This window comes from Peromyscus californicus, unplaced genomic scaffold (genome assembly GCF_007827085.1).
Source record: "Peromyscus californicus insignis strain IS unplaced genomic scaffold, ASM782708v3 Scaffold_20__1_contigs__length_68692818, whole genome shotgun sequence".
Classification (NCBI taxonomy): domain Eukaryota; kingdom Metazoa; phylum Chordata; class Mammalia; order Rodentia; family Cricetidae; genus Peromyscus; species Peromyscus californicus.
The window spans coordinates 21,108,071-21,252,249 of NW_026294503.1; the positions used below are offsets into that span (position 1 = coordinate 21,108,071).

At 41.4% G+C, this 144,179-nt stretch overlaps 3 protein-coding genes across 6 annotated transcripts in view; 1 reads left to right on the plus strand and 2 right to left on the minus strand.

The window, feature by feature from the left end:
- Nucleotides 1–8,822: 8,822 nt before the first annotated feature.
- Taf2 (TATA-box binding protein associated factor 2) lies at nucleotides 8,823–74,680 on the minus strand. Of its 4 annotated transcripts, XM_052747820.1 has the most exons (26): nucleotides 74,375–74,679; nucleotides 73,859–73,912; nucleotides 71,563–71,723; nucleotides 68,629–68,747; nucleotides 66,936–67,077; nucleotides 65,946–66,177; nucleotides 63,715–63,899; nucleotides 62,547–62,660; nucleotides 59,935–60,034; nucleotides 57,811–57,896; nucleotides 55,177–55,312; nucleotides 52,716–52,870; nucleotides 51,973–52,087; nucleotides 51,571–51,680; nucleotides 50,579–50,644; nucleotides 48,776–49,028; nucleotides 46,385–46,525; nucleotides 42,548–42,658; nucleotides 41,468–41,661; nucleotides 39,488–39,627; nucleotides 36,517–36,586; nucleotides 29,034–29,143; nucleotides 24,784–25,013; nucleotides 22,479–22,584; nucleotides 16,972–17,094; nucleotides 8,823–10,339 (listed from the first exon to the last, which is right to left on the minus strand). In XM_052747820.1, exons 1-26 carry the CDS (start codon nucleotides 74,456–74,458, stop codon nucleotides 10,080–10,082), a joined length of 3,597 nt encoding a protein of 1,198 aa, XP_052603780.1. In that variant the 5' UTR covers nucleotides 74,459–74,679; the 3' UTR covers nucleotides 8,823–10,079. The 4 variants fall into 4 exon arrangements, with proteins under 4 accessions (XP_052603780.1, XP_052603781.1, XP_052603783.1 ...); XM_052747821.1 differs by lacking the exon at nucleotides 16,972–17,094 and having other exon boundaries at nucleotides 74,375–74,680; XM_052747822.1 differs by lacking the exons at nucleotides 8,823–10,339; nucleotides 16,972–17,094; nucleotides 22,479–22,584; nucleotides 24,784–25,013 and adding an exon at nucleotides 25,997–26,164 and having other exon boundaries at nucleotides 74,375–74,680.
- Nucleotides 74,681–77,867: 3,187 nt separating this feature from the next.
- On the minus strand, nucleotides 77,868–98,434 carry Dscc1 (DNA replication and sister chromatid cohesion 1). The gene is made up of 9 exons (XM_052747824.1): nucleotides 97,254–98,434; nucleotides 94,031–94,199; nucleotides 91,717–91,851; nucleotides 88,512–88,602; nucleotides 84,640–84,778; nucleotides 83,870–83,922; nucleotides 83,177–83,331; nucleotides 81,650–81,798; nucleotides 77,868–78,751 (listed from the first exon to the last, which is right to left on the minus strand). The coding sequence occupies exons 1-9, from the start codon at nucleotides 97,451–97,453 to the stop codon at nucleotides 78,643–78,645; spliced, it is 1,200 nt and encodes a 399-aa protein (XP_052603784.1). The 5' UTR covers nucleotides 97,454–98,434; the 3' UTR covers nucleotides 77,868–78,642.
- A 29,702-nt stretch (nucleotides 98,435–128,136) lies between these two features.
- Deptor (DEP domain containing MTOR interacting protein) overlaps nucleotides 128,137–144,179 on the plus strand; it is a 152,237-nt gene continuing 136,194 nt past the window's right edge. The window contains exon 1 of the mRNA XM_052749203.1: nucleotides 128,137–129,356. Within this exon, the coding sequence (XP_052605163.1) occupies nucleotides 129,229–129,356 (128 nt within the window). The 5' untranslated portion in view covers nucleotides 128,137–129,228. The remainder of the gene's footprint in view (nucleotides 129,357–144,179) is intronic.

A 144,179-nucleotide genomic window follows, 5' to 3' on the forward strand; every position in this document is an offset into this window, starting at 1 on the left:
TGTTGTTTTAAGCTTTCTCAGGCACTATGGAAATTTGAGCCCCACATTAGATGCCAAAATGTTGTTATGTTTTTGCTCTTTTGGGGGCGCCCACCAACTAGCTCCCAAATTAATCACACATGGAGGCTTATTCTTAATTATAAATGCCCAGCCTTAGCTTGGCTTGTTTCTTGCCAGCTTTTCGTAACTTTAAATGAACCCATCTGTCATTTGCCTCTGGGATTTTACCTTTCTCTATTTTTGTATACCTTTCTTTCTTACTCCATTGCTGGTTGTGTAGTTGGGTGGCTGGCCCCTGGTGTCATCCCTCTTCTCTCTCTCCTTGTTCTCTCCTCCCAGATTCTCCTTCTATATATTCTCTCTGCCTGCCAGCTCCACCTTTTTCTCTCTCCTGCCTTGCTATTGGCCATTCAGTTCTTTATTAGACCATCAGGTGCTTTACACAGGCAAAGTATCACAGCTTTACAGAGTTAAACAAATGCAACATAAACAAAAGTAACACACCCTAAAATAATATTCTACAACATTCTGTGGTGGTTTGAATAGGTATGGCCCCCATAGACTCATGTGTTTGAATGCTTGGCTCATAGGGAGTGGCACAATTAGGAGGTGTGACCTTGTTGAAGTAGGTGTGGCCTTCTTGGAGGAAGTGTATCACTATGGAGGTGGGCTTTGAGATCTCATATAGGCTCAAGCCACGCCCAGTGTGACAGTTCACTTCCTGTTGCCTGCAGATCAAGATGTAGAACTCTCAGCGACCTCTCCAGCGCCATGTCTGCCTACACAACTCCATATCCCACCATGATGATAATGGACTAAACCTCTGAGTCGTAAGCCAGTCTCAATTAAATGTTTTCCTTTATAAGAGTTGTCATAGTCATGGTGTCTCTTCACAGCAATAGAAACCCTAACTAAGACAGGTACCTTATTCTTTAAGTAAGGTTTAAGATACTGTACCCACAACAGCAAAGCTATTTGAAAATCATTGCAAATGAAATTTCATTTACTTCCACTTTTTTTTTTGGTCACAAGTACATGGAAAAATAAATACCAGGTTCCACCACATTACAAAATGGTCAATTAAAATACCAAAACAGGGCCTGGAGGGGACAGCTCAGTGAGTATTTGTGATGCACCACATTGACAGAATGAAAGATAAAAATCATCAATCATCTCAACAGACAGAAAACAAATTTCACAAAACTGCCATCTTTTCAAGATTTAAAAACAAACAACAAAAACCCCTCTAGGGGCTGGAGAGCTGGATCAGTGGTTAAGAGCATTTCCTGCTCTTCCAGAGGATCCAAATTCAGTTCCCAGAACCCATGTTGGGTAGCTGAAAAAAGACTGTTAACTCCAGCTCAAGGGAATCTTTTGCCATCTTTTGGCCTCCACAGTGCACATGCATGGCATAGACACACACACACACACACACACACACACACACACACACACACACACACTATCTTCTGGCCTCTACAGTGCACATACATGGCATAGACATACACAATAAAAACACAAAACTCTAAGCAAGAACATTACATATACAAAGACTATACTCTACTCTAAAGGCTATGGAACAGAAAGAAGAAGCCCATAGCTAATGGTGAAATTCTAAAAAACGTTCTTCTAAGGACTAGAACAGGATAAGAATTCACAGTCCATGCTGGAGAAACTGAGAAAGGGAAAAAGGGCACCAAGTAGGAAAGACAGAAGTGAAATGTCACTGTTACTCACTAAAGCCTAGGTAGCTTTAAATACACATTTATGTGCGCATGCATGCGTGGACACATGCCTGCACACACACACATATGTATACATACATGCATAATTAGAACTAATAAATGAACATAGTAAAAGTGGAGGTTACACATCAACTATTAGCATTGTTTCTATACACTAGCCATAAATTATCTAAAAATGAAAATAAAAGAAATTTGATTTATGAGAAATTTATCATGTATAATTATTACAAAAATAAAATGCTCAGCAATAAATTTACCCAAGGAGATAAATGACCTACACATAGCAAACTATAAACCACTGATGAAAGAAACCAAAGACACAAAAAAATGGTGATATTTCATGTTCACAGATAAGAAGAATTAATAGTTCAAATGTCCATGCTACTAAAATTGATCTACAAATTTAGTACAATGCCCATCAAAATTCTAATATCACTTTTCAAAAAATACTCCCCAGTCCTTAAAAATTCATATGGAACCAACTACAAAAGGAACCCACCAGTCAAGGCAATCATAAGGAGAAAAAAACAACAACACAATATTGGGGCATCACATTACCCTTTAAACTATACTGCAAAGCTATGCATAGTTAGCACACAAATTTGACACACCATACAATGGAAGAGGACAGAGAGCCTGGAAATAAACACACGCATATGTGGTCAATAGATTTCCAACAAAGATGCCAAGAACATATAATGACGGGCTCTTCAATACATGGTAGTGAAAACTGGGTATCTACATGTAGAAGAATTAAAAAAAGACCGATATCTCATATCATACATAAAATTCAACTCAAGTCAAAATGAATTAAAGACTTAGATCAGAAACCATAAACTATCAGGAAGCAGAGTAGGAAAACTCACATGATGCTGGTGTGGGCAATAATCTGTTTTTTAACCAATAGAGTACAAGAAACAAAAGAAGAGAAAAGAACAAAAACAAAACAAACTCAAATCCAAATAGACAAGCAGTATTATATAAAACTTAAAAGTTTCTTCACAGAAAAGAAAGTTCAAAGAAAGAGCCTATGGACTGGCAGGAAATATTTTTAAGCCAGACATCCAGTTCAGAGGAAATATACAAAATATATGAAGAACTCAAACAATAATAGCAAGGAAACAAACGAACACAAAAACCCCACAATTTCAGAGTAGGTGAAGGACCTAAATAGACATTTGTCAATGTAAGAAATACAAATGGTCAAAAGATATAGGGGAAAAAATTAGTGTCATTAAGCATTAAGGAAATGCCAATCAAAATCACAGTAAGACATCATCTCATACCCGTTAGGATGTCTTGTTATCGAAAGGACAAAGACAGTGCTGGCAAGAACATGGAGTAGAGAGCGGCCAGGGGAATGACCTAGTGGGTAAAGTGCTCCCTGTGCATACATGAGGAACAGAGCCCAGATCCCCAGGACTCACATAAAAGGACCAGCATGGCTGCGGGCACCTGCAACACCAGTGTGGATGGGTGGAGACCGGCAGGCAGGTCTTGGTTCTCACTGCTCAGCCAGTGTAACTAGAACAGTGAGCACCATGTTCAGTAAGAGATCCCGTTTTAAAAAGGTAAGGCGGAGAGCAATAGAGGCTCAGTTTCGACCTTTGACCTCCACATATGACTGCATTGGCCAAAGTGCCCAAACACACAAGCACACACATACACTGCCCCCTATGATCAGCCATCTCACTGGTCCACAATCAAGTTTTAAGGATCACTTACTCTTGCTCTATTTAGGTTTCTGTTGCTATGGTAAATGTTCTTACCAGCAGTAAGTTGGGGAGAAAAGATTTATTTCAGCTTACAGTTTACAGTCCGCCTTTGAGAGAAGTCAGGACAGGAACCTGGAGGCAGGAACGGAAGTAGAGACTATGAAGGAGCACTGCATACTGCCTTGCCTTCCACAGCTTGTTCAGCCTGCTCTTTTATATAACCCAGGACCACCTGCCCAGGGGTAGCACTGCCTACAATGAGCTGGGCCCTCCCACATGAATCATTAACCAGGACAATGCCCCACAGGCTTGCTTACAGGACAATCTGATGAAGGAATTTTCTCAATGTTCCCTTTTCCCAGAGGGCTCAAGTTTGTGTCAGGTTGACAAAATCTAACTACAAACTCTTCAACTACTATATTTCTTCTTTAAAAGTTCTTTTGATTTTTCTCCTCACAGTTTCTAAGATTTAGATCAGGAGCACTGCTATCTCTGATTTCTCTCCAAATATTCTTCTGCTAAGTAAGTGTAAATATTTTCCACAAAGTCCTGATGTGAGGAATATAAATTGCTATTACTTGAAGTAGTAAATAATTGGACTGGCATGGTGGCTCTGTTGCAGGATATTTGATCACACTGTGTGAAGATGTGTCTCTGTCCTTTCTCACCTGCCTAAGGCACCTTCTGATTGGTTTAATAAAGAGCTGGATGGTCAATAGCTAGGCAGGAGAGGATAGGTGGGACTTCTGGGCAGAGATAGGAACTCCGGGAAGAATCTGAGATGGGGAATTTTGCTGGTGAGATGTGGAGGAAGTTGGACGTAGGGTACTGAGGAGAGGTAGCAAGCCATGTGGCAGAACGTAGATTAATATAAATGGGTTAGATTAAGAGATAGTTGGGAACAAGCCCAAGTGAGGACAAGCTTTCATAATTAATAATAAGTCTCTGTGTCATTATTTGGGAGCTGGCAGTCCAAAGTTGCATTACGTTACATGGCTCCATGGCTAAAGATCCATGCCACTAAGTCTTTGATCCCTAGGGAGAAGCTGAGTCATTCTCTAACTTCCACAGGGCATCTACACATCACACACACACACACACACACACACACACACACACACACACACATACACACACATTTTTTTTTCTGAGACAAGGTTTCTCTGTGTAGCCCCCCCGGCTGTCCTAGAACTCTCTGTAGACCAGACTGGCCTTGAACTCAGAGATCCACGTGCTTCTGTCTCCAGAGTGCTGGGATTAAAGGCGTGAGCCACCACACAAGAATTTCTATATAACCTTTATCTGTTTTCCCCATTGTTAGCATCTTATAACAGTACATTTATCAAATCTAAAGAAAAAAAATGACTTAGTCCACACAGGTAGCTACAGCTAATACAACAAGCTGGGTAACTTATAAACAACAACTAAACTAAACTATTTCCCATTGTGGAGACTGAGAGATTCAAGTTCAAGATGCCAGGCAGGTTCTGCATCCAAAAAGGACTAATTCCTGGCTAATGAGTGGGCCTTCTTCCTGTGCCTCCATAGTCGAAGAAGCAAGCTGGCTTTCTGGGTTCTCTTAGAAAGGGCTAGTCCCACCTTGCCCAGCCTAAATATAAGGGGAGGTGTTTAGTCCTACCGCAACTTTATATGCCATGCTTTATTGATATGCACAGGAGGCCTGTACCTTTTTGAACAGAAACGGAGGAGTGGATGGGGGTGGTGGTAGAAGAAGGTGGGAGGGTGAAGATGGGAGGGGAGGAAGGGATACTGCAGAATGTAAAATAAGGGATACTGCAAAATTAAATAAATAAAAAATTTTAAAAACTGGAGAAAAAAAAGGGCCAATCCCATGGGGACTCGATTCTCATGGCCTAATCACATCTCAAAGTTCCTACTTTTAAAAAAATCATCATCTGGGAGGGGGAAGAGTTCAACATACAGATTTTTAGGGGACTCTAACACTGGAACCATAGCAACCACACTGGTACATCAAAGAAATTCCCGAACATACTTGAATTTCAACTGTTTCCCCACCAAAGTCTTTTTTCCTATTGCGGGACCCACACCAGAAACACAGTGCATTGTTCTTACTCGCCTGTGACCTGAATTTCCTTTTTCCCCTTGTTCCCTACAACCGTAACAGCTTTGAGGATTAACTGTCATCTACTTAGGTTTCTGTTTTCCTCATGATTATAGACTCCAGACACTGAGAACATGAGTTCTCATCCCAGACACGGTGCCTTTCTCCAACATCACATTATGGAAGACACAAACTTTTTTTTCCTAAAGATTTATATATTTTTATGTGTCTGGATATTTTGCCTGTATGTATGTGCTCCACATGTGTGCAGTGCCTGAGGAGGCTAGAACTGGAGTTACAGATAGGTGTGACTTCCCGTAGGCAGACTTCCCTTGGCTGCACCAAGGTCCTCTGAGCCATTTCTCTGGCCCCATGAAAGGCACATCAGCACAGCTTATCACTGCTGGTTACCATGGACAGGTGAGGCAGTATCTGTCAGCATTCTGTATGAATATATATATATTATTCTCTGGAAGCAACTCACTAAGGCTAGGCTACACTAAAAGCCAATGGTGCCAGCAGTTGAGAATGCTGAAAAATCAGGTCCATGCTAGTGTACACTTGATCTCAAGAAATTTCACTGACAATAAAAACTGAAGAGAGAAGAGACGAGCCACAGGCAGTGGGAAACAAATAGCTGTCTACTTTTCCCCAGCAAGGATTTCACTGCATTTGGATTAGAATCACCCTTTTAAGTAGACTGGGAGGCTTTGATGGCAACAACCAGCCTTTCTGCTCTTTTTAAGAATCATCTGCATAAGAACAAGAAACAAAGCTGCAAATGTCCATTTCCCAGAAACAAAAACGTAAAACTCTAACCCACAACACACAAGACAGGACTGCCAAGGACAGAGAAGGTAAATGGCAGCACAAAGCTGAGTGGACGGCCAGCCCGGCTGCTCTCATTCAGCAAGCGAAAGACATCGCATAAGAGGAGAAAATAGAAAATTCAATGTATAAAAAGCCATAAAACTACCATTATTTATAGGATAATGCCTCTAAATGTTGCAAATGAGTACTCAGTACAGTAGCCAAGCACAAAACCAGTATAGAGGAAAGAATAGTCATACAATGAAAAATATGATTTATACAATATAAATGAGTTCCATTAGAATCTCTTCGGCTTTGTGGTCTAAAATATCCTCAAACTTGGTCAACAGCCAAGATTATCCTTGAGCTCTGACCTTCCTGCCCAACTTCGTAAGTGCTAGGTTAAAGACATGTACAACCACAGCAGGACTGTAAATGATAAATTACCCTATCATGAATCTTAAAAGAAATAACTGTATTAATAGTAATAACAACATCCCTAATAAGAAAAAACACATTAAGGTATTATAATTAGTTGAACATCAGCTACAAAAAACAATTTTGAGCAAAGGCTACATGTAGAAGCCACAGGCAGGTAGAGCTATGTGACTACCAGGCCAGTCAAGGTTGTAGTACAATGGTTCTCAACCTGTGGGTCACAATCCCTTTGAGGGTCTTTCACAGAGGTCGCCTAAGACCATCACAGATATTTACATTATGATTCATAACAGCAGCAAAATTACAGTTATGAAGTAGCAATGAAAATAATGTTATGGCTGGGGGTCACCACAACATGAGGAACTATATTAGGAAGATTGAGAATCACATGCACCACCACACCTGGCAGGGTGAAGGGTATTCTGAGGGTGGTGGGGCTGTGAGGGTGGAATGTCATCTAAGTATCTGTTAAAGCTAAGGAGTACATGCCAGATAGTGGTGGTGCACGCCTTTAATCCCAACACTCGGGAGGCAGAGACAGGCGGGTCTCTGTGAGTTCAAGGCCAGCCCGGTCTACAGAGCGAGTTCCAGGACAGCCAGGGCTAGCTACACAGAGAAACCCTGTCTTGAAAAACCAAAACCAAAACCAAACCAAACAAAAAAAAGCTAAGGAGTACAAACTACAACAAATTTACTTGACATACGTTAATTATAAGCTAAAAAGAAAAAGAAATAACCTATGAGACAATTCTGAAAAGTAATAAAGATCAGCTCTAGCATATCAAAACCTATCACAGTAGACAGATCCATAAAGTAGACCAGAATTTATAAAGAAATTCAGTATGCAATATTTGAAATCCAGAGAAATTTAGTGTTGAATACACTGTGTTGAGTATCATTTGGGAAGCAAAGAGAAACTGGATCGCTATGTATCTTTCATTAGTAAGTTCAAGGTAAATTCTCTCTGGATGAAAGAAGTCAAAAACATTTAAAAAATATTCTAAACAACAACAAAAGGAGAATTCTTCTAGAATCAGAATTATAAACCTTTTTACTATGACATCATTTTGAAACCAGAAAATATAAAAATAACCAACTTCTGCAAGTGTGTATCATCTGCTGTCGTGAGTTTGAAGAGCTACTATGTGTATATATGTAGGTAAATGTATATGATGAGTCCCAAATAACAAAATACTGTTAAAAACTGCCTCTGGGGAAGGAGACTGAGACACACTCACGTTTATGTTGACCATGTATGATCAGCAATTCTCAAATCCAGAGACAATTTTTTTATTGTCTGCTATGAACCAGCAGCATAAGTATTTGGAGTCACCATAAAATGTTCTTTCGGAGAAGTATCTGTTCTGAGTATCTGGCTTATAATTACACAGATGAATCCAAGTCTCAATACTGTGCCTTATGTATACAGCAGCTGGCTTATATTACTTTCTTCAGCCCAGGACACAAAAAATTCTTTTGAAATGTCAAAGTTCCAAGTTCTGTATGCCATGTTATTGCACACCATAATATAAAAATTTCTATTTTTCAAACTAATTGGAATTGGACAAAATGTAATTAATTTGAATCAGTAAGGGTCATTTAGGCCCTTCAACACCTGATCACAGGCCTAACTGTGATGGCACATGACTTTCTTTAATCCCAGCTGTTGGAAGGCACAGATGGATCTCTATGAGTTCAAGCCTAGTCTGCTCTCCAGTGAGTTCCAAGGAGCCAGAAGTGCAGAGTGAGATCTCAACTCACGCAAACACACACCACTTGATCACACTTCCTGTGTGCTCGCAGTCCAGGTCAAGTTCACTGCTTTCTAGTTCCTGCATACATCCTTGCAGTACCTTAAATACTGTTTCTTCTGCTGAGACCTTACCCTCATCTCAGTCCACAGAAATTACCCTGCTACTGTGGACAGTTCAAATTCCACTCAGTTCAGAGCTCTTCGCAAATATGCACTGGCACATCATTCACATACACTCAGGAAGGTCACAAAAATGATAGTGATACAAAAGCAGAATATTGACCTTAAAAAGTTATTTATTATTTAAAAGTCCAGCATTATTGGATCCCTTTTGAAGTATTTATTCTGAGAATAAGAATTTAGTCCAACGTTTTAATAACAAGGGAAACGACAAAAACTGGATATGAAAAAAAAAATTAACAGAGAACCTGGTAAATTCCAAAAAACAAAATAACCAAGACAAAACATACAACCATACAAACTGTTAAAATATAAAACCCAAACACTGCACACATATTTTTAAACTGTTGTTGGTATACTACAATGTGGGCCAAATTATTATGTCCAAGCCGATAAATAACAAATAAACACACCTTTTTAAATTATCCTATTTTGTTATAGACAGTAACTTTTGTTACTTTGCTTTCTTGATACAGATTCTCATGTATCTCAGGCTGGTCTTGAGCGATCCTCCTACCTCGACCTCTCAAATACTGAGATTACAGGCATGCAGCACCATGCCTGCCTTATATACACAGTAATTTTAGAAAGAATACGAATCATGTGTGTAAACTGTCCACATTCAGCAACACATATTTTACATATAAACACATTCACTTGTACTTAATGGAAGACAAAACAAAATGTAATTTAAACATCTTGATTTGAGAAGAAGAGTGGATCTGACTGTTTTGCTAAATTGCAACCTCAAAATCACCAAATGTACTATCAAAAGATAGTTACTTCAAATGTTTTTAAAAATAATTTCTTTCCAAACTTTTTGTACTTTAGGGTAAAAGGAAATACAAGATTCTTTGCTCATAAATGATGGTACTTATTTTCTATGGCTAACCCAGAAAGCAGCCAAGAAGGATGAGTCTTACAGAAAGGTCCATCTTTCCAGCAATTCCAAGTGGTGTTATTCAGCACTTCCTGAAAACACTGGGTATCCCAGATCTGGCAGTTACTTCTGCTGAAATGTCCTTCTGCCCATGACACCCATCAAAGGCTTTCAAGCACACCTGACCTTGGCAGTCCACAGGAGACCAGTATGTGAATGGATCTGCAGTGGATATGAAGGCTCTTATAAAAAGAAGTCACTCTGTGTTTCCAGGAAGAAACAAGGGACGGGACAGTTCATCCAGAACCAAAAAACCAGTTCCTACTTAGATCCCAGTTATACAGAGAACAGAAACTGAATGCCAGACCTCAAGCGCACTCTCAGTTTCTCTATATCCCCCTTGCATCCTCCTGCACAGAGGACCAGGCATTAGAACCGCCTTCTGGGCAGGACTCTGGAAGGGCTCCGCACAGCTTCAGTCCGAGAGGGACGGGGAGCGCACAGACCGGCCGCTGGCGGGGCTGGAGAAGGCAAAGGGCTCCTTGTCCTTGTCCTTGCTGTCGTGCTTGTGCTTATGCTTGTGCTTGTGCTTGTGCTTCTTCTTCTTCTTCTTGTGCTCATGGTGATGGTGGTGATGGTGCTCGCTGTGCCGAGAGGACGTCGACTCCTTAGCAAACACTGAGAGTGGAGCCGCTACCATGGAGTGCACACTCATCTCCAACGGCTGCTCTTTACCTTCAAGATGAAAACACCAATGAATGTCTGTTGATAGTAAGAAGGACAGCTATCCTAGGAGGAAGCTGACGACAGTCTCCTGAAGTACTGAAATACAACAGTTAACTAGTTCAACAGAACTGCCAGCATCTTGGCCAGAAGTCAACTAACTTAGGTCCATCTAGCCTATAAAAAATATTACATATGCTAGTGTATGAGCAAATCATCCTTTGGAGGTTAGTATTTTCTAAGTACCATGATTAAACAGTAATGACTACCTGAGTGCTATATACTAAAATCTATACTGGCCAATGAAAATATAACTCCTTCAAATATTGCTCTGCCCTAAACTATTATGGGGGAGGGTAGTGCTTTATTGAGTCACTTAGACTTAGAAAATTATTAATACACAAATACACTATCTTAGTTACTGATAACGGTATCTTGGTGAAAATGAAATACTCCTTTAGTTGCTTAGATGATTTCTGGGAACATATAGATAAAGGGAAACTCTTCTGAAGGTCCAGTACACATGGTAAAGACCCAGGAGAGTAGAGGCTGTGAAGGGAAATGTTCCTAAAGACAAGACTCATGTCAGTAAAAAAGACAGGAACTGAAAACCAGAAGACCGTGTTCTAGATGAGTCTGTCCGCTTAGCCTTAGGATGTACTGAATCTCATCGAAAAAGCAACTCAATGTCCTCAAACACCCCCTTCAGTTCTAATAATCTGCTGACTGAGCAAACTCGAACAGTCATGAAACTGTGCTATCATATGATCTTCATTTCAATCTTAAATGAATTAAGTATGCTCCTCAGGCTACACGTACAGGAAACCAGACTCCTCTCTCACAAAGCAGAGCCAGGCAGCAGGGAAAGGAGCAGTGTTCGAGGCACACATACAGCTGAGCTCCCTGCTCACTGTTTGTCTTTTCATCAACCATGTGCGCTGACTGCCTAAGCTGACTGTCTGCGCTTCTCTGAGCCTCAGGGCCTGTGCTGCACAGGGTTCATCATCACTCCTACACACTGGCCAACCTGCTGGGAATTCAGAGAAGCCAGCGGTTATCCTCCAAGTTGTGCTGCCCAGCAGAGGCAAAGGCCACATGGATGTCTGTGGTTTACTCTGTTCTAGGGAATACCTACAACCACTTCAAAGGTGACTTCATCTTTACCTGCAGGCCTCAGAGCTCACATTAAGCTATCTGGACTACAAAGCTTGAATTGTGCTTGACTTTTATGAGAACACAAGAAGTTAACTAGCTTCAAGAATCTGGGTGAAGGATCAATGGCTCCTGTGACAAAGCACCAGTTCCAGTCTGAATCAGAATATTTATAAGATGAACTTGAGGCACCAGATATAACAGCAAGAAACTTAAAGTTCTGCCCAACTGACTCAGAGTCAACCTCAAAAGCTGTCTAAAGATACAGCAAGTTCAATACTAATCCTGGATAATAAGTATTATGAACTGAAACACATCAACATTAAAGGATGCTGGTCAATGCACTCATTGTTTTAAAAATTATTGAATGTACAGAGAGAATTAGACGTTTATCTAGACTTTCCTATATGGCTCCTACCACTGAGTAATAATGATGAGGAATTTAGCTTTATAGAAATAAGTCATCCTATAAATAAAAATGGAAAGATTAATTAGAAAAACATTACTTTGTAATCCTTAATGAGTTAATACATTTAGATCCTGAACATCCACAATAGTTAACCTCATAAAAGAGTCAACCAGATATTGGGTATTTCCAAATGGAAATACACAACACTGGCAAACCTGAATCCAATTACATGTCTAGATAGGACTGTAATTACAGAAATTACAAAGAACTCCATTGTGCTAACTTTACCACAAGTAAACAGAAAAATTATACACCTGAAAACTATAGACAAAAATATGATTTCTTTAACAAATACATTGCAGGGTGGAGAGAGAAAAAGATATGGACTAGAATATAAATTTAAAAAGATAAATGATAAAAGGATTGCAGTGTGGACTTTCTGTGGGCACTGATTTAAACAAATACACTCTAAAAATAAAAAAGAGCCATGGAGATGGTTCAGCATGGCTCAGTAGGATTCACTTTTAAGCTGGCAAAGCCCCCCTCAGTGATGTGAAATGCCTTTTCTATTTTAGATAGTGGATATAGCAGTGGAAGAAATAACTATAATTCAAAATACTGTAATTTGTCCATTTTGTTATACAAAAGATATCTGTTGAATGTAAAAGCTTCCCTGAGACCAAATTTGAACAAACAAACAAACAAGCTGTAGGCAACTTAACATATGTAAAACAAACAAAAGTACTTAATAAAAGCCCAACTTGCAAGCTTTGCAGTCCATCTGATAAGAATGCTTAAGAAACAGTGAACAATCTACTACTTTGATTGACTTCGTTTACATTGGGGAGGTATATGTTCATATTTAAGACAAAGCCTGTAGCAGTTTCTATTAGGGAAGACAAGAAGTCTATTCGTTGATTCTTTAGATCAAATTAAAAAAAAAAAAAGATGTTGAAACACATCATTGTAATTTAAAGTTTGAAAAAAAAAAAAAAAAAACAGTCTGTTTTTCATGTTGAGTTCCAAAAGAAAGATCTCTAGGGAAAGCGTCCAAGCCTTTTAAAACAAATTGTTTTAATTTCAAAGTAAGATTTCAAGTACTAGAATTGTGCTTTCTGAATTATGCAAGAAGGCGTTACATAATGCAGCAGTCTGAGCGAGACAGCTGCAGGACTCTGCTCTTCACACAGAAAGCACTAGGGAGCTCCTGCTGCTCCACTTTCCCTCCCTTCCCCTCTGCTCTCCATGCCTGCCATCACTAAATGAACCTGGGAGACAGTCCTGTCGGCCCCAACCTTGCAGTGAACACAGAGAGCTCAGTGTTGGGAGGGAGAGGCTCCACGGTGACCAATCTGTCACTCAGAGAACCATACAGCTTTTCCTGCCTGTTCTCCTTCCCTCTGGAAAAAGGGGACGGGGGTCAGTTCATGAAGGGAAAGACTCTTACACCTCTCCTCTGTTATCCCACGGTTTGACCCATTGCCTCCACAAAATCATACTCTGAAACATCTTCTTTACCCTCGTACACAGGAGGGGAGAGGGAGAAAGAGAGAGAGAGTAGGAGGTGGTGGTAAAAGCATATCATCATTGTCCTCTACCAACAAACTATGCATGTCTTCTCCATCTTACTTAAAGCATCGTGTTTTCTTTTGTTTCTACCCTCCTAGATGAGGTCTGTAACATACTTCCATTGGTGAATATCATCCTGCTCCTTGGCTCTACGTCCTTGAGACATATGACAAGTCACCTCACCTTATGCATAAAGGAAGCAAGGGACCCCCACTCTACAGCTCTGAACCTGAGGAGACAACATAAACGAGGAAAGGCACACTGCTCAAAGGACTTTTCCTTAAATAGTTCATGAAAAGCTGTAACTCTGCCAGATTTTTATATGCTGTCTCTCCACGTTTAGGCAACCAGGGCAAAACTTTTTGTAAGTTTTAGCTACCACGAATAAAAGAGACCTCAGCTAGATTTGGCCCCACAAAGCCCACATGTGCTCTTTAATCTAGTCTGGAGACTGAAGGGAGGCTAGACCTTCTCTTACCACTGTGCTCTTTCAGGAACCTAACTCAGCCACAGACTAATCTTGCTCCCACATATTCCCAGCTCCAAAAGGAGGCGGGAAGAGAGGAATTGCCCTTCAGGACCAACTTACTTGATATTTCTTGGTTTAGACTAACACTGAATCTCTGACATTCCAAAAGACAGATCTGTAAATAATGATCCCACAGAAAGATTGTTACACCAGCCAGGCTGGCCCTTTCTAGTCTTCCAGGAGAGCGGAATGGCTCAGCAGCTAAAGATGTTTACCACCAAGCCTGACAACCTGAGCTTGAACCCGGACCCCAAGTGGTAGAAGGAGAGAACTGACTCCTGCAAACTCCTCTACATGTGCACTGTAACAAAAGTGCATACACACTCACACAAATAAATGTACAAATGAGAAAGGAAGTAGGTTAATACTTCTATTGCTTATTTGTTGTGTTTAGAAAAGTTACTTTATCCAGTGTAATGATGTGTTAGCAAAAAGCTGTATTTGAATTTCAAAATACACACACATGCATGTACACACACACACACACACACACACACCCCTTTAGAATACTACCCTTTGTAAAACAAAATCTTCTAAGTAATATTGCCGGTGAATTTTCACCATGTGCTGTCAATAGCCTTCAGAAGCTAGCAGCACCAACATACTGAAGGAACACTAAGAACATTGTAAATTAAAGCTTAAGAGCCAGAAAGACGGCTCAGTGGGTCAGGTGCCTCATGCCTAACAACCAGAGTGCTCGGTGATGGAAGGAGAAAACCAACACCTCCATGATGTCCCCAAGCTTCCACACAGGAGCTGTAGCACATGGGTGCACACACACATACACGCATATGCAACACAATGTTTTCAAAATATATTAAAGCTTAATATAGACGTCTATTTAACCGTACTCTTGCTTCCTAACGTGGTCAACAGCTAAATCTCAATTTCAGGCTTCCCTATTTCCCACCTCGAGTCCTACATTTAGCTTTCTCTGATCTTCCAAAATGATGAGACTGGACAATGCCACAAAGAAACTAGAAAATAAAACTGAAAATGTATTTTTCAAAGTAGTACTAGAACAATGATACAAACCATACACGTTAAGTGTTAAAGATCTGCTTTTTACATAGCTCATGTGCCACATCACTAAAAGTCAAACAAATGCAGTCAAACTGTTTTTGGAACAGAAATTGACTTGACTCTAGGAAATGCAGAGTTGACTTTTACACGGCTGAGGAGAAGGTCAAAGAATCATTTCCAAACTAATGTTAATAAGTCTGAAACTCCATAAGCTATAACTTTAGATGAGTAGAAAACTCCCCATGTGTAGTAAACATGTAATAGGTATAATGAATTAGCGAAATTGTACCAAACAAACATGTAGAAGGTCCTGTGTTCAATCTCCACACACACACACACACACACACACACACACACACAAAAAAAAAAAAAAAAAAAAAAAAAAAAAAAAACAAAAAAACCACATAACACACCCAAGAAGAAAGAGAAGGAAAAGAACAAGAAAAGAGGCAAGAGGAGTGAGGAAGGAGGAAGTGAGGGGAGGAGCCAAGGGAAGAATCTTCCAATCCCTTCATTCCTGGAAACACAAGCCAAAGTCCCAGCTAGATTTCTTCTGAAACATAGTGTGTGACTGACTCGCTTAGATAAACGTACACACCTCACAAAGGCTCTAGGTCTATGTATGGTCTTAACACTAAAGCATTTTGAGCTGTTGCTTTTGGCTGAAGTCTACTATTAATCACAGATGGCCCCCAAGTTCTTTTCTCAAATCAATAAACATTACTCTTCTGTTTATATCATACAAAAACATATATAAAACAAGCAAAATCCACCCACTGAAACATAAGCAGAAATCCATAGATGTTTAAGGTTTACTAATGACTTTTGGAGAACCACTCATCAAAAGTAACTTTGCTTCTGGGGCTTTTTTTCCTATTCCTTTTCCTTCAACACTCGAAAATTAATCTTTGTGTCCTGGTAGGTGATAGCATCCAACAGTTGCTATTCATTTGGATTATACTCTTCGCTTAAGAAGCAACAAAGAACACAGTTAGCAGAAGACCATGTAAATGAGTGAATACATAGTAAGTATGACTGAGCTGACCAACCTTTCTTAGGAAAGCCTAATTACTGTGGAATAATTTAAGTGTGTGTGTGTGTGTGTGTGTGTGTGTGTGTGTGTGTGGGTGTGTGTGTGTGTGTAGCTCAGAGAACAACTTCAATTCTCTCCTTCCATCATGTGGGTCCTGGGGATCAAACTCAGGTCGTCAGGCTTGGCAGAACCCACATTCACCATGGAGCCATCTTGCCAGCCCTGAATGGAATACTTTAAATAAAAGTTGTATATGTCTAGCACTAAGTTTTCATGACTGAAACAGCAATCCTGAGCAATGGGTGAGAAGTAAGTGGTTAATTCGTGGATTATATAAAGGTACAGTGATACCGATTCTAAGGTTTGTATAGAAGTTAACATCTAACTATAAGGCAAAAGCAAATAGTTATAGGTATTACAATGGGTATGCAACAGCATAATGAGAGGTGATTTTTTTTCTCATCTATTTTTCTTCTTATTTACAAATTTTCTATGACAGAAACACAAATTTTTGAAACAGATAAATACTAACCTGAAACAGTCTTTAGACTTACAAAATATAAAACCAATATATTACAAGAAAACTAAGTTCTCTATCTCTACAATATTTTTTAATTGATAAATTAACTCTGAAAAGAAAAAGAAAAAAAAATTTAAAAAAAAAGAAAAAGAGAAAGAAAAACAAAGCCGGGCAGTGGTGGCACATGGTTTTAATCCCAGCACTAGGGAGGCAGAGGCAGGCAGATCTCTGTGAGTTCGAGGCCAGACTGGTCTACAGAGTGAGTTCTGTAGGACAGACTCCAAAGCTACACAGAGAAATCCTGTCTCAAGAAACAAAAACAAAAACAAAAAAACAACAAAAAAATTAACTCTGAATTTAGATTTGCTTGAGATAAAACAACACAAAACAAAAAATCAGGTAACTGCACCTGTTCCCTTTCGGGACAGTTCCATACTCCACTGGGGTTTTGTGGTTGGTATGATGTCACAGCCTAATGAATGCTGGGGCATCAAGGAAGATCTGGAGCTTGATGGCCGGTATTTAGAAAGCCCTAAAAGATCAAACGAAAGGGAAAATAGGATATATTTAGCAGAACAAAAGCTTGACGGGTTTCACATGTAAGCTTTAAAGCCAGAAACAGTTTAATCCTAGTAAAACTCTAATCATCAATGAATACGGGAAATGTTAAGGCTACTACTAAAGATCACAAGTAATTGAATCCTTTGTTAAATTGCCTCAATCTGAGGAAATTCATATTGGAGTAGCAATAAACTTGAAAGACTTGCTAAACACATAAATTAGACCTTATATTATGCTGCAGAAGCCATTTCACATATTTTATTATTTATTTGGCATTTGCACATAGTTTTTAAAAATTTCTAAAAACATTTCAACTATCAAACTTACTGAACACATCAAAATAATGTAGGGATTACAAATGCATTTAAAGTAAGAATTAGTTTAGTGGTATAACATGAAACAGGATTATAACAGAATCCAGAGGTCAAATTCTGGTCCCAAACTTATTTAAAAAAACAGAATGTGTTCTACAAGGGACCCTGGGACTCTTACATAAGATGAAGACTAAAAACTGCCTAGGTATGACCTGAGAAAAGGAAAGTTATAATAATAAAAAATGGGTTCTAAGACAGGTGTGGTGACACATGCCTTTAATCCCAGCACTTGGGAGGCAGAGACAGGCAGATCTCTGTGAGTTCAAAGCCAGCCTGGTCTACAAAGTGAGTTCCAGGACAGTCAGGGAACACAGAGAAACTGTGTGTTTTTTAATTGATAAATTAACTCTGGGGAAAAGATAAATTAAGTACAAACTACACCGAAGCCACTAAGAATAGACTCAACTAAGCAGAAGACTGAGCATGAGGATGAAGACTAGGTTGATGGAGGAAAAGGTCCTACTGCAGAGCCTACAAACCTGACTATAGTTCTGGAGTCCCATATGATAGAAAGGAGAGAACTGACTTCTGCACGTTTTTCTATAACTTCCACATGTGTACTGTGGCATGTACACACGTACACACACACACACACACACACACACACACACACACACACACACACACCAAAAGAAAAGAAATACTGAATTCAAATACCAATAAATAAGGAGGGGAAAAAACCCTAAACAACATAACCACAATGTCTAAGTACTCTGCATATGATTAAGAGATGAAACCTAAGAAGAACATCTATCCACAGGCTAAGAGGAAGAACTGAGATTAAACACTAAAGACAGAAACAATTGAATGAAATTACAACAGAAAATACCTCAAATCTAGAGAAATAGACATCCAAACACAAGAGGTATTTAGAACCCCAACTAGACATGAGCAGAGAAGAATCTCTCCATGGTATGTAACAGTGAGAATTTGAAAGAACATTGAAAGCTGCAAAAGGACTGGAGATGTAGGTCAGTTGGCATCATGCTTGCTTAATATGTATAGAGACCTCGATTCAGTCCCCACCTAGTATAAAACCAGATGTGAAAGCGGGGCATGGTGGCAGTGCGTGGCGGCGGTGCACGCCTTTAATCCCAGCACTCAGGAGGCAGAGGCAGGTGGATCTCTGTGAATTTGAGGCCAGCCTGGTCTACAGAGCGAATTTCAAAACAGGCAGGGCTGTTACACAGAGAAACCCTGTCTTGAAAAACAACAAAAAAACCAGACATGGATACTCAACATCTACAATCCCAGTGCTTAGGAGGTAGATATTGTTGGTTGTTTTTGCTCTTTTGGGGAACCCACCACCCAGCTCCGAAATAAATCACACAAACAGAAGCTTACTCTTAATTGTAAATGTCTGGCATTAGCTTGGCTCGTTTCTTGCCAGCTTTCCTTAACTTAAATTATCCCATCTACCTGGGATAGACTCTGGCTTTTCTTTTTCTTACTTCTGTAATCTTACTTTCACTCTTACTCCATGGCTGGCTAGGTGGCTGGCCCCTAGCATCCTCCTCTCCTTGTTCTCTTGCTCTTTCTTCTTCTTCCTCCCAGATTTCTCCTTCTATTTATTCTCTCTGCCTGCCAGCCCCACCTATCCTTTCTCCTGCCTTGTTATTGGCCTTTCAGCTCTTTATTAGACCATCTGGTGTTTCAGACAGGCAAAGTAACACAGCTTCATAGACTGAAACAAATACAACACATTTTTGCATTATTAAACAAATATTCCAGAGCATAAACAAATGTAACACACCTTAAAACAATATTCTACAACAGGTAAAGGCAGAAGGATAAGAAGTTCATCACTGGCTACACAGCAAGTTCAAGGCTAGCCTGTGATATGTAAGATGTAGCATTAAAAAATTAGTATTTATATATCTTAATATATAATATTATATATTAAATTACATAATTTAATGTATATATTAAAAGCTACAAGGGAAATATAGCAACACATTTACAAAGACAAACACATCAGAATAACAACTGACTTCTCATCAGCCACCCTAAGAGCCAGAAAAACATGGAAAGATACACTAAAGCCCTGAAAGTAAACAGCTGCTAACCACAACTGCTAAAGTCAACACAGATATTTTTTAATTGGTAAGAGAAATGGACATTTCACAACATGGCAAACTAAGACAACTCATGATGACCAAACAATCACTGCAAAAGATACTTAGAGGACTACCACATACAGACGAGTTCCATGGATAGGTAATGCTCTCCTACAAGTCATGGGCTTAAACAAGAACCCCAATGCCAGGTGCAGTATACCTCCCCAGTTGTTTGCCAAGAGGTTGTAGACAACCCAAAAAAGTAAAGGCTATGGGAATGTAGGATGGCCCAGCAGTTAAAAGCATTTGCTGTGCTTCTGAGGGACATGAGTTCAGGTCCAAGCACCCGTGTCAAGAGGCTGACAACTTCTGTAACTCCAACTCAAGGGAATCTGACATGCTCTTCTGGCTTCAGAGGGCACTTGTAAACACACACACACACACACACACACACACACACACACACACACACACACACACACACGTGCGCGCGTGCACACACAAACTATACAGGCTATTGTCATTGTTCTAGGTTGCCTACCAGAATCAGATGTTAAAAGCCTTTTTACTGAAGATATCATATACTTTGGTTTCAGGAGACAAAGAAATGAGGAAAGGACTGAATAGGAAACTCCCTCTCTGCTTACTAATGTTTATAGTGTAGGAAGGCACAATGTAGGCTGCTGGGAGGGAAACTCATCCCTAGTCTCACCCAGCTGTAGACCATGTGTGCTACAAAACTGACCTGCCAGGGAATTATGTCTACTGGGGCAACAGTGGCATGGCTATCTGTGGGATACCCAACTGTTCTGTGGGAATAGACACCTGATACTATACACCTGGTCATGACTAGGAGGACATGGGCCCAAGTGAGGAACACAGCACCACTGCTGAACATGTCAAACTGTCTTCAAAACATTTATGTTTAGTCTAAGACTACTGTGGCCCTCAGCCAGGGCAAAGAAACTCTTTTTGGAGACGATGACGGTAAATGTAGATTCATAACTGGCCAAAGTGCTAAGAATAAATGTTCAGCTTAAAATAGAGTATCTATATCCCTTCATTCCCGAGACCCAGGGAACGTCATAGAAAAGAGGGCAGAAAGGACTTAAGATCAAGAGTGTTATGAATCACAGCAGTTACACACATCTGCACATTTCCCATCATGGACAGAGGTATCTGCAAGGACCCATCTCTTCCTGTGTTAATTACTGCTAATGACTGCTCTAGGAGTCATTAGCATTAGCCAGCGGTACAGCCATGGAAAACTAGGTAGGAAAATACAAGATTCAGAGGGAAAGGAAAGGGGATGCCAAACGGCAACGGGGGTGAACACAATCACAACACATTGTAAATACAGGAGAAAATGTCAAATCATTTAAAAGAAGAGAAGACTAGATGACCAGACTAGGAAAGTCACAGCCAACAACTGTCTCCAGGAAACACAGCTCACTGCCGGACACTCACAGACCAGTAGTCACAGTGTGGACGTCAACCTATCAAGCCAACAGGCTGCGAACAAGCTGCTATAGCTCTGGGACATCTGATGATGCAGGCTTCCACCAAGATGCATTAAGAGACACAAGGGGCCAGGTTCACATACTAATAAAGGGAACATAAAGACCATTTAAAAAGTACAGACCAGGATTAAGACTTTTTTTGTTGTTGTGTGTTTGTTTTTCTCAAGACAGGGTTTCTCTGTGCAGCCTTGGAATTCACTCTGTAGACCAGGCTGATGTCGAACTCATGCATACATCTGTCTCCTGAGTGCTGGGATTAAAGGCTTGTACCACTACCAACTGGCATAGGATTTTCAAATAATCAGAAAAAAAAAGAGCAAAAGTATTCAAAGGGGTGGGGTGGGAAGAAAAATCACTCATAATAAGAAAAAAATGTTAAAAAATAAATCTAAGCTGAGGAGATGACTCAATCAGTAAGACAGTAGCTTCAGAGGCACGAGGACCTGAGTTTGGATCACCAAAACCCACGTTTAAAAAGAAAAAGTGGGCCCGCTGGCACATTCTTTTATTCCAGCAATGGCTAGATGGGAGGTGAAGACAGGCAGATCCCTGGAAGCTCACTGCATCAACGAAAGGCAGACGGTTGGTGACTGCAGAATGCCACCCAGAGTTGTGATCTCATACATGTGTGTACCCACACGTGAACACACACACAGGATGAAACAGACCTAAATCTATCATTCTGTAGCTATTACAAAGACAGCACAGCCAACCAAAATATGGTATTCGAAAAATACACCCAAGTCTATGGTGTCAAATTACATGGAATGGGCAGACAAAAAAAAGAACATTATGGAACACACTGTCTGCCTTTAATAAAAATAATAAATGAAAATATTGTAAATGTAACTATAGTCGTATTATAACAAGATACTTCGTTATGATGACTACTACACAAATCCGGAAGTATACCAAATCTTCTGGGGTGGGGGAGACAAAGCCTCACCATGTAGCTCTGGCTGGTCTGGAGCTCATGAGGAAGAGAACTGATAAAATACAACAAACTAAAAGAAGCAGCACTTGTTAATCGTATTATTGTGTGTGCATATGTGTGCACATGCATTCACACATGTAAGCACAAATGCATGCCAAAATACACAGATGGAAGTCAGAGAACTTTATGAGGTCAGTTCTCTCCTTCCACCTTCACAGGGTCCCAGGGATTGAACTCAGGGCACCAGGCTTCCAAGCAAGTGCCTTTACCCACTGTGCCCCTTGGCCAGACCTCCAAAACGTGCTTTCTACAATTTACTATTTGTCAGTGTAAATTACACTGATACAGCCCAAGAATTTTGTATTGTCTTCTCAATTTTACACTTACTCATTTAATAAAGCAACAGACCTTAGAACGGATCTATGTCAACAGTCTCCACCTCTCCTGAGACCATGGTACGTTGTCCTTACCTGGAGTAGACGGCCTTTCAAGCATGTTCAGATGATGGGAAATGAAGGCCTGACTATCATGAACAGTGTCCATATCCACCTCCTCCTCATCTTGAGAACTTGAAAACTAGAGCACACACAACAAAAGAAGAAAGAGCCATGGTATCACTTCATGTTCCGATATTATCTTCCAGCACAATCGGAGGAAAAAGGCCAAAGAATAGAGCCATTGTAATTTTAAAAAGAAAAACAAGTCTCTTTTCTTCAAAAAAGGCACTAAAACAAAAACTGGGTGAATCAGCCCCCAAAGCAGCTGATAGGAAATTACTGTGAATAGCAATTAAAGCCCATGCCTGTAATATGGGAAGAACTAGTGAGCTATGGTGGAATGCACTTTCCCAAATGTGAAGAAATATGCAGTTAGTTAAATAACTGGATGGAGTGTTTTAGGAGACTTGGATTCTTTTATGATTCGCTATTTCCGACGTGTCCCTGCTCAGGAAAACCTACGCACAGTCCTACACAGCTAACACAGTAACCTCCATCTCTTACTTGGATGATGAGTTTGAGCTCACTGCTAGTCTCCCTCTTCTTCTCCAGTATCTGACCAGCTCTAGTGGGGCCCCCAGGGGCCCAGCCTTCTCTTCACTCCTGCTCACAATCTTGAACACTTATCACACTGTGATCCTATGGCAATACTTAAGACCAAAATTAGATTTCTGGATACAAGCAGCTGGTAGTACAGCCCAAAAGTAAACAGCTGTAACAACCACACAGGTTAGAGCATGCCCAGTGACCAAAGTTAACAGGAATCAATGTAAAATGTGCAGCCCTTTCCTGTCTTTTATGGGGGCAGAAGTGTTTGTCAACTTTTGGCGATTTCTCTCACCCATAAGGACCTTATGGGTTTTTAAAAATAATTTATTTATTTTTATTTCATGTGCATTCGTGTTTTGCCTGCATGTATGTCTACGAAAGTGTCGGATCCCCTGAAACTGGAGTTACAAACAATTATGAGTTGCCATGTGCGTGCTGGGAATTGAACATGGGTCCTCTGGAAGAGCAGCCAGCCAGTGCTCCCAACCACTGAGCCATCTCTCCAGCCCCTTTATGTGTTTTTGTTTTTGTTTTTTTAAGATTTATTTTTATCATTTTAAATTACAATTATGTGTATGTGTCTGTGTGTTTAGGGGAAATAGTCACAAGTGTGCAGTAACAGGAGGCCAGAAGAGGGTACCGGATCCTGGGGGCTGGAGTTAGAGGCAGTTGTGAGCAACTAGGAAGTGAACTCAGGACATTTGGAAGAGCAGTAAACAAATGAATGCTCTTAATGGCTTAACCATGGGTCCAGCCCTAAAGGGCTGCATCTCCTGATGTCACTTTCTCTGTTATCTGAAATGTGCATGTGGATACATCAGTGTGTGTGTGTGGGGGGGGGGGGGGGGGGGGGGGGGGGGGGGGGAGACAAGCACACTGATTCCCACTGAAGAGACCTCTTTACAAGGGACCGCCTTCTTCCATGTACACATTTGTCTGAGTTTTCCCTAACCCAAACCTTAGGACACACTTCACATTTACAAGAAACGTGATTATATTCCAGATAACTTAGTCAAGTGTCAAGACACCAGCAGGGAATGGCCATGAGAACAGTCTGGTCTGAGTCCTGCTGAAAACGGAAGGCTGGAGTATGGCAGACACTGTGTCATCAGTATGAAAATCATTTCTGGAAAAAGTCTTTTATGGTGAAATGATTCACACACACTCTTTTTACACAGCCTGACAATTTACAGTGCAGAGTTGGGTTTTCTAAAGGCAAAAACACAAATTTTAAAAATTATCAAATGTAATGTACCCTCTCCTCCCAAGTCATCATATTATCCGTCCATTCATTATTTTCTTTTCAAAACCATTTGCCAGGTGCTCACTCTGTTTAGAACTGCCCAACCATTCTAACTGTGCAGCAAGCAACAACTTACAGGCAGGTCTCTAGTTCAACAGTCTGGTACACAGACAAGACAGGCTGTGTGGAACAGGCTCTCGGAACTGAGTCTATCTGCAGTTCTATTCTGCACTATGCAGAGAAGAAATCCTAGGGTCCCAAAGAATCTTACATCATCACACAGGCAGACTGGAGCACATTTGTTCAGTTTAGTCATGTGATGACTGTGATATTTTATGAATTGTAAAATGCTAAGCAAACACAAGCTGGGGGGTTAAAAAGGCAGTGACCAGAGGCTAGAGAGCTGACTGGTTCAAAGAAGACATTGTCCTCTCCAGGTGGTGCTACATAGTGAGGCTCTGTCTTCTGTACTAACGAGACACTCACAGGGTTCTGAAATCCAGCTAGCTGTGCATGACAGCCTGGGTTACTCAGAGATTCCTGGTTGCTTGCTCCAGCTTCTGGAATTATGGTAGGATTCAAGACAGCTTTTTTCTCCTTTAGATTAAGAACAAGCCCGAGCTCTGGCAAGGGTAAACAGGAAGGTCTACTGAGGCCAAACAGGGTGAAGTACAGGTCCACAGCACCACACCGTAACCTCCAGTCATGTGCAGTCCCTAAGAGGCAGACACAGAAAACTTTATTACCACATCATCAATCTTACAAAATCAATTTCAGAAATCAAATAAAAATCAACTGATTAACTGAGTGAGTGCGTGTGTTGAGCATGTGCGGAGGTGCTGTGGTGAAGTGTGGAAGTCAGTACAATTTGCAGGAGTCAGTTCTTTCTTCCCACCACACAGATTCCAGAGGCCAGACTCAAACCATCAGGCTTGGTGGCAAGTGCCCTCACCTGCCATGCCATCTCGCCAGCACAAGTGAAAACTTGCCATGTAAACAACAAATTGTTCCGGCTTTAAACATTTCTTTCCATCCTTCCGCTTCAGTAATCACTCCGCATGCATTCATTCTCTGCCCACTTGTTAGGACAACAGGATTCAATTACTAAAACAGATACTACTGGAAATTTCCTAATTTGAGGTTTTAAATTTGATAAGAAAATGAGCCGGGAAGGTAGTTAAGCAGGTAAAGGCACTAGCCACCAAGGCTGACCACTGGAGGTTGATCTGTGGGAGCCACAGGGTGGAAGAGCAGCAACCGACTCCCACAAGTAGTCCTCTGACTTCCATACATGCACACATGTGCACACCACACACACATACAAAATCATAAATTAAATCTAGTACAAAAAAATTAAGCACAATATAAAAATGTACAACTTCTTGATATAATTCTAAATGCAGTTTATTATAGAGGAAGAGAATACTTTGCTAAACATCTTCACATTGTTAATTAAAGTTTCTGAAATCATTTAAGCAAATCTTCCTATACTTATGTATTTTCTAATTATTTATTTTCTAATACTTAAAATTTTTTTCCTCAATGGCTATAACGTTCTCTTCTATATACTTTAAATGAAACCAGTTTTTAAAGTCTCCACTTTCAAACCATTGCCAGCTGGTTTTTTGTTTGTTTTTGGGTTTTCAAGACAAGGTTTCTCTGTGTAACAGCCCTAGATGACCTGGAACTCACTTTGTAGACCAGACTGGCCTTGAACTCAGAGATCCCGAGTACTGGAATTAAAGGCATGTGTCACCACGCCTGGCTGCCAACTGGTATGTTTTTGACAGAGTCTCATGCTGCCCAGGCTGGTCTGAGCTCACTAAGCAGTGAGGGATTATCTTGATTTTGATACAGCTCCTGAGTCCTAGGATTAGAAAGGTACCAAGTTTATATGGTGTCAGGGATTAAAAACTAGGGCTGTGTGCATGCTAGGCAAGCACTCTATTAACTGAGTCATATTTCCAATCCAGTGTCTTTGCTCTTGATACAAATTTATACATTGCTCACCAGATAACCCAAGAGACTCAACAAGGCACACAGGATTCAGCAAGACTTAGTGACTTAAATAATGATTTAACTTCTTTGCTTATAATATACCCCCATTCTTAAACGAACGACTATTAAGATGATGGTACATACAGTAGGAAAACCCCTGATGTTGCTTTAAAATGTTTGAGCCTGGGATTTAGCTATTATACAGTTTTATATATCACCGGCAAGGTCCTAGGTTTGATCCCCAACACATCACACAGACACAGACACACACACACACACAGACACACATTTTTTTCTCCAACGGCCAAATACACTCAAATCTATATTGATATAATACAATTATGTATTACTTTTCCTAACATGATTATATAATCATGATCATGAAAAATCTTTGAAAATTAAACATGAAAGCGACTTCTTATAAAAGATTCATTCTATCCGGAAGTTTAAATCCTCTTCAATCCAGCTTCGCAATCAGATGTTCGGTGTTTCCCAAAGTCACTTTGTAAATACTAGCTTCTCCTGTCACTTCCCTTGTTCACACTGCTTCCGTCACTTGCAAATTTTAAAGCTGACCAGGAACTCATTAAGGACCACAGACTCACTGATCTCCCTGTTCAGTGTAAATTTGTGGCGACAGAGAATTTCTAATTAAAGCAGCAACTATACTTTACATTAGATATTATCACAAACATAAGATAACAGCTGGACACTGAATTTGTCTAACTGTAACTTTCTGATGGGATCAAATGTTCAGAAACTGTCCCATTAATCTTAAATACCATTCCTCTTGTCCAAAAACTCTTCTCAAGAGGTAAGAAAAGAATTCTTTATAATTGATTATGCCTTCCTCAATATTTTGAGCTAGTAGGTCAGTCATATATTAATATCTGACGTGGCACATTTTGTACCAAAGATTTACTGCTAAATAATTTGTTAAAAGCTTCTGAGGTTCGTGCTCATCCCCTGGATCTAAATAAGAGACAATGATGTCTTCAAAGTAACAAGTAAAATATTAAACTCTGTGCACACCTAATAATCTTCCGTGAGGAGGGAAAGTTAACGAAAACCAACTAACAGCATCTTAGTTCAGCCTAGTTTACACGCTATTTTCTAGTATTTGTTTTCTTTTTTAAAAACAAAGTCCATCCACTTTCATTTTATCAAATTTCTTCAAACTAGCTATACTGGTATACTTCCCATGGCTACTGCACTATACGAGGGGATAAAAGTTATACAGTCCTTAGTATTTCAGTACTAGTAAACTAAATTAAAAAACTGAAATATTAAAATTTAGTATTTGATTCAGCAAGTTACCAATGGGCTAGCATGGTAAGCAATTTTACATATTCTAGAGAGGAGAAAAAGTATCATACTCAAAAATTTTAAGTATTAGAAAATAAATAATTAAGTATTAGAATAAATACCCACAGGTATCTTTCTACTTGCAAAAACCATTTAAGCAAAATAATTTCAGCCTAGTTTTTGACTAAACCTTTCAATCAAAAGCAGTATTACAATTTCAATCTATTAAGAGATATAACAAAAACTGTCGTTAAATATATGACATTTATAAAGTCAAAGATTTAATAACCTAATTAAATAAAAGTGACTTACAAATATTCTTGACTACCCAGGCTACTGAAAGTATAGCCAACTAATCAAGATCCTGAATTTGATTCCCCAACAGAGAAGGAAAGAAACTAACTACACACACAGCTCAAATACATGAGAAGCATAACACTGAGTGTTTAATGTGAGGTAGACACCGTGCTTTACAAACATCACGTTGTTCATGTCTCAGTTTGCAGAAACAGGTTTTACTACCTGCATTTTTAAACTAGTTATATGAAGAGTAACAACTGAGCTGAGGTTTAACCTCAGCAAATCCATCCCAGAGCTAGTGCTCCTATGTACTACGTCCTTCCACTCCCTGATCTCACTCAAAAGGATGGAAACTCACACTACAGTAAGATGGCATGCTCTCTGAGATGTAGAACAGTAGCATGCAGTCTTTAAAACTACAGGTTGTCTCTTATTCTACATTCACTCACTGTCCTGGAAAAATAAGAACGAAATTAATTATCTCTGAATGAGGCCACTGGGAAGCCACAGAAAAGAGGTGGAGCTGGGCAGTGGTGGCGCACTCCTTTAATCCCAGCACTCTGGAGGCAGAGGCAGGTGGATCTCAGTGAGTTTGAGGTCAGCCTGGTCTACAAAGTAAATTGCAGGACAGTCAGGACTGTTACATAAAGAAATCCTGTCTCAAAAAACCAAAAGAGGTGGAAAGGCTAAGGTTTACAGCCCTTTAACTACTTAAAAAACTCGTAAAATTCAAATTTTTTCATTTCTGCAACCACAGTATGAAACAAAGTGAACATTTCCTAACACACGTTATAACTTAATGTAAAAATGTGGTATCCTATTTGTAATGGGTGACGAAAGGAGGAGCTGGAGAGTGGGTCACACAGCAAAGTGCACGCAACTTAAGCACGAGGGCCTGGGTTTGATCCTCAGCACCCATGTAAGTCAGGCATGATGACATGCCCCTGGAAGTCTTGCGCTAGGGAGTTGGAAACAAAAGCCTGGCCCATCAGCTAGAGGTCACACACACACACACACACACACACACACACACACACACACACACACACACGCACTCTCTCTCTCTCTCTCTCATTCTTGAAAATCTGATGTAAAATGAAAACAAGGGACTTTCAAAGTCACTGCTCTCTTACCAGAATTCATCAGTTTCCAGAGCTGATCTACTAGGGCTTCATTGCATAAGGGAGACTCCATGTTCTTTGTAAATGGTGGATTCTTTGTCAACATGTTTAGAATCTTATGCCTGCAAGAATGAAAAATAAATAGATGAATTTTTAAATGACCATTTGCGGACTGGTGCTACCAATAAGAAACACTATAGAAGATAGGAAAACTATTTTTCTCCTTTCCCATTAGGTTTAACTTTGTATTTAGTTCCATTTCTATATGCTTTATGTCAAATCCTACATATTTATCACGTGTTTTCTCACTAAACTATCTTGTGGGTTTGCTTTCCAAGATTATCTGAATTGTGTAAACAACATCTTCTACAATCCGACCTATATAATCTTAACAATCTCATTCTTTTTAGGAGTATTGAAAACAAAAGCAAGCAAACCAACCAACAACCTGGTGGTTAAGTATGAAAATCCTTAAAATAGGACAACAGGAGAAAATATTTCCAAGATGGGCCAAAAGTTCAAATTAATAGGAACATAAACTTCCTATCTTAGCCCCTTTGGAAAGCATGGAAATGTGTAGATCAATTTTAAAGATGGAACACAGAAAAAAAGGGGAAAGTGTCTTCAAAATAAGCTGCAATTGAGTAAACTGTGGTGGCACATATAGTCCTACCAGGCTGGAGGCTGAGGCAGAAGAACAGTGGCAAGTTCAAGGCCAGGCTATGTTATATAGCAAGACACTACCATGAACAAGCAACACAAAACCTGTATGGAAAGAGGCAAGTAAGAAAAGTGTTTTCAGGAGTAACTGTAAACTCCATGGCTGAAGTTTTTAATCCACTTTTTACTGGAGATAAGGCACAACAAAGAAAACAAAGTCTTAACTGGACTCTTGGATATAAACGAGGAAGAAAAGAAATGGGATGGAACTCAAGGAAGACAGCAAAACTTTTGTTTGTTGGTTGGTTTGTTTTTTGTTTTGTTTTGTTTTGTTTTTGAGACAGGGTTTCTCTGTGTAGTTTTGGTGCCTGTCCTGGATCTTGCTCTGTAGCCCAGGCTGGCCTTGAACTCACAGAAATCCGCTGGCTCTGACTCCCAAGTGCAGGGAATAAAGGTGTGCGGCGGCACCACCGCCCGGCTCCAAACTTTGTTTTTACACTTCACTACTAGAGGTAAGAAATCCAGCTGGACTTTCAACTGGGGAGGAAGTGAAAGGAAAGATGATGGGCTGGGTGTAGGTTAAGATACTAAACTCTCAGTCCTGCCATTCCATGTATGTGAAAGTGGAAGATGTGAACTTTATTGGCACCCTTTTGGGATGTGAAATTAAAGACCACACAAAGGCTATTATAAAACAAAGGGGGCAATATGTAGCTTTAGATACAACTGAAAATAGATATACAAAAAGTGATAAAAATCTTACAAATCATTCATATACCCATTTTCATATTTATGAATAAATACAATCCTTGTCCTTCAAAATCTTCCTCTATGAGTAGATCAGGATTATGGGTAAATGGCATCTTTAAAAATATGGATGAGTTTCTTTAAGTTTTGAGGAGTTCTCACTGTGTTGCCCAGGCAAGTCTTAAACTCCTAAACTTAAGTGATCCTCCAGCCTCAGCCTCCTGAATGTTAGGAATTTTGTTCTTTAGAGCATATTAATGTTGTCAAGCTTTTAATTTGCAGTAAGTTGAAAAGTAAGGTTTCTGTCCAGCTACTTCTACATATCCAAAATAAAACATAGAGACCAACCATTAAGGCTTTCGGTATTACTCAGAACACTACAAACACATTCTAACATGTCCATGATCTGTAAAGGACACTCTGAGGACATCTTTGAAATTACCACTAAAATAGCAGTGATGATTAATGAATACATATATAACTTGTAGCAAACTTTAAATGTTTCTTTAACATTTTTTTTTTTTTTTTTTTTGGCGTTTAAAATTCACATGTTAGGGACTGGAGACCATGGTCCGATGAATAAGAGGGCCTGTTCTTACAGAAGATGGGAGTCAGGCTCCCGGAACCCGTCAGTCAGCTGGCTCACAACTGCCTGTGACTCCAGTTCCAGAGGATCTGTTGCCCTCTTCTGTCTAACCTCCTCAGGTGCCTCAATGCTCATGGTGCACACAACAGATAACATGCACACCAATATACACTTAAGAAACAAAAAAACGCAACTCCAAGGATAAAAACACCCAAACACACATGCACATACCCATACCCAAGCACACACCTAATTAAAATAATAATAATAATAATAATAATAATAATAATAATAATAAAGTTTACTTGCTATAAATGTTTTTTTAAACAGGAAAATATAAGTGACTAAATATACAAAACGTTCAAAGGAAATAAGAGAAGACAAGTACTTCACACTTAATTTATCAAAGATTAAATATCAAAGTGTTACAAGTGTATACTTCAGACATCTGAAACAGACTTAAAGCCAATCTTAAAGTCACAGGTTCATGGAACCACAACAGCAAAACCATCACTCCATTTGCCTGAAAATTTGATAATTTTCTTCATGAGGCAGTCTAATTCTAAAACCCTATCACTATTTAAAAAAAAAAAAAAAGCAATAAACCAAAACCACCACAAACCAAACCAAAAAACAGCAAACCAACCAACCAGTAAAACAAATAAAAGCTGAAAATCTGTCAAGACAAAAAGCAGTGACCATAAATGCATCACCTCAAAGAACTGGTACAGCTGGATCATGATCATTTTACTTCCAAAACAGGAGCGCTTTCTGCTGTCTTTATATTAACCTTATATAATCTAAACCAAACATAATGATACACATACATAAAACAACTATGAATCAACAAATCAAAATGGCAAGGACTATCATTTCTGGTTACACTAACTATACGTACAGTGCATATTTTTCTCTTGGTGGGGTTTTGTTATTTTCCAAAATTTGTATGACTATTTTATTTTATTGCAACAAGGTTGCTTTATGTAGCCCATGCTGGCCTTGAACCTGCAATTCTCCTATTTCAGCTTTCTAACATTGGGATTATAAGCATGTACCAGCCTGCAATTTTTTTTTTTTTTTTTTTTTTTTTTTTTTTTTTTTTTGGTTTTTCGAGACAGGGTTTCTCTGTGTAGCTTTGCGCCTCTCCTGGAACTCACTTGGTAGCCCAGGCTGGCCTCGAACTCACAGAGATCCGCCTGGCTCTGCCTCCCGAGTGCTGGGATTAAAGGCGTGCGCCACCACCGCCCGGCTTCAGCCTGCAATTTTATGAGTAGTTTAGCCACCCACACCCTTTTTTTTGAAACTGAATTTTACTATGCCGCCTTGGCCAGACTGAGACTTACTCTATGTAGACCAGACTATCCTTGAACTCACATAGCTCCACTAGCCTCTGTCTCCTGAGTTAGAGGATTAAAGGCATGTGTGAATACTCCTGGCAAAGGTCATTTTTACTGAAAGGAAACTTCAATTTTGAAAATTTAATTTTAGTATTAAAACAACACATATAAATTAAAATATTGGCTGGGCGGTGGTGGCACACGCCTTTAATCCCAGCACTCAGGAGGCAGAGGCAGGCGAATCTCTGTGAGTTCGAGGCCAGCCTGGTCTACAAAGCAAGTTCCAGGAAAGGCGAAAAGCTACACAGAGAAACCCTGTCTCAAAAAACCAAATTAAAATATTTATTTTGGCCTATGCATCTAATTTTTTTTTTTGTTCTAACAGACACATAAAATTGACAGCAAACTTTAGAGCAAAAAAGATATCGGTATGTCAAGAGATACATAAGTTACTCAAAATGAATTTGCTTAGTTTTAGTACATAAACTATCTTAATGAAGAACAGACTTCGGCCTGAAAATGCTCTACCGAGAGAAGACAATATAAGAAAAAGGGAGTCTCTGATCAAGACACAAGACATTGAGCTCGGAAGACTCAAAGCTTCCCAAACATTTCAATTACATCTTGGAAGACTTTCTCTACCTACAGTTGTTAGAGGAGAAATAAAATCTCTTTAATCCACGAATTACATTAAATATCTACATATACATATGACTGGAGGAAAAGGGAAACATACACTCAGCCATTTGTCTTGTCTGCATTTAGCTAACTTTATCTTATGTGCCAAGGATTAGTCCATGGCAAAAGATAGGATCCTGGACTATCCAGGACTATTCAGCAGGAGAGGGGACAAAAATGACCATGTCATCAAACTAGGACATTGAAGTTTACGTATGTAACTATTTATGTACTTAAGCACAATAGGACTGCGGGATTTTATGGGAGAATATGACTTGAGGGAACTGCACCAGTCCAGGGAATCACGGAGTATCTCTGTAGACACCACATTTAATTCTAAAGCGGAAAAGGAACTGCAAGTCATGGGAGTTTTCCCTGCTTCTGACTTCTGGGCAACCTCACACCTTTACATAAGCGAATTCTGAAGTATCCTGTGACGAAAACAGGAATGGAAAATCTATATACTTCAAAAGTTGTCATTCTCATCGAGGGCCATTTTACCACGAGTTTTAAAACCCACAAAGCCCGTAAGAACAGAATGCTTCTGTTTGGAACAGGACAGGAAAATGCCAATGACGTAAACAGAGTTACACACCTGAGTATCTAGGTCTTACCACTAGTTCTACAGAACAAGCAGTCACGTGATGTTTACTCAAGTAAGTTTTTACAAGTGTGACAGCAATGAGAATGGAAAAGAAGACATACTATAAAAACAAACAAACAAAAACAAAAACAAAACCCCAAGAAACACAAAACTAAGAAACGAAAAACAATACTTGCAGGGCATCATGGTACACACCTGCAGTCCCAGCACTCATGAGGCAGAGGCCGAGGCCAGCCTGGACTACACAGTAAGACTGCCTCAAGCGAAGTAAAGCAAAATAAAAATAAATGAATGAAGTTCATTAAAAACACAAAGCATGGTAGTGTATTCAAAAGGCAGAGCCAGGTAGATCTGTGAGTTCAAGGCCAGTCTGGTCTACATGATAAAATCTGGGACAGCCAAGGCTATATATATCAAGACCCTATCTAAAACAAAATAGAAAACACCAAAATAGAAAAACAATCACTGTGTGGAAACACTTTTATCCTGTGACCATTCATTGCCATAATGACTTTCTAAAAATGAGACTTGAAAAATAAAAACCTTTGCTATTCTGTTGTGTGGTAGTGAGGGTGTGTGTGCGCGCCATGGCATGTGTGCAGACATCAGAAGACAACTTGCAGGAGTCAGCTCTCATCTCTAGCACAGCATACCTGCTGAGTTATTTCGCCAGCCCTTAACTGCAAACTTGTGCAACTGTGTGTGATTTAATGTAATCTATATGTAGGGTGATGTTAAAGGAGAAGTTTCTCTAATGGGGACATAAGTATGTAAATTAAGAAGAAAACATGCTAAACATAACTATGAAGCATACCTCTAAATGGATTTTCAGTCCAGACTGCAAATAGTGCTCTTGACATTTGAATGAACCAAAGCAACTCAAAATGACAGTTCAAAAGCACTCAGTGCAGACACCATGTGTGATACAGTAACTTCAAATATCACAAACTCACGACAATCTGCCCCAAGTGCTCTCTGAAACAGTTCTTAAATATTCAGTCTTTAAAACAAGTTCTCAGAAACACAGATGTAAATTTTTTAATTATGCAAATTGAAAACAAATGGATACATGGTAAGCTTTGTCTATATTGCATTTATAGCATCTGTTCCCAGTTGCTACCAATGACTTAAGTGCATGCACCATTTTAGATAAAGGAATGAGGCTGTATTCTATGCTCTATACTTCAAAATGGGAAGCTAATAGATTTTTTTCTCTGCATTTCAACTTTGTATCACTCACAAGAACAGATTATTCAAAATATAGATCACAAATCAAGAACATTAAAATCTTAACAAAATTTCATATGAAAATTTGTGTAAAAAGCATTACTTAAAACATTGAAATATACAATTACTAACTAAGAAGTCACTGCTATAAAATGCCCAGGCTCTTGAACAGACTACTCACACCCAGAGGCATTTCAGATATGAAAAAGCAGAGTTTATGTCATTCTAAAAGAACACTGTGTGCCAAGTGATGCAGAAAGTTGAACAAACCATTTAAGGTCTCCAGGTCAAAGTCTTTTGTCTCTAGCTCAAATAGCTGTGAGTTGTTCTTCAGCTCTAAAATTCTGTTCTATGAAGTCATAACATGAAATCAAATAAAACCCGTGTCTACTATGTGCAAAAAAAGGAAGACAGAAATAGTTAAATTGAATTCTTAAATAAAAACCCCACTGTGTAAAAGAAAACAGCAGGAATAAACGCAGCGACTAGAGGTAAGCATAAATACAAAGGCAGAAGCCACATCAAGCCTGCAGTTCTTTTAGCTTCTTAAGATTTTAAAAAATGTCAACTGTAATAAAAATGAAGGCTTTGAATGAAATGAAACAAAGACATGGGAGGCAGTGACATGGCTCCAGGAGTAAAGACTTGTCCTCTGACCTCCACATGCTGCTGTGATACACATGCATGCACATGGACAAAATAAATAAATGTAAAAAAAAATGTTAAATGAGCAAAAATCAGGATGCCCTGAAATAAGCTCCCAAAATGACATAAATAGTGAAATCAATTATAAGTTGGGACACACAAGGCATCATCCCTATGCATTACACACTATTAACAATGTATTTTGAAAATGTTTTTCTAAAATCAAATAAGAAAAAGGCTTTAAACTTGATATCCACGCTTTGTTGATAGGTTTGGGAGGCCTGCCCCTTTCTGAACAGAAACAGAGGAAGAGTGGATTGGGGGGAGGGGAGGTAGGCAGAGGGAATGGAAGAAGAGGAGGGAGGGAAAACTGTGGAAGAGATGTAAAATAAATAAATAAATTTAATTAAAAAAAAAAAAAAAGGGCTGGAGAGATGGCTCAGAGGTTAAGAGCACTGCTTGCTCTTCCAAAGGTCCTGAGTTCAACTCTCAGCAACCACATGGAGGTTCACAACCATCTGTAATGAGATCTGGCACCTTCTTCTGACCTGCAGGGATACATGCAGGCACAACACTGTGTACATAATAAATAAATAAATCTTTAAAAAAAAAAAAAAAAGGGCCAGGCGGTGGTGGCGCTCGCCTTTAATCCCAGCACTTGGGAGGCAGAGGCAGTCGGATTTCTGAGTCTACAGCCTGGTCTACAGAGAAACCCTCTCTTTAAAAAGAAAAAAGGCGGATCTCTGTGAGTTCAAGGCCAGCCTGGGCTACCAAGTGAGTTCCAGGAGAGCTACACAGAGAAACCCTGTCTCGAAAAACCAAAAAAAAAAAAAAGAAAAGAAAAAAGAAAAAGGCTTTAAAAATACAGAACTCTGCTGTGGATATCGCTACAGAACCCATTTCCATATTTTTAAAAATCATAAACATAAATATCTTTCCAGGTACAATCTTTAGAAATGAATCAACCCACTTCAGGACTCATAACCAAGATATTACAATACATAAACTAACCTTACATAAGGTACAGGATCAGTCTGAATCATATTAAGTAGCCACTGAAGTTCTTCATAACTCCGGTCCACTGAAAGTAAAAATGAGTAAATATACGTAGGGTTAATTATAACAAATCAAAGAGCAAGTGCTAGTAAGCAGGGACATTATATAAGGAGGCTTCTTAGCTGGACTGTCATGTAGCTGAAGGGTCCAAGTAAGCCATTAGCACTCCTTTCTTATTTTCTAACTGTATGCACTAGGCCAGTAACTTTCATGAGCACCATGCCATGTGTAACCAAGAACAAAAATAGTACCTAGTACGTATTCAGCCAAAGACCAATACAAAATAGTACCAAAAAATAGTGCCCCATATGTAGCTCAAACTAAAATTCAACCAAACACCAATACAAGTTTTAACTCACTAAAAGCCATCAACTAGACACAATTAGTTGGACAAAATATGCCTAACTTTTTAGATGCTTAAATCCCTGAGAGGCTTGACATACAATAGCATCATAAATATAAACGTTTCTGATCACATGGTTCCTTCCACTAAGATCCAAGCCAGTCAGAAAGGCAATTACAATTACGTGTTATTGTGGTGATATTGTGTTCCCCAAAATATTGTGTGCCCTAATAAACTTATCTGGGGTCAGAGAACAGAACAGCCACTAGATATAGAGGCCAGAAAATGGTGGCGCACACGTCTTTAATCCTATCACTTGGGAGGCAGAGATCCATCTGGATCTCTGTGAGTTTAAAGTCACACTGGAAACAGCCAAGCATGGAGACTCATGCCTTTAATCCCAAGAAGTGAGCCTTTAATCCCAGGAAGTGAGGGCAGAAAGCAGAAAGGTATATAAGGCGTGAAAACCAGGAACTAGGCTGGTTAAGCTTTTAGGCTTTTGAGCAGCACAGTTCAGCTAAGAGGCATCCAGTCTGAGAAAACAGGATCAGCTGAGGAATCGGCAAGTGAGGAAGCTGTGGCTTGTTCTGCTTCTCTGATCTTCCAGCATTCACCCCAATACCTGGCTCCGAGTTTGATTTTATTAATAAGACTCTTTAAGATTCATGCTACATGTTATGACTATAACTGACATAAAATGACATACTACTATTGCCAATCACCTTTTCAACAAATTTTTAAGAATTGAAAAGCTTTATTTACAAATTTTTAGGCATGATAGTTTTCCTTCTTTCATCTTCTAATATGAGCACCAATATTTTAAGCTACAGAATTCATGGTTCATACCTAAGCACCATTCAAATTTTTAAATTATACTTATTAGTTTTGTACTCTTTTGGAGACATTAGTATTCTATTTCATTTTTGGTAGTATTAACTCATGAATTCTTCATATTTCTGAGACATATCCTTCATCTACCTTAAGAAAGAAGGTTAGGCTAACAAATACATGATTTCAACAAGTCTAGATTTTAAGCTGGCAAAATATCAAAAAATATATAGAGACACAGAATTATATATGTTTATTGCTTGTCAAATAACTCACTTAACAACAACAAATCATATTTATATCATCTCTTAAATGAAAGGATACTAAATGATAGCTCTTTCTGAATCAAGGCAAACATACAATATAAACACAATATGGTTGCTACTCTCTCTGCTTCCTGTCTCTAGGCATTTCTGTTGAAATTTATAAAATGTAAAAAGACTTAATCATACATGTTTCTAGTTCACAAACTCCCTATGGAACTTCCTGTTTCCTTTTATTCTAAACAGAGCTCAGTATACTTCAGCTTCTTTATTCTCCCAATATTTCCGTTACAAGCTTGACTTTTAGATTGAGATCATATATACATCTGAATACGTCTTCTGGCCCTAGTGCCACCACACACACACACACACACACACACACACACACACACACACACACACACACACACACACACAAACCAAAAACCAAACACCAAAACCAAAAGAATGAAACTTCTTTTTTTTTTGAGATAGGACCTCACTATATAACCCTAGTTGGCCTGGAACTTGCTATGCAGACCAGGCTGGTCTCTAACTCCCAGAGATCCTCCAACCTCTACCTCCCAAGCATGTACAACTTATTCCTGGCCCAAAATAAAATCTTGGGGAAAAAAAAGTTACACATGAACTGTATGTATGTTTAATTCCCCAATGTAAATGACAAATTGGCAACATATAGTAGAGAATCTAAAACTCACACAGCTGTGTGGTTTACTGTCTTCTGACTCCCTAATCTGAAGCTGACTAGACTATGTTTTTGCAGACTGAATCATGAAGAAAGCAGAATTAGGAAGAGATTTCAGCATAGGAGAAAATCAGAAACAGGTGTAGGCTTCAATAGAGTCCCATATGCGACCTCTAGACTCTGTACACCACCTTGCTTCTGATTATGTCCAGGAACTCACAATTAAAACTGCAGTAGAGGCTAGCTTATGTCACTTTAATTTTCACTTCTCAGAGAATTCCATTGTTTCCTGAATTATTTTTTCCAGCCTCCATTTTTGTGAAATATTTCTATTATTTATCTTAATCATCCCATTTTCTGAAAATGTTTTAAATATGTACTGTTCCTTTGACTGTCACACTCTTTATTTCTCTCAACTTGAGGCCTAACCTAATTTTCCTGCAGAAGTTACTCTCTTGCTTTGTTTGCATAGTTACAAATTTTTACACACTTGTACACTATTTCATTGAATCCTTAGATATTTTCCCCAAATCTCTTATTTTTAAAAATAATGTAAAATTGAATTTATATAATATGCTGGCTTCTCCCATTAGTTAAAGATATCTGTATTTTATTTTTTCCTATCATCACCAAACTAAGTCAGTGAGCCAAGAATTTAACAATAATGGATAAGTGTGAAAATGTCACAGTGCAATCCACTATGTACGCTGTAAAAAGTCACAACAATGAAAATCTGTGCACTGCATGTGCTATGAAGACGTATTTCTCTCTAAGCTGGAACAAGCACCACCAGGACGGTATTATTACCTTTTGTGTAATCAACAACAGCTTCTAGAGCGGCGATCCTGATGTCCACAAAATGGCCGTACTCCGCATAGGATTTGAAAAGAGATGAATCACTTGGCACATGTCCATTCTTCTGAAGCACTCTTATGGCTCTCAAGCAACTAGTGAGAAAAAAGTAAATTACTTCCTGTGAAGTATCATGAACTAAATTTATTGCTTCAGTATTAGAGATTCATTTGTCAGTCAATTAAAATCCTTATTTATGGGGGGCTGGACACATGGCTCAGCAGTTAGGAGCACTGGCTGCTTTTCCAGAGGACTCAGATTGGATTCCCAGCTAGCACCCACATGGCAGTTCACACCTGTCTCTAGGAGATCTGATGCCCACAGATGTTCGTGCAGGCAAAACACACACATAAAATCAAACAGGAACAATTTTTTAAAAGACTCATGAGCCAGGCGTCAGTGGTGCACGCCTTTAATCCCAGCACTTGGGAGGTAGAGCCAGGCGGATCTCTGTGAGTTCGAGGCCAGCCTGGGCTACCAAGTGAGTTCTAGGAAAGGTGAAAAGCTACAGAGAAACCCTGTCTCAAAAAAACCAAAAAAAAAAAAAAAAAGACTCATGATTTGCTGGGCAGTGGTTGTTGTAAATATGTAAATATACTGAGTTGGGCAGTGGTGGTGCACACCTTTAATCCTGGCACTCAGAAGGCAAAGGCAGGCAGATATCTGAGTTTGAGTGTAGCCTCATCTACAGAGTTCCAGTACAGCCAGGGTTATAAAGAAAAACTCTGTCTCAAAAACAAAACAAAATGAAACAAACAAACAAACAAAAAAATTCTTTTGAATGCACATTAAATTCTGTAATGTTCAATTTGTATGATAAAATTTCAATAATATCTAAATAGCATAAAAACAAATTTCAATATGTTTAGAATCTTAGAGCCATATACATGTCAATAAAACCACACTCCAGAATAAAGTACTTAGCAATAAAAATATAATTTAGATAATTTCTCCAGAAATCTTATTCATTCACCATAAAAATGGAAGGTTAGCTGGGTGTGGTGACACACACTTTAATCCCAGCACTTGTACAAGTGGGGGCTAGGGGTGGAATCAGTTGGAGGGCAGAGACAGGCAGATCTCTGAGTTCGAGACCAGCCTGGTATACAGGACAGCAAGAAAGGCATAGTGAGATCCTGTCTCAAAAAAAAGAAAAAAAAATAATAATAATAAATAGAATAAGGGAGCTGATTTTTTTTTTATAATTAGTAATCAACTTTTAGCAAACTCAGAAAAAAGCTGACAGAGAACTGCAGTTCTGAAAAGAAGGATAACAAGCTAGGTCTGATGCATGTCAGCACTTTGAAGGGAAGGCAGGAGGATCAGGAGTTACCAAGGTTATCGTGGCTACATCGGCTGGGCTACATGAGACCAGTTTCAAAGACAAATGGGGTTCTTCACACACTAGTGATGGTATAAAAAATAATCCTGACAAAATATTTTCTTATGAAGAATGTCTAGGCTGGTGAGACAGCCCAGCAGGTAAAGGCACTTGACAGGTGTAAGCCTGGGAACCTGAGTTCCATCCTGAGTCCACACAAAGGTGGAAAGAGAGAATCAAATCCACAAAGTTGTTCTCTGACCAGGACACATGCAACACAGCACAGGTGCCCCACAAACCATGTGCTTGTATGTGTGTATGTGCACATGCATGAAAGGACAAAACAATATATATTTTTAGAAAATTAGAGGATACATACAATGGAAACTGTTTATAAAACTATACATATAGTATTATAAATTTAGAATTCCATTACAAAGAAAAAAACTTTAAAGACTATTTTCCAAATATTATCTATTTATCTGGAGATGATAGTATCAGAAAGTTAAATTTCTCATTTTTACTTTAATTTTCCCCAAGTTAATCTAATGGAATAAGGGTACAGTTGTGGAAATAAAATCCATCTAAAGGAGCAGCAAAGGGCTGAGCAACACCTGACAGTGATAGTGTGTCTGTAACTTGGGAGAAGTTTCTCCATATTCAAAAACCGGGTTATTTCTTCAAGAATTAGTCGAACATCAGGATTCAAGTTATCCAAAGTTCTAACTTCATTATTCACACTGACAGCAGGTGTAACAGAATTAGCCAGGGCATCAATCATTTCTGCACGATAATAGTTATCTGAAAACTAAGCCAAAGAACAATTAAGAACAGATACAATTAAGCCTTTCCATGAGACATTAATACAACACATACAACTTTAAATCATTTCAATTTAGAAGTAGAGCACATCTCTAGTATGCACAAAGCCCTGAGTTCATCACTAGCAACATACACACACACACACACACACACACACAGTGAAATCATGTATTTACCAGCAAGTTTTCTAGTAAATATCAACCTATCCTTTGTACAGACTTATGATTTGGAAAAATGTGAAAATGCTGCAATCGTCAGTGATCTATTAGTATATTAAGCACTCACTATGTGTAAGATCACCCTGCAGTCTCCTAACCAGATCATCTACAAGATTACAGTCCAAAAAAAGAAAAGATAAAGAAAGAATGAAAGAAAGAAACTAACTCAGCTTAAAGAAAAGCAACTTGGAAGAACCATGTATTTCAAAACACAAAAAATCCCAGAAGAGAATCAAAAAAAAAAAAAAAAAAAATCAAAACTATCAGTAACACCATATTCCTTAAAACAACACTATTTTAAAAAGAAACATTACAGTCTACATGCACAGAATAATGACAGTTACTGTTTGATTTACTATACATTCTTCCTCTTCTGTTCTTCAAACTGTAGCTGCCTCAATATTCTAACCTCCTTCAGAAGCTTTTTGAAACACACACACACACACACACACACACACACACACACACACACACAGGCACTCACTGGTTATTCCATTAAATCATGTCCTGTGCCTCTAACTCTAGAAAGGTATCGGGCGTTCACAAATGACTTCCTTTCTTTTACTGCAGTCCTGGAGACTGAGGCCCCCATACATTATCCTAAAACAAGTATCACTGGGTACTTTGTAATATTCATTGAGAAAAACACTGTACCTTATTTTTCCTGTTGTCATTATACTTGATTAAATCTAAAATAAATGTTAAAACTTCTTTGGGACAAAGATTATGTACATCTCTTAACAAAGCCATGGCAACCGGCATAGTCTACAAAAAAAAAAAAAAAAAAGTTTTAAGCATACATCCCAACTTAATCATTATTATACCAATTTGGGCTATAAAGAGAATTACACTGGGATTAACACAGACAACCAGATGGAGCCTAATATCCCATCTCCCAACACTACAGACACATCTAAAAGCATCACTGCTGAAATGGGTAAGAAATCCAGGGACTATTTTCATGACTGGACATATTCTACAGGCTATGTGCCTTACCCTTCCCTTGCTAGAAGGAAGTATATATAATGTAAATTGTATCAATCCATTTTTAAGTGATATAGTGGAACCAGTATAAAATTTCAGCACTGGTTCATATATAATATAAATTGTATCAACCCACTCCTAAGTGATACAGTGGAGCCAGCACACAATTTCAGCATTGGTTCACATTAACATAAATTGTATCAACCCACTCCTAAGTGATCCAGTGGAGCCAGCACACAATTTCAGCATTGGTTCACATTAACATAAATTGTATCAACCCACTCCTAAGTGATCCAGTGGAGCCAGCACACAATTTCAGCATTGGTTCACATTAACATAAATTGTATCAACCCACTCCTAAGTGATCCAGTGGAACCAGCACACAATTTCAGCATTGGTTCACATTAACATAAATTGTATCAACCCACTCCTAAGTGATCCAGTGGAACCAGCACACAATTTCAGCATTGGTTCACATTAACATAAATTGTATCAACCCACTCCTAAGTGATCCAGTGGAGCCAGCACACAATTTCAGCATTGGTTCACATTAACATAAATTGTATCAACCCACTCCTAAGTGATCCAGTGGAGCCAGCACACAATTTCAGCACTCGTTCATTCTGACTCCCACCCTCACTATCCACTACTCTGCATATCTCTGGCTAGTTGCTGCCCCACAGTCATTTTTAGGGCTTAATGATATAGGGGCGAGAGGCATTAAACAAACTACAGCTAACCAGCCCGTGGACCAAGGACAGATAATAATAAGAAATTCAGGGTACCTTTCTTCTTTCTTACATTTCATAAGCAACTTTCTGTTAGTGGAAACCTGACAGACACACAACAGTAAATTCTGGTAGTGAAATAAAGCTAATTAAGCCCTAGACAGAAGAGCAGCTGCACAGAAACCTGGTCCTACTTAGAAGATGGAAGAGATCAAGATTTTCCCTTGTAAACTGGACAATAAAGAAAAGGCTCATTTTCTTGCTTAAAAGAGCAGAAGCAGCGAGAATGGTGGTACATTCTTGCTAATTCCAGCACCCTGGAGGTAGAGGAAGGAAGATGAGGAATTCCAGGTCAGCCTGAGCTACAGAGCAAGAAAACCTGTCTCAAGTAAAAAGGGGCACTATACAGAGGCAATAAATAAAATCAACAGTAGTGTGACAGTGAATCAGTGAAGGTGACTAGATCTGGAGTCACCTAGGAGACAGACTTCTGGGCATGACTCTGAGGGCATTTCCAGAGCTTTAGCTGGAGGGTGGCTATGGGTGGCACTATTCCACAGACTGGGGAACAAGTGAGCTGAGAGCCAGCATTCACATTTCAATGCTTCCTGACTGTAGATGCAATGTGACCAAGCACGTCATGCGCTGCCCCATGCTTCTCTCCCGATGGACTACGTCCTCTCCAGCTGTGAGCCGAACCAAAGCCTGCCTTCCTTTCGCTGCCTCGGTCACAGCAACGAGAGCAGGGACTGATGCAGTCAGTGCTGGTTCTGAAGGAGGAACTCAGGGGAAGCTCCTTTCCCCACAGAAATATCTGTTCTCTGCCCATTCTGCACCTTAGCGTGGGAAGTTGAAGTGTTTGATTTAGGCATTAACTCTTCTCTTCTGCCAACTTCAAGTGTTATGTAAAAGTCAACTGGACTAAAAGCATTCTCTCTCCAAGTTTTTCACTTCAACCCACAGTAAGAAATAAACTTTACACAACAACCTAACATGCACACAAACACATTTTGGAAGAAATACATACAAACAACAACAAAATAAAACAAAACAAAACAAAAAGCCTTACAACTATCTTTATGACACACATATGTTCTCATCCTGTCCAGTCTATTTCCTTTTACTAGAAAAGAAGCCCCGTCAGTGGTGCTCGCGCTCGTCTTTGATCCCAGCACTTGAGAGGCAGAGGCAGGCAGATCTCTGTGAGTTTAAGGCCAGCCTGGGCTACAGTGCTAGCTCCAGGACACCTGCGGTTACAGAGAGAAACCCTGTCTCCCAAAAACCAAAAAAAAAAAAAAAAAAAAGAGCAAGCAAAATCTCTAACCTCCATTTTACCTTCCTTTTTGCCATATATACAGAGCTCCACTACCAACTCCTGCTAATCCTATTCCTCTCTCCAATCAGGACCCCTTCACTGTCATGTCTTTTTTCTTTCTTTACTATTTCATTTTTGGGTAACCCATTGAGTTGCATTAGGGTCGCTTATGAGAACAAGGGCCTCTTACCAGTTGCTAGACCACTGAAGAAAGCAACTCTCCCCTCTCATAGTCATTAACTGCCTTTATACCCGAAGGGAGGGTGGGGCCCAGGGAGTGCCACTCCTCCCGACAGAACACTGAAGGTGCTATCTTGAGTAGGTCTTTCGCTGATAATCACTCTGCTAAGGGGTCCAAAGTGTAACTAACAGCCATGCCCTGCCCTAAAGAAGGTGTCCCACAACATTCTCTGGGCTCTGTTATTGCTTTGGGCCCCTCTTCCACAATCTTCGGAGCTACAGAAGGAGTTTCACTTAAAAGAAAATTTCCTTTCTACATGCTTGAGAAAAACAGTGTTCATACCTTTCCTTCCACTTGCCTCTCACGTCTTTCTTTCTGCTCAAAGCCTGACCTGTTTTATATTAACTTTCTCCTCTGGCTTCCCTTTCTATCAAACAAGCCTGGAGGTGCCTAATCTTAGACATAGAAGAAAACAAATCGCAGTGATTCTTCTCTCTACTGTGCCTTGTCCGAAGCAGCTGCCCTCTTCTTCAACTAAGATCAAGGCAACCCTCTCATCTCTTTTCTCTTCTTTTAACTCCACACTTAGTACTAGTTCATCCAGTTCATCTAATCTTAGCCTTCATTCTTTTGACTGACAAAGTCTGTAAATGATTTCCAAACCACTCAACAATTAGTCACCTTCCCATACTTCAATGTAGCCACACTTCTAGTCTCCCTCTAACTTATTAATAGAAAGCTTCCTGTAAATTTAACATTAAACACACTCTACAGATTTCATCTAATTTCTTCTTTCTGAAAATGTAAATGTGGCATCTAGCAGAACAGTGACTGGCACTGCCCTCCCAGTGCAGGATCTTGCAGGCAGCCAAAGCTACATGACGTCTGTCTCCAAACAAGCAAGCAAAGCCTTGGCACTCTGAGCTGGGCTGCTTCTGAGTCAGAATGTACTGTCCCCACTCTAAGAGGCCTGCTATCAGAAAGGTGTGCACAGACTCCAGACCTCGGTTCCTTGTTACCAATCAAAGGCCACTCATTTTTTTCCACGTTACAAGCAATGTAGATATGATTTGTATAAAATGATAAACATGAGTAACCACTTAAAACTTTAGAAAAACTTCAGAGCAGAGTAGATTTGTAAGAAATACACACCTATCAGATGGACAGTTTCCAAGTTAAACGGATACACAAGAGTTTGTGGATAAAAAATCCTACTAGGTGAGCATCAATAAAATTTGGTTAGTATAAAGACATCATTAAGAACAAAGAGAAGTAAGGAGTACCTTCTGTAGAAAATAGCTCTGAAAGCTCATGAAGTTGTTTGTTTTCACGATGTTTGGACATGTTTTACAACAAAACATTCTAGTGAAGAGAGACTTCATGGCTGGTGGTCCTGTCCATGTGCTCACCATTGAGTTTGCAATCTGTAAACAATCAGAAGATGAAGTACTGTGCATCACCATTATAAATACACTTTGAAGACAAAATTCTAAAAGCCAACACTACGGTTCTTGGAAATTAATGCAACTTGGTCATTTATTACCCATTTCCAAGAAAATATACAAATTCACTCACCAAAAAACCCAACCAACCAACCAAACAAACAAAAAAACCCAAGATAAACCAAAAGCCCACTCCTATGTGATTTACAGTCATTCTGCACAAGTTAACTTCTAATGCCAGCATCCTCTTGTGTTTAAGGAAAATGTGCTTGCAAAGACCTCTGACTGGGTTTGTCCCTATCCCCTCAGTAGATGCAATTCTGATATTTTAAGCTTTTAAGACTAAAAACATTACTGTGAGTTTTAAATATTTTTCAGTCTACTCAAGTGAAAATGAAGCCAAATACGATATATTATTTATTTGAAGAAGAATAGTGAGAGGCAAGGTTAAGACATGATGAAGATAAGTTCCAGGCCAGCCTAGGGTACACAACAGACTCTATTCCTTTGCCCCTAGCCCAGGTCATGTACAAGGCCTTTAAGTGCTTCCATGCTGGTATCTGTCCCCTACTCAAGAGCAGAAGCCAATGCTGAGTGAATGGTTGTTTTCTCTTATGCAAGCCATGTGCCCTACTCTTGCTGGTAAAAAAAAAAAAAAAAAAACCACTGACACTCGGCTGGCGACTGCTAACTCCGAACAAGCGCAGAGGCTTGAGTCTCCCGGGTCTCTCACTCCGGGGCTGACGAGGCTGCAGGTGTACTGCAAGCCCAGCATGCTGAAGCGGCTGTCCGAAAGCAGTGCCCCTGGGGTTCCAGCCACTTAAAATTGATCTGGCACATGAAAAGAAACTCATGCTTCACAGATAAGGAATATCTAAATACCTCAAATTTAAGCACAATAAAAAACTACAAAAGATAAAAATAAAGGAAAAGAGACACTGAACTTTATGTACCAAGCAAATGCTATGTTTAAGTAAGCAAGGCTAGTCCTAGATTACTTGACGCAAAACAACAACAAATTCATAAATTAATAAGCTATAAAAACAAATTAATGTGTAAGAGACCCCAGGAAAAGGACTTTCAGCAAAGCTCAAAGTTCAAAGTTCAAAACTTTAAAGCATTTCCTTTCCTTAACTATTTAATTCATTCCAGGCAGTGGTAGCTAACACTTTTAATCCCAGCACTCAGGAGGCAGAGGCAGGCGGATCTCAGTGAGTTCAAGGAAAAAAAAACTCTTAGTATTGAAATTTTTAGGGCCTATAAAAAGTATCTGAAATAAAGGAAATTATGATTAAATATTTTATCTTGTAGTTTTATGGCTCTGCTACGATTTTAACAAAAATCACAAGACTTTTCAAAGTGCCAATGAAATGCATCCCTAGCAAGTAATACCATTTTCTCTCTACTATCTGAGCGCACAAAGCCAGACAAAACAACTAGAGAGCATCAGCACCCACTGAAATGGGAGCAAGCCTGTCATGCAGATGCTTTAAGTGCTCGGTACACAGCACGTTTGCTCAACTTTCTGTCTGCATCCTTCTGTTCAGACTTTTCTTTAATCTAAAGACTGTTTATTGATAAAGTAACTTTTGTTAGAATGTTAAATCATAGAGATAATTATTGTAGATTATTTACCACTAATTTCAATTCCTAAACCAAAATAAAATAACTACCACAATGGAACAATCAAAATGTGTTAATTTTATGTATTCTCACATAAAAACATAAATTACTACAATCATAGAATTTCTTTTCTATTTTTCAGATTGATTTATTTATGATCATGAGTGTTCTGTCTGCATGCACACCTGCACGCTGGAAGAGGGCACCAGATCCCATTACCGACGGTTGTGAGACACCATGTGGGTGCTGGGAGACACCATGTGGGTGCTGGAAACTGAACTAAGGTCCTCTGGAAGAGCAGCCAGTTCTCTTAACTGCTGAGCCATATCTCCAGTCCCCAGTCACAGAACTTCTAACCAAAATTATTCTTACCCTTAAAAATATGGTTGGTAGCTGGGTAGTGGTGGTGCCTGTCTTTAATCCCAGCACTTGGGAGGCAGAGGCAGGAGGATCTCTGTGGGTTCAAGGCCAGCCTGGTCTACAGAGTGAGTCCCAGGAAAGGCGCAAAGCTACACAGAGAAACCCTGTCTCGAAAAACCAAAAAAAAAAAAGAAAAAAAAAAGTGCACAGCAGTCATAGGGCAGTCTCCTTCCTCCTGTGTAACCTCACCTTTGCAAGACAGAAGCACGCTGACATTCTAACTCGGTAGAAACACTGCTCCTGCTCTAGAATATCAGTGAGTGCAAGACGAGATGCCGGGGTGGGGAATTTTTCCAAGGCCAGGATGGATTCCTGCTGAGCAACAACATCTCTCTCGTAGCGGAGTTCATACTGCCACATGAAATCAGCCTGCTCAAATTCCACCTTCCTCAGGACTGACATGTCTGGGTCTATCCTTATCCACAGCAAAGGGGAATCAGCGCTAAGAGAGAATAAAGTTTTAGAACTTTAAAACTTACCTATGGAAAACAAAAACAAAGCAGTCACTACTCAGTCTCCCCTCTAGACACAGGCTTTGCATGCTGTTGAGAGTTTTATCATAGTGATACTTTAAAACTTCAACCAACTTTTCAATGTGTTAAGATAACTTTCTCACAATCTTACTAAAGATCTTTAAAGGTATGAAGAGTTGCTACATAATGAAGAGTTACCACATAGAATACCAAATCCCAGATTTTCCACTGAAAATATTACTCTGGGAAGTTTTACTGCAATTATGAGATATCAAAATGTAAATGATAAAACTTTAACTTCCTATAACTGACTATAGCTATAAACATTACTCCTTATTAGAAATTTTAAAAAAAAGGAAAGCATTTGTTTTACTGAATTAATTTTAGTTAACATAGAGTATCTTTTAAAATGCTAGACTCACTGAGTGGTAGTGGCACATGCCTTTGATCCTAGCACTCAGGAGGCAGAGGCAAGTGGATCTCTGAGTTTGAAGCCAGCCTGGTTTACAAAATGAGTTCCAGGACAGCCAGAGCTGTTACAAAGAGAAACCTTGCTTCAAATCAAAAAAACAAACTCATGACTACCTCTCTCAAGAAAGATCAAATCATAATTTGAAGGCCCATCAATTTATTCTCATGTATTTCTCAAGTAACACGCAAAGTAAAAATCAAGGCTATGTCAATATTTTGATCAGAAGAATACCACTTTGTAATACCAATTCAGTTCAATACTGGGTGCTCTTGACATACTCATTATAAAAATATACTTAAGAAATATCAATCAGTATCACAATCAGCTATAGAAGCAGGAGCATCAAGAATTCAAGTCCAGGGGCTGGAGAGATGGCTCAGCGGTTAAGAGGACCCAGGTTCAATTAATTCTCAGCATGCAAATGGTAGCTCACAACTGTCTGCAACTCCAGTTCCAGCGGATCTGGTGCGTTCTCTTTTGACCTCCACAGGCACCAGGAATGCATGTCAAACACAGACAAACATGCAAGCACAATACACTCATGCATGTAAAATAAAGTGAAAACAAAAACAAAAGGCCAGGCTCAGCAAAAACCACCTGGGCTACAAGAGACCTTGTCTCAAGAAACCAAAACTAAATAGGAAAACTTAGAAGTGTGGTATTCAAACAGTGCGACCACAGAGGTTGTCTCACCGTGCTCCGGAGCACTGTCCCAAACACAATGAATGCCACCTTGGATTCATTTGAAATCGAAACTTCAGGCCCACAAGTAACACAATGAATCAGAAATGGCATTTTAAGGTTTCTCAAGGGAGTCCCATGAATATCAGTTTGAGAACTACTACTCAAGGAACCACCGAGAGAGCAAGAAGGCTGTGTAGCTGAGGCTTGGCCTGTGCCTACACTACTGCATTTCTTCTTTTCAGCCAGTCTGAACATAATATCTTATCCTCAATGAGTTAATTGTTTCCTAACAGTTTTGCTTGACTTTAAGGGGTTTTAAAAACATGCATTTCAAAGATAATTACATACTTTTAAGTAACTTACTCCATTGCAGAAAGATCCATGTCAACTTCCTCCCCATTCATCAGTGGGATTTTTTTCTTCTTATTCCTATATTTAAAGAAAAGTAAAATTGAAAACTGTGGGATTTCCAAATCAGAATGGAGCTACTAAGCAGTCAAAGTTCAAATACAGGGTTTCATGAAACATTAAAAGATATGCCAAAGAAGAGTGAATATACAATGAAATGGAATTTTTTTTTTTTTTTTTTGGTTTTTCGAGACAGGGTTTCTCTGTGTAGCTTTGCGCCTTTCCTGGATCTCACATCTCACTCTGTAGACCAGGCTGGCCTCGACCTCACAAAGATCTGCCTGGCTCTGCCTCCCAAGTGCTGGGATTAAAGGCGTGTGCCACCACCGCCCAGCAAAATGGAATTTAAGAACAACAAAATCTACCTTGAAGCTAGAGAAAGTGGGTGTTGAAAGCAAATCAGCCTGGAATACATGAGACCTGCCCCCCCTCAAAAAAAAAAAAAAAGCAAATGAAAATTTTATTTAAAGCCAGACATGATAGCAGAAGCCTATAATCCCTATAATCCCAGCACTTGGGCAGCAGAGGCACACAGATTGCGTTTAGTATAGTGACTTCTAAGCCAGCCTGGATTATAGAGTGATACTATGTCCTAAAATTAATTTAAATAAATATAAAAAAATAATTCCAAAGACAGAGGTGTTTCAACAACAGAAAGCAAGAGCTGGGTGTGTAGGGATGCACGCCTGTGATTCTAATATTCGGGAGGTGGAAATAAGATCAAGGCTAGTAGGGCTACATGAGCTCCTGTCTCAAAAACGTTAACAACGACATCAGATGCAAAGTATGTGTGGTAATGCTAACACGATGGACAACAGGAGAAAAAGCTAGCAGGTAAGATGCTCTTCCTGCAAACATTGGGTGTACAACTGGAGTTTAAGTTAGTCCTTTTTCCGGGTGGGATTTGTAGTTTCAGCTCCGGTTTAGAGTTAGCACTCACTGCCTACCTTCTGCTTTTAGAGTGGCAGGGTATATCATGTTTAAGGCTGTTTTCTTCAATTTGCAAGGTATGGTTGAAGGATCCGTCTAACTCTTGCACTGTCACTTTAAGTGGTCCCTTAAAAGAAACAACAGCAACATACCATTCAGACTGCTAGAAAACGGCCAATGCATATCCTTACATTGAAAGGCAGGTAAGTCACAATATCAAAGTATACACAGTGACAGAGTGAGACTTCAGCTGGTGCCAAGCACAGGGAAGCGAGAGGATGCATGCTCTGAAATCTCTCTCTGTAGCCTCCTCCCTTCAAGTACTCGCTGCAAAGTCATCAGTCACCCCAGCTCGAAAACCCTTCCTCTACTGGAACCGTGCTTGACAGAGCAACACACTCTTCTAGAAAAACACGTACCACATACTTCTGAGTTCCCGGAGATGTGTAATCTTGTTTTATTTCTAGTTCTAAAACGTTTCGTTTTCTATTAAACGCAAAACTTCCGTAAAATTTTACTACTCCACTCTGATCTCTGAAGAATTGTAAAGGAAATTTTACATACTAAAATGAAAATGTGCTTTTTAAAAAAGCTTATTATATTAACAATTTTCAAATGTATTCCCACTAGATCAAAGTACACTTCATTATATCCCAGGTGGCAAAATAGTCAAAATTCTTGTGAAAAATGTTTCCCAGATTAAACAAAATTCCTGAAACATTGAGAAGCTCATGTTTTTAAAGTAACACCACTCCACTGGATTATTAATAGTACTTTCAAATGAAAAATGTAAAAATTGCCAAGTTCCAAGATACCATTCAAGTCATGCCAAGCTCCAAACACATTTAAAAGTCACCAGACCATTTCATCTTACAAGTAATACTATAAGCCTGTCTGCTAGAGTACTTACCTTATCTCCATGGAACCTACCTTTCTGTTCATATGAAATAACACAAACTACGTCAAATTTTATAAATATAAACATCCATGTTTACATATGATTCCAACTCAGTTTTTGGAAGGAGCTTCAGAAGACACAAGTCACCGGTCAGTTATTTCTAATTTTAGAGAAATATCAATGGATTGCCTCCCTCTTTCCCATCTTTCCCATCGCTTATTCTCTTCCCCACTTTGCTGAGCTGCTACTTTTTGAAAAGGATACACCCACTGCTTTATTAAGGGCTGGATGTCTTTGCCAGAGACGTTGGAAATGGATTTCAAAAACCCATAGGTGGAAACCAGCATCTGGCTCCACATGTGTGACTGGAACTTCTGAGATGAGGCGGTGCTAGCCAGACTTAGGAGTTTATTGAAGACCTGCAAGGACAGATGCCCACATAACACCCTTTCCAATGGGACCCTGCACCTAGGTTGCACTGGATCCTTTGTGATCATTTACAGAAGACAGCAATTATGTAACATATAGATTTTTTGAGTTAACTGCTAAAAGCAAGAGAAACATACAAATATTTAAACAGGATATAAGAACATTGTTCATAGAAATATTACTGAATGTTAACAATGTGCACATAAAATATCATTTATTAAGGATTAGAAGCACAATATATAATACCTACCAAATTTTATACAGGAATTCAAAACTAGGAATATTCATTAGGAGCCTAGTACTCTCATGTTAAACATGTCATAAATTTTATGTGTCTTTTACTTTTAAAAAAAGGAAATATGAAAGAGGAATGGAGCTGTGTTTCAGTGGGGTGGTATTTACCTAGCACATGTGACCTAGCATTACAAAAGAAAATTCGTAAATGAGAATACTAATTAAAATCTATTCCATTCTGAAAAGTATAAATGCCCTTTTTATGGCACACTTTTCTTATTTAATATTTCTGTTCTTCAATCTTTAGAAAAAATTGTATGTTTTCATTTTTATAATATCAGGAATTAAACCCAGGGCCCCAGTCACATTAAGCAAGCATTCCACTGTACTACATCCTCAGCAAAAATGATTTTTTAAAAGTTTTTCTTTTAAAATGCCTTTAAGAATGTTATCAATGGGGAAAATTTAGCTGTTATTTTTTAATGCATCTATCCATTTGAGAACAATATTTGCCTAGTATGTATAAGACCAGATATTTGATCCTCAGCATTTCAAGGAGAAAATGAGAAATAAAGAAAAAGAAAAAAGAAGAACAGAATGGAATGGGGAAGGAGAGAGAGTGGGTCAAAAAAAAAGCATATATACCATATATATTTATACAAGTAATCCATCTACCTTGTTTCTACTATTTCATCTCCTATATTGTAACTACTTGTACTAAAACTGTAAAATATGGCAAAATTTAATGATAGCAACAAAGTAACTAGCTGTGGAATCTTCCTCTGGTGTTAAGGAGAGCAGCTGAGGCCAGATGTGTGGCAGCTAAGTCCCTATATGGAGGCCTTCAGAGGCCACTTGGTGAAACTTTAGCGATGTTGGAGATCCCAAGAGGTTGGAGGTGCTAGAGCCATGGACATCTGTCAAGGAGAGCTACACAGAGAGGGGAATGAGCTCGGGAGACAGAAGTGTGCTGCAGGCAGAAAAGCAGGAAGGGCAGAGCCATCTAAACCCTTTAACACTGGATACAGAGCTAAGGAATTCAGAGTTTGTCCCGCTGTGTTTCATTCTTGCTTTGGTCCAGTTTTTCCTCACTATGCCTCAATTCCTCCCTTTTGGAATGGTAATGTATATTATATGCCATTATCTGTTAGAATTATGCATTTTTTTTCTTTTTTGTTCTAGATAGTGTTTCTCTATGTAGCTGTGGCTATCCTGGAATTTGCTCTGTAGACCAGGTTGGCCTCAAACTCAGAAATCCCCCTGCCTCTGCCTCCCGAATGCTGGGATCAAAGGTATGTGCCACCACTGCCCGATATAATCTGTTTTTCCTGTTACAGAGGATTATAATTAAGAGATTGCCTGAAGTCTCAGAAGAAATTTTGGACTTTGAAACAGTGTTTTGACTGTAAAGACTGTGGGGACTTTTGAAGCTGGACTAGATGTATTTTGCATGATGATAAGGCCACAAGACTATGAGAGACAGGGAGGCGAATGTGGTGACTTAAATGAACTGTGCTCCATGAGTCTCGGGCATTTGAATACTTGGTCAGGAGTTGGCAGCTGTTTGAGAACTAGGAAGCGTGGCCTTTCGGGAGGAGGTGTGTCACGGGAGCAGGCTTTAGGGTTTCAAAGTCTCCATTCTCAGTGTGTTCTGCCTCCTGTTTGTGGACCAAAATATGCGTCTTCCCTGCTGTCTCAGCTGCCCGTCACCCTGCCTTTGCTCCACACCACAGACTCGAGCCCCTGGGACTTTAAGCCCAAATAAACACTTTAATAAGCTGCCTTAGTCGCCAGGTGGTGGTGACACACACCTTTAATTCCAGTACTTGGAAGGCAAAGGCAGGTGGAGTTCTGAGTTCAAGGCCAGCCTGGTCTACAGAGTTGAGTTCCAGGACAGTCAAGGCTACAAAGAGAAACTCTATCTCAAAAAATAAATAACGAATAAATAAATAAGTTGCTTTAGTCATGGTGTTTTATCTCAGCAATAGAAAAGTAACTAACACATACAGACAGACATACAGTTATTTCTTTAATGTTGCTAAGTCTTAACCCTAGTACTTACCTGTAGCATAAACTCCATGCTGATTCTGTTCTCAATCAGTCTCATCACAAGGTGAGCCTTACACTGAAACATAGTGTAGTACTCCCAGGACAGTGTATGTGGATGCTTTATTGAAAAGTGAAGATGAGATGCGGGGCTGGAAAAAAACATAAATTCACTCAATAAAACAAATATGACTATTAAAGAAAAAAATAAGTAGAAGATGGACTTTACATTTAATGTAAACAATTTAAGCTGTTCATAATCTTCCACTCTTCCAAAATGCTACAGTAAATTTTACACAAATACTTTTGCACAGCAAATACCTAAAAGCACAATTTTTTATGATACTATACATACAGCAGAAATGCTGTTACAAGCCATTCTAAAACTGATTGGCTCTAACTAATTACCTTTCAAAAGTGTATCAAATTATACTCTCACAATCAATGTCTGTGTGGTGTTGCCTCCAAATTCAGCTTTACCCATATACATAAAATAGAAACAATATAACTGTAAAAACAAGAAAAATCCAAGGACAAGGCTGCAGTGCAGCTCCGCTGCTAATGCATTTGAGAATCCCTGGGTCTGACACTGAGTACCAACAATGTATTTGAAAAGTATGCTGATTTGTGACTTTGTTCTGTTAACATAAAATTGCTGCCACACATTAATATGGGGTTTGGGGAAACCTGCATCTACCTGTGTCCATGGGCCAGGATCACCCTTACCTGGCTCTAGAATAAACTCTCTTATACTCCCCTTTGAGGTCAGCATTATGTTTTTGTGCCAACACTCTCAGGATACAATGGCTGAGTAAACATTCTTATTCCTAAGCAGAGGAGAACAGAAGGATAGGTCCAATGCAAACCAAAGCATGGCAGAGTAAAACTTAAGACACCATAGTTCCATGTCCAGCATCCAGGACTTATTGTAGGAGCCAGGTATGGGTCCCAAGTTCTTCTGCAGCCTGGGACTTGCTGCTTCACTTTGATGGCACACATGGCCTCTGTCTCGGGCTGTTTTGGCTGCTTGAAGCTTTTCCTTGCAGATTTCTCACCACTAACTTCCTGGGGTCTGACTCCATCTCTGGCTTCATTCTCATACCCTTATACACTCAGAGGCTACCCAAGGCGTCCTGACCTTGCCACACACTGCTTAGCCTCCCAGGTCTTCCACTGAAATCAGGCCTCTATGACCTCATAACTTGCACACCACACACCTGCAAAGCCATCACACATCTGATATCAAGGTCTGCTACCTGCTCAACCAGTAGCCAGACCTTCTCGGATTTCAGCTGCATGACCTGTAAGTATCCATATGGCTGAACTCAGGAAAACCTCTCCCTGGAGATCCAGGCACAATCAGGGAGCTCTAGAGCTTTCTTCTCATCTTTTCCCTTATACCCATGACAGGTGAGGTTCAGGCAGCTCCTCAGATGGCCTCAAGGAGCCCTTCCTATTGTCCCAGTGCAAATTCCTTTGCTTCTTTTAATGGTCTTAATCTCTTCGGCTGTCAGCTCCCATGGCCCTGACTTTGTTTCTTTTCTGGGCAAACTTAAAAGTTTTCTGCTCACAATTTTCACTGTAAACCTGTCTCAAAACAGCCAACAAAATTCAAACAAAAGCTACCTTGAAATCTCAGGGTAGAAAAGTGGAGACTTGTTCTTTGCTATAATTTGACATGCATGGCCTCTACTAGCCCAACTCCTGGTAGAGTTCTTAGTTGTATCATAAACTTCCTGAGTCAGTCTTTACTGTCCATATTTCTCTTGGCATTTGGTCTTCTGAGCTCTAAACAGAATTGTCCACTAAACATACTGCTGTACATACTCTTAGAGATACAAAAGCCTACATCTCCAAACTGTTCCAAATTTCTTTCAAAACTCAGCTCCAAAGGCTTAAGAACCATAGTTAAGTTTAGAAACAGTGCACATTTTCTGTGCTAAACTTTTTGTCTGTAACAAAAACCTGATCAAAGTGACTGAAAAGTGGAAGGATGTACTACAGCTCAGTTTTAATCTACTTGGTGGGAAGGACATGGCAGAGCACAGATACTGTCTCCGGGAAGCCAGGAAGCATGGAGAAAATGCTTGTGGGGTTCTTCCTTGACCTCTTTCATTTCAACCAGCCTCATGCCTCCTAAGGCTAGTGCACAGGGTAGAGCACCCCCATTAAAGTAGCCCTGTGCCTCCTAAGGCTAGTGCACAGGGTAGAGCACCCCCATGAAAGTAGCCCTGTGCCTCCTAAGGCTAGTGCACAGGGTAGAGCACCCCCATTAAAGTAGCTTCTTGTCTGCTCAATCCTCCCTGGAAACATCTTCACACAGACTTAGAAGTGTGCTTTACTAATCTTCTGGGCATTTCTCAATTGAATCAGGTTGACAATTAAGATTAACCATCACAATAAGCAAAATACTACTTCCAAAGATTTTAAGTTTTAACAACAGTATGACGAAGTTGCGTTAGAAAACTTAGCACAAAGTTTCATTCACTGTCAGTCACCAAATGACCCAACAGCAGTGAGGGGCACTGGCATACTATCAGTCTGGGGCGTCACACTACCGTTATGGTTCGCCAGAAACACACAAGCGCGATCCTCTAAGAGGTAGTCTATAAAACGAGGTTTATAACATCATCTCAGAACAATAACATACTTATCCTTTTCTTTTCCACCACCAAATATGGGATGTAATAAAACTCCCCCGGTTTTCAGTTCATACGCCACTATTTTATCTAGCTCCTAAAAAAGATACAAAAGTAAGAGTCAGTGAAAACTTCTTCATACAACCATCTTTAGTACTAGAGCACAAATTTTCTTTTGTGGAATCAGATGTAAATATAAGGTAACAAACTATATCTGGAGAATAGCTCTTGTTTTTATAAAGAGAGCAAGCTACACAAGCTGACTCAAGGGTAAAATCCAAAAATTTCTCTGTATTTTGTGACTGCAGGGCTCGATAACAGGTCAGCAACTTTTTGTTATGGCTCTTCTCTGCCTCTCAGAATTGTCTTCTAAATTGACTTAGTCCTCAGTACTTTGCACCTAAGGACTAAGCCAGTTAAGAAGAAGGGAGATTAAATTATGCTAATAATCTATCAATTTAAAACTCCTCTGTTCTTCTCTAACATATAATAGCAGTTTTTAAAAAAGAAAAGAAAGAAAAGTTTAAAAAAGACAACATCAGGGCTTGAGAGATGGCTCAGCGATTAAGAACACTGGCTGCTCTTCCAGACGTCCTGAGTTCAAATCCCAGCAACTACATGGTGGCTCACAACCATCTATGAGATCTGGTGCCCTCTCCTGGCATGCAGGTGTATGTGCATAACTAATAAATGAATAAATCTTAAAAAAAAAAAAGAGGAAAAGAAATACAGTCAAGTAATAAATGTTTTTTAAAAAAGACAGCATCATAACTATGCTGGAATTCATGAACGGGTTAAATAATATAGACAGCAGAGAAAAGAGGTAAACAGCATCGTAAGATGATTAAAAGCCAACTGGATCCTGGCAATACAGTTGATTAGCCATATACTTTACTAAATAATTTAAATTCTATGTATAACACAAAATCTAAATGATCTTATAATAAAAACCTGGAGCCAGATACTGGGGTAAATGCTGAAAGATGAGAGACAAAGGAACAAGCCACAGCTACTTCTCACTTCACCAACTCCACGAATCCTCTGACTGAATGTCTCTGAGTCCTCAGCCGAAAGGGATCCAGCCAAAAAAGGGCCTAGGTTCCTGTCTCCTCATGCCTTATGTATCTTTCTCTGCCCTGACATGTCACTTCCTTCCTAGTCCTGGAATTAAAGGTGTGTGCCACCACTGCCTGGCATCTATGTTTACTCTAGTAGCTTATTCTGTTCTCTGATCTTCAGGCAAATTTTATTAGGGTACACAATACATCACCACATCTATGTGCCTTAGTTTCTTCATATGTAAAGTGGGGAGAGTAAAAGAATTATGATAGTATTCTTTTTATTACAATACTATTTCATTACACACTGTTAAACGGTCAGTTATTTCCTTCTTCTAAAAGGAAGAATGGGCTCTACCAGTGCTAAGCGTGTGATCCCTCTAACAATTCTTTGGATAGAATGTTAATTTAATAATGATATTAAGGTGGGGATTTTTCTACTTGAAAACAATGAATTTAAGGATCTAATCAAATCTAAAGAAATCAATAAAGTATCTATGTGCATAAGAAATAGATATCCAAAATACTCTTTTCATTTTTTGCCTTCATCTTTAAGTAACCGAGAAAGATGCGGCAGTGACAGGGAACAGGTAGGTACTGAAGGCTCGCTGACACACGGGGGCGGCTGTGTGCAAAGCACCCTTCCCACTGCGTGAGTAAGGTACCCCTCTCCCTACGAGTGGAGTGGACGCTGCCACTCTACCATCCTTACCCAGCAAAGACGGGGAAACAAACGTAGGAAGCAGAGTTAAATCTTTTCTTGGGATGTATTTTCATTGTATTTGAAAAGAGCTGTTGTACACTCATTAGAGGACAAGAGGGCTAGCAAGATGGCTCAGTGGGTAAAGACTTGGCCAAAAAGCCTGAGAACCTGAGCCTGACTCCAGGACTCACAGGCAGTGCAAGAGAAACAGTTGCAGTAAACTGTCTTCTGTCCACATCCGCACCCTAGCTGTGCACTGCCCCCACACACAAAACAAACAAACAGAAAGTGAAGGCCAGGGAACCTGGAAATCAGGAAAACACTAGCACACATTACTGACTTACAAGTGGAAGACAAAGCTAGCTCTTGTTTACCTCTTTAATCCAGTGGCGGTACTCATTAACACCAAAAGTTTTTTTCATCCAGAGTCCATAAATATAGCCGGAAATTCCCTTCAGCACCCATTCATCAGACCTAAGGAAAAGTCAATAAAGCTTTTAATCATTAAAACCTGTCCAAGCAGGGTCAAACAGTGTAACAGAGTAAGTGTCCACCCACCCTTCTCCACATCTGACTGGATCTTTAATCTTAAGACTGCTTAAAATCAATGCTTACTACAAGGCCTGACACACTGCAAGTGGACAGTTGTCCTCTTCGGAAATCAGGAACGGGCTCCACTAGTGCTAAGTGTATGAATCCTACAACAGGATTTTTTTGTACAGACTTTGTGTCTGCCTGTATAGGCTGGAATAGCGTAGCTCAGTAGCAGTGATTTCCCAGTATTCCTGCAGTTCTGGGTTTGATCTGTAGTACAGAAAAAGTCAGAAGTCCACAATGCTTTACTGTCTCCTCTGAAGTTGAATTTAGCAATGTATTCACTCTGATAGTGCTACTTTCTCTCAACGCCACTGTTCAGACTGTCTGCCACGAAAGAAGTACTTGTCCATAATCAGGACTGCTTAATTCAAAAGTTCACATTTGCAAGGTGTGTTGGCATTCTCCACACTTGGAGGCTGAGGCAGAATGGTCAAGAGTTCAAGGTTACCCTCAGCTATATAGTTGAGTTCAAGGACATCTTAAGCTAGGTAAGATGCTATCTCAAAAGATCAAAACAAAATCCACATTCTTGGACTGAGAATATATCTCAGTGACAGAATGCTTGCCTAGCATGTACAACACCCTGAGTTCAAATCCTCATACAGGAAACTCCAATCCCACATTCTTTACTGTAACACATAGACATCACTTTCACAACCTAGGTTTTACAATATACTTAGGCAAAACTGTTTAATATTTGTACTTTCTCTAGAGAAAAGGCAACTGGCACCAACCACTTATCTACTCACATATATCCACCATACACACACAACAATAACATTAAATCTGTAAAAAGTAAGATAAAAGTGAGTCCCACATTATTAAATCTACTCACATATATCCATCATACACACAAAAACAATAACATTAAATCTGTAAAAAGTAAGATAAAAGTGAGTCCCACATTATTAAAATATAAAAGAAATTATAATCTCAAGGAATTTTTGTACTGTGCTTTATTAACTATAAGTAGCCAAGTGGTGACTTCCATCTGTAATCCTAGCACTCAGTAGACAGAGTTTGAGGCCAACCTGGTCTATACTGTAAGCCAGCCAAAGTCACAGTGTTAAGACCCCTTCTCCAAAAACAGACTAAAATCAATAAAAAATTCATCTCAAGTTAAAGAAAATAAAGATTATCTCTGTTTTCAGTGTTGGGGCTCAAACCAAGGGGCTAGCACCTACAAGAAAGCACTGTACCTGAGCCGCATTCCAGCCCCAAATACACTTCTCCTTCCCTTCTCTCAAGAAAACTAGCAAAAATCTAAAAACTAAAAGGCAAATTCTCTACACCACTATCAGTACTGTTGAAGATAATTACTTTGCTTTAAGAATCATCTCAGCCGGGCGGTGGTGGCGCACACCTGCAATCCCAGCACTTGGGAGGCAGAGGCAGGCGGATCTCTGTGAGTTCGAGGCCAGCCTGGTCTACAGAGCTAGTCCAGGACAGGCTCCAAAGCTACAGAGAAACCTTGTCTCGAAACCCCCCCCCCCAAAAAAAAGAACCATCTCAAACATTTTTCCACCTAATTTGAACACTGACATTTGAATTCTAATTAGTTTTCTATATATTAAAATCTCCATTCTATACAGCTAAGATATTATTTTTCAGAGTTCTTATTTTATGGTAAATTATATGAGTAACTCTGCTGTTTTTTTGAAACAGGGTCTTACCACATAGTGGGTGCTTCTCTGAACTTGCTACGTAGATCACACTGGCCTCAAACACAAAGACCCACCTGCCTCTCTGCCTGTAGAGTGCTGAAGTTAGAGGCATGTGCCACCATGCCCCACTAATTATAAAGAGGAGAAAGAGCCAGAGAAGGAGGAGGACTCGGGGGGGCCGGCCACCCAGCTACACAGCAAGCCACGGAGTAAGAGTTACAGAAGTCAGAGAACGGGAAAAGCCCAGAGGCAAAAGGTAGATGGGATAAGTTAAGGAAAGCGGGCAAGAAAGAAGCCAGGCTAAGGCCAGGCATTCATAAGTACAAATAAGCCTCCACGTGTGATTTATTAGGGAGTTGGGGGGTGGGCCCCCCAAAAAGAGTAAAATACCACCACCAACAATAAACTGATTTATAAAGCTGATACAAAAATAATTCAGATAAAATTTTACTAATTGACTAACTTACTAATTATCTTTTTTGAGGCAATCTCTCAAAATAACTCAACATTTATGAATTATGGGCAATAGTCAGTGTATAACACAGGAAGAGACAAGAAACTAAAGAGGGAAGCGCAGCAGCACAGACCAGTTACCCCCTGGAGGGAGAGGCAGGAGCGTCAAGTGTCATAGTAAGTTTGCGGACAAAATGGACCACAAGAGACTTTCAGAGAACAAGAGAAGAGGGGAGGGGTGAGGCTCAGTCTGCAGCTCTGACATCACTCACCAAGACATTCTGGATATGAAGCATCCGAAGAACTGCTGTGCTAAGGCCTGCGCTAAGCACCGTCTGGTCAGCGGCGTCTCATCTATAATCATGGCACTGTGCAGGAGGTTTGTGCTGAAAGCCAAAGACACGGTAGCCACTTAGGACCAAGGGATGAGCAGTTGGTCAGTCAAAGTAGAGTAACTGCACTCCTCAAGCAATTCAGTGTTAGGTTCAAGTTCAATGCAGAAGGAAAAAGTCAAGAATATTCTACCTCAGAGTTTCCAATCTTTCCAAAATTTATCTGAAATTCACAATCTGTCTAAAGCAAGGAACACAATGAAAATGTTTTCTATTGATTTTACAAAAAATATAAATCACTATTTTGGGGAGTGAGGAAGAAACTAGTGTGTTAATCAGAAATGAATCCCAATACAATGGAGTTACTTAATTTCACAAATCTTCACCAAGGCTGGATGTAGAGGCACGTTCCAGTAAACCAGTGTTCAGTCTGGTGCATAGACACCCTGAAACACATAGCATGGAAACACTTCTCCCCAAATCAGAAACCCAATTACAAAATTAGAACCCTTTTTCGAGTGTCTGGTACATTTTGGCACTCTGTTATTTACTTCCAAATACACTGCTCCATTCAGTTTTTCTAACCATGTTCTGGAGAATGCACAGTATTAGAATCTCACGTGACACGTGAGTCAGGGAAGTCAAGTAAAACAGCTGCCCTGACACCTAAAACTTAGAAATTTGGAATACCCACACACAAACCACAACGACATAAAAAAAAAGTGCAGAAAAGGAGGGTTAAAACAAAGAAAAAGAATCTGTTTTGTTTTGTTTTTTAACAACAAATGGAGGATACCAGTACATTTTTATAGTGCTACAAAAGACATACTAATGACCCATAAATGTGGAAATTAAACATTTACAAACATTAAACATTAAGAATGAAACCAGAAATGGAAATGTGAAGGATAATTCTGGAAAAAGGCACTAGGATGTGTTACTTCCTTATGCAGGAAGCTACATTCTAACATTCTTAAACACACCAGGTTAACTATAAACTCAATCACACCGGAAGTTCAAAACCAATCTTAAAACTGATCATACAGTCAGTAGCTTTTCCTTTTATCATTACCCTAATTAGGCATTCTCCATTTGAAGAGACACTAACCTAAAAATACTCATAGAAGCGTAAGCAGCCACTTCAACGTAAGCCTCATCAATGAAGACGGTCTTAAAACAGGAGTAAGGATATCGACAAGTCAAAATTTCTTCATAAAATTCAAAAACTTCGTGAAGGTATGACGTGGTATGTTTAAGTAATGGAAGAAGTTGGGGTAAACAAAAATGTGTAACCTGCAAAGTAAAAGGACAATCATCTCAAAGAAAGGACATATTTAGCTTCTAATACATTTCATAATGTTGAAAATAGCTGTTGTAAAATTAGTGGGCTTTTCAGATTAGTTTTACAAAAGTTCATTGTACTAAAAATTAAATTTTAAATGGATTATATAAGTTTATTAAAAGCTTACACACAATGAAAATAAAACTGGTTCCAAATTAAATTTTTTCTCTTCTCCATAAACAAGAAAGAATTAAAATTTAAGGCTTAGCATAATCTCTTATTTATGTGTCTAAACCTAGCAAATATTGCATATTTTATAGTAATATTTTAGTAATTTTTGCGTGTGTACAATGTTGAAGATTGAACCTAATGCTTTTCACATGCCAGGCAAGTCTCACTAAATCTCAGTCCCTGAATCTAGGAATGAATAGTTTCTGTTGCCTGGGGTGGTGGCTCAGAAGAGTAAATCTAACTTGGGAGGCTGAAGCCAGCCTGGGCTACATAGTGAGACCTCAGCACAAAAGAGTTAATGCTGACCAGAACTAGCTGCGTCCCTAGAACAATCACTCTCGTCATCCTCTACTGTTTCAGCTACGTACAGAACACTGGGGAGACACACTGGTAGCGAGGAGGTTAAGGAGACCCACAGGAGAAATAGTAGTCATGGTTTTCATATTAAGCTAGATTCAGAACAAGCGTCATAGACTGTCTCCTGAAACAACTCTAGGCCAAATGAATGGAGAGGCCAGGGACGGTGGCACAGATCTGTGATCTCAGCCGACACTGTCCGTCCACATGCCAAGGACGGAGTTGTGTGAGGAGAATTCTGAGTGCTTGTGAGAAAACCTCCAGAAGCCAGCACGAGTCATGGGATCTCGGTTTCCTCAAACACTTGAAACTGTTCTTGGAATGTGCTTTCATGGCCCTCCCAGGTACAATGGACAGGAGTGGGTTTACTTCAGATTATTCATTACAACTGGCTATTGTTTATATGCCTCCACGGAAAAACATGTTTTTGCCATGTGTGGCCACAAATGGCTTGCCAGCCACACACAACTTGTCCTTGTGAATGTCCCCGTTACACCTGTGACTCTACTTAACCATTGGAGTACAGACTGTCTAATGCTCTGAATCAAGTTGGCTACTGCATGAGAGAGGCTTTAATCAGCCTCATTTATTAGCTCGATTCTCCCAGGTCCCATCATCTCCAGCGCAGTAAACAGAGTGTCACAAGTTTAAAGCCAGCCAGAGCTACAGAGTGAGACTGTCTCAAAACAAACAGAAACCTACGAAGGTTTCATCTAGAAGACGGTGTCGTCGACAATCATTTCATGGGAGGCAAAAGTTTGACAGATAGAAGCCAGATGCAGTGGTGCATGCCTCAGTACTCAGGAAGTTGAAGCAGGGAGACTGTCATGAGTTTGAGGAAAGACTTGACTATGTAGGAACACTGTCTCAGAAAAAAAAAAAAAAAAAAACAAAATCAAAACAAAACAAAATAAACCTACAAGTCTGAAAGGTCAAGATTAAAAAAGTAGATACCCCAAACGGAGTCAAGGCTAACAGGAAATATGCTATGACTAGAGAAATGTAAGTAAATATAAGTAAACTATTTTAAATACATGACAAGTTTGATCTGTTTTCTAACCCAGTGCTACCATTATAAAAAAAAAAAATCAAGTATACCCTGGCTAACATTTTAAGTTGGTTTCTAAAATTAACTGTCATTATTAATATCCTTTTATTCACAGCCCCATGAAGCTGAAAAACTGCAATTTAGAAACTGAAGTACAGAGTATGACTTCCAGGTCAGTCTATGCTGCAGAAAGAGACCTTTCAAAAAAAAAAGTAGTAAGATTTATCTCACGTCAGCATACTGAGGAAGGGTTAGAATCCTGGTCAACAAACTCACCAAAATGGTTTTCCAAATAACGTGACGTGAAACCTTTTCTTTTCAGCGCTAATCCTGACAGTTAAAAGTAACACTATTTTATTAGTGCCCCCTTTTCCTAAGGAGAAAAAGTGCAGAGAAGAACAAGACGGGTGGAATGACTTACCTCATGCATATATGGATCTACAAGTATTTCAAAAGGCCCGATGGCCAAGGAGATATTGGACGCTGCTGTAGGAATAGTGAGCATATAATGGAAGGTCTTCTTCCTCATATCATGGGTATACACTGTCTCCACCAAATCTCCATTGGACACGGCCACCATTGCAGCATCTACTGTAAATTCTAACTTCCATGTACACAACTCAGAGTATGAATCAACACACGGGAACCAAAATCTACAAACAGATTAACAGTACAAAAAATGCTTTACACTTAAAATCTCGGGTCAGGTCTTACTATATGACAGAATCAGTACAAGGCACCAAAATTTAAATAAGTCTAAAACATAATCTTTGGCTTAAAAGAATTAATAATCTGAGGAAAGTACTCACATTATAAAATATTTCAAAAACATGCACTCAACTACAGAACACGAGAATGAATGGATTACAATTTCACACAAAGATGTAGGTAAACCTATCAACATTAAACAATAAAAAGCTAGCTACAAAGAGCACAACGCATGAATGAGTCCATTTACTTAAAGTTCAAAACCAAGCACAATCAATGGTATTTCAGAAACAGAGTAACTAGACAGAATGCCAGGTGGGAATGCTGAATGGAGGCAGAGAGACTCTGCCAAATGGTGATGCTACTTGTGCTGATCTCTGTGTGAGCTCAATCGGTTTGGTCATGTGTGCAAAGTTACTATGTTTTTGCATTTCAATGTGGAAAGTTTTCTGTATGCATGCTGAACTTCACCATCAAGTTACAGAACCAAGCTGATGGATTATTTCTGGATTGGTCCGTAAAGGGAAAGATGAAGAAAGAAATGATGAGACTGAAAAGGAATAAGCAGTACAGCATGATTCAGAAGCAACTTGGGGAAAAATTAAAAAAAAAAATCAAGCTTACACTTGTCATTCTAAATAAATAAATACACTGCATATTCAATACATAAAAATGCAATCACAAAAATGAAGTTATAATCTACCTTGTAGAATTCTGATACCCACAAGAGAAGACATGAGCACCTCTCTCTGCCATACTCCCCTCTACACTGGGTACCACAAAATGAAGACCTCCTTTCGGCTGATCCAAAGAAAAATTAATATGTATCTTCAGAACCTTCAACTCTGCAACAAATAAATACATCCATTCACTGACACACAAATAAGCAACAGTAATCTATATACTGAAGATACACCAATGAGAACCATAGCCTGAGCATTAGATTAAGAAACCACAGAGCTGCTTGGGCTGTGGCTCCAGGGATAGGGCACTTGCCTAGATGCTAGAGGCCTGGGATCAAATCCCACTACATAAAAACAAAGACACCGCTGGGCAGTGGTGGCGCACGCCGTTAATCCCAGCACTCGGGAGGCAGAGCCAGGCGAATCTCTGTGAGTTCGAGGCCAGCCTGGGCTACCAAGTGAGTTCCAGGAAAGGCACAAAGCTACACAGAGAAACCCTGTCTCGAAAAACAAAACAAAAAACAAAACAAAACAAAAACAAAAAACAAAACAAAACAAAAACAAAAAACAAAACAAAGACGCCATACACTTGTCACAATATAGGCTTTTAGTGTTTCCACTTATACTAGCTGATGACGGGCCTCCAATCAATCTAAGTGCTGCTTCCGGTTTCTCACAAGCACAGCACCAGGAGCATCACATTCTCTTCTCAATGTTTCTGACATGTAATGTTTTCAGAAAAAAATTCCACAACCCCTAATGTGGATGCTTTAAGGCCTTTCAAAGTCAATTGCAATTTTACTTTTCAAGTTTTTTCTCCTTTTGTGTTTTCTCCCAAACTGTTAACTCTATTTGACTTTGGAGGGTAAATGACAGAGGTAGGCTGGGGAGGATTACTCATGAAATTGCATCATCTATTATGTTTCTAAATTACATTTTATTTCTGTACAGGAAAAGCCTTGTTAAATGTAGTTATTTTAATTCCCCCCTATGAATATGCAATAAGCGTCTACAGGAGCCTAAACTGAATAATCCCACTAATTTCTCACCTGCTCCCAAACACAATGAAAACAAAGTGCTTTCTCTCTTCTTTCCTTGACTTTTGTGAGACTAAATAAAGGTAGAAAGAAGTTTTCCAACAATAATTGTAATGGTTACATTTTTAAAGAAAGGGAAATAAGGCTTTAGAGAGGACGAACTCCAAGTGTACAGGACACGTGGCAGGAGCCCAAGTTCTAGCTTCTGCTCTACCACAGGTGAGCTCAGCGGACTTAGGTTGTGGGACGTGAGGATGCTCTTCTGTAGCAAGGAGGAATTGAACCAGAGGGTTTTTAGGACTATTAGTGCTGCAAAAATGATACAATTCCAAAGGGCTCGACACTACCTGACACAGGCTCTATCCCTATGACTTTTAAAGTCGGTTTCATTAAAAAACAAAACAAGAAACAATTGAAAGGAGCTGGCGGCACAGCCTTGTAAACAGAGAAGCCCAGCATCTACAAAGTCCTGGTTTCCTAGCATCGCATAAAACAGAGAAACCAGTTACATTGTAACAGCCTGTAACAGCTAATGTATTCCTATCAATCCTGACCCTAAAGAAGGAAATCATTTTCCAACCGTGGTTAGTGTACAGTCCAGGCATCACTAACTTTCTGGCCTCTACATCTAATAGGATTTATTTCATTGTGTAGTAATACATTCCTGGTGCTTTACCATCAACATGCTTCCAGAGCTCTGATGGGACCTTAATGCAGAGTTCTCCATTCCCCGCATCAGGATCCACAGCACTAACGGCAGCTGCATATGCATTGGAAAAATAATTGAGATTTCTCCTGGGGAGATAAAAAGCCAACTTGTAACAACAATAAGCCACACATTTCACCAAGATCTTTCTAATATCAATGGACATCAACTACTTCTAAGTATTATGTCTTCTTACACAATTTGTTAAGAATTCTTTTTAGCCAGTTATCTACTCCTTATGCTGTTCCCCATGATAAGAACTAATAACGTGACGGACATGGTGGAGCACGCCTTTGATCTCAGCATTCTGGAGGCAGAGGCAGGAGGATCTCTGTGAGTTCAAGGACAGCCTGTGCCCAAAACAAAAAGAAAGTGACGGAGGGAGGGACAGAGGGAAAGAAATGAAAAGAAAAGGAAGGAAAAAAAACAAAAACCCAACAGCTAAAAAGAACTATTAAAATGAACATTGTGTTCACATCCTTCATTAACTCTGGAATGCCAAAATCACTACTTTCTTAATATCAGTTTTCTAAAATAAATGTAAAGAATGCACAGGGTATGCACCTGCATACATGTGTATACATACATTTGCAAACATCAAAGACCAATTTTTAAAAATACTGATGTATTTCAAGTATATTTATACTTTATTAAAGTATTTTATAAACTAAAGAAGTATGTTTCATACAAATCAAATAGTTTCTTTGTAATAACTGAGGTTTCCATGTGTGTTCTGCGTCTACAAACTACAGTGTTGCCAGGCACACAGGAGTATGAACTAGGGCACAGCTGTAACTTCAGTACTAGATAGGTAAGAGGGTCAGAAGTTCAAAGTCACCCTCGGCTACAAAGTGAGTCTGAAGTCATCCTGGGCTACATAAGATCCTTCTCAACATCAAAATACATAAATAAACACTTCCCTCTTTGTTATGACAACCAGAAACATCAGAAGCAAGTCCTCTTGAGAACTGGGTAGTAATTAAGTAACAATGTATAAACTGCATTTCTTTACCCTTTTCACTAACTAATCAGTTACTTTTTAGAGCCTTTGTTCTCTAAAGCCCATTGCAGTCCCATTTTGAACAAGTCAGAGGAAAAAGACAAGGAAAAGCAACAACAAATACTGGCCAGCTGTGGTGGCTCAGGGCTATTCTAGTACTTGAGAGGTTGAGATAGGGGAATTACCTCAAGTTCAAGGCCAGCCTGGTCAACACAGTGAGTTCCAGAACAGCCTGGGGTACACAACAAGACCATGATTCAAGACAAACAAATATGCAAACAGATACCCCTTCTCTTAAAGTGCAACTAAGTTTCTACAGCCAGCAAGAAAACTAGATAAACGCTTACTGAATGACCTATCTACAAAGATCGGTTACTAACTGGAAGGAAATTATAAAGTATATTCTGGATCCACAAAGGGCCTAACCTTTGAAAAGATTTTCCTTTATAACTTCTTGCCTCACATAATGAAAGTGATGATTCATCATCGACTTCACTGGAAAAAACATTTAGGAGGTTATCTTATCTTAGTGCTGGCTTAGCCTGCGCATACACTAAAAGATGAAGTTTCTCTTCAAATACAGAGCGAAGCGAAGCTAACTTCCTCAACAGACCAGGATGCCTGCTGTTCCTTAGGTACACTATCCCGGATCCCAGGCCATTCTCTTTGAGTACTGGGCACTCCCAACTAATTACTGGTGAGAACAGATGCACACTGTATTTTGTGATTAGCCTCTTACTCTATCATGAATGCAGAGCTCAAGGCCGAACACGCTAGGTATTCTATCCTCTGGCACAACAATGGGTTTTTATAGGCTGTTGTCCACTCGTTGGCGGTAATACCGTTTACTACTCTGTAGTAGATTTTATTCTCTTCAGCAGAACAGGATATGCACATAGTTTCGGGACAAGTTTTTTATGTCAGTTCTACTAGCGTAGTAAGAACACTGGGGTTTTAGCAACTCACCTTCATGAAAAGGGAGCTTTCAGGAGAGGATCCCTGGACTTTTCCAACACCATTTTCCTATCTCCTTCCTGAGCTTGAAAGATTCTAAACCAATGATTATTAGCATCATCAGGCTAAGACCTGGGTCCCCAAGTCTTCTAATCCCTGGCTGCAGTGTTCTCAAGCTTCAGACTCTTCAGAATCATCTAGAAGGCTTGCAAAGCACAACTTGAGGGACTCCATGCTGTCTGATTCAGTAGGTTTGGGCTAATACTTGAGATCTGACAGATCTAAAAAGTTCCTAGATGACGGCGATATTGCTTGTCTGGGAACACACTTTGAGAACTCTGCTTTAAGGCAATATGACACACTATCCTAGGCCAGTTAAAATACCATCTTGACTGAAAAGAGTTTAAAGCTGAGTTTGGCATCCCACTACAACATACCGAGAAGCACAGAAATAGTAAGATCCAGTGCTATGAAGACTTTTTAAGAATGCCCACAAATACAGCTGACAGTAGATGCAGCACTTCCTAAGATACTCAACATAGTGCAAACATTTAAAAGACTATTTTAAACTGTCTCTGGTCTGAAGATGATGGCGACCATCCAATTCATTCAAACTAGTTTCTGGTATTTATGAAGTAAACTCTTACATAACATTAAAGCAGAAAACTGGGTAAGACAATTTACTAAAAATATCTACTGAAACTTCCCAGATAATACTTCTTTAAAGCTGTAGTATGAGGAAGGGAAATTTAATAACTTACTACGTTGGACAAAAGTAGAAAAATGCTTGAGCCAAATTTTCAATGCAGTAAAAGTAACAGAAATTATACAACATATAGATCTGCTATAATAATAGTAGAAAACTTGTTGAAAAACATTAACATGACAATCATTAAAAATAACAGACAGAATGACACATAAACATATGCTTCTTAAGGTGTATAACTTACTGTTTTGATTCACTGTGACAAACTTCTAAGGTTGGATCATTATAAATAAAAGCGGCCTCCAGGTCATTGATCCTAACTCGGTATATCCTACACTGCTTACTGTTTAATTTGATTCTATTCAAGTTTGCAACTGTAGGAAATATAGTCAGCTCCACAAATCCCTGTAAAAATAAAGAACAGCTATTAAAAACACTGGAATGAAGCTGGGCGGTGGTAACTCACGCCTTTAATCCCAGCACTCAGGAGGCAGAGGCAGGCGGATCTCTGTGAGTTCGAGGCCAGCCTGGTCTATAGAGTGAGTTCCAGGACAGGCTCCAAAGCTACAGAGAAACCCTGTCTTGAAAAACCAAAAGAAAAAAAATGCTGGAATGTTTTAGAGCATATTTCTGTAACTGCTACTTATATATGCTACCTCCAAAGATAAAATTCCAAATACCTACACAAATGTGAGTGCTCTCCAAGAATCTTAATTTCAATCATTAATTATACCAGTGGCTGGATGAGTATAATTTATCTAGATTTTACCAGCCTGGTGCTTCATTCATCTGTGCAATTTGTGATAAGTCATTGACTGGAAAAGTGAAACACAAACTAGTCTCAAATACAAGTATTTCTAGGCAGACTGCAACCACAACAGGCTGGAGGAACAGAAAGTGGTATGGGAAAAAGTCACACCCAGGAGGTTGATATAAAAGAATCTGATAGCACAAAGACCATCTGCTTAAAAAAACTACACTACTGAAACTAACAAGTGTGAGTCTCCTTATGGGAGTTAAATGAGGAAATATGGATCAGCAAGTACTGCCAGAGAAAACAAAAGCAAGCAGGAGTAGCAGTACTTCCAAATGCTGACCAATTTCCTGCCAAGCAGGCCTACATGATACACACCTCTGCCATGTTACCTGAGGGGTGTGCAGTCCATCTAAAGAAACTCTCTATGATACGACTGACTGTTGAATACTCTTACCAACATCCTGCACTGACTCAATGGGAAAGATGGGTGAAATATGGAATGCATGTGCAGTGATTTTCATGTTCCTGATTGGCATCAAATGTTTCAGATGTAGTGAGTACAAAGATGTTAGAGGTTCCAACAGAAGTTATCTAGGAGCAATCAAACCATCGGCACAGAAGACTGGACATAATGGCTACTTCTACACATCAGTGCCACATTACCTTCTGAGGTCCTCTCTAATCCTGATACCAACTCTGAGGACAAGAATGCTACTGGAAACATTTACACAGACGCCCTAAGAGATATGTACTATTGGAAAGTATTTTAACTTGTTAACTTTTATATATAAATCAAAAAAGCTAAGAAAATGCTAGCTAGATCTAAACCTATCTGTTCCTACTATTCTATAATCTTCTGGGCACAAGGTATTTAAATAAAGTTTGTGAATATTTTCTGTATAACTTTTAGACCAACTCCTCAAAAACATGCAACTGTACAGTCACTATGCTCCCAATTCCCAAGTAAGAGTCACAAACTCTTAAATCAGACCATCAGCATGGATCCACAGTTGACATCGGAACAAGCAAGGGCAAAAATATTGTGAAGAAAAGCAGTGTATTTAAAAGTACACACTGAGCTGGTGGTAACACATGCTTGTAACATTTGGACTCGAGAAGTGGAGACAGGAGGATGGCCACAAGTTTGAAGCTAGGCTGGCCTACATAGCAAGATGCTGTGCTGGAAAAAGAAAAGGTGTAAACCGTGAGCCAGTGTAGCAGAAATCCCAAAATACATAGACTCCCTTCCCTCCATGTAGTCTTAGCTGGACTGGAACTCTCCATGAAGATTCAGTTGACCTCAAACTCAGAGATCTGTCTGCCTCTGCCTCTAGTGTTAGGACTTAAGTTGTATGACACCATGCCTAGCCCAAAAATTGTCTTAAATCACCCTGTCAATCACTCAATGACTACTCTAAATAAATGAGCTTAGATTAAGTGAAAACCAGCAAGCAGAACCAAATGAATCAATGTGTGTACGTTTTAATTTATTCACGGGATAAATCTCACTACAGGCTTATTCTTGTCTTATGCATGTGAAAGTGCTTGATTATAAAGACTGTCTATTCCACAACATATTTAATGTATTAAACATTTTAATCAGGAAAAGATAGAGGTGGGGAGAACAGAAGCAACATATATAGCAAAAGTATACGACAATCAAACAGACTCGAATTCTAATTTCTTATTCTTGAGGCACCATCCATCATCTGGAAGATTACAGAATCTCTAAGAACTGTGAAAGGCGACTTATATGCTTTATGGTGACTGGGAATGATCTTACCACAACAGATTTTCTCTGGAAGTTTATGTTGTTGATACAGACGACCTGATGGGTTGTATATTAAAAAAAAAAAAAGAAAAGAAAAAGAAAGAAAGAAAACAACTATTATTAAATAAAAGCATAGCTGTATCCAAGTACAAATAAGAACTATGTTCTAAGCGGCTCAAAAACCGCACCAGCAAACTTGCTAAGTTTATATCTTCAAAGTCTACTAAATGAGTAATCTGCTTATTTTAAATCTAGCGAGAGCCCATGCAAAGGTTTACCTTGACAAAACTATAGCAGTACTTTTAAAAAGGTTTATGAGCCTGCGAGAGGCGGGAGGAGGCGGGAGCCGAAATCTGCTGAACAATGCTGTCATTCAAAACGTTTCCACTCTGCAAACGTCAGGTCCACTGGCGTGGACTCTTAATTCCCCATTCGTTTCCCAGCCCCATCAAGTCATTCACGCAAACAGTGAAAACAAAATCAAAGAAGGGTGAAAACCAGGGAGATGGGGGGCAGGCGGGGTACTTATAATTTGTACGGCCGTGGGCTTTCGAAGCCCTTGTCTCCTTTCTTCCTGTTCATCCTGGAGGGCTCTATGCCGGTGGGCGGCATGAAGAGCTCCGGCGGGGCTCGCCTTGCCGGCTGCTCGGGGGGCTGTGGCGCATTCCCGGCGGCGGCCCGTGCACCCTGAGCGCCCGGCCACCCGGCCTCGCCTCCCCTCCTCGGCCACTCTCAGCCGCCTCCGCCCGGCCCCTGTCACACAGATGAGCCGCGCTACCGCCGCTCAATGCCGCTGACGGCCGACATCTTGCCGGTCACCTCTGACCCGCTGCGTCAGAGGAAGTGGGACCCGGCGGAGGCAGAACCCGGAAGTCTGGTCCGGGCGTCAGTGGGCGGGGCTTGAGGGCTGACGCTAGGTCTTTAGGTTTGGCTCCTGTTTTCCCGTTTGTCTCTAAAAACTTAAGAACAGAGGAACGATTTACTGGGTGAGACGAGAAGAGCGGGAAGGAAGGGAGGGGGCGTTAAGTGTGAAGGACGAGGCGCCAGGTATAACCGAGGTGAGGGGCTAGGAGCTGGAAATGGTCCCCAAACCGAGACGTTGCGCTGTGTCCATAGCAAACGCGACCCATTTGCACCCTGTGGTTTAAACTGCAAATGTGTAACTAGACCGCAGGGCACTCTCAAGCCCCGATGTCCCAAGGCCTCGGCATCTCTTATGAATCTGCAGCTATAAATCGAATCACGTCCATAAATACAGAAATTTTTATTTAAAGATATTTTGGCGCCAATGTATTATGCATTTCCTGTTCCTGAGGGTCAAAGTGGCAAACCGGTATCTGTTAACTCCCTGTTAATTGTGGATTGTCCACTAACATTTTTGCCACCTTCGTAGATTTAACTTACCGTTTCTAAGGGTCCTGTTGACAAGTTCATTAGCTGATTTTAAATTATTTGAACGTTGGTCTAAACCAAAACCAATTAGGAAAATAAAGTCATAACTTTATCAAACGTTCCAGAACTAGGAATTATTTGTTCCCAATGAACATTTATTTATTAAACCCATACAGTGTAAAGGTAGAGCTCATAAATGCTTGACAACTGCCCTCATGCAGGACCACTTCCTTACTCTTTGTTTGCTGGGAGCATCCTCAGACTTCCATCATTTTCTACAGTTATATAAGTATAAGCCCCAGAAGGGCAGTGGTAGGCTTGTTCCAAGTTAGTCTCCTCAGAAAGTGAAGGGGAGTGCAGTGATAATGGAAACTTTTACTGTGTTTTATAAAGATACACTGAGGTGAACGCACTTCTTTCCATACCTCTGCTGAAAATCTTAACTCAGAAAGCTGTCTGGAAAGTCTTATAACCATCTGTGGGCTCACTGGCTTCTTGTGGAAAGCTGGAGGCGACGTCTCAACATTAGTACAGGAAACAAAAGTCTGTGTGTTTCCATGATACATATACATGTAGTTAACCTAAGGTCTGTGGTCTGGTCAAGGTCAGTGGCTGAATCAATGTTGGTGTCAACCTCTAGACCTTCCTAATGCTGTGACCCTTTAATACAGCTCCTCATGTTGTGGTGACCCCAACCATAAAATTATTTTTGTTGCTACTTCATAACTGTAATTTTTCTATTGTTATGAATCATAATATAAATACTTGATATACAACCTCCAAAGGGGTCATGACCCACGGGTCAGGAGCCACTGCTCTAGACCAACAGGTAACACTACCTCAATTGCTTCTGATTGGTCACTGGTTGAGTTTAGTAGGTCAATAGTTGAATCTAGTAGGCCTTCACTTACTGGATATAGTAGGTGTATTAGGGCTCTCTAGAGTCACAGAACTTACAGAATGACTCTTTCTCTCCATATATATATGGGAATTTATTAGAATGACTTACAGGCTGCAGTCCAACAATGGCTGGCTGTGAATAGAAAGTCCAAGAATCTAGTAGCTGCTCAGTCCCGCAAGACTGGGTGTCTTAGCTGGTCTTTTGCACATGTTGGAATCCCGAAGAAGTAGGCTCCATTGCCAGTAAAGGAATGGATGTCTGACAAGGTGAGGGCAAGCAGGTGAAGAACGAACCAACCCTTCCTTCTTCCATTGTCCTTATATTGGCTTCCAGCAGAAGGTGTGGCCCATATTAAAAGTGTGCCTTCCAGCCTCAAAGTCTGGATTAAAGGCAGGTTTGTTCCAGCCTCAAGATCCGGGTCACAAGTGTGCCCTCCATTTCTGGATTATACTTCATTCCAGATATAGTCAAGTTGACAACAAAGAATAGCAATCACAGTAGCTCATAGTTGAATCTGGTAGGTCTTTACGGGTTGGGTCCAGTGGGTCATCATTGATTGCTTCTATGTACAGACTGGGGAAAACCAGAGCCAGAGCACACAGAGAGTGCCAGGACTTTGCAGAGCATGGTGCCTCAATGAGAGTGGGGCAACCAGTGAACAAAAGGAAGGGATTACCAAAACTAGAAGTGATTTATAATTCTCTAGTGAGTTTACCTGTGTGGGGGATTGTACTGCTCCCTAGTGTTCTTCATAGAGGATGCAGGGTTATGCACACTTTACCCACAGTACATAGTTAAATAACCCAAGGCCAGTGTTAAGCCAACTTCAGCAATGTAATAAATAACTAATATAAAGGCTCCTACTGGTGATGGCTATTCTTGGTTGTCAACTTGACTACATCTGGAATTAACTAAAATCCAAGCAGCTTGCTACACCCATGAAAAACTTTTCTTAATTAAATATCTAAAGTCAGAAGATCCAACTTTAATCTGGATCTTTTGAGGTAGGAAGATCCACCTTTAGTCTGGGCCACAACTGGTAGCAGCCATTATAAAGGGCATCGAAGAAAGAAGCTTTTGTTCTTTGCCTGCTTGCTCTCACTCTCACTGGCAAGTTCATTCCTTCATTGGCATTAGAGCCTACTTCTTCCAGATTCTGGAGGATAAAGAGCAGCTGTAACATCTACCCTCATGGACTGAATAACTACTGGAATCTTAAACTTTTCATTGGTAGACAGCCATTGTTGGACTAACTGGACCACAACCTGTGAGTCAGTCTAATATATATATTATATATTATAATTATATAGCTATGTATTATAAATATCATATAGCATGTGTTATATGAATATTATATAAACATTGCATATTACATTATATATTATATGATGTTACATGTATATAATACATAATACAAAATATGACATAATATATCATAAATATTATATATAAATACATATATAGTATATATTTATATGCATATGTATATGATGTGTGCATATGTGATATATAACTATATATTTATGATATATAAATACATATATAATTATAGATTAACACATATAATTATAATATACATATACATTTTATATATTATGTATAATTATATATGATATAAAATTAGTATATGCTTATGTATTTTATAAAACATATATAAGATTATATTATAATATAATATACATATTCTAGAGCATCCTGACTAATGTATAATATACCCCTTAATTTAGAAACACCTTTTAACAGAATAAATTTTTGTATGAGATTAATAGTTATTTAGAAAACTTTCTAAGTATATTAATAACTAGGACACCAAATCTTAAGATACAGAGTTTATATGTGAAAATCAGAACTTTCTGCACATAGAATCTTACAGACTTCAAGATATATAAGTACAGTTTGTTTGTTTTTTTTTTTTCTGAGACAGAGTTTCTCTGTGTAGCCCTGTCCTGGACTTCCTCTGTAGACCAGGCTAGCCTTGAACTCAGATTCACCTGCCTCTGCCTCCCGAGTGTTGGGATTAAAGGTGTGTGCCATCACCATCCAGCTTTTATTTTTTGTCCTTGTATTTAGTGAGCATTGTGCAAGTGTAACCTGAAGGATATGGAAATATCTTACTGCACTGGAGAAATAAGAAATGGTAACAATTACAAAATGCGGAAGAGGAGAAAAAGTATTCAAAGAGTTGGTTTTAAAAACCAAGAATAGGGCCAGCAAGCTGGCTCAGCAGGTAAAGGTGCTTGCTGAGCGAACCTGGCAATCTGAGTTTGATCCCTGAAATTGAAAAGTGGGAGGAGAAAAAAAGACTACAGGGAAGTCCTCTGATCTATACACGCATGTCGCAGCATATGTACCCATGCACGCACATCATGTACATATACAATAGTCATTAGTAAAATTTAATCTTTAAAAAAGTCAGGGATAAAAATATGCAAGAGAATCTTCTTTTATTACATCCAGGAACTTTATAAAGCTATTTAGTCTCCCCAAAAAGTCTGCCATTCTTTTAAGAGATGAGTCTTCTTGAATTATAAACTTTCACGCCATTTTGCATTGAAGAACGAGAATATTTAGTAAGTAACGCACCTATAGTTTGCTTCTCTCCGCACAGATCTCTGTGGGAATAAAAATAAACAAATACCATGAATATTTTAGGGCACATAACGTGATACAGTACTGCTTACTTATCTCTACCTCCTAAAGCCATTTTTCTGTTTGTTTATTTCTCTGTGTAGCCCTGACTGTCCTGGAACTCCCTCTGTAGACCAGGCTGGCCTTGAACTCAGAGATTCACCTGTCTCTGCCTCCGGAGTGCCAGGACTAAAGGTGTGTGCTATAACATCTGACTTAAAGCCATGTTTCTAATAGCCATGTGAAAAGAACAGTGAAAACTCTGTTGTGGGATATTTGTTCACTGTGTGAAGATGTATTTGCTGTGACTGGTGTACTAAAAGACTGAACAGCCAATAGCTTGGCAGGAGGGATAGGTGGGACTTCTGGGCAGACAGAGAGGAAGGAGGAGATGAATCTAGGCACAGTATCAGATGGCAGTGAGACATGGGAAGGAATCAGACATAGAGTGAAAGAAAGGTGAAAAGCCACGATGCAAAACATAGATTAATATAAATGTGTTAAGGTATAAGAGCTAGCAGGACAAGCCTAAGCAAAGGCCGAGCTTTCATAATTAATAAGAAGTCTCCATGTTATTATCTGTGAGCTGGCGGCTGACAACACAACTGCTTCTAAGTCTTCATTGAACTAGGTAGATTAGATGTATCATTTCACTTAACCCTCACAAGAATAGGAGTAAGGAGTTCTTCAACCCTGTATTAGATATGAGGAAACAAACTGGGATATTAAAAAGGGTCAAATTTTGCCATCGTGTGTGTATGCCTTCAAAGTCCTATGTTATCTCCATTATATCATGTAATCTTTAAATTAGAAATAGAGGGGGCTGGAGAGATGGTTCAGCGGTTAAGAGCACTGGCTGTGCTTTCAGAGGTCCTGAGTTCGATTCCCAGCAACCACATGGTGGCTCACAACCATCTGTAATGAGATCTGGCGCCCTCCTCTGGCCACAGTATACATGCAGGCAAAACACCATATACATAATAAGTAAAATAAACCTTAAAAAAAATTAATTAGAAATAGAAGCAATGTGATATGGAAGCGTCTAAAGTCAAAGAACCTGTATCCTAGGCTTGTCAAGTATGGGCTCGTCTAGATTGCCTGCACTTCTGGGACTTTAGTTTACCTCAAAAAGAAGACTGCCTGAAGCATAATTTGAGGAGAGAGGAGATGACATGAGGAAAGAGAGCTAGAACACAGAGGGCCAGAAAGTTCACAGAAAGGGCCTGCTAAATATATTGTAAATGATTGTAAATATAATGCAGAGGCCACTAGTAGTATGTTAAACAATAGAAAAAGCATACTATGATCTGAGGTTTAAAGGATGGAGGAAATGAGTTAATTATGGAATTTTGGCAGTGAGAACATGGAAGACTCACTATATTGGTACTTTTCAATGTTTGCCAATTGGTAGGTCATGGTAAACATCAACTTTGAAAACAGAATATGAAAGTCACTACATTTATTCAGGCCTGGATGAGGGTACCCAGGGAACCATGAGCAAAAGAGGGAATGTAGCTGGGCCTAGTGGTACAGGTTTGTAACCCTGTAATCTTAGGCTCTTGGGAGTAGAACAATCACAGACTGAGGGCCTACCTGAAATAGGAGTGAGTTCCAGGCCTACTCAAACAACCTAGTAAGAACCTATCTCAAAAAAAGAAAAAGGAAGAAAACTTATCTCTGTGAGTTCGAGGCCAGCCTGGTCTCCAAAGTGAGTTCCAGGAAAGGCGCAAAACTACACAGAGAAACCCTGTCTCCAAAAACAAAAACAAAAGAAAAGGAAGAAAGAAAGAAAGAAAGGAAGGAAGGAAGGAAGGAAGGAAGGAAGGAAGGAAGGAAGGAAGGAAGCAGCAAGCAAGCAAGCAAGCAAGCAAGAAAGCAAACTTAAGAAGGACGAGGGCCAATGAGATGGTTCAGCACATAAAGGCATTTGCTTCCTGATGGCCTGAGTTCAATCTCTGGGACTGAACATCACAGAAAGAAGGAACCCACTCTTAAAAGCTGTCATCTGATTTCCACATATGAGCCATGACACACACTCCCCCGCTCTCCCTCAAACAAATAAACAGGGCTGGAGATAAAGCTCAGTGGTAGAGCACTTGGCTAGTTCAATCAGGCATTTTCCTATGAAGGAGAGAAAAGGACATGGGGTCAGCAGGTTGCTTGGCAGTCTGGGTGACACTATAGACCATGTGTGATGAGGATGACCCAGTATGGGAGAAAAGAGAGAACTCAAGAAGCCAGGTCTCAAAGAGGGCCAGAGGAGATGGCTGTAGAGCAGAGGGAGGACTGGCCTCAATAGGAGGAAGAGTGGGAGTGGAGAGATGGCTCAGTGGTTAGGAGCACTTGCTCCACAATCATGAGGACTGGGATTTAGATCCCAGCACTCATGGTACCACACTGGTTGTTACGTGTGGGGGTGGGGCACCAGCATTTACCACCCCCACCCATACACACACACACACACACATGCGCACACTCCCACATACACAAAGATTAAATAGATGAATAAATATAACTAAAAAGAAGAAAAGAACACCACAAGCAATGCCTCAGGCAGCAGGAAAGCTAGGAGGTGGCAATCAATGAGAGGTATCTACCTTTGGGACATGGGTATACTTACTCTCCTCGGAAGAACTGTGACTTTTGTAGGAAGGACAGCAGAGAAATGATTATAGAAGGAATGTTAAGGGGAAAAGATAACACACACTCTACCTTGAGGATGAATAACCAGACAATGATAGGGCAGGCCATCTGAGAAAGTTTCAAGGGACACAGTATCCTCAGGGACTACACAGCACTGTCGTGTTCAGGTCATAAATCTGAACCCCTACACCACATCTTACAGAACAACCTTCATAACCCATTCTGACTGAATTACTTACTGGATATATGGAGCGATGTCTTCTTCCGTCCACTTTTCTCTTAGAGAGAAGAGACTATTAAAACGCTCCTGTGTTCCCTCAGGCAAATCATCGACTTTGAGCAAAAAGATGATTTCTGGTCTTGAATTCCTATCCACCAGTGCTAAACCCTGCAACAGACAAGAAGGGAAAAGGGCAGCTGAAGTAATGATCTCATATTTAAACATGACTCGTTTCTTTGGCCATTAGGTTTAGCCCAAGGAATTTAAAACACCAGAGACATGAAACTTTACAGAAAGTCTAGCCAAAGACTTACAGGGCGCCATTTTCATAAAACAGTTCCTGCAAGCTGTGATGTCTTTGCCCTCTACAGTCTGGCTGCCACTGCCATCATTTTACCAAGATAGCTTTTGTCACCAGTGGCCAGTCACTGCCAAGTACAGAAAGCCCTTCCTTGGCTTGTTGGCTCATCTTACCAGTCCCATTTTCTTATTAATGTCCACTCCCCTTTCCTTTTCATTTCTTTCCACCTTGGACGCCACTGCCTTCTCCTCTGTCTTAATGTGTCGTTTCCCAGACCTCCACCCCAGCCCATTACCTACTTCTCCACCCGTCCCAGGTAACCTCACCCTACCCCACAGGCTCCAGAGCCCCGGCTCATGACTGGAACATTTGCATCTTCTCCTCAGATACATCTGCTGAGCCCCAGAGCCACATGTCCAGATTACAGAGGACACCTACTCCATTCCCACTGCTTGGAGAAACAGGAAATCTAGATAACCTAAATTCTGGTATTCAAATCCCATACCTGAGTTGCCATAAGATTTCTCTATCCATCACTCCATCACCCAGATTCTGTTTGTTTTTTTACATTGTGTGTGTGTGTGTGTGTGTGTGTGTGTGTGTGTGTGTGTGTGTGTGTGTGTTATAGTGTAGGGCAGAGGGAATATGTGCACTTGACAGCACACGTGTAGAAATCAGAAGACAAATTAAGAGTCATTTCTCTCTGTCCATCACGTGGGTCCTAAAGATTAAACCCAGGGTGTGAGGTTTGGTGGCAAGCACTTTTACCTACTGAGTGCCATTTCTTGCCTTGCAGTGTTATCTAATTCTCTGGCCAGTATTCTTTGAGCACGGGGTCGGGGGAGAGGAGGGGGGTTGTTTGTTTGCTTGTTTGTCCCCTCCCCCCTTTTTTGAAGCAAGGTCTTCTCTAGACCAGACTGACATAACCTCATTGTGTAGCCGAGGATGATCTTGAACTCCTGATCCTCTGGCCTCTACCCTAAATGCTGGGGATTGAACTAAGGGCTTTGTGGGTACTAGGCAAGTGTTCCACCAACTATGACACATCTGTGGCCCCAACAACTGTGCATAAGTACCGGAGGAAGTTAAAGGACTCTGTGATAGGGCAAATGAAGGCTGTACCCTGTACCCCTAACAGGTGTCTAGGAAAATAAAATAGCTCCCAGTTGAGCTCCAGGACAAGAATCACCTCATCCAGTCAGATATCACCTGGAGAGCCCCAGGCACAGCCCCCATCAGCCTTACCTTCAGCTGATCAAGCTGAGTGGTCATTCCCTCGGGGACACTCTGCTGCCACACCTCCTGGAACTCGGCGAGGTTAAATTTCACAGCGTTCTGCAGCAGCATCTCTGCGGTCACTCGGCATATTTTGTCCTCATTCAGTTCAAAATAAACTTCATCTAAGGAAACGGCGTCAGATAGGTTCATGCGTATCTTTTTAAAAATGGCATTGGTCTATTTATTATTTGTGTGTACGTGCATGGACACATAGGGCTCTCAGATGACCACTTTGAAGAGTCTGTTCTCACCTTGTACTAGGGATAAAGCTCAGGTCACCAGACTTGGCTCAGCCATCTCACTGATACTGTATTATCTAATTATTCAGTACAATATTAGCACTTCCTTTACCTCAACAGAATGTCTTGAAAGGAATCCTGTATCTCTGTCCATCTCCCACAGTCCCATGGTTCTTATTAACACCAATAGACTTCTTTATCACACAATTTAAAATCCCTATTAGAATACTTTCCAATCTAGCCGGGCGGTGGTGGTGCACGCCTTTAATCCCAGCACTCGGGAGGCAGAGGCAGGCGAATCTCTGTGAGTTCGAGGCCAGCCTGGACTACAGAGTGAGTTCCAGGAAAGGCGCAAAGCTACACAGAGAAACCCTGTCTCGAAAAACTAAAAAAAAAAAAAAGAATACTTTCCAATCTTTACCTTCATCCACGTATTTCTTTCCATAGCATTTAAGACAGTGTTCAATCATTTCTCTGAAAATTTAAAACATACAAGAAAACTGATCAGCATCTTATAAACATTTTAAACCCAGTTGCCAACTATAAACTCATATAAATTAAGGATTTGAAATATTAAATTACTTGGATGATAAATAATACTTAAAAGAACTAATTTAAATATTCTAGGAAATGTCACATACGAGGTCTGTGCTACACATTTTGCATGAATTATATAGTCATACATTCATTGTTATACAGTAGCTCAAACACAACCAGTAATTTTTTTGTGTGTGTGACCAAAAAAAAAAAAAAAAAAAAAAAAAAAAAGCAGAAAAGATGATGCAGAATTATTCACCCCAGTGACCAAAAGTCTCAAATCCTTTCTGGTTGTATATTTTTAATTTTCTCCCCACCCCTGGGCTACAGAGCAGCTCAGAAGTTAAGAGCACTTGCTGTTCTTACAGAGGACCCAGGTTCAGTTCCAAGCACCCACCTGGTGGCTCAGAACCACCAGTTAACTCCAGTTCCAGGGATCTGAGGCCCTCATCTGCCCTCTACAAGCAGCAGGCATGTACATGATGCACATACATACATGCAGGCAAAAACTCATACACATAAAATAAAAATAAATATTTAAAAAATTTTTTCTATATAAGAATATAAATTCTATGCCCCCAGTTTACTTCTTGTCTGAAAAAGAATTTCATTGTCTTAAAGAAATCTGCAGGGACAAATAATGGAAACACTCACTCTGGCTCCAGAGGTCCAAGTTCCTGCAGGCATACATTCAAGGGAACTCTACTAAAAGACCAAGATTCGGAGTCCACAAGCTGAGTTACGTGATTCAGAAGTTTGATCTCATAATCAAATTCAAGAATCCTCCAATAACCTACAAATGCCAAATGTCAAACTTACCAAAGAACATTGTAGGTGAAGAGATTAGATAATCAATAAATAAAGTAGTAACACCCCCTTCCCCATAAGTCATTGTGGTGGCTACTGTTAACTGTCAACGAGACACAATCTTGAGTGCCCTGGGAAGAGACTCTCAGTGAGGGATAGCCTGAGGTAACCTGTGCTGCGTGATGCTGCCGAAAGTGACTCTCTGTCCACAGCTATCTGAAAATGTGTTCTCACAGCACAGAGAAGCCCAGCTCACTGGAGAGATGACAGATTCTGCTGCGGTGTGGACACGAACAATAACCGCTGGGGGGTCAAGACATCTTTCCCTAGTTCTAAAGAAACTGGCCACACACGTACACAATGGAATTTTCTTCAGCAGTGAAGAATGAAATGATGACATTCGAAGGAAAATGGATGGAAGTGGAGAACACTATGTTAAGAGAGATGAACGAGACTGAGAAAGACAAATACCATGTTTTCTTGAATACATAGAATCCAGATTTAAATTTGTGTGTGCGCGCTCATATGTGTGTGTGTGTATGTGTGTATGTGTGTGTGTATGTGTGTGTGTATGTGTGTGTAGGTATGTGTATATGTGTGTGTATGTAGGTGTGTATGAAGACACATTTATATGTACGACGTGAAGGCAGAAATAAGATTATAAGGGAGAGGTCTAATGGGAGTGAGGAAGGAAGAAAAATTAAAGGAATATACCTGTCATTAAACCAAAAGGAAGCCTATTTGCAGGGCAGAAGGTCATCTCCAAGAGAAGGCAGACAGGTGATGGAGGGGGCAGACAGGTGATGGAGGGGGCAGACAGGTGATGGAGGGGACAGAAGGTGATGGAGGGGGCAGACAGGTAATGGAGGGGGCAGACAGGTGTTGGAGGGGGCAGACAGGTGTTGGAGGGGGCAGACAGGTGTTGGAGGGGGCAGACAGGTGTTGGAGGGGGCAGACAGGTGTTGGAGGGGGCAGACAGGTGTTGGAGGGGGCAGACAGGTGATAGAGGGGGCAGACAGGTGATGGAGGGGGCAGACAGGTGATGGAGGGGGCAGACAGGTGATGGAGGGGGCAGACAGGTGATGGAGGGGGCAGACAGGTGATGGAGGGGGCAGACAGGTGATGGAGGGGGCAGACAGGTGATGGAGGGGGCAGACAGGTGATGGAGGGGGCAGACAGGTGATGGACGGGGCAGACAGGTGTTGGAGGGGGCAGACAGGTGATGGAGGGGGCAGACAGGTGATGGAGGGGGCAGACAGGTGATGGAGGGGGCAGACAGGTGATGGAGGGGGCAGTAGGAGGGTGTCTAAGAACAAAGTATAATGATACATACATGAAAATGTCACAGTGAGCCAGGTGCACTGTGGCACATGCCTTTAATCCCAGCACTCAGGAAGCAGAGGCAAACGATCTCTGTGAGTTTGAGGCCAGCCTGGTCTACAGAGTGAGTTCCAGGACAGCCAGGGCTACACAGAGAAACCCTGTCTTGAAGAAAACAAACAACAGCCACAAATGTCACTGTGGACTATGTCTCTTGGTATGCTAACCATAAAATTAATTTGAAAGACACCTGTCCCTATTTCTGCGAAGGAATCTGAAATGCCATTGGATATGGTAGTGAATACCTACCCTAGCACTCTGGAAGCTGAGGCAGAAGAATCTCAAATGTTCAATGCCAGCTAGCTACATAGCAAATTCAAGTTCTAGGCCAGCCAGAGCTACAGAGCAATGCCCTGCAGGAATTTAAAACTAATGGCCCAGATATCACTTTCAAAATAAACTCAAATGCCTATCTATCATTTTGCCAGGAAAATTTCTGTATATTCTGGAAAATCGAAAGTATCATTAAGAGCCGAGTGGTAGTGCCACACATTTAATCTCAGCACTTGGAAGGTAGAGGCAGGCGAATCTGAGTTCAAGGCTAGCCTGGTCTACAGAGAGAGTTCCAAGATGGCCAGGGCCACAGAGAGAAACCCTATCTCAAAAAAAAGGGGGGGGGGACATGCATGCAGTTCTTTATTTAAAAGAGTTTTCCACATTTAAGGGCAAGGCACACAAAAGCTAATCTTGTTTGTAAGGTTATGAGCAAAACGAATAGCATATCCACAAACCATACTGATTTCCTTCTTCTTAACTAATAGGTGAAGAAACAGGATGTTTCTCTAGGCAAGCTAAGAGTGGGTTCATAGTGGCCGAGTGGCACATACCTTCAGCACCAGTACTTGGGAAGCAGAGGCAGGGGGATTTTCATGAGTTCCAAACTAGCCTCATCTATTTAGTGCAGTGATTCTCAACCTTCCTACTTCCTTTAATACAGTTCCTCATGTTGTGGTGACCTCCAACCATAAAATCATTTTCGTTGCCACTTCATAATTTTGCTACTGTTATCTGATATGCAGGATACATGATAAGTGACCCTGTGACAGAGTCGTTTGACTCCCAATGGGGTTGAGACTCATAAGTTGAAAAGTGCTGATTTAGTGAATTCCAGGCCAGCCAGGGCTATGTAGTGAGATCTGCCTCAAATAGATAGATGGGTAGATGGATGGATGGATGGATGGATGGATGGATGAACGGATGGGTGGGTGGACGGACAGACGGACGGACGGATAGGTAGCTCATAGATGCTTACAAACACGGACTCAGTGATGACTACAGATCCAGACAAAAATGCTGACAAAAATGCTACACTCCAGAGCAGAAGCCAATGAAACCCTTAAGGGAGGCACCACAGAACTCTTCTTCATCAACCTCTGAGCTCAACCTACCTGGATCTTCCGCATGTGCTGAAATTATAAATAATGCATGTTCATCAGCGCACCAGCATTAGCATCTGAAGAAGCACAGCACACTTTCCAAGCTATCAGAAAATTTAATGAAGTTGTTGACCTGATTCCAATCCAAAGATGTAGCACTGATGCCATGTCTGTCATTTACACAATCCCAGGCCCTTGCTAGGCCTCAATTTTTTACCTATTTAAAAATTGATTAGCCGGGCGGTGGTGGCGCACGCCTTTAATCCCAGCACTCGGGAGGCAGAGCCAGGTGGATCTCTATGAGTTCGAGGCCAGCCTGGTCTCCAAAGCGAGTACCAGGAAAGGCGCAAAGCTACACAGAGAAACCCTGTCTCGAAAAACCAAAAAAAAAAAAAAAAAAAAAAATTGATTTAAGCCCGGTGTGGTGGTACATGCCTTCGGGAAGCAGAGAGGCAGATGGATCTCTGAGTTTGAGGCCAACCTTGCCTATATAGTGAGTTCTCAGACAGCCAGGGCTATAAAGAGAAACCCTGTCTCGAAAAACCAAAATAAATAAATAAATAAAATAAAAATCGATGTAAATGAAAAGACCAGACTACTTGATATTTAAGGACTTTTAAAGGGAAAGGTCTGTAGTGAGTGGTTCAAATGTCACTCTGTTCACAGACTGACAGAATGACCTCATGTAACCATCATCTTATAGGCTAGTGCAAGACAAACATCATCACCGTGTGTGTGTGTGTGTGTGTGTGTGTGTGTGTGTGTGTGTGTGTGTGTGTGTGTGTGTTGGGATTCAAACACGAGGTCTCACACACACTCAACAAGTACCCTTCCACTCCTGATATCATCACCTTTGAAGCTAAAAGGAAATTAAACAAGCATGCAACCTGGCTAAGGTGTCCCAAAGCTTCTCCCTCGCTTAGGATACAGTCCCGCCATTATGAATGGCAATAGTTACGCTACCTCCAATCTCACAGGCATTCAGGACTTGTAACTGGGCCATTATTTCTTCCTCGCTTGCCTGAATTTGATCAAGCAAATCTTCAGTTGTATACTGAAACAAACAAAATAGATATGTATCTTAATCATTTGAGAAACATTACCTTCTTAGTTTTCTTTTTTAGTTTTGGAGAAGTAGTAAGTAGAGATGGTGACAGCATGAATAGTTTCTTCTGTTAATGCATAATGATCATAACACAAAATCAAAATCTGTCTTAAAACAGGGGCGAATCTTGACGCCATTGCACTTGGCAATGGTTTATTGACTAGGACACTAAGAACACAAATGACAGAAGAAAAGACGTAAGCCAGGTGTGATGGCACACACCTGTAATCCTAGCCCTTGGCCAGCTGAAGGAAGAAGAACTTGAGGTAGCCTGGGCTACACAGTTTGATCCTATCTATAAAACAAAAACAAAGAAAGAACAAGAAAAGGAGGAGGAGGAAGAGGAGGGAAGGGAGGAAGAGGAGGGTCATCAACTAGACTTCGTAAAAAGGATCAAGTTTTGTACTTCAGAATGCTGTTTGCTGGTCATGGTGTTGCACACCTGTGATGGAAGTGCTCTGGAGGTGGAGGCAGGGGGATCAAGGTCCGGTCTAAGAGCTGGTAAGATGGCTCAGCAGCTAAAGATTTTTGATGAGTAAAGACGCTTGCCATTGCAAGCCTGATACCCTGAGTCTGATTCCTGGAACCCATGTAAAGATGGAAGGAGAGAACTGACTCCACAAAGCTGTCTGTCCTCTGACCTCCACACTCAGATCATAGGATGTACACCCACCCACCTCCTCATATACATGTCCAACACACACCAGTCTCAAAAATAAAACAAAGAGGGCTGGTGAGATGGCTCTGTAGGTAAAGGTGGATGCCACCAAGTCTGATGACTTAAGTTCAATGCCCAGAATCCACAAGGTGGGAGAGAAAACCTAAGCCTGCAAATTGACTTCTGACCTCCATACTCAGGTGATGGCACATGAGCACCACTACCACCCACCACACATACCAAATAAATAAACGTAAAAACAAAACACCTATCTATACAAAAGGACAAATAAATATATGTTTGCACTTAAATGATGTATTAATAGTGAAATTCAAAGAGACAAGAAGTAGTGAGTAGTTGCCATTTCCTGGGGGCAGGAGGTTATTATTTAATAAGTAGGGAGTTTATAAAGATAAAATGTTCTATAGATAGATGGTGTTGGTGATGGCACATCACCATGAACACACTAAATGCTACTGAACTTATTAAAATGGGAAGTGCTGTGTGGTGTGTATTTTTATCACAATAAAAAGTAATCAAGTTGCCAGGCAGTGGTGGCACACGCCTTTAATTCCAGCACTCAGGAGGCAGAGACAGGCGGAGCTCTGTGAGTTTGAGGCAAGCCTGGTCTACAAGGTGAGTTCCAGGCCAGCCAGGGCTGTTACAAGAGAGTATATACAGTGATACCCCCAAATAATAAAATAATAATAATAATAATCTTTATCAAGTCAGGCTAAATATGGTGGCACATGCCTTTAATTCCAGCACTCGAGGCAGAGGCAGGCAGAGCTCTGTGAATTCAAGGCCAGCCTGGACTATAGAGTTCCAGGATAGCCAGGACTACATAGTGAGACCTTGTCTCATAAAACAAAAACAAAAATCAAAGTCAGGCATGGCACACATTTGTAATCCCAGCACCCATGAGGCACAAACAAGAAGATTGCTCCAAGTTCAAAGCCAGCCTGGTGTACATAGACAGTCATAGGCCAGTACAAAGTAAGACATTCTCTCAAAAATAAATAGATAGATAGATAGATAGATAGATAGATAGATAGATAGATAGATAGATAGATAAAGCAGGGAGAAAGGAAGGGGAGAGAAATTAAGCAAGTAAAAAAGTAAAAGTAAAAATCTTTGCATCATGTATATCTATTAAGGAACTATATTTCACTTTTTTATAAGGAAGGTAAGTAACACAATTTAAATTGAGGGAAAAGAATTGAACAGACATTTCTCTAAAGATATATAAAGTGCCAATAAAGCTGAATATGTTGGCACACACCTGGAATTCCAGCATTAAGCAGAAGACCAGCTTGGGGAGCTTGGAGTGATATAGAAAGACCCAGTCTCAAAAACAAACCAAAAAAAAAAAAAAAAAAAAAAACCACGGGGCTGGAGAGACAGTTCAGTGATTAAGAGAGCACTGGCTGCTCTTCTACAGCATCCAGGGTTCAATTCCCAGCGCTCACATGATGGGTCACAGCTGTCTGTAACTTCAGTTTCTGAGGACTCAGTGGGTCCATGGGTCTGGCTTCCATGGGCACTTCAAACACACAGCGCACAGACAGACATACATGCAGGCAAAACACATGAAATAAAATCTCCAAAAAAAAAAAAAAAAAACCCAAAATAAAACTCAAACAAGCAAGCAAAAAAACGACAATCAGGGTCTAGGGATACAGCCCAGGTAGAGTGCTCCCGAAGCATGTGGGAAGCTCTGGGTCCCATCTCCAGTGCCACTGACACCCTCCATTGTAGTGCATGCCTGTAATATCAGCATTTAGGAAGTACAGACAGGAATATCAGGATTCCAAAGCCATCCTCAACTACATAGCAAGTGTGAGGCCAGCCGGTGATCAATGAGATCCTGTCTCAAAAAAAAGACAACAAATCAGAACAAGAAAGATGGTCAGCATCATTAGTTATGAGGAAATGGCCACTGAAACTGTAACAGGGTATCACTTTATATACTTACCTAAAGCCTGAAGCACACACTAGCCCCAGGTGGTCTCCAATCCATCTCCTAACTCAGCCCAATCCTGCTTTGTTTCTTGTTTTGATTCAGCAAATTCTAGTCCAATCAAGGCAATATTGTAAGACTGGGGTTACCAGGGCCCATACCACCAGGCCAGGCTCCTGCTTAGCTTCTGAGGTCAAACGACATCAAGCATATTTAAATGGCAGAGTCCTTGACAATATGCCACTCTATATCTACCCAGACAGCTTTATGTTTATGTCCAAAGGTTATGTTCAAACCTTTATAACACAAATTTTAAAAAATAAGACCATCACCAATAATGGATGATGGCACACACCCTAAATAAATAAATAGATAAATAAATAAATATAAATAAATAAATTAGCATTTTAAAATTTCAAATAAAACCAAGAGATAATATTCTTACTTTTGAGCGGCTTGGATCCTCTTCCTTGTGACTGTCAGGGCCTTCGTAGGTATTTTCCATCAGGAGCTTCTTCAGCTTTTTTAATTTAGGTCTGCATCTTCTTAATTCCCAATAATTATTAGAGAAACCAAAGATCTAGAAATCACAATGCAGCATAAGCCTTTGTGGGCCTTTCTCAGACATAAAAACATTCCCGCAAAGTCATCTTTGCTCTGTGGCACCTTCCCAGCCATCTGAACTACTTTGAAAAGCCCGTTAAGAAAAACACCGCCACCAGGTGCACACCTTTGATCCCAGCACTCAGGAGGCAGAGGCAGGCAGAACTTTGTGAGTTCAAGGCCAGCTTGGTCTAAACAAAGAAACCCTATCTCAGAAAAAAAAAAATTTTTTAATTAAAAAAAAGAGAGAGAGGAGAAAAGCACTGCTAAGAAAATGATGATCAATACCTGAACATCACACCCTAAAAATATTCTAGAAACATGCTAGAATGAGTGGGTGGCGATAATTCTATCAACCAGATGGAAACAACTAGAAATATAAAATAAATAAGAGAAATGCCAAGCATGGTGGTACATAGAATACATGCAGGCCAACATCCATACATATAAAATAAAAATAAATTAACCTGCTGGTGATGGCGCACGCCTTTAATCCCAGCACTCGGGAGGCAGAGTCAGGCAGATCTCTGAGTTTGAGGCCAGCCTGGTCTACAGAGCGAGCTCCAGGACAGGCACCAAAGCTACACAGAGAAACCCTTTTCTTGAAAAACAAAAAACAAAAAACAAAAAAAAAAGAAAGAAAAAAAAATAAATTAAACCTCCAAAAACAAAACACAGGGTCTGGCATGGCAGCACATGCTTTTAATTACAGCATTCCAGAGACAGAGGGAGATGGATCTCTATGAGGTCTAGGCTAGCCTGGTCTATACACTATATACAAGTTCCAGACCAGCCAGGGGTACACAGTGAGACCTTGTCTCAAATAAATAAATAAATAAATAAGCAAACAAAAATATGCCCATGACCTGGGATATAGCTCAAAGGCAGATGAGGCAAGAGGATGAAGAGTTCAAGACCAGCCTGGGCAACACTGAAAGACTGTCTCAGAAATCAACCCCAAAACAGGAGGCTGGGAAGGGACCTCCACTGGTAGAGTGCCTGCCCAACCTGCAAGCAAACCCCGGATTTGATCTGAGCACTACTGCAGAAACCAGGGATGATAGTGTGTGCCTGGAGTCCCAGCACTTGGGAACTGGAAGCAGCAAGATCAAGATCAGAAGTTCAGGGTCATCCTAACTACATAGCACGTTCAGGACTAGCCTGGGCTACAACACACACACACACACATACACACACACACACACACACACACACACACACACACACACACACACTTATTGATAGCTCCCCTCTCCTAATACCGTATGAATCATTACAACTCCCAGCACGTCCCCTTGTTTCTTCTTCAATTCTCTTTTTAAGGAAACAGCGACTCTGAGTCATTCTGAAAGAATCACGGGCTTTGCTTCAATTGTCACATGCGTGACAACCAAGAGAAGTTGGAGACTTTTGTTTGGTAACTACCATTGGCATTCTCCAAAATAAGCAATGTTTTACTTGGCTCCATATTAACAAACTGACCTAACTTCAAAACTAAGACACACATTCCCTTCCAGCCTCAAATTTTTTCCTTTCTCTACCTCATAAATTCTACCAAATGCACTAGTTGTGGTATGAGGGATTTATTTTTCAAAACATATCTGTGGCATAATTTACTAAAAATGGATAAAACTTTAAGAATGAGTCAGTTAGGGTTGGAGAGATGACTCAGTGACTTAAAAAACTGGTTGGTTGCTCTTCCAGAGGACCCAGGTTGGATTCCCAGCACCCACATGGCAGCTCACAACCATCTGTAACTCCAGTTCTAGGAGTATATGACGCCATCTTCTGGTCTCAAAGGGCACTCACTGCATGCACATGGTTCACAGACATAGCACGCAGGCAAAACACCCACACACAAAACTTTTACAAAATAAAATAAAATAAGAATTTTAAAACAGAGCAAGTTGCCTAATAGCAAACAGACCACATTAAGAGAAAGATTGGATGTGTCCGAGAAAAAAAAAAAAAAAGGGCCAAAGTGGAAAAAAAGAGAATTCACAAATTCAAAAAGAACTGAGACACTTCAAACTTTCAGTAAGGAAATTTTTAGACTTCCTATGAGGATACATATCTTTTACCAAAAGTGTTTAACCAAAGGGAAGCTTGGAACCCAGAGTGCCATTCTCAGATATGGGCATAGGACAAAACAGTACCTCCGTGTGAACAATGTTACTCTGTGTTTCCTCCCTCTTCAGCTGGTCTGGAGTCTTGCAGCCAGGGATGAAAAGCAGCATATTGGACGTGTCTGCTATCTTCAGGTCATAGGTCTTGTCTCTACTGCACAACACGGCTTGTTCATCTTTGTCCCCTCGAATCACAAAACTACGGGAAAATGGAGGTGGGGGCAGAAGACACGGCTTATTTAGACACTAGTGGATATCTCATTTCAAATACTTCCCAGTTCCTCTGGCTTCTAGATTTAAAATTCAGCCTTGGGGCTGTACCTGTGGTACTTTGAAGGAGAAATCCGCTGGGCAGTGGTGGCGCACACCTTTAATCCCAGCACTTGGGAAGCAGAGGTAGGCGGATCTCTGTGAGTTCAAGGCCAGCCTGGTCTACAGGGAGAGTTCCAGGATAGGCTCCAAAGCTACACAGAGAAACCCTGTCTTGAAAAACCAAAAAAAAGAAAGAAAGAAAGAAAGAAAGAAAGAAAGAAAGAAAGAAAGAGAAATCCACCCACCCCCACCACCAGGTTCAATGGAGATTTAGGAGGTGTGGCCTTGTGGGAGGAAGTGTGTCACTGAGGGTGAGCTTTGAGAGTATAGAACCTGGCCTTCTAACTCGCTCTCTCAACTCTGTGCTTGCCATAAAAGATGTATCTCTCCGCTTCCTACTCCCACTGCATGGCTGCAGCTGGCTACCAGGCTCTCTCACAGTGATGGACTCTTAACATCGGGAACCATAAGCCCAAATGAAATTTTCCTTCTATATGCTGCCTTGGTCAAAGTGGGATTTTTGTTTGTTTTGATTTTTTTTTTTTTTTTGAATCACAAAACAGCAAAGAAACTGATACAGGCCCCTGTGGTACAATAATGGAGTCCACAGAAAAAAACACCAGGACTTAGAGCTAGCTAGCTATCCAGTACCTAACCAAGGAAAATTAATTAAATACAGGCAAGAAAGACTCCAAGAGACCAGAAGGCCAAATGTCACCACAGACAGGCTAAGAACACCAGAAGACACTGCACCCAGATGCTTTAGTCATGATGCTGTGGTATGCAGCTGGCTGAAGGGCCAATGGTGACACTCACTTGTGATTCTAGCAATTGGGAGGTGGAGGCAAGGGGATCAGAAGTTCAAGGCCATCCTCAGCTACATAGTAAGATAGTACACGGTGGATTTGAGGTCAGCCTCATCTACTTGAGATCCTTTCTAAAAACAAAACAACAACAAAACCAAAACCCCAAACAAACCAAAAAAGCAAAGGGAAAGAAAATGCCACAGCAGTCTTCTAAAACAGGCTAAAGCGGCACTTTACTTCTCAAACATACACACAGAGACACCTTGGAGAAGATAGGCAGACTGGGATACGGTAGGTCTGGGATGAGACCTGGGATTCTGCATCTCTCACAAGTTCCCAGAGGATAAGGATGCAGCTGGTACCCACTCAGGTCCGGGATGAGACCTGGGATTCTGCATCTCTTACAAGTTCCCAGAGGATAAGGATGCAGCTGGTACCCACTCAAGGCATCCTTGTCTTATTCTGCACAGTCAAAGGTTCACAGCATGGCCTAATCATCGGCTACGTGGCAGAGAGACCTTGGGAAAGGAAGGCTGCATGAGAATTCTATTTACAAACCAGACTAAAGACTGGAGTTTACCACAACTGAAGAAGATCTTGTAAAGGTGAAGGTGAGGGAGCTGGAGAGATGGCTCAGTGGTTAACAGTACTGGCTGTTCTTCCAAAGGACCTGGGTTCAATTCCCAGCACCCATATGGCAATTCCCAACTGCCTATAACTCCATTTCTAGGGGATCTGACACCTTCATACAGACATACATGCAGGAAAAACCCAAATGTTAAATAAATAATAAATAAGTCTTTTTAAAAAAGGTTAAGGTGACGAGGGGGGAGAAAGGCGAAGATGACAGAGATTCTGAGGTGTTGGTTCTGTTTTCATTACCTATAAAGCATTTTATACTTTTGTGCACAACCAACTTCCCTTAACTAAACAATAAATAACCTAAAATAGGAGACTGGACTTTTCTAAAACTAAACCTTTAGTTAGTGTAAAGAATAAGAGGGGTGTTGTTTGTTTGTTTGTGTTTTGACTCGTGGTGCCAATAATGTTCAATGCAGTAGTTCTCAACCTGTGGGTCGATCCCCTTTGGGGGCTGAACATCAGATATCCTGTATATCAAATATTTACATTATGATTCATAACATAGCAAAATTACAGTTATGAAGTAACAATGAAATATTTTAATGGCTGGGGGTCACCACAGCATGAGGTACTGTATTAAAGGGTCACAGCATTAGGAAGGTTGAGAACCACTGATTCAATGGGTCTAAGCACCTACTCTTTCTACATCCTATTACTACTCCCACTTCAAAACATTGTGTTAGGAGTAGAAAGGTAAGATCAGGAGTTCAAGGTCACCCTTGGCTACAAGACCAGCGGAGGCCAGTCTAGGATACATGAGACCCTGTCTCATAAAAACCAATACTAAAAGTGAGGGGTACATTTTGTTCCAATTCTTGTTCAAGAATAAATAAATAATAAATAGATAGATAGATAGATAGATAGATAAATAGATAAATAAATAAATAAATTAAGCGGGAGGCCAAGGTGCCAGTTCACCAGGTAAAAACCTACATGAAAAGCCAGATGGACTCATGGGCATCTGTAACCCAGCACTCCTGTGGGCAGATGGGGGTGGAGACACGAGAACTGGCCAGGGTACTCGGTGAAGCTGTAGAAACAAGGGGCATTCTACCTCCCTCAAACGTGGAACCAACTCGCGAGAGTTGTTCTCTGGCTTCAAATCACACATAGGCAGAGTCTCAGTCTCAGTCTCAGTCTCAGTCTCAGTCTCAGTCTCAGTCTCAGTCTCAGTCTCAGTCTCAGTCTCAGTCTCAGTCTCAGTCTCAGTCTCAGTCTCTCTCTCTCTCTCTCTCTCTCTCTCTCTCTCTCTCTCTCTCAAGTTCAGCTGAATCGTGCTAATACGTCAGTCTAGCAGAGAGAGGCATGGATTCCTCCTGGCAGATGACAGCAAACCGGGGATCCGCCCACGAGCCGCTATTGGCCCAATCAAAGCAACTCTCTGGACCAGTTCCTCATTCAGAGATCCCACACTACAAAACGCAACAGGTAGGTAGCCTTGCACGAGGGGATCGGCGTGCCCAGGGTACCCCCACACACCCATCCTGGCTCACCTGTGCCCGGCCTCCAGCTGCTGGCACAGTGCGGGGTCCAGCTCCAGCAGGCAGAAGTCGCCGGAGGCGGCGCCGCTGGTGCCGGGACCGAAGCTCAGACAGTGCACCGTGGGCAGCAGCTCGGCGGCGTTCAGCTTGGCGACCTGCAACGTCGCGTCCACCTCCTCGCGGGTCCTCCGCGAAGCGAGCGGCCGAGGCATGCCGCGGCACCGAAAGGGGCGTGTCGCCGACCGCGGAGATCCGAGCGCCCGGGGACTTCAAAAGCGCGCCAAGTCGGCTGGAGCGGCCTTCCGGGGAGGAGCGGGGCGTGTCCCGGGAAAGTCGGAAAGCGTCCGGGCGCGCTTGTCCCAGGGCAGTCTGCTCACCGCGTGTGTGCAAGTCCCGGATTGCTAAGGGCAAGCGCGGGTTTCCTTCTGAGGACTCCAGGAAAGTCGTGTTAGCTGTTCTGCCTCCCGGCGGGGCCAAGCACAGAACTTGCACCCACCCCTTCCGCCGCACTGTGCCCGCCCCCTTCTTTCCCGCCAAAGCTGCCTTTTCTCTCCAGCTGTGGTGGGTCCTGGTAATGAGCTATTTTGCGTGCACAATTTCTTTAACCCGTGACCATGACCCAGTAAGGCAGGAATCCTGGTGATTGGTCCCTTCATGCAAATGAAAGCAGGATGCTTGCCAGGGATGGCAGAGCCTGGAGATGGCAAAGTCTGAATCCAGGCTAATCTATGGTGGCTCCAAAATTGCCCTGTCCAGTTTTATATAGACAGGCCAGGACCAGGACTAGCAGAATCGGATGCGGCATCTCACTTGTTTGGGCTTGGAGACGATCCAAGATGGGAGATAACGCCTCCTGTTTGTTAAATACTTCATTTGTGCTAAGTGGCACGTGAAACTTCTATCCGCTAAAAGCCTTAGCCGTATGCCTGGTTCTGGGAAGGCCCTGCAGGCTCCAGGCAAGAGTACAGCTAATTCAGCACTGCAGGGTGTGATGTCTTCTTCACCAAAGTTTGCAATGACCTCAAACTGTTTTAAGATGAAAACTCATACATAGACTCATATCCATGAACTTGTAACTGCTTGGTTGGGAGCTCTCCAAGGGATGCCAGCGAACTCCCACAGACCTGGCTGCCCATGAAAGTTGAAACAGCCTAAGAGGAATAATTCTTCTCAGAGGGGGTGGCCTCCTACTCATTCCGGTAAGTTAGACTTTAGTTGAAGTAAAAGAATGTATTGGTTGGGAATATTGAAGGGCTGAATTCAATCATTCAAGGAAATGAACAAGTTTGTTTGCTGTTTATTTTCCCCCCAGCCTTTAAATGAATCGATAGGAAAGCAATGGAGCAGAGCATCGTCAGGGTCTGCCAGAAGTTCTAGTTGGACGAACAGTCTATCACTTCATTAATCTTCTCTTTTAAGACATCTGAACCGCCTGGCATGGTGGTGCACACTTTAATCCCAGCACTGGGGAGGCAGAGCCAGGCGGAGATCTCTGTGAGTTCGAGGCCAGCCTGGTCTTGAGTGAGATCCAGGACAGGCACCAAGACTACAGAGAAACCCTGTCTAAAAAAAAAAACATCTGAACCACCTATCATGAATGATGGTGCATGCCTTTAGTCCCAGCACTCAGTATACAGAGGCAGGTAGATTGCTATGAGTCTGAGGTCAGCCTGGTCTACACCATGAGCTCCAAGCCAGCCAAAAAGCTACATAGAGAGAGGCCATCTCAAAAAGCAAAACTCTGAACCAGTAAGGAAAATGACGGAGCAATGTACTGAACATGAAAGTGTTGAGAACTCATTACTGGGTATCAGTGAGATGGCTCAAGGTTGTTAAGTGTTTGCCATGCAAGCCTAATGACCTGACTTCAATTCCCAGAAGACAGTGGAAGAAGAGACACAACTCCCAAAAGTTGTCCTCTGACATGTACACATTCACCATGGCACACACACACATGCACTTATAACCACACACAATAATAATAAAATAAAAAAAATTTGGAAGATAACCAACCGTTGAAAGTAAACTATTAAAATGGAAACAAAGGTGCTCACTGCCAAGGCTGATGACCTGAGTTCAATCCCAAGAATTAACAGTAGAAGGGGAGAAGCAACTTCTGAAAGTTGTCCTCTGACCTCCATGAGCCATGACAAGTGTGCACCACCTACACACATGATAATAAAATAAAAAAATTGCCGGGTGATGGTGGCGCAGGCCTTTAATCCCAGCACTCAGGAGGCAGAGCCAGGTGGATCTCTGTGAGTTCAAGGCCAGCTTGGGCTACAGAGCAAGCAAGATCCAGGACAGGCACCAAAACTACACAGAGAAACTCTATCCTGAAAAAACAAAGCAAAACAAAAAATAAAATAAAATAATTTAGCTAGGCGGTGGTGGCACATGCCTTTAATACCAGCACTTGGGAGGCAGAGGCAGGTGGATCTCTGAGTTCGAGGCCAATATGGTCTACAGACTTAGTTCCAGGACAGCCAGGGCTACACAAGAGAAACCCTATCTCCCAAAACCAAAACCAACCAACCAAACAAACAAACAAACAAAAAAGGATTGGGAGCATTCCCTACGACCAGAAGTAGTGTAGGATAGAGAGAAGAGGGACATTCTCAATAGACAGATCTGGCTTGGAATCCTAATTGTCCTCAGAGTGACATCTGGCAAATTACTTATTTTTTTCTAGCTTCAACCTCTTATATTTATCATTACTAATTGAATAATTTCACTTCATTTTTTTCTTTTTCTTTTTTTTTTTTTTTTGGTTTGGTTTTTGGTTTTTTCAAGACAGGTTCTCTGTGTGTAACCATGGCTGTCCTAGAACTAGCTCTGTAGACTAGGCTGGCCTCGAACTTACAGAGATCTGCCTGCCTCTGCTTCCCAAGTGCTGGAATTAAAACCATGTGCTACCACTGCCCAGTGAATAAGTTCATTTCTATTTAATGAGGCCAAGTTAAGATTCTTGTCGCTGCAACAAAATACCCTCACAAAAGCAACTCCAGGAAGAGTTTATTTTGGCTTGAAATCCAAAGGCGATACAGTCCATCTCCTTAGGGAAAAGGTATGGTGGCAGGAGCAAGCAGTGCCTGGTCATGCTGTGGGATGGTCTGTATGTCAAGTGTGTTGCTGATTGGTCAATAAATAAATCACTGATTGGCCAGTGGCCAGGCAGGAAGTATAGGCGGGACAAGGAGGAGAATAAAGCTGGGAAGTGGAAGGCTGAGTCAGAGACACTGCCAGCCGCCGCCAGGACAAGCAGCATGTGAAGATGCCGGTAAGCCACGAGCCACGTGGCAAGGTATAGATTTATGGAAATGGATTAATTTAAGCTGTAAGAACAGTTAGCAAGGAGCCTGCCACGGCCATACAGTTTGTAAGCAATATAAGTCTCTGTGTTTACTTGGTTGGGTCTGAGCGACTGTGGGACTGGCAGGTGACAAAGATTTGTCCTGACTGTGGGCCAGGCAGAAAAACTCTAGCTACATGGTCATATTGCACCTGCAGTCAGGAAGCAGAGAGAAAGGAATGCTTGTGTTCGCCCTGCTCTCAATACACGACATGGCCCCAGCCCAAGAGATGGTACTGTCCACATTTAGGGTGGATCTTCTCTCTTGAGTTAACCTCATCTAGAAAATCCCTCACTGACATGCCCAGAGGTTTGTTTCCAGGGTAATTCTAAATTCCATCCAGTTGACAACCCAAATTAGCCATCTTATTTCACTTCCTGCAAGCTGGACTTGGGTTTCTCTATGAAAACTGAACGATAGTTTGTGCCAGGAGTACTAACACAGGCTGCTGGGGAAAGAGAGTTGTCATCAACAGCCATGAACCCTGGGTGCCCCACACTACCAACCAACCAGACAAGATGTATGCTGTAGTGCTACAGTGGCAAGTCTGTTATGAGGTAACCAACCTCCTTCTGATTGGAACTGAAGCTTTTTCCACATAAAGGAATTCATGTTTGGTACTGTAAACCTGGTCAAAAGCCCATGCTTAGGAGGTCTTAGGATCTCATGGGGAAACTACTGCGGTTGTTTCATTAAGTGGACATGGTGTGTCTATCAAATTGCCCTTCAAATGACTATGTTAACTGTTGTGCTACTATCAGCTTCTATCAGAGAGGCTTCTTGTGGCCAGAGGTGACTGCAGAGGTTCATAATTGGTCACAGTGCTGAGACTAGTGACTCTTGAATGTTTGGCCATAAGTATGACATCTGCATTATTCCATTCAAGGCTCAGGGAACATCATGCAAGAAAAAGGAGGTAGGAAGAATGTAAGAGCCAGAGGATAGAGTGGAGTGTTGTGGAATGCTGTCTTTTGGGCATAGCATGGCCATGGCACTCTTGAACTCACAGCAACTGTGATTCCCTGCAATACCTACACAAGATTGAGCTCATCAACGTCTTGTCATAGAGGAAGAGGACTCATGAGGTCCCTACCCCTCTCTGAGGATTTATAGGTAGCTAACAGTTGTTCAGGGGAAAAGAGACATTTTCTTTAGTAGTGTAGCTACTGGTAAATTGCTCATGCTCATATAAGTAACCTCTTGTCCATGCTCCTATAAGCAACCCTGTTGTTGGTTGGTTTTGCTTTCTTGGCTCTTTGCTCTTTTGGGGGCCTGCCACCCAGTTCCCAAATAAGTCACACAGAGAGGCTTATTCTTAATTATAAATACCTGGCCTTAGCTTGGCTTGTTGCTAGCCAACTTTTCTTAAATTATCCCTATCTACCTTTTGCCTCTGTGCTTTTACCTTTCTCTTACTTCTATATATCTTACTTTCACTCTTACTCCATGGCTGGCTGTGTGGCTGTGTGGCTGTGTGGCTAGCCCCTGGTATCTTCATCTCTTTGTTCTCTTTCTCTTTTTCTCCCAGATTTCTCCTATTCATTCTCTCTACCTGCCAGCCCCGCCTATCCTATCTCCTGCCTGACTGTTGGCCATTCAACGCCTTATTAGACCATCAGGTGTTTTAGACAGGAAAAATAACACAGCTTCACAGAGTTAAACAAATGTAACATAAAAGAATGCAACACATCTTTGCCTCATTAAAACAAATGCTCCACAGCATAAACAAAAGTAACACATCTTAAAATAATATGCTACTACACAACCCTAGTGAAATTCATTGGGTTTGGGGGGCAGGGGATAGAAGTGAGGCTAGTTAGAAGGAGGGAGGAAATCAGTGAGAGTGGGCAAGGAACAAGAGTGTGTATTCATTACATTACTTTTCTGTTCCATGACAAAACAGGATGATCAAGGCAGCTTATAGAAGAAAGAGTTTATTTGGGCTGAGGACTCCAGAGGTCTAATAGTCCATGATGGCAGGGATGGCAGTGAGGCAAGGCACTTGGGACAGGAAACTCAGCTCACATCTTGACCAAAATGCAGATGGGCATGTCTTTTTTCCTCTCAACACTCTCCTCCAGTGACACATACACATTTCCTCTAGCTAGGCTGCACCTCCTAGACCTCCCCAAACAGTGCCACGAAATGTGCAAATGCTCAAGACTATGGGAAACATTTCTCATTCAAACCACCACAAAAGGTAATGGAAGGGTTAAATATGATCAAACCACATTATGTTCATGTGTGAAAATGTCGTCATGAAACCCATTATTGCATCGACAAATGGTCGCATTGTTAAAGCAGCAGTTGGAGGAAGAGGAAGAACATTTTTCAGGAGCTCAAATGAATGAAAATTTATTGAATGCCAATTCTGAGGAAGAAATGGAAGATTTACCAAAGCAAAAGCTTTCTAAAAAGAAAACAGAAGAAAAAGAAACATAAATCAGCCCAGAATTATGATGACAATTTCAATGGAACTGAAGGAGTAAAGTTTGATCTAGAAGATACTAACTTAAATGAAGACAATGCCAAAGAGTTAGAAAATAGGCCCCAAGAAAATGTCTCCATCGCAGAGACCACGGAAGTGTGTGAGGATCCAAGAGTGAAGCTGAAAGTGTTCCTAAATCCAAAGGAAAGAAAACCAAAGATGGGGGGAAAAATCGGTCAAAGTACCTGCCGAACCACGAACAGTGGGTGATGTCCTCATCAGCTCTACAACTGCCATAGTTAATTTCCATCTGGGAATAAACTGTTTGATCATCTAAAGGCTACTGGTCTTGCAAGCAGCAGCATCTTTAAACAGTGTAACAAGTGGTCCAAACAAGAAAGAGAAGCGCAAAACCAGATAGGAATTCTGCCAACTCTTTCTGTCTTTTTTCCTTTTAACTGTCTCTAGATTTCGAAACCAAAAACTGAACTGAAATAATCTAGAGTTAAAATTTCATTGATCTGCGATTTATTGCATTGTGGAAGATTATTTTTTATCTTATAAAGACATTTTTGTTTAATATAGATATTTTTTAAAACATTTCACTAGTGATTGGATTCTAAAAAAAAAGAAACTCATTATTATCTGTAATTAATATATGCTAATAAAATACAATTTTTTAAAAAAAGAATTGATGCATGATAGGGTTGGGGGCATAGCTCCATGATGGACAGATTGAATTGCCTAGCATGGAAAGGCTCTGGCTGGAATTCCTAGCACAGAGAAAAAATGTCAATGGCAAGGATTACAGGCATTGGGAGAAATAGAATCAAGTAGTGTCTTAGTGTCTCGGAATCTGCTCCATGAGGTAGAGTTCCAGTTTGCAACAAGATTAATTCATTTATGGGGAATACAATAGCTTAAACCATATCTTCTGAAAAAATGCTGACAAAAATTTCACTTGTTGAATACAGAGGAGGAGTTTTGGGGGGGCAGAGGGGAATGGGGGAGGAAAGGAGGGAGGGGAGGCTGTGGTTGGGATATATAATAAATAAATTAATTTAAATAATTAATTAATTAATTAAAATAATAATTAGAAAAAAGCTTATAGGATGATATAAATTTCATATTATTAAAATGTGTTTGTGTATACAAATTTCGCTTGTGTTGAAAGAAAAAAACAAAAAACATAAAAAAATGAGTTTTGCTTGTAAAACAGTTAGGATTGTCCCCAGTAGATGGTGGTATTGCTTCATATTTGACAGACAAATCTGCTTCTCTTGTTCTCTATCATCTTAAAAAAAGGAAGCCAAGGTCAATGCTGAGAACAAGGGACTGTTACTAAGGAAGACATCTATATCACTTCCTCCAAAACACAAAGAGTCACAGAAGATGAAGTGGAAAGACTATAAGAGCTGGTGGTGGACAGGAGTATTCTGAATATGACATGACCATCATAAAATCATGAATATAGAGCAGCTACCTGCAAAAGCATGAACCAACCCCTCCCTGCCCAAAACACATATGGGGGTAAGAGGACTACTTGGGATGAAGAAGGGAGGGTAATTGGAGGGGGTTGAATATTATCACAGTACATTCTGTCCATGTATAGAATTGTCAAATTTTTTTAAGTGATACAATTCCTCAAGACTTTGTCAAACATCTCTAATGTTATTTGTCTCTCCTCCCTTCCTGTCTTTATGTATTGATCTCCTTCCACCCCCAAAACTAAATCCCCCGCCCTGAATTTTCCCATTTCTCCCTTCATCTCACCTCCATCATTCTCCTCCAATGGTCCCCCACCACTACCCCCTGTCTATTTTACTTTCCTGTTTTCTGCAGTTACTCTGGGTTATATACTCACATCTGAAGATTGGAGCTAAGAGCCTCAGACGACAAAGAACATGTAATATTTATCTTTCTGCATCTGAGTTACCTCACTCAATATGATCTTTTGTAGTTCTATCCATTTACCTGCAAATTACACTTCTTTACAAAGGAATAGTATTCCATCATGAGTTTGTCCTACATTTCTATTACCCATTCATCTGTTGAAGGACATTGAGGTTGTTTCCATCTCCTACATATTGTGAGTTGAGTTGAGTGGCAGTGAACATTATTAAACAAGGAATCATATTTTTATATTTATCTAAAATTATACACAGTGTGTGTGAGAGAGGAGAGAGAGAGAGAGAGAGACAGAGAGAGACAGAGAGAGACAGAGAGAGACAGAGAGAGACAGAGAGAGACAGAGAGAGACAGAGAGAGACAGAGAGAGAGAGAGCTGAAGTTATGCCACTTGGGCTGACAATGCATGCCCCACTCCCCCCAGGAGCCATAGACTATCTAACAAAAACTCCAATACCAGTCGTGGGAAACCTCTATCCGAGTTGCTTGTCAGGGTAATCCAAGTGATTCCCAAAACAATATAGGCTATTGCTGTTGCCCTTGACTGTCTCTCAAAGGTTGAAAGTAAGTTCCTACTGCTGAACAGACCACTTATTTCAGACACAGGACTCAGAAGATTTGAGCTATGTCTAATCTGAAAGCCTCCTTCCTGTGGTCTAGCTTTCATTATACCAGAATATACTATATAAGCTGACAAGGGAGGAAACAATCAATGGTTCTATCCAACCGTGATGCCCATGAATGATAACAAATGACCAGCATGGCAAGATAGCCTTAAAGGTACAATAGTGGCACTCATATCTTGCTGGTAACCAATAACTGTTTAATTAGATTGAAGGCCTAGTCAATAGGAGGGAAGACACGCCTGGTACTAGACACCTAGCCAACTACCTGAGACTAGGGGGACATGGATCTTAAAAGAGAACTCACTAAACCAATATGATTCCTAAGTACATTCTAAACTTAGCCTTATACCCACAGATCAGTGTAGCTCTCACCCTTCGTCAAAGAAGCTTCTCTTTGCAGCAGAGACCAGTACAGAAAATCACAACAGATGCAGAGCGCAATGGATTGTGGGGAGCCCAGCCCCAACACAACCATCTGCAAATAACTCCTGCACCTAAGGTTCAGGGAACATGGAAAGGAGTGGAAAGACTGTAAGAGTCAGAGATCTAAGAAGTCTGTGAGACTGTGTTTCTTAGAAATGACAGGGAAGCTACACCCATGAGAGAGGGATCCGTGTGTGAAAGGAAAGAACCAATTCCAGCAAGTTGTTCTCTGACCTCCACACTTGATCCAAGGTATACCCCCCTCAAATAAGTAAAGGTAATTGTGGTTTGAATATGAATGTCCCCCACGGGCTCATATATTTGAATGCTTAGTTATTATGGAGTGGTACTATTTGAAAAGGATTAGGAGGTGTGGCCTTGTTAGAGGAAGCATGTTGCTGGAGGTGGGCTTTAAGGTTTCAAAAGCCCATGTCAGGCCCAGTTTCTCACTCTGTTTTCTGTGGATCAGGATGCAGAACTCTCAACTACTTCTCCAGCACCATGTCTGCCTGTACACACTGTACACAGTGTTCCCCACTATGATGATGGTGGACTAAGCCTCTGAACCTGTAAGCAAGCCCCCAGTTAGAGGTTTTCTTTTATAAGAGTTGCCTTGGGTGTCTTTTCACAGCAATAAAACAATGACTAAGATAGTAATTAAAAATAATAAACAAACAAAATCCTTACTGAGGCCTCTAATATTATAGACCTCTATTCCTCCTACCACTGGTATCTTTCAAGCCTTTAAACTCACTGTTACATCATACAAGTACCCTGCTGTGGAATAATGTTCTTGTACACTGAAAAGATTTGTCACTTGAATTGGTTTAATTCATTAATTGGTTAATGAAACACTTATTGGCCAATAGCCAGGCAGAAAGTATAAGCGGGATGACCAGACTAGGAGAATTCTGGGAAGAGGAAGAGCAGAGTCAGAGGAGTCCATAGCCAGATGCAGAGGAAGCAAGATGAGAATGCTACACTGAGAAAAGGTACCAAGCCATGTGGCTAAACACAGGTAAGAATTATGGGTTAATTTAAGTGAAAGAGCTAGTTAGTAATAAGCCTGAGTTACCGACCAAGCATTTATAAGTAATATTAAGCCTCCAAGTCAACCATTTAAGAAGTGGCTGCTGGGTATTTGAAAACAGGCAGGCAGGACAGAAGCTTCTGATTATAGTACTCCCCCAACACACACACACACACACACACACACACACACACACACACACACACACACGCCATGAAACAACTTAGAACATGGTAATAGCAAGAAATTCCTAAGTCCTCAGGCCAGAAAGTGGTTGTACTCTTGGTCTCAAGGGACTGTGGTCTTCCGGCAACTACAATGGACCCATTTGCAAGGAACTAAAACCTCAAGCTGAGAGTGTAAATGGGAAATACTCTTTCTGTCTCCCTCCCTCTCTTTCTCACTTACAGAAAGGTCTCATTTATGTAGCCCAGACTCCTCTGGAACTAGATATCCTCCTGCCTCAGCTTCCTGAGTATTGTACAGACTTGTCTCATCATGCCTAATTCTGACTTCTTTATGACTTTTGACTTAGTTATATTTCTATTGTTGTGAAGAGACAACATGACCAAGTGGATAGAAGAATTTATTGAGGGGCTTGCTTACAGTTTCAGAGGGTGAGTTCATGACCATCATGGCTGGCAGATGAGCAAAGCCCTGGAGCAATAGCTGAGAGCACATGTCTTGAGATAACAACCACCAGGCAGAGAGACAGACAGACAGAGACAGACAGACAGAGAGAGACAGAGAGAGAGAGAGCTAGCTCCTCAGGAATGATATGGGTTTTCGAAATCTCAAACCCCACCCCGAGTGACACAACTCCTCCAGCAAGACCATAACTCCTAGTCCTTCCGAAACAGTTTCACCAGTTATTCAAATATAATAGTCAGTGGGAACCATTCTCATTTAAAACACCATACTTTCTAGTCTCTCTCACTGAATGAAAAATGGGAGCAGTGGCCGGGTGGTGGGGGCGCACGCCTTTAATCCCAGCACTCCAGGAGGCAGAGCCAGGTGGTCTCTGTGAGTTTGAGGTCAGCCTGGTCTGCAAAGCCAGAGCCTGGACAGGTACCAAAGCTACACAGAGAAACCCTGTCTCAAAAAACCAAAATAATTAAATAAAATTAAATTAAAGAAAGAAAGAAAGAATGGAAAAGAAAAATGGGAGCAGTAAAGAAGCCAAAATAGCTGCTCCTTGGGTGAAAAGGGAAAATTAATTCCAATTCTCAAGAAAGCAGGGAGAAGCATGGGGGGAATTTTTCAGTGTTGTATGGGAACAGAAGAAAGGGAGTTTGTGAGCTGGAGTGGGACTTGTGAGCAGCAGGGAGCCTAGAGGCTAGCATTGACCTTTAGATGTTAGTAGCACCATAGTCATATGTTAATTGAACAACCACACATTCCTCTTGCCAGAGATAAGGAGAATGGCTCCTTCTTTAGCAAATAGGAACTTTCTTCAAGCCCCCAAGGGAATGCAGGCTTTTGTCTAAATGCCTGACCTTGGGAAAAGGAATTTCTTGGGGGACCAGACACTCACCAAGGCCCTTGTGGTGGTTTAAATGAGATGCCACCCACAGTTGGTGATGCTGGTTGGAGAGGCTTAGATAGTATGTCTTTGTTAGAGGAAGTGTGCCACTGTGAATGATCTTTAAGAATTTAAAACATTTTATCATGTGCCTTCTCAGCTTCCTACTTGAGGTCCAATATGTGGGGGGTCAGCTTCTGTTCCTGCCTCCATACCTGCCACTTGCTGCCATCATGGACTCTTACCTCTGGAACTGTAAGCCCCAAATAAACCCTTCTTTTTATAAGCTTGGCCATAGTGTTTAAGCACACCAATGGAAAATTAACTAATACAGTCTCTTATTTGCTAACTCTAGCTGGAAGTGTGAGACCCCAAGTTACATTTTAAGTTTTAATTACTATGCCTTAGAGATTCATGAAACAAAAATGCCTCTGGTCTGCAAGCCCCTTGCACAAGGACAGATAGTTCCTGAAATGCTGGAGGCTATTGTTTATGGGAGATAACAAGTCACATGTTTTCACCCCCCTAAACAAGTGTGTTTGACCCATCTGCACTGGGTGTGCTTGATCACATGTGGGCCAGAGGTTCGCAGGCAGGAAATACATCAGGATGTATGCTTGTCACTGGTTGAACCTGATGGGAAATATTAAATCACTGCAAAACATGATTCGGGGCCATTTTCCCAGGAACCTGGGTATAAACCTGGCCAAAGCTCATCTACCTAGCCAGTATTTAATTAAAGCCTGATTAAAATTTGGCTTTAAACTGGGGGAAGTGGTCTTATTCTCAGCCAGTGGGGTTAACAGAAGCTGCTATATGGCATAGGAATTTGAGAAATACAACCTTCAATCTCAAATCACTTATAATACAGAGCAGAGTTAAGAAAGAATCTGGGAATTAGAGAGTAAACAGATGTTAAAAGATGAGTCCACTGTCTTGCAGAGGGGTAAAGACTGAGACCTCTCCTCACCATCAGAAGGGCCAAAGATCAAAATCTTATAATAAAAAATAGGTCAACAAATGAAAACATAATATACTTACTAAGTAAGCATTTTATATGACATGGGAGTCTGTTGTTAATGCAAGAACACAGCTCTCACCTCAAAGGGAATAAAAGATAGTTTACTCTAGAGACAAATGTGAGTGACCATGGCCCAGAATACAGATTTAGGCTACCCCAAGTTCCATGTCCCAATATGGAAGCAGTTTGATGAAGTTTGTATAATAATAGAACAAAGAAAGTCATAAATCAAGACTCTTAAAATACATTGATAGAAACATTAAGTAGGTGGTTACAGCAAAACATGACACTCGTGGTTATAGGCCTCAGATGTTATCTAATGACTCAGCCTTTTGGTTGGAAAATTAGGGTTTTGTTAATATATGCCCAAAGATCTTTATCTGTAGTCAGGATGTAAGGTCCCACACCAAAGTGCTGTGGAACAATCCTTCTGTACACTGTGAAAATGTATTACTCTCATTGGTTAATAAAGAAGCTGATTGGCCTATAGCAATGCAGGATGAAGTTAGGCTGGACATTCCAACTGAGGATACTGGGATGAAGAAGGCAGAGTCAGGGAGGACACCAGCCAGCTGCTGAGGAAGCAGGACATATAGAAAATGAGGTAACAATTCATGGGTCATGAGGTGAAGCATAGAAAAGAAATATGGGTTAATCTAAGTGTAAGCGTTAACTAGTAACAAGCCTGAGCTATCGGCCACGCATTTATAAGTAATCTTAAGCCTCTGTGTCAGTTATTTGAGAGCAGGCATTGGGACAGGAAAACCCCACCTACACCAAAGGACACAGGGAATGGCTCTTGAGTGGGTTAAAGATATCCCAAGATAAACTGTAATAGGCTCTGGAACTGCAACATTCCAAATCTCCAAGGTCACTAAAATTCTAATCAGTCCATCTGCATTTGTAGACAAAGCTTCTTTCCAGGAATTCTCATTTACACTGTAAATATAAGACCCAAAGAACAGTGTGAACAACCCATTTTTATGCTTAGGTTTAATGAAGTATGTGAAGTCATTTAGCAATATAAGTTGTTAATAGGTTATAACAATCAACCAATGTTGGGTATGGGGGGGGCATGGCCCAGAACAGACTATCTCATCACATTCTTTTTGGCCTCTTGATGAAGTCTTCCTCCTCCCAGATATAGGATATGGTTCCTGGAATGATGTGCCTTCTCTCCCTCTCTCTCCTTTGTGTGTCTCTGTGTTGCTGTCTATGTGTCTCTGTATGTGCTTGTATGCAGAGACTAGAGATTAATTAATGTTGGGTACTGTGGGGCGTTTACCCACCACCCCCGCAGTTCCCCAGAGTTTTCTTGAGTACGAGCAGCAGGAAATATTAGATAGGATTTATTGCGGAGAATATCACAGAGATAAACAGATAGAAAATAAAGGATAGCCTCGAGAGGGCCTGGAACCTATTCCAAAGGGCCCCGACTGTCTCTGCCCCAGGGTTTTTATAGAGACACCAAGGGGTGGAGCAAAAGACCTCCTCCCCCAGCACAGTCAAGTGCAGACCATCTCAGACACCTGCACTCAGGCCGGTGGTCCTAATCATCCTCTATGTGGACCTGCTGGGTAAAGCCACGAGGAACCCGAGAACGGGCTCCCACAGGTCCCCCTTTCTTAATATATAAAAAAATAACTATTAGTGGCTTACAGCAATCTCCATAGCTGTTACACCTCCCAGTATGTGAGTAGAGGATGATAAAGATGGCATTTCTCTTTTGAATTAGGTCCAAGGTGACTACAGCAGTCTTAGCTGCCTCAAGCCCTTTCTAAGCCAAAAAACTCTTAAGGTGACTACAAACTTAAAGAATCCCTTAGCTTCATCATTACCATTAACAGGTTAACATAAATATTGCTATACATAGTCACAATTCTCTCAGTCTTACAACACAAAGCAAACTCTTAACAGAACCATTTGAATTAGCATATATGGTGCTAAATATAGTTAACAATTTTCTCCGTCTTACAACTTTAACTGTTAATCATTTGAATTTTCTTGCTAACAGAACATAGGAAAACTTCAATGTATTCACATCAAACTTAAATATTTCCTTAACTCCACAAAACCAGGGTGCATTAATATCAATAGGGTAAATATAATTTCTGCAAACATAATTCAACCTCATAACTCCTCCTTTTCTTTATAATTTTTTCAACAAAATCTCAAACCTAGTTAGAAGACCTAAACTTTTCCATTTAAACAGTTCCATTTGTAACACAAAACCAGTCCCAGAAAACAGTTTCTGGGTCATTACTGTAAGTAAACTCAAAATTGTCCCATTGCAATGAAATCTATTGTTCAGTTCATTAAGTCCTAGAATTCAAATGATAAATTCTGGTACTAGCCTTCCAAATATGAAGAAATCCAGAACCAAAATCTTTCTGTAGTTTTATCTCATTTTAAGTTCAAAAAGTTCAAACAAGAAATAAATTCTGATATCAGGCTTTCACTTCCAAATATGAAGAGACGTTTTTCAACCAAAACTTTTTGCAGTTAACAATTTTTGTTCAAACAAGCATCTCCGAACTTTTATTCTCAAGCCAGAGACCTTTTTAGGTACAGTAATATTCTAAACCGCACCATTTTTGATGTTAGCTCAGGTTTTTCTGTGTTGCATCGATTTTCCACAGATCTCAGCTGCGGATGCCTTGTGCTGGTTCTGGCATCCGCCATTCTTAGCTTCTTAACGGCTTCTGGAACTTTTGAAAACCATTCTGACTGCCTGCTTTGCAGTCTGCTAGGACACTAACGTCTAGATCTCAGGTTTTTTCATCATATACATTAAGCATAGACTCACACTTAACATTTACACTTTTTAAACTCACATATAACATTTAGACTCACATTCAACATTTACACTTTTTTCCAAACTCACATAACATCTACTTATTTATACTCCTTAAGGAAACTCTAGAACTACTTTAGCAAATATATTTCTTATTACTTATATACTTATATTCATTCCATCTTATTTCTTATTTAAACTTACATTTACAACTAGCATCTTTACTTCTTACAAGCTTATTACTACATGTCTTAAGACTACCTTAAATACTTCTTGCAAGCTTATATTCTTAAAGGAACTCTATAGATCTATTTTACAAACTTATATAGGGCTACCATTAGCATATATTTAACTTAGCAAACACCTAAAGATTTCTTAACACAGATCTAACAAGAGAATTTTTACAAACTCACATATCTTATTTTCATCTTTTTCTATTTCTTACTCTTAATTATTATCACTATCTCTATTAGAAAGATTCTCTTAACTAGACAGGAAGTACGTACATCATTTCTAAAGTTTAGAGTTTATAGTCAGCTTTGCTATAAAGCACTGGGATTTAGTGAGTGTTGTTGTTATAGAATTGTGATAGTTGTTGCTAGGGGACTGCAACCTTCCCAGGATGACCCACACTCCAAAGTGGCCAGTTCTCTCAGCCGTTCCAGAACCGGCAGAGATGCACTGTCAGCCGTAAACAGTTTTTAACTAGAGGCTGTCCCTTCACCCAAATTCATAGTAGTTCCCCCAAGTGCTTCAATTCAGACAAACGTTTCTATTACAGCAGTACTTTTGGTTTGTTCTACTGAAAAACTTCACTTCACACTGAGAGTGAAATTACCGTATTTAGCTGCTGTAAAGCTCTTCGCCAATACTGCACAGCTATTAGGTGATATAAAGTATTTTTCTAAAGGAGTTAGTAAAGCCACAAGTGGCACAGCTCCAAACTGTATTTAGTATTTTCACTTCTTTAGCTTTAACTCCTGATGTTATTAGCAGCTATAATATTTAGCATTAATTTCTTATAAGGAACTTTCAGGTGAAGCAACTCTTTTGTAAGACAGCTAGATTTTCTGAAGTTTGTTTCCCATTTATAAAGCAGTCATTTCTTTTTGAATGCCTGTTTCTTATCCCCTTAATTAGATTTGCAAAGGAATCACTCGTTGCAGGCTGTTTGTTCAAGAGGTAAATAATTTTTAATTTCACATAAGTTTCTTCATATCTTAGACAACGTTCAGTGTATAAACTGCTTTCTTGCTTTCTTAAGGATTTTAAAGTGGCTTATTTGCTCTTAAAGGTAGCTTTTTGTCTTCCAACTACTGTAAAAACTTTGCACAGCTATTAGGGTAAATAAGGCATTTAACCAATGGAGCCCCAAACCGCGAAGCACCTAGCTCCATGTCCTTTCAATTTTTCATTGGAACTGACACTTAAACTCTTAGACGATTTTCCTCCTTATTCTTTTAAAAGCTGTATTTTAAGTTTACCATGAACGTATTTTCGAGCTGACAAATGTGTTTCAGGGCAATGTCGCCATCTTTAGCGGAAAAACTACCTTTCCCAGAATGCATTTCCCTTATATCAGTCCATAATATCAGTTCCTTATATCAGTCCTTTATATCATTTCCCTTATATCAGTCATTTCCCATAGTTCTTTTTGGGTCTGAGAGTCAACTGGTTCTTTTTTACCAGACTTGCTTACAAATTCTTGCCCGGGAGGTTTGAACAAAGTTTTTTGCTTTTGCAACGGGAGATTTGAACAAGCATTTTACATTTTCAACTATGGCACATTGGGAGGTCTCTATTCTCTCCTCAGCTGGCTTCAACAGGTGTCTCTCCTTCATTTGACACTGGCCCCAAATCAGAACTGCACCTGCCTCGTTAGCCGGCATTGAGGCTGGCATTTCTGATAGCAACTTTCCTGGGGGCTTGTGTTTGTTTTAGCCAGTCAGTGAAAAACATTAACAGAGCTTTTCCATAGCTCCTTCGGAGAGAGTTTCTCCCACTGATCTGTCTCATTTTGCTTGTTCCTTCCTTCCCCAGAAGCAGAGCTTCAGCTATCTGTCTGCAGCTCTGTACCTCTGCTAGCTGCCTTTGGAAGTAGCTTTTTTTCTCCCCCCGAATCTGCCTCAAATTCTAGCAGCTTTTCACAGGTCATGTATTTTCTGGGGAGGAATATGTCCCTTCTGTTTCATCGGAGTCTTTTTCCCAGACAGTTCCCAGTTTGGTCTCAATTTATTCCCTCTATCCCAGAAACAGTTTCCGACACTACAGTGGTGGCTTTCCCTGCTACTGAAGGTAAGGCTTTTTTGTCCGTTTGTTTTCGGGGTCTGCGTGGTTTGCGTACAGACTGAAAATCTAACAAGGGAGGTTTTTGCCATTTCTAAACTCCCATTAGGACAGGTGTTTTGCTTCATCAGGCCTTCACCTGGCCCAGTCCCCCAGTGGGTTGCATTTGCTTGTCTGGGTGCTCAAGGACAGAGCTTATGCCAGAGGCAATCACTCCTCAGGGCTACACTCCCTCATCTCAAGGAATCAGTTGAAACAAAGCTTTTCTCAAAGAGGTGCTTTCTCTGACAGAAAAGAAAGCTTTACTCCTGAATAGTTCTGTTCTGCCCTGGCTGGGCTCTTTCCCCAGACAGCATTCTGACTCAGCAGCATGACTGCTTCAGACACAGTTCAGCTTTACTGTTTTCCCAGAAAGGTCCTTACTTTGATAGAAAAGCTTTTTTTTAGATCTTTTTTTCAGCTGTGGACCTATCAAACCGGGACTTGTAGGAAAGTGGACAACTGTGCCATTCCCACTGGCTTTAGCTTTGTTCATTGGTAATCTTTCCCTGGGTCCTGCACCTTCCTGCCTCAGCTCTGTGCTCCAGGAAGTTTACCACTGCAGGAACCCTAGTATCCCCGAAATGCACTCCAACTCAGAGACACTGGCCAGTCGCCTCTGGGTTTTTGGTCAGAAGCGAGGATACAATGCTAACAGTTTCCATTGCTTCAGGGGATCTTTGCATTAGGACGATTAGGAGCACCTTGTCATTCTGAAACGCTCACTCAGAAACAAAACCCTTGATGCCTCAGCTCGGCTGTAACTGAAAAGCTTGGCTTTTTTGCTTTTCTCAGGTAAAGTCTCCTGCCCTTTTGGGTTCTCTGTAGCACTTTACCCACACTCTCCCAAGCGTTTCCCTCAGGGTACTCTGACCCACTGTCTTTTACCAGTTTGAAGAGACAGAGCTTAGAAGAGGTTTTTAGGAACTTGTCCCTGCCTCCTGTATTGCAGGGAGGATTTTTAAAGCTTGAAAGAGAACTTGGAGAGGTTTTGCTGTCTTAAGAGGTTTGTTGTTTTCCCTTAGAGCTAATCACAGGTAGTCCCCATACTAATATCTTCAGGTGATTCTAATTTTTGCCCTTTTGAGAGAGAAAGTTAAAGACTTTAGTTTTTAGAGAAAGATTTTTTTCCCCCAAGAGAAAGACCAACTTTTCCCAAAACTTCCCAACTTTAAACTTTGGCTTTTTACACCCCCATTTTTGCCTCAGGGAGAAATCACTTTCTCCTGCCGCTTGGATTTAGCACTTCAGCTGTCCCCAGGTCAAAAGCTTCCATAGGAAACTTTTTCTTCCCTATAAGCTCAAAGAAGAGCTCTTTTTACTACCCATAAAGCCCAAAGAAAATTTTTTCCCCCAGTTTGCATTCAGAGCCCCCAAAGTTAGAAAATTGTAGAGTTTTTCCTGTCTAGTTGCCTTATTTTTTCTACACAATCTTACACTTCTAAGTTTTACCTACACTATATTACTACCCTATGCCTTATACTTATTTTTCACAGAAATTGAGAAAGGGATACAAGAGAGAAAATTTTGACAGAAGAGAATTTCGCTGCAGCATCGGACATTTTCTTTAGTCCCTTTTCTTTTTTCTTTAGCCCCTGTTCATGGCGCCATTCTGTGGGGCGTTTACCCACCACCCCCACAGTTCCTCAGAGTTTTCTTGAGTGCGAGCAGCAGGAAATATTAGATAGAAGGATTTATTGCGGAGAATATCACAGAGATAAACAGATAGAAAATAAAGGATAGCCTCGAGAGGGCCTGGAACCTATTCCAATGGGCCCCGACTGTCTCTGCCCCAGGGTTTTTATAGAGACGCCAAGGGGTGGAGCAAAAGACCTCCTCCTCCAGCACAGCCAAGTGCAGACCATCTCAGACACCTGCACTCAGGCCCGTGGTCTAATCATCCTCTATGCGGACCTGCTGGGTAAAGCCACGAGGAACCCGAGAACGGGCTCCCACAGGGTACCTTCCCAATTGCTTTCTGCTTTATTTTTTTTTGACAGGGTCTCTCACTGAACCTGGATGTTGGGGCCCAAACTTAGTTCCTCACACTTGAACAGCAAACACTTTACAAATGAAGTCAATTCCAAGCCCTCTCAGTCATGACCTTGCAGTGAATTTTGAACTCAAAATTTCACACATGCTAGCAGCTACTCTATCACTCAGATATATCCCCAGCCCTCATAAGACTGTGTTAATGAAATAATTTGATCAATTAATTATAAAGCACATGTAGTAGGATTTCACAAGGACTCGATAAAATAAAGACAATATTACTTTCAGCTGTTACATCCATGATACTGGTTTTGTACTTGTTTTAAATATTGGGACAGGGTCTCACGGAGCCCAGGCTGGGTCACACTTTTTATGTAGCCAAGGATGACAATGGACTACTGATTCTCCTCCTTCCACCTCCCAAGTGCTAGGACTACAGGCATGGGTACCATGACGCGATGCTAGGGCTCAAAGTATCAATCCAGGGCTTCATGCATTCTAGGCAAATGCTAACAACTTTGCCAGCCCTTAAACATGATGACTTTTTCTACTGCCAACAACCTGTAAAGCTCTGAGCATCCTTGTGCTCAGCATATCTATTGAGAGAACTCTTCTGCATACAGCAGAACCTGGTAGTGCACACGTGCTTATATTAAAATGCAACAAGTTCCCAGGCCATCTCTTGTGATCAACAAAAGTAGAGATATTTAATGACTTCTTAATCTATGCTCTTTTCCACATGGAAATCAAATTTTAATATGCCTTGAACAACCATTCAAGTACATTTTCTGTGCCTTGAAATTGGGTGAAGAAACTCTGCAATGGAGAAGGATGAGAATGCTAGCTAGGCTCACTTATAGCGTAGATGGACTGAGAAGAAACAGGAAAAACTGATTTCATGCTGTACTATGCTGGGCCATGACAGGACCTTAACCAGCTGGGTAGAGTAGCTCACATCCTAGCACTCAGAGGCTGAGGCTGGAAGAGCAATGTAAATTTGAATAGCATGATTTACAGAATGACTTAGAAGCCAGCCTGGACACAGTAAAGCCCTGTCCCCAAATAAACACACACAAAAAGAAGATCATAACTATGGAAGAGGACAACACGGAAGGAGTAGGTGCAGGAAAATCTCGGAGGACCAGCATATCTACCTCCTTCCTGGTTTTCTTTGTGTGATATTGGGGATTGATTGAACCTAGGGTGTTTCATACCCTCAGAAGGTATTTTACCATTGAGCTAGTTTGAACTCACCAAGTACAGGAAATCCTGGACCTTCTGATATTCATGCCTTGGGGGTACCCCTTTTTGTCTCATGATAAGAAAGCAATGGTTGAGAGTCTAAGTGTGTAACAGGATATCATTTGTGGTGCTTACATAGCTCCATTCCATTATGACAGGTAGCCATCACATCTTGAACCTGAGGTGGACAGCCCTCAGCAGGTACAGCCTGGAAATGATAGCATCTGCATGAAGGGCTTAGATGAAGAATCCAGGAATATACAGCAAGCAACAGGATTGGCCTATGAAAGCATCTGGAGCCTGCCCTCTGGAGAGGCGGTGTAGCTAAGAAACTACCAGAGTGGTCTCTGCAATCATATCAGTCTCAACTCCCTACCTACCTTTACTACACATCATCCACTCCATACCTCAGCTTCCGCTGGAAAAAAAATGGGAAGAAAAATAGTGTGGCTACTTCATGAGGCTGCTTTAAGAAATAACTAACACATGTCATGCTTTTTCCACATGACCAGACAGAGCAGTGGTTCAGTAAGTACAGCTAGTCCACTTAAAAATGTCCCAACCCTCCCTAATTTAATGTTTCACTTCAAAATAAAAATAATATGTGGGGCATGATAGTTCATGCCTGTAACCACAGCACTGAGAAGGAAGAGATAGACTGGGCCACAAAGTGAGATCCTGCCCTAGATAACTAAGTTTATTAATTAGTTAGTTAATTTGCAGATATTAGCCAGGTCTAGTGGTGCAGGCCTCTAATCCCAGTACTCAGGGGCTGAGACAATTGGTAAAGTGTTTGCCTAGCACATACCAGGCCCTGGGTTTGATCTCCAGCCATGTGCAAGAATGAATGAAGGGGTGAAATAGCAAGCCAAGCATAATGCATGGTTCAGGCCTGTAATCCCATCACTTAGGAGGCCAAGGCTGGAGGATTGCCATGATTTTGAGGCAAGTGTGGGCTACATAGTGAGACTGTCTCAAAAATAAACAAATAAAATCAATAAAGGGCTGGAGAGATGACTGAGAACTTAAAGCAGTGGCCACCAAGCCTGTTGGCCTGAAATCTATCCCACAAATCCACAGGTTGGTACAGGAGTTGTCTCCCTCAAGTTATCCTCTGACCTCCACAGGTGCATTGTATGTGTGTGCATGCACACACAACTTCAAGGCTAGCCTGGGCTACAAACTAAAAACCTATTTCAAATAAAATAAACAAGCAAAGACATATAAAGTGTCTTAGGGTTTCTATTGCTGTGAAGAGACACCATGACCACAGCAACTCTTAGGAAGGAAAATGTTTAATTGAGTAGCTTACAGTTTCAGAGAGTTAGTCCATTATCTTCATGGTGGGACATGGCAGTGTGCAGGCAGACATGGTGCTAGAGAAGGAGCTGAGAGTTCTACATCTTAGTCTGCAGGCAACAGGAAGTGAACTGAACTGGGCTTAGCTTGGGCATGGGAGACCTCAAAGCCCACCCCCACAGTGACACACTTCCTCCAACAAGGTCACACCTACTTCAACAAGGCCACATCTCCTAATAGTGCCACTCCCGATGAGCTTACGGGGACCAATAACATTGAAACTACCACATAAAGTAATTCTCATTTTCTTTTTCTGTATTAAATTTGCATACGCAATAAACTTGCTTTGTAGTACAAACAAATCACACACACACACACACACACACACACACACACACACACACACACGCATGCACGCACACACATGTGGTGCTTTTACCAGCAAATATGTAAGAAAGGTGAAACAGAAGTGTGCATTGAAATAACAGATATTTCAAAATTCAAGTGGATATAGAAAACTTAGCAAGGAAGCTGTAGTCAGATATTTATAACCACTTTTTGATCATCTGGAACCTCCGGCTCACTCCTGCTTGATTCAGAAAGCCCCATTCCTCTCTCCAAACCAGTTCTGCATTCTTGGTTGGTGACTGTGGCAGCTCCTCCCCTGAAGTTACCGGTAGCCCAAGTCCCTGCCTAAATGGGTCAGCTTTTGGCCATACTTGGGCACAAACTCAGCTTGTGGAGGACACGTCATCACTCCTCACTTACAGGGTATATACGCTCCCTGCTTTAGTTTGGGCACGTGACTTTCTCTGGCCCGATCTCTGGGATTGGAGGATTCACCCAGGAGTTGCTTTGCTCAAATAAACCTGTTTCTTTTGCTTTTTCAGTTTGGTTTGATCTGGCTTACTGCATCAGTGGAAAAACCTATTATCACGTTACAGAAAACCTATTACTTTTACTGAATAATTTTAGATTAAGAGAATGAAAACCACATTTTTTCCAACGTAATATTTTTATTGATTATTTGGGAATTTCACATCATGTACCCTGATCACACTCACATCCCAGTCCTCCAAGGTCTACCCTGCCCCCTACCAAAGAAGAAGGAGGAGAAGGAGGAAGAGGAGGAGGAGAAGAGGAGGAGGAGGAGGAGGAAGGAGAAGAAGAAGACAACTATAAGTCCAATCTGTGTTGACTCACTGGAGCGTGGTCAAACTCCCAGTAGCTAGCTCCCTTATAGAAAACAGTCCTTTCCTACTCACACCCCTGCCAGAACCTCTCAGTTGTGGAGAGCTATACTTCAGCATCTCTATCACCATTTTAAAGAGTTCTCTTTGATATTTTCCATCTAGGCTGTTACTTTTAGGGGGGTAAGGGTTGTCACAGAAGCCTTCTATTTCTCAACCGTGAGTCCAGTCATCTATACCACTCCAAAAGTAGCTTCCTTGCACTTTACAGTCAGCAGGAGCACAGATTATGGAATCCCACATGGTTTCTGGTGATAGCACAGACCATAGACACCCACATGGTATCTAGTGTTAGCTACAAACCTCAACATGGTCTCCCGTGGCAGTATAGACCATGGCCATAATGTGGCCGGCCCACAGACACCATCAGAGCCCTCTGTGGCAACACAGGCCAAGGACATCAACATGACCTCTGGCAGCAACCTGGACCATGGACACTAATATGGCCTTCTGTGGTAGCACGACTATGGAACTTCACCTGGCCTCCAGCAGTAACTAGGGTCTCAGACATTCACATGATCTTTAGTGATAGACCAGACCCTGAACATCCACATGAACCCTGGGCTTCAACACAGTCTGAGCAGTGGACCACAGAAAACAATATGGCCTCAGGGATAGCTCAGACCATAGAGGTTTTTCGAGGCGGTCAAATCCTGAAAATGAACCGTTCTTCACATTGGACATCCTGTTGTTGTTCGGAACAGCAGCTTGTTCGGGGGCTGTGCAAGCTCCAGGCTACTGCACCACACCGTCGGCCCGCCTCAGCACCAGCATATTCGCCGGCCTTCTCTCACACTTGTGACTACATCCTGCACTCACAGCTCTGTTCCTCCATCTTTCCCCATCGAATATTTGTTCATCGTAGTGGCACTGATAACTGCAGTGTGTCATACAGTATATATATTGCCAAACAGCTTTACATGCAAATGTTCATTGAAACAAGTAGTTGGACTGGGTCAAGGTTTCTAATTTCTGAAGCACTATAAATATCGCAGAGACTCATCTCAGATAGCCTGCTGTTGCCCAGAGTCAGAATGATGTTGTGGCCAGGCAGGGTATGTGCGTGTGTGGAGGGACAGCTGCCATGGGAGTTCCTGGTTGCCCCAGATGCCCCCACCCTCCATGTCTGCCACCCTGAGGCTCACAAGGCTAGACCTTTGTGCTTGTAGCAACTCCGCTGCCTCGTGCTCTCTCAAGCTCCCAGCAGGGCAAGCTGCATGGGATGCAGCCACAGAGGCTCCGTGTTGCCGCCACAGAAGCTGCACGCTGGGGTATGACTGGTGGGTCTAGGACTGGCCCTGTTCAATAACATCACGTTTCTGAGGGAGCTCCAGGCCGCCATACACCACCCTGTCCTCGGTGCAGCGGCACGACTGTTATACTTTAAAAAAAAAAAAAATTATTTATTTATTATGTATACAGTGCTCTGTCTGCATGTATGCTTGCAGGCCAGAAGAGGGCGTCAGATATCATCACGGATGGTTGTGAGCCACCATGTGGTTGCGGGGAATTGAACTCAGGACCTCTGGAAGAGCAGCCAATGCTCTTAACCGCTGAGCCATCCCTCCAGCCCACAACTGTTATACTGGCCCCACGCTTTTCATCTCCCCCCAGAGCAAGCAACACAGGCTGCAGCCTTGGTCACTCCATGCTGGGATCTAGCCTTTGGACCTAGGGGGGGCCCTAATCAATATTGAGGAGTTTCTGAGGGGAGCGCCAGGCCGCCACACATCTCCCTGTCATAGGTGCCAGCAGCAAAGTGTTTAAGATTCGTCATTCTCTGCCATCTTTCCACTTTTTAAAAGCATCTTCCCATAAGACTTGTCTTTTTTTTTCTTTTTCAAAGGTTGTTCCAGAGCTACTTTGGATTCCCTTTTCTGTGTCTGCATCACCCTTCAGAGCCTCCATGGGTCTCTCAGACCCCACAGAGCTCTGGCAGCAGGGGTCAGAGGTCCCTGCCGTCTTTGTCTTCTCCCCCCAAACCACATTTTGCTGAATGCCGCCATTCTTTCTTTTTATTTGGCATTCTAAAATTTGGCTAAATAACCTACTCTGAGCCAGCATGGTGGGTACATACCTACAATCCCAGCACTCAGGAAGCAGAGGCAGAGCAGTCATTGCAAGTTTGAAGCCAGCCTGGTTTATGGATCAAGTTCCAGGCCAGCTAGGAATATACCACTGAGACCCAGCCTCAACTCAAGATACATAGAAATACAAATCTATAGAAGAAATCTTTTAAAAATTATTTAGCTATTTATTTAGTGTTTGTATTTCTGTGGGGGCCCACATGTGGCACGGCACATTTGTGGCAGTCAGGGGACAAATTGCACAAATCAGTTCTCTGTCCTTCTGACACGTAGGTTCTGAGGTCATCATAGAACCCAGGTCATCAGGCTTGGTGGTGAGTGCCTTTGCCAACAGAGTATTTCTGGACCAATGTATTTATACACTTTTAATCTATTAAATTAAAAAAAAAATTCTGTGTATGTTTGTGTGTCTTTGTGTGGAAATGTGCATGTGTGTGCAGGTGCTCACAGAAGCCAAAAGACAGAAATGGAGCCCCTGGAACTAGAGTGATAGGTGGTTGGGAGCTGCCCGAGGTGGCTGATGGGAATCAGACACGGGTCCTCTGCAAGAGCAATGCTTTCTCTTAACCACTGAGCCAATTCTCTCGCCCATGTTTGTACATGCTTTTGCTGCACGCTGCGGCTACTGTTTGCAAACTGAAGCGCTATTTGCCATGTGTGTGAAATAGAGTCACTTTACCCAAAGGCAAACCTTTTCTCTTTAAGATTGGAACAGCACAAGGTTCAATTCGTCAATACATACAATAATCACACTCCTGACCATTTTATGTTATGTTAAAATTGTGCAAAAACTACCTCCAAAGAAAGACAGTTGAGATTTGGGACAATCCAGTTCTTTGGGAGTCATGGCCCTAAGGAAGTGTGGTATATATCATATCTAGTACCTGATCACTAAAAGCCAGTACCACCCGAATAAATGTAATAGACGGTAAACTTCCCAACAGAACCTCTGGGAGGTGGCCAGATTGTCATAGGCAATTTACAGTCTTTTAGTGTCATTGCAAAAGTAATCAGTAGGTGGCAGCACTTACCAAAATAGTACACAGTCTGGGGCGGTAAGGAGGGCTGAATCCGAAAAAACAGCTTCTTCTGTTTCCTTACACAAAGATGAATCAACACGATAAAATATTAAAGTGGGTATGAATTATGAAGTCATGGATGTCTTACTTTTCACTATCTTTACCATTAGTGTTTATTTCCTGTCATTTGTCTTTTGTTTGTTGTTAAATCCAGGTTCTCAGGTCTCACCCGAGAGCTTATTTGTTTGTTTCTGACATGTCCTTGGTCATGCTCGGCAAGTGCTCTGTCACTAGGATACGTTCCCAGTTCTTACAATCATTGTGTTAAAGACTAGCCCCCTCTCGACAGATCTAGCAATAAAAATATTTGGACAGGATAACACTCCATCCTAAGTGGGATGTGTTCATCAATCCATCAAATCCCTCCCTACAGAGCTCAGGGAACCCTAAGAAGGAAGAGTGTCAGAGCCAGAGGGGATAGGGGGCACCAAGTAAACAAGGCCCCTCTAAATCAATATGAGCAAAGCTCAGATGAGCTCACAGAGACTGAGGCAACATGTACCAGGCCCTCTGCACACATATTGGAGAGGAAATTCTAAACCATCAGTTTCTTCTATTCACAAAATCAATAACAAGTATGGTGGTGAAAGAATCAGGACTTCTGTTCATGTTTGAGAACACTCTAACCCTTTTATAAGAAGACGTACATTCAGGGGGTGAGGAGATGGCTTAGATGGTAAAAGCATTGGATGCCAAGCCTGAGGACCTGAGTTTAGTCCCTGGGTCTGACTTGGTCGAAGGAAAGAACTGTCTTCTCATCTCCACATGTGCACACACACACACACACACACACACACACACACACACACACACACCTACTAAAGGAGAATGAAACAGGTTTTTGAAGAAAACATAAATTCATAGGGAAGTATAACTTGTGAAGTAGAGCCCAGAAAGATGACAGACAGAAGGCATCTCATTAGTGAGAAAGCCAGGCAAATACCATGACAGGCTTCTAATAACTCAGTTAAGAACTAGGCCTCAGTACTTGCCTCTTGAAACAAGGGGAACAGCACCGTTGCCTGGGCCAAACCCCTCCCTCTGCCCCCACAGGTAATAACCAAATCAGGACATAGCCTGGGACTTGTCTAGACTTGCCCAAGAACGGAAAAGCTATAGCCTTAGCCCACCCCTGCTAGCCCTAACCAATTAGAAATGTACTAATATGATTGCCACTTGCGTAAGCCAATCCTAGGTAGAATGATCATACTGCTGTTAAAACTCCTTTACTTGTGTATAGAAGAGCCTGCAAGCTTTTCGTGGGGTCGCCATTTTTGCCTTTGTGTTGGATACTCGGACCCAGCAGGCTGGTATCTTTACTCTCGAGATAGTAAGCACTCTTGTTGGATGCACCATGTCTGGTGTTCTTTTACAGGACTTCTCACGGACCTTAACAATTGGCATCAAGCAGGAGCGAGACAGACAGACTCTTAGAAGCAACAGCCATAGTTTTTGTTAGTTTGTTTTTGAGGCAGGATGTCATATATTCCAGGCTAGTCTTGAACTTGCTATGTATCTAAGGTTGACCTTGAACTGCTGACCTTCCTTCTATCTTCCAAATGCCGGGATTCTGGTGTGCACCACCAAGTCCAGATAACATCTAACCTATCATTCAGCTTGAGGGCTGACACTATACTTTTGTATTTTTAGTAATTCAAGTTCATCTCTTCACTTTGTGACTCGCCTTTAGGAAGAGTTCATTACATCAGCACTTAAAATATGGTTGACCCAGGGAGTGGCCACTAACCTCTGTGAAAAAACGGAGACATACTGTTTGTTATTGAGAGAAATCACTCAGAAACGTTCATAGCAATCTTACAGAGTATTTACCCCCATGCGGTTTGGGAATGTGTTAAGTATGCCTATTTACTTAATTTATCTATTTTATATTTCACCAAAATATTACACTTTGATTGCTTAGATGGACACCACACACACACACACACACACACACACACACACACACACACACACACACACACACCTGGACCTTCCCTATCCAAACTTTGATATTGATCTCAAAGCACCAAAACACCCAGAAGGCATCAAAAAGGCTGAGTGAGGAGAGCTGGAAAAGATGCTCACACTTACTAGTTCCCACCTGTAATACTTAACTAAATTTCATTTAATGCCCTCAATAACCAATGGGGCTGGTGGCATATAACCTTCCCCTTTGAGGACAGAAATTCTGAGAAGACAACCAGCTTGCAAGTGCAGTCAGGAACCAATCCAAAGTCTGTGAGGGTTCTCAGCTCTCCCAAAACCTTGGTGTGGGATGAACTGCCACAGCAATGCCTTTCTGTCTTCTGTCATTAGTCACAGGCATTGTTGCTCCAGGACTCACAGTGACAGCCATTGGAACCTACTTGTCCCCGGGAGTCAGTTCACTATTAGAAGAGTGTCTTCAGCAGTGAAGTAAGATGGTTCCATGTATCAGGAGCTTAATACATAACAGCAAACCAACTCTCATTATCTACAGATATCTTCACAGGCACACAAACTGTTGGTTAAATGGCGCGCTGCTCGAGCTGTGGTTACCTTTTTAGAGCTTTATTGGGAGGGGGTGGGAAGAGAGAGAGAGAAAGAAAGAAGAGAGAGAGAGAGAGAGAGAGAGAGAGAGAGAGAGAGAGAGGACAGATGGAAGGAAGGAGCAGAAAGGAAAGAGAGGGACACACAGAGGGCACACCCGCTTTTTAGGCTGGGACGCCATCACAGGCTGATGATGTAATTAAGGACCAAATCCTTACACAAACCATCATCACCACTGAACACATACACACCACGGAACACACATACATACATACACATCACCACCACCCACCACACACACACACACACACACACACACACACACACACACACACACACACAAATGGGAGGGGATTTCAAGAAAAATACCCAGGCCCAGCAGCACTTGGGAAGTGGAAGCAGGAAAATCAGGAGTTCAAGGCCAGCCTTGGCTACATGAGATTTTTGTCTCAAAAAGTTGAATCTAAAAATAAAGTTAAAAGTTACTTTCCCTTTCAGGTCAGGTATTTTTCTGACCTGAAAATTTTTAGCCTTAAATTATGGTGATTTTTGTCAGGCGGTGGTGGCACATGCCCTTAATGCCAGCACTCGGGAGGCAGAGCCAGGCGGATCTTTGTGAGTTCGAGGCCAGCCTGGGCTACAGAGTGAGTTCCAGGACAGACTCCAAAGCTACACAGAGAAACCCTGTCTCGGAAAAAAAAATTATGGTGATTTTTTTAAAATCATAAATGTACAAAATTTTGTTCCTAAAATGGATCTTCAAATTTTTTTAATGAAACCATTATTTGATGAATGTCAAAGACCATCCCTAGAAAGTAAAAATTACTCTTCCTGTTTTATCAATAGGAAATTGAGAACCAAAGAGATTTAGTGATTAGTATCAGATTATAAAGTTAGACAATGATAGAATGAAGATCAAGATTGCAGAGTTGAGTGAAAAGCCCATGTCCATCCCCCACCCAAAAACCTCTCAATTCTGTGTAGGAAGTATAAGATTTAAAACATGAGAAACAACAGCTGGGCGTGGTGGTGCATACCTTTGATCCCAGCACTCAGGAGGCAAAGACAGGCAGACCTCTGAGTTCCAGGACAGCTGGGCTACACAGAGAAACCTTATCTTGAAAAACCAAACACAAACAAACACAAAGAAACAAACAAAACCTTGAGAAACAGACAGCTGTTACTCTAAGTTTAGGCCACCTACCTCCATGACTCGATGTCCATACTATCAGAACGGGACTCTTAGAATCAATCATATTTCACTAAAAGCTGTCTCTCTTGGTCCATCTTTTAAAATACTGTCTGTTTATAAAAGTTAGTGAGTGTAAATAATTTCTTTTGGCAGAGGGGTTGCCTAAGATATTCTATTAAAGGGAGTTATTTCCTTTTACTTCCTAGCTGTGAAACTTAGACACACTAAGACCTAGCCGGGTTTCCTGAGGAAAAATTAAACACTACTAAAAAGGTTCATGGCGTCAGGTAAAGCACAAACATAAATAAAGGCTCAACAAACCTTTGCAATACTCCAGCAAATCGTGAGGGCTGACTGGTCTTCTCAGAGCACTAGAAAAGACGAATGTGAGTTTTCCTTTGGGGGGAAAAAAAATAGAGCAGAGCATGATGTTCAGTGCTTACAATCCCAGAACTTGGGAGGCCAAGGCAGGGGGATCATGAGTTTGATGTCAACTTGGCCTACACAGCAAGAGTCTATCTCAAACAGCCTATCGTAATCAGTCTCTTAAAATGGGACGATAGTGGTTTTGTTTACCAATGACTGGGCTGTGCAAAGTGCTAAATGTTCTATTTTTGTGCCCAGTAAGTAGTCTTCAGGAAGGTCAAGTAACATTCATGGTAGCATGTGCTGCGGTATGCATCGACACTCCCCGCAGCTTGTGACTGCTACTGTTGTCACAGGACTTGTGACAAGGTACATAGACACGCGTGCCTGGATCTTACAGAAGGAAAATTCAAAGACACTTCAGACTATTTATTCGACCATGAAAGACACAATCCGAATTGCAGCTATGTGGAAGTTTACAATCCAAAAATGAAAAGGGATGATGCCAGCCCATTTTTTAATGAACATTTTGGACCAGTTTTGCCATTCAAACGTCTTTAACTCCACTCTTCTAAAAGTTTACCGTGTTGCTCTAGCTTGTCAGGTGAATGGCATTTGTTTTAATTTGTTTTATGAGACAAGGTATCTTTGTATGTGGTTCAATCTCACAATCCTCCTGCCTCATCTTCTGGAGTTCTGGGAACACCGGTGTGTACCCACGCCTGGAAAAGATGCAGTTGTTTTAAAACACAGCCTAAAAATCTGGAATGGCCTTGCCTGCTTGCGTGAGACAAGTTACCTCACTCCTTCGAGTCGCCTTCTGCATGCTAAAGGAAGGCAATGCTCAGATTATGATCTTCTGGAAATCAAGCAAGGCAACAACCTACGTGAAACATCTTTAATGCACCAGGTGTCGACAGGTGCTAGCAACAATTATTGCAAGAAGGGATTAAGAGCATTTAGGTAGGAGATCACAGCAATGAGGCCAGATTCTTAGTCTTTTTGAACAGCAGGCCAAGATGCTTTACTGACTCCACTCTAAGGCAGTAGGTTGTCCACAGGGAAAGTGGTCAGGAAGAGTGGAATGCCCTTCAGCGACATCCTCGATTGTTCTCATTTTTAGTCTCTGCAACACGGCTACGGAAAGTACAATAAAAATGCAAAATTCCCCAGCACGAGTTTGGAAACCAACAAACAAAAAAGGGATATAAAAGGAAACACTCAACCTCCTCAAGAAACGCACAGCTCACTGCCCCGCCTAGGTGTTTATATTTTTCTCCTTGGCCCCGCCCCCGGACCACGAGAGCGACCAGGCCACGCCCCCACGCCGAAGTTCCAGGGCCGGACTCGCCGAAATCTTCAGCTTGCCCGCAGGGATTCCCTCACCAGCCAATCGCGTCTGAGCCACGGGGCCGCCAGGAACAAAGATGGCCGGGGCGGCTTCGGCGAGGGCAGCCTGATCCGAACGCCAGGCACCCGGCAGGACAGCAAAGGCAGAGTGGCAGCCGCGCGGTCGGGAGCATGGAGGAGGGCAGCAGCGGCGGCGGCGGCAGTGGTGGCAGCGACAGCAACACCAGCGGGGGTGGCGGGGCGCATCAGAGAGAGCTGGAACGCATGGCTGAAGTCCTGGTGACCGGGGAGCAGCTCCGGTAAGGAGAGGCGCTCGGTCGGTGGGCTCCCGGTTGCACTGCTGGCGGTGCCCGCCGCGGTCCGGAGAGCACGAGCCATCTGGCTTGTGGCAGGCTCGGTGGCTCGCGGGGCGCCGGGACCGTTGCGGGCGCGTGGGATGGTTGGTTCGAGCCGCGCGAGTGCCGGGCGGCTGCAGCCCCGGGACGAGCAGCTTCAGGAAGGCTGCAGGGACCGATGCCGGGGAACCGGGAACGCATGGTGCAGGCTGCGCCCTAGCTGGGCTTCTGCAGCCCTGCGTCCCGCGGACTCGCCACCACTCAGTGCGCGCCGTCCCCGTGCCAGGTTTCCCTCATGATAGCCGAGAGCCTGCTGGGTTCGAAAAGAAGAATCGGATCGGACCCCAGCCCCTGAACGTCCAGATAAAAGGCACTAGCTTCACGATTGCCTTCAGTTCAGCTTTCCTTTTTGGTAGCAAGGGATGCTGCCCTTCCTTGAGCCTCAGTTTACTTATATGTAAAACTGGGCGGATCTCTGCGAGTCCCTTGAAGGGTTGCGCTTAAGGCTCGTCTTGGAAGAACGTGTCGGAGCCCTTTACCTCTCCCTTAATTGGCACGTCGTCAGTTGTCACTTGGGTCCACAAGGGGGCGTGAAAGTACCTTGTTCGGGGCTCACGTTTGGGACCCTGGAGTTGGCCGATCGCCCCGCACTTTTTCCTAGAATTATCACTTGCCCAATCTTACAAATCCAGGAACAAGCACTGACCTCCAAGGCTCCCTCGCTATTCCCATCGTTTCCTGTTCCTTTTTTCTCGGGCATATGCTTGAGAGCTGTGCTTCCGCAGCTGCAGATATTGTGGTCATAAATCAGATGGCCATTAGAATGAATCTGACCCTGCGGCGTTTCTGCCAAAACGAACCAGAGCCCCTGGTACAACCAGAAAGAGGTGCGCTAGTTCCCCCTGGTTCTTGGCTTAATTTTTTTTTTCTTTTTCTTTCCTGGCTTATTTCGGTTTCTAAATGTCTATTTCAAGACTTGAAGGAGAATTTTGCGAAGGTCCCTGGAGGTCTGGTAAACCACTGGGCTTTGCAGGGCTCAGTTTGAGGAAGTAGCTGTTCAAAGTCGGGATGATCAGCTAGTGTGACAGAAGGAAATTTACGCATTTTGGTTCCCTGTTGAATTTCAAGTGTGTGGTCGAAATGAAAGGGAATTAAAAACCTGTTTTCCTTCATCAAGAGTATGTTTTAATGAAGAAGATGATGTAAAGCTTTTCTGATTTAATCTGATTTTCTTAATAGTTTAATGCCTTGCTCATTTACTGCATTGCTGTTTGGAAAAGCTTCCTTGGGATGGGGATTCCTTACTTTTCATTTCTTTTACTAACACCATTGTGTCCCCAAAGCACATTCTCCTTCGAGATGCTGCTCCTTAAATGTACCTTCCCCAGAGCACTTTGCAGGCTTTCCAGCCACAGGTCTGCAGACCTAAGGGTAAATAGGTTCTGACCCCGGGTTAGATCTGGGTTGGAATTTCTGTTCCTCCTCCATGTAGCCAAGTGTTACCATGACTTTGTTTTGAGGAGGACTTTGAGCCAGACTGAATCCTGGCCGTGCCCTTTGCTAAGTTAGAATAGAGCCTTGGACAAGCTCTTTAGGTGAGAAGGATGAGTTAACAGTGGAATTTACCTTGCAGTGTTAATTCCGAGGATTACGTGGAGTTAGTCCCTACACGGGTGTTGATACACACCATGTGGTCATTAACCAGTGTAGCCGAGCTTGGACAAATGAATGTACTCGTCTGAGCTATTTCCTCATCTGTAAAGTAGCCATGAAGATGAAAATATTTCTTGGGGTGCTTTTGAGAATCTGACCCGGGCTTCCTGCATTAGTGAGCAGTCTGCAGGGGCCTGCTGGAGTGAATTGGTGTTACAGGTCTCTGCGCAATCATTTTTGACTTCCAGGCTGGTAAAATGTAGAAGGTCTGGGTGGTTGATAAGAGCACAGGATGTAAGACCAGACTGCCACGGGTTTTCTTTTCTCTGCCTCCACCATGTGTTACTTCTGTGACTTTGGGACAACTGACTTCCTCTCTTGCCTCAGTATCCTCTTTAGAGAAGGGGGATTTAAAAGACACTGTTTCAGTTTGGGGAAGGGCTGAGATGTCACATCCACATTTGAGTATGATGGTATGCACCTGCAATTCCAGCTCTTGGGGGGTGGGGACCAGAGAATTACAAGTTTGAAGTTAGCCTGGCCTACATAGGAAGTACTAGGCCAGCAAGGCCCTGTCTTTAAAAAAAAAGTCTGAGCAAATATTAACCATTTAAATTTGATTTGAAGAATTCAATTTCACTTTTATTTCAACCATTTTAAAGCAATTAAATAATTCTTTTTGTTGTTGTTGTTGTTGTTTTCAAGACAGGGTTTCTCTGTGTAGCTTTGCGCCTTTCCTGGAACTCACTTGGTAGCCCAGGCTCGCTTCAAACTCACAGAGATCTGCCTGGCTCTGCCTCCCGAGTGCTGGGATTAAAGGCGTGCACCACCAATGCCTGGCATAGATAATTCTTATATGTGGGGGAGGGACAGGGGTTATGTGTACTGCAGTGCCAGTGTAGAGGTCAAAGGACAAATTTCAGGAGCTGTTTCTTCCGTGTTTACATAAGTTCCAGGATCAAATTCAGGTTGCCAGGAGTTCACAGCAAGCACCTTTCCCTACTGAGGCATCTCTCAGGCTCGCCATATTGGCTCATGTCTGTAATCCCAGCACTTCTGGAGTTAGAGGCAGAAAGAGTTCAAAGCCCTTGGGTACATAGTGAGGTTTGAGGCCAGCCTGGGTGGAGCAAAGTTACATAATACTTAGACTTTAGTGACTGAAGTGACCATATGCCTGGTGTCCTAATTAATGGAGGGCCAGGTGTCTGGCCATCCTGACTGTCACTGCCAGAATGGACTCTTCTGTTCCAACTGTCCTCATCTTGTAGGGTTCCTGACATTGAGTGGGGACCAGGTTTTCTGCCTCTGATTGCTTCACACCCACTGCAGGTTACCCATGCTTTGTCTTTGTACTGTTCCATTGCTTCTGGGTCCTCACAGCAAGGGGCAGGTGATGAAAAGGGAGGAAATCGCCGGGAGGAAATGACCCAGGCAGTGGTGGCACATGCCTTTAATCCCAGCATTCCAGCTTGATTTCTGTTCAACTTCTTTTCCACTCTTTGGAGATAGGGCTATACTCTATACATACAGAGCCCAGTCTGGCCTAGAACTTATGACAGACAGCCTTCTGCCTCAGCCTCCCAAGTTCTGGGATTATCGGTGGGGAGCGACCATGCCTCCCTCCTTTTCTTTTCTATTTTTGTAGTGTGTTCTCTTGGGGGCAAGCCGGTGAACCCCAGCAGCCCTTGCTTAGCACCTTTCCCGGTGGACTGGGGATAAGATCCTCCACCATCAGATTGTGTTGTTGGATAAAGTGGGGTCCAACATAGAAAGAGCTGTGTACAAGAAAAGCAATGAGTTGGGAAGACTGTTGTGATCTGGGAGTTCCCGCTGCAGAGCTGGGGGCTGGCTGCATGGTGCCGACACTTTTTTGCAGTTGGTTGCAGAAGGACGGCAGAAGTTACCACATACATACTCTGCTTTCTTTTCCAGTAGGACCTTCTCCTATCTCTCTTCACACTCTTCCTTCATCTTAAAAGAATTCCCTTCCTTGCCCAGATCTTTCTTTTTATTTTAATTGTTTGAGAATTTTATACATGCCCATAATATGTTTTGATCAAATCCACCCCCACTTCTCCCCTTCAACTCTCCCATAGATCCCCCCATTTTTTTATTTTCCTTCCCAATTTCAAGTATTCTTTTTTAAGCCGAGTCCACTTAATTCTGCCAGAATTTGGCATGGGTAATCCCCCTGGGGCTGCATCACTGAAGAAAACTGAGTCTCCCTCCCCAAGCAGTCATAAATTGACAATTGTTCCTGAGGAGGGGGTGGGGGAGGAGGATTTTGTGAGTCCCTCCCCCATCCTCGGTGGGATTTTTTAGGTAGCTTGAGCTTGTGCGGGTCTTGCACAGTCACTGCTGCTGTGAGTTGTTCATGAATGCAGTGGGCTGCCACATCTTCAGAAGTCTCTTGTGTAGCCCGCCTCTCTCTCTCCCTCTGGCTCTTACAGGCTTCTCTTCCTCCATGATACCTGAACCGTGAGCGTAGGTGGTGTGACAGAGATATCGAATCTAGGGCTGAGCACTCTCAGTCTCTGCACACTGACCAGTGTGAGTCTGTGTATTGATCACCATCTACTGTAAGAAGCATCGATGAGGGTTAAGGGCTGCATTAATATATGGATATTAAGATGAGTCCTTAAGCCGGGCGGCGGCGCACGCCTTTAATCCCAGCACTCGGGAGGCAGAGGCAGGCAGATCTTTGTGTGTTCGAGGCCAGCCTGGTCTACAGAGCGAGATCCAGGAAAGGCACAAAGCTACACAGAGAAACCCTGTCTCGGAAAAAAAAAAAAAAAAAAAAAGATGAGTCCTTAGAGAGAGAGGTTATTCACACAAGAAGTGGTGGAGTTGAGAATCTGTGCCCTTATGTGGGGTTTAATTGCTCTTCCTGAGTAGTGATCAGGAAGAGGGTCAGAAATTATGGTTCTAGGGCTAAAGAAGTTCCTCAGTGGTAAGAAGAGCATTTGCTGCCCAAGCACCAGGACCCCAGTTCAGATCTCTGGTATCCATGTTAAAAACTGGCTGTGTTCACATGCAAACCTATAACTCCAACTCCGTTGGGATGGAGACAGGAGGATCATTGTCTCAAAGAAAAAAACCAAGAGCAGGACACCCAGTATACTCCTGGCCTCTGCATGTACAGGGACCACACACACACATATACATCACACAAAAAGTTATATATATTATGCTAAAACATTTTCAAAACTCATGTATCTGAGACTGTCACATTCTAGTATGACAACTTTTGCAAATTGTCTGTGGAAATCTAATCTGTTCCTGGAAGTATTTGTGTTTTGATGAAACAGATTTTTTTTTCCCTTTTGTCCATTGAAGTGAGTCTTCCATGCCACATGATTTTGAAAACCTGACTTGGACTGTGTGAATGCTAAATCCATAGTCATTTAAATGCAAAGGTAAACTGAGTGGGTTCCACTGCCCATGAGCTTGGAATGGGTAGAGAGGGTAATTTAATTAAGACTATACTGAGAAATTTTGACTTTGGTACTTGGGGTTATGAAAGCAGTGGGATGCTTTAAGCACTGCTTAATGGGCCATACTAGTAGGAGCATGGAAGACAGAGGTGCTAAGAATTATTTAAACTACCAGGGGCTCATTCAGGAGGTTTCAGAGGAGAAGAATTTTAGTATGTTGCCTAGGGATCGTTTTTGTGATATTTTGGTGAAGAAAGTAGCTGCCTTTTGCCCTTGTCGGAAGAGTCTGCCTGAGGCTAAAGAGTTTTGGATGATTCCATTGGCAGAAGAAATCTCAAAACAGCCTAATATGTACTCTGTCGTATGGTTATTAGTGGTAACTCTAGTGAAGATTTATAACGAAAAGGAGCAAGCTGAGCAGGGTAAATTACAAAAAGTAAATTTTGAGGAGAAAAAGAGCTCCAAGAATGGAATGTAGCTAAATCCTGTGTTCAAGGAGACAAATGGATTAAGAAATGGGATAAAGGGAGTGATGACCTCAGGGCAAGATCTTATCCAGCTAAGTTTCCAACTTGTGAAAAGGAATTAAAGAAAAGCTTAGAACTGGGTGTGGTGGGGTACACATTTAATTCCAGCACTAGGAAGGCAGAGGCTGGCAGATCTCTTGAGATTGAGGCCAGCCTGGTCTACAGAGCAAGTTTCAGGACAGCCAAGCTTAGGCAGTGAAAGTCAGAAAGTTGGTGAAGATGTAACTGAACTAGGAGGCCCTTGTTCCAGCCCCAGCAAGCAGCAGAACTTGGCAGCTTTGCCCACATGGTTCTTGTTTTAGAGTTAGGGAGAGAAGAAAGGAGTTTTGGAAAAAGCCACTGAGGCCAGGCATGTGTCAGGGGTGTCCCTGAATGGCAGCCTACTAGAGAGGCCATTGTGTGAAGCTGTGACGTTGAATCCTGGATTGTCTTGGAGAACCCAAGATGTTAGAGATTCCAGAGTTGTGGAATACCTGCTGAGGAGAGCTGCTGGCAGGGAGTAAAACCAGCCCAAGGGAAAGAAGTGTGTTGCAGTCAACAAAGATAAATAGAATGGAAGATCTGAAGAGCATTTTGACATGAGACATGGAGATGTACAATTTGGAGTTTACCTAGCTGGTTTTTGACCTTGCTTTGGTCTAGCATTTCCTCATATGTTCCCTTCCCTGCATTTTGGAATGGTAATGTATATCCTGTGCTATTATATGTTGGATGTATGTGATCTGCTTTTTGATTTTGACTTTCACAGGTGATCACAATTAAAAGATTTCATGAATCTCAAAAGAGACTTTGCACTTTGGACTTTACAACATTGTTGAGACTGTTATAGACTATGGGGACTTTGAAGTTGGACTAAATGAATTTTGCATTATGATATTGTTACAAGCTTAAGGGAGTGGAATGTGGTTGTTTAAATGTAATTGGCCCCCATAATCTCATAGGGAGTGGTACTATTAGGAGGTGTGGCTTTGTTGGAGTGGGTATGGCCTTATTGGAGGAAGTGTGTCACTATGGGGGTGGGCTTTGAGGTTTCCTATGCTCAGGATAATGCCTAGTGTCAGTCGACTTCCTGTTGCCTGCAAAATGTAGGACTCTAAGCTACCAGCACCACATCTGCCTGCATGCCACCAAGCTTCCTGTCCTGATGATAATGGACCAAACCTCTGAAACCTTAAGGGAGTCACCCAATTAAACGTTTTATTTATAAGAGTTTCTGTGGTCATGGTATCTTTTCACAGCAATAACAACCCAAACTAAGACAATGTTGCAAACTTTTCAGTTACTGTCTTTTATCTGGAGCAAGCATGGGCAGTCACTAATGGCTGCTTCTACAAAGCGATTCATCACACAGTGAGTTTTAGCTAAGTTGTAGGCAATTGTAGTTCTTTTAAACTGTGGGATATATTTGCTTTTTTTCTGTAACAGACTGCCTCCCCAAACTCTTACCCTCTTGCTGTTGCCTTTACACACACACACACACACACACACACACACACACACACACACACACACTGTTCACTAAATACTGGATGGTTCTCCTAAGGTTGCTTTTCCTTTATTCATTCCTCTGTTTGAGGTAGGCTCTCACCATGTAGTCCAGACTGACCTTAAATTCCATAATCTTCTCCCCTTAACCTCCAGAATCCTGGGATGCCTGGCTGGCTGTGTGCAGAAGAGAGCCAAAGAGGATGCTCAGATAGCTCAGATAAGAGAAGCAGGAATTAGAGCACACAGTCTAGGGAAAAGAGAAAGAATTGTGATCTCGGGTTATCATATCAGCCATGATCCTATTCAATGTACACCAGGAACTAGCCCGTGATCTCACTTAGATCCCCTAGTAGCTCGTCCTTTCTTTTTCTTCCTTTCTTTCTTTTTTCTTTTTTTTTTTTTTTTTTTTGGTTTTTCGAGACAGGGTTTCTCTGTGTAGCTTTGCGCCTTTTCCTGGAACTCACTTGGTAGCCCAGGCTGGCCTCGAACTCACAGAGATCCGCCTGGCTCTGCCTCCCGAGTGCTGGGATTAAAGGCGTGCGCCACCACCGCTCAGCGGTAGAGCGCTTGCCTAGCAAGCGCAAGGCCCTGAGTTCGGTCCTCAGCTCTGGAAAAAAAAAAAAAAAAAAGATTGGATCCACGTGTGCCCTCTGACAGCTGGAATTACCATTGTTGTTGTTTTTGATGGTGCTGTGTATGTGTGTATCCTAAATATATAAATATAGCTTGCTCATTTTCTGTAATGTTACTCCTTCTATGACAGAAACAAAGTAGTAGCACTTTCAAATGTAACTTCAGAACCTACCAAAGACACATATATGGGTATTGCAAAGACATTCAAACTGATTCCTGAGAATCCCACAGACATGTTCTAAGGGTCTTTGAAATCTGTTGAATTTGGAACCCAAGGAACTTGCAGCTTCCTTAGGACCTTCAGAAGGTCCCAGAGGAACCCTTAGAGGTGACCATAAGTCTTAACACTTAGGTCTACTGGACAGAGTAGCAGAAAGGAAGCCAGTAGGCTGTAGCAAAGACAAAACTGGGAGCTGTGGCATGTAGCTAGAGTTTTCCTGCCTGGTCCACAGTCAGGACAAATCTCTCTTACCCACCAGGCCCGCAGCTGTTCAAACCTAATCAAGTAAACATACAGAAACTTATATTGTTTACAAACTGTATGGCCGTGGCAGGCTTCTTGTTATCTACTAATTCTTCTATCTTAAATTAACCCATGTCTATTAGTCTATAAGTTGCCACATGGCTCATGGCCTTCCAGTACCTTGTTTCCCTTGTCATGGCAGCGGCTGGCAGTGTCTCTCCGCCTCAGCCTTCCACTTCCCCCATTTCTCTTCTCTGCTTGTCCCGCCTATACTTCCTGCCTGGCTACTGACCAATCAGTGTTATATTTACTAACCAATCAGAGCAACACATTTGATATACAGAACATCCCACAGCAGTGGCACATGGTTTTAATCCTAATATTTGGGAGACAGAGGCAGGTGGATCTCTGTGAGTTCCAGATCAGCCTGGTCTACAGAGTGGAACCTTGATTCAAAAAAAATTAAATAGATAACACATTAATGGCAATGATGTCCTGTTGCCTATAACAGACTGATGAGTTCTTTCAGAGACTTCTACCAAATGAAGTTGGATTCTTCACTTTGCCACAGAAATGAACTTCAGGACAAGTTGGCGTGAAACAGAATTAGAGTTTATTCATAAAAGATTTTGACATTGGTTTAAGCATGGGAATTAATAGAAGGAGAGGCCCTTAGGAAGGCTAGTACACACTCAAGAGCACAGCTGTGGGATTCTCAGGAGCCAGCTTGAGTGTCTTTGTAATAGGAAGGCTAGGACATACCCAAGAACTTAGCTGTGGGAATCTCAGGAAGCAGCTTGAGTGTCTTAGCAATGACCGTGTGTGTGTGACTTCGGTGGGTTCTGAAGTTACATCGGAAAGTGTTGCTAAGGAGAGTGAATGATCTGGGGCTGGTTCCTGGTGTGCATTGGATAGGATTACAGCCACTAAGATAAACCTAGGGCGCAGGGGTTGCAAAGGAAGCTAAGATATTTTTACTATAAACAAGTCTCCTTTAGAGTCTGTTTATAGTTTGTGAGGTTCCCAGAAAATTGTAGGTTTACATCTGGGAAAGGAGTAAGACCAGGCCTAAGGCTGTAAACGAGCTCAGGTCTTCAGCACGCCCCTTGCTATTTTAGCATTCTTGTTGGAAATCTCTCTACAAAAAAGGAAGTCTCTCAAGTCGGCAATCTTTACGGCAGTTTTTGTCCACTGTGCTTGAATTCTTGACTCAGCTGATGAGAGTTAGGGAGACCCTCGGGGAAGGGGCTCCTTGCTCTGCCTTTGTCACCTCGGTTTTTCCTGTCTGGACTGCACAGGTGCCAGGAGTAGAGTGTTTAATTGTCGTCAGGTGAGAGGCTTTTCCAACAGACACTTCTGCGTCTCATCTCCTCCTAAGTTAGCTATGAGAGCCAGGAGCGCCGTGCCGGGACAGTAGAAGGTCCTCAGCATGGGAAGGGAGAGCATGCAGAAGAACTTTGTCACATGCAAGACCATCAGGAAAGGGAAGATACCTAGTAAGCACTCAGTGAACATTCTGGAAGTTGTACCCCTATGCAGCTGTTGCTTTGAACTTTTACTTTATTTGTGTGTGTGTGTGTGTGTGTGTGTGTGTGTGTGTGTGTGTGTGTGTGTAGGGGGTATATGTGTTTGAGTGAGAGCATGGTTCGTGCCATTGAGTGCATGTAGAAGTTAGAGGACAACTTTTGGCCATCTATGGCTTCCAGCAATGCATGGCAGATACTCTTACCTGCTGAGCCATCTTTCTGGTCCTGCAGTTGTTTTTGTGTGTACTTTGAAGAAGAAAAATTTAAAAATGGGGGTTAAGCTGGGCAGTGGTGGCGCACGCCTTTAATCCCAGCACTTGTGAGCCAGAGAGGCAGGCAGTTCTCTGAATTCGAGGCCAGCCTGGTCTACAGAGTAGGTTCCAGGACAACGAGGACTACAAAAAGAAGCCCTGTCTCGAAAAACCAAAAATAAATAAATAGATAAAAATTAAACATGGCGGTTAGAGAGATGACTCAGCAGTTAAGAACACAGGCTGCTCTTCCAGAAGACCTGGGTTCAATTCCCAGCATCCACATGATGGTTCACACTGTCTATAACTCCTGTCCCAGGGAATCTGATGCTTTCTTCTGGCTTCTGTGGGCACCAGGCATGCATATGGTACCCAGACATGCATCAAACAAAACACAAGCACATATAAAAATAAGTTAGATTTAAAAAAAAAAAAGACTTTGGCCAGGCGGTGGTGGTGCACGCCTTTAATCCCAGCACTTGGGTAGCAGGGCCAGGTGGATCTCTGTGAGTTCAAGGCCAGCCTGGTCTACAGAGGGAGATCCAGGACAGGCACCAAAACTACATGGAGAAATCCTGTCTCAAAAAACCAAACCAATCAACCAACCAAATAAGTAATAAAAATGACTTCATAGGGTTGGACAATGGTTCAGTCAGTGAAATGCTTGTCATATAAGCCTGAGGACCAGAGATCGGATTCCCAACCCCCAGGCAAAATGCTATGCATCTGTGTAATCCCAGCTCAGAGAGGAGGATCCTTGGGCATGGTTGACTAGCCAGTCAAATTGTCAGCTCCAAATTCAGAGAGACCTCTTGTTTAGAAAAATAAGGTTGAAGAGGCCTTAAACCAGACCAATGACTCATTGCAATGAACATTTGCAGGTAAGGCTAACTGGACAAAAGGGTGTACTGTGTGACACAGCCAGGATCCCAGGGCCACTAAGACGAATGAAGAGGTGTTGGAGAGGCGGGAAAGATGGAGGAGCAAAGAAGTTTTTTGTTTATTTGTTTGTTTGGTTTGGTTATAATTTTTTTTTAATTTTCTTTTGGGGGAAACACTTCAAGGGAGAGGGGAGGATATGGGGGGACTGGTCAGAATTGAGGTGCATGATGTGAAATTCCCAAGGAATCAGTCAATAAATTATGTTTAAAAAAGAAAAAGAAGGTTGAGGGTAATTGAGGAAGAATACTCAACATTGATGTCTGGCCTATATAAAGATGCACATACATGTGCATGTACACTTACAGACACATCACACACGCGCGCGCGCGCACACACACACACACACACACACACACACACACACACACACAGAGAGGAATCAAGTGGGCTAAATATGTAGTTCACTAGTTCACTGGAGGAGTACGTTTCTAGTCTACATGAGACTCTGGGTTCAACTGATAGCCTGGATTGGAAAAAAAAAAAGGCGTGAATGTTCATTGTTTATGAATGATATATTTGTGATTACTTTTCTTACAGGCCAGTTTTGATATTTAATGGACTACTATGAGTTTTAGAATCAATAAACATGAAAACTTCAAAAGATGAAGGAAGACAGTTTGCCATTATTTCTAGTATTCATTTGGGTTAGAAGTGTTTTGCTTTTAGTTTTTTGCTTCCTATTTGGTCATAGATGGTGAATTTCCATGAATTTAGTGACTCAGAAAAATAGGAAGTGGCAAAAGAACTTCCCTCCATCGTGGGCACATTTTTCTGGTTTCCTCATTTTTCACTCAGATTTGAGATCCTTAATCACACGTGGAAGTCCGTGTCAGTGACTCTTTCTGTTGGTTATCTAACAGTTGGGGGAGGGACACAGGAGAGACAGAGTCAGGGCGAAGGCTCAGTGGACGGCTACATGGCGGCAAGCAGCTGTTCGCCTTTCGGGTAGCAGGAGGAGCAACTTGAGCTGTTCTCATTGGGGCTGTCACCTCCTTTGTAATGTCCATAGACCCCTAAGTTACTCAGGTCTGCACAGAGCCGTTTTTGTTTGTTTGTCTCTTTAAATAACGTCTTTTAGGATGGGGAGGAAAGGTGAGCTGCAGCCTAAATGACTCACCAGAGTGAGGAGCAAGATAATGTTTATATTCTCAGGTTTGGGATGCCAGCCTGGCTTCCAGATTAGGGAAGCCCATGGCAGCTACAGAGATGGTTGGTAGCAGTTGGAAAAGGCTTTGATCTGTTCCCCATCGCCCTGGACCCTCAGACCTACATTTGCAAAGAGCCTAGGTTTGGTTTCCAGTACCCATGTTGGGCAGCTCAGAACCACCTAAAACTCAAATTCCAGATGATTTGACACCTCCTTCCAAGAACACCTACCTTCATGTGCACATACCTACACACAGACACACATGCATTCACATCGTTTTTTTAGGAAAATTATTATTATTATTATTATTATTATTATTATTATTTTGGTTTTTCAAGACAGGGTTTCTCTGTGTAGCTTTGCGCCTTTCCTGGATCTCACTCTCTAGACCAGGCCGTCCTTGAACTCACAAAGATCCGCCTGCCTCTGCCTCCCAAGTGCTGGGATTAAAGGTGTGCACCACCACCGCCCGGCCTCAAGAAATTATTTTTATTAAAATAAATCTTAAGAAAATAATCCAGCTTAACTCAATAAATAGGAAAGCTGACAAATACTGATATTAAGTTATTAAAAATCTAAGCACTAGAAGTATAGAAGATGCCAACTGTTGTTGGAGGAAAAAACTATTTTTGCTCATTTGGCTCTTTGGTCTTTTGGGGGACCCCAACACTCAGACTTCTTCCTTTCCTTCCAGATTTCTCCTTCTATTTATTCTCTCTGCCTGCCAGCCCTGCATATCCTTTCTCCTGCCTTGCTATTGGCCATTCAGTTCTTTATTAGACCATTGGGTATTTTAGTCAGGCACAGTAACACAGCTTCACAGAGTTAAACAAATGCAACATAAACAAAAGCAACACATCTTTGCATCATTAAACAAATGTTCCACAGCACAAACAAATGTAACACATCTTAAAATAATATTCTGCTACAGCCAACAGGCATTTTTGTTGTTTTGGATTGTTCGTTTGTTTGTTTTTGAGACAGGGTCTCCAGAGCCTGCTGGCCTAGAACTTCTTATCCTTCTGGCTCCACCTCCTGGGATTATAGCTGTGTATCATCACATCTGCTGGGTGTTTGTGGTAAGGAAGGACATAAGGAAGCTATCCTTCTAGCACAGAAAAGATGACTGCTAAGGAGACTCTTCCAGGGCCAAGGGGGTCAGGAGAAATTCAGCTCACAACCTACAAGCCTTCTTGGATCCACGCTGTGGGAAAGCAGGCCTGTGGGGACCTTCTCGTTCTGGGCTATCCTGATACTGAAGTCATGACCTTACAAGCTTGTGGCAATACTCTGGCACAGTGTAAATACCTTCATGGACTTTGAGACGAATTTGGGACAAAATGTGATGGTAATCAATGTAGAGGAGGGGAGCAGATTCGGAGTTTTCTTTTTAAAACTTTTTGTTTGTTTGTTTGTTTTGAGACAAAGTTTCTCTGTGTAGCTTTGGTGCCTGTCCTGGGTCTCGCTCTGTAGACCAGGCTGGCCTCGAACTCACAGAGATCCACCTGGCTCTGTCTCCCAAGTACTGGGATTAAAGGCGTGCGCCACCACCACCCATCTTAAAACTTTTTTCACGGTATCCTGCTTGTGTGTTGTTCTCCCCACTCCCGTGTGTGTGTGTGTGTGTGTGTGTGTGTGTGTGTGTACATATTTACAAGTGTGTGGTGCATGTGCACAGGTGTGTGGATGTGTGTGGGGCCCAAAGTGTTGACATCAGCATCTTTCTCAGTCAGTGTTTACTTTCTATACTGAGGTAGCATCTCTCACTGAACCCAGGATCTTGTTTTAGCTAGTCTAACTAACCAGCTTGCTTTAGGGATTCTCTGTTACTGCTCTTCGAGAGGGCTCCATGCTGCCAGGCTTTTATGTAGGTTTCAGAGATCTGAACTTTATTCCTCATGCTTGACTTGGAAACACTTTATCCAAACCTGCCATCTACCCCAGCCCAGGTATGTGTTTTTCTTGATGGTTTGTGAAGAAGTGGATATTGGAACACGGAACAATGCAGCCACTTACTGAATAAGAATGACAGTGTCAGATCCTAGTCTATGCATTATGTGTATATTGTTACATTATGTCCTTGATTCTTTGTAATAATTCAGTTATCTCTGTTCTAAAATGGAAAGATCCAAGGCATGAACGGTTTTTCCACATTTATGTAGATTATACATTTGAGAATTTGGTTTCTTGGATTTAAATGCAAGGCTCTCCCTCTTTCCATTCTCTGGCATATAACTGTGCATGTTACATTTGTAAACTGAATTTCCCCGAAACGGCCACATTGTTTTTGAGTATTCTGCATGCCAACTGATTGACTAGGACTTTGATTCTCCAGAGTTGGAAATGACCCAGAACCAAAATGATCTCAGACTGCTGCCTTTTGCCTCTTTCCTAGCCACTTATCACTAACTTCTTTATCTGCCCTAACATCCGTATCTATCAGGTAAAACTTTTGGAATGCTTTAACGTAACAGACCTAGCGTTCACCAACCCAAAAGCTAAGAATGTCTGAGAAAGCATCTGAGACCAATAGCACAGATTTTTCCACTTTGCTGTAACCCGCCACCTACCTGATATTCTCACCAGCACGTCTGCAAAGGCATTGGTTCATGACTTTTGTTCATTGACTACAAAAGCTCATCTGACCTCTTCCATAGTGAAACACGTCATTCAGGATAACCTGAATTCACCTTCCCAGGCCATGGTGTTCATATTCGGCTCAT

What these genes read in the sequence shown, in the direction of transcription:
- Taf2 (XM_052747820.1), bottom strand. Translation starts at nt 74,458, where the DNA reads ATGCCGCCCACCGGCATAGAGCCCTCCAGGATGAACAGGAAGAAAGGA. An exon ending in ACCGCCACTGGATTAAAGAG is followed by an intron (nt 57,897 to 59,934) that starts GTAAACAAGAGC and finishes TATCTTTTTTAG; the next exon opens with GAGCTAGATAAAATAGTGGC. An exon ending in CCCTTAATAAAGCAGTGGGT is followed by an intron (nt 52,088 to 52,715) that starts GTATCCTTTTCA and finishes ACAATTCTTCAG; the next exon opens with AGATCAGAGTGGAGTAGTAA.
- Dscc1 (XM_052747824.1), bottom strand. Translation starts at nt 97,453, where the DNA reads ATGCCTCGGCCGCTCGCTTCGCGGAGGACCCGCGAGGAGGTGGACGCG. An exon ending in CTCAGCTTGATCAGCTGAAG is followed by an intron (nt 81,799 to 83,176) that starts GTAAGGCTGATG and finishes TGTCTGTTGCAG; the next exon opens with GGTTTAGCACTGGTGGATAG. An exon ending in GACATCGCTCCATATATCCA is followed by an intron (nt 78,752 to 81,649) that starts GTAAGTAATTCA and finishes TTATTCCCACAG; the next exon opens with AGATCTGTGCGGAGAGAAGC.